This window comes from Nuphar pumila, chromosome 11, assembly GCF_984573655.1.
Source record: "Nuphar pumila chromosome 11, dmNupPumi1.hap1.1, whole genome shotgun sequence".
NCBI lineage: Eukaryota > Viridiplantae > Streptophyta > Magnoliopsida > Nymphaeales > Nymphaeaceae > Nuphar > Nuphar pumila.
This window is the reverse complement of record NC_143259.1, coordinates 486,896-589,700: the sequence shown is the minus strand read 5'-3', so window position 1 is coordinate 589,700 and position 102,805 is coordinate 486,896. Positions and strand designations below refer to the sequence as shown.

Below are 102,805 nucleotides of genomic sequence, written 5' to 3'. Positions count from 1 at the left end.
AGTGATATAATATAACTCACACTCAACCTGAGTTAACCAGATTGAGGTCCTCATTTTGACCTTTCACTGAAAAATGACTCCTGATATGTTGTTTTTAAGAAACTTGGGACTGGTTTTTGATGTCTCAAACAAAAGATGGGTGGCTAAATGAAATTTTCAACTAAAACTTGAACAGATGAACAAAGTGGGCCTAGTGTTTGGGTGTATTAGGCAACCAGTCTAGTTAAGATCACCAACGAGGAAGTAGATTGATAAATGATACCCTAGTAGGTCAACATGTTCCTTAACTATTTAAGGCTGACACTTGGAGGTCATGAGCTCAGTCCACCTTGACTTGAATTTTTTCTCTTCAAAATGAGGAAGGTTGTGGAGAAATGATATTGAACTGAGCTCATGACCTCCATGGTCTCTTTGCTAGTGGGTGTGCACGGGGTTGTCAAGGTACTGTCCATTTATTGTGATGGCACATTTCGCCGTACATTGATTTATCGGCTTCTCATGAGAGGGTGTTGTGTGTTCTCCCCCGAAGATGCACTGTTTGCTACAGTGCGTGCTCGGGGGTCCAAATGAGCGCCACATATATAAGCACGTAGGGCTCGTATTTCTGCGTGTGTCAGCATCACTTAGCATCAGAGTTCGATGCAGTTGCAAAGACTTAAGTACCCTTTCTTGCTATTATCGTCCTGAAACGATAGTTCAAGAAAATGACAAAAATATCTTCCATTCAAAAAAAGGGAAATGACGGTTCGAGAAAAGGACAAAAATATCCTCCATTCAGCGTCATCATCTTCTTCAAAGTCCAAACAACGAAACAAACCTAAAGTGCTCTCTCTTTATTTTGCGTTTGAACTTTCCGTCATCATCTTCTTCCTTCTCTGTGAAACACTCTACCCCCCCCCCCGCCTCTCTCTCTAGAGAAGAAATTAAGGGAGGCAAAGAGCTGGCAATCCAATGGCAATCATTGTCTTTTTCCTGTTAGCAGTGGCCAGAATGCTGTCCTTGTCTAGCGGGCAACTGACTGCGGTGGCCCCTCCGCCGCCTTCAAGGGACACCTACAACGAAGTCTTTCAAAGTACAATCCGTCTACCTCTACGTTGACAATACTTCCGATCAAAGCTATGCTTTTCAGGCCACCCTGACGCTACTTAACACGGGCCTTTGCACCCTCAAGTCCTGGCGGACATTCGTCGGGTTCTGGCACCATGAGGTCCTCATCTTGACCTCTGATGCCGTGCTCTCTGACAGGACCCACCTCCCCACTAATGTCGGGAATGGCACGTTTCTCTCCAGCTTTCCCGTCACGAACCTCAAGACTGCTATCGAGACGACTGACAACTACAACCAATCACGTTGAAGATAGTGTTCAAGGGAGCAGAGTTCGACATCACGATTTATGATTTACATGCAGTAGCGATTTATGAAAATTGCATAGAAAAAAAAATGGCAAATCGCTATCGAGTAGCGATTTACAAAAATTGTGAAGCGAAAAAAAATGGCAAATCGTTAAATCGAGTAGTGATTTATGTAAATTGTGTAGCGAAATAAATAAATAAATAAATGGCAAATCGCTACGCGATTTTCGTAAATCACCATATCGAGTAGCAATTTACGAAAACCGCATAGCAAAAAAAAAATGAAAAATCGCTAAATTAAGTAGCAAAAAAAAAACCCCACAAATCATTATGCGATGCTCGTAAATTGCTAAATCACATTGCAAAAAAAGGCAAATCGCAGTGTGATTTTCGTAAATCGCGTAGCAAAAAAGAAGAAGAAATTTTATCCTTTTCTAGAATCATCGTTTCATGACACCAATGACAGGAAAGGGTGTTACGAAAACCGCGAGCAAGAAACAATTGAAGGAAACAATAAACAAGCACGATCAAACAAAACATAATGACATACAGATTTACGTGGAAAAACCTTCCCTCAAATCCGAGAGGGAGTAAAAAACCATGGCCGCCTAGAGGAAAAATTTTATTGCTCTTTTTTGACAGTTATAAGAGGGAAAGAAAAGAAAAAATTTATACAAGGCCTAAAAAAATTTCTTTTGGGGGGGGGGCGGCCCCCCCTGGACCCCCGCCTGCTGAACACGCAGTGAGACCTACACCGGGGGAGGGGGGCGAACCCCTCCTTCTGTAAAGAAAAAAACTCTGAATTAAGCTCCACAACTCATCAAGTTAAACCATGCGACAGTCAGTGTACAGGTCAGTCAGTGCTTGATGGAGCAATGTATGATCGTCTGCTGAATGTGCATAGAGGCAAAAAGAGAAGGGAGAGAGAGAGGGTTGATGTTCATGTCCTTTTTTAAGGTTCAGGGTTTTCTTTCTCGGATAATCCTGCAGTACGGGGACTGAGTCTTAAATAACCATTTCTAGGGTACTTATGTCTTTGCAACTACTCTTTGTTTAGAATCATCGTTTTATGACACCAATGGCAAAAAAAGTACTTAAGTCTTTGCAATTGCACCGGACTCCAACACTAACTGATGTTGAGCTGCACGTACTTACGTAAGTGGCGCTCATTCAAACCCACCAACACGCACCTGCATGTTTGGGGGTGCACATATAACCTGTTCTCATCTATTTCGAACCTAAAGCCAACTTTCATAAAATTAATTGCTCATAAAAGAGTGATGGGATTTGGTTGGTACAGCCAAAACATAGCATTTACATGGTCACATCATTACAAGCCGTCTTATAAATATGCATTGAATTTTTTGAAGCTTTGAAAGCACAGCCACCCGGTAGTATATATAGTGGCTAGGGGTTAGTTGGCTCTTGATTACATACATACTGGAGAGACGGAATTATTTAGCTAACCGGAAACTGTTTAAATTGAATAGCCAAGAACAGTTTCAGACGGCTGATTGTCTTAGCAGTACTCACTTAGGAGGGTTTTGCTTTGTTTTTCTTCTTAGTTAAAAAAGCCGTACGTCAGATACTCGATCGATACATCAAGGTGCACCCAAACCAAACCTACTTAAATAACAAGCGTAAATAATTAAAAAATATTGCGTGTCACACGTGTTAAAGACATCAGAATAATATTAAAAATTAATTTTAAGCTGTTTCTAGATTTATTAAAAAATACCCTATTCAGGTCAGTATCGTATCGATTTGCTGGTGAGACGATCCAGGCCGATACACACCAATAATGACAACACTGCCTTACACTGATCCACACTATTTTTATGATATTAAAATATATTCTTTTACATAAAAATATACGAGAAAAGTGCTCGGGTCAGCTGCATCAGTTAGAATATCCGGTAAAAATCATAGCCCAAACCCGACTTGCGTGTTATGTGGGTTGACCAATATCCAGGTCAGCATTTGCATGAGCACACCCAAATATTTGGGTTCAGGTCGGGTAGAATGCCCTAATTTAGCACATGAATCAAAAGAAAACCACCTAGGGATGTCGACTGGTCAGTTTAGGGTTGGAGTCAGACAGAAACTGAATTCAACATAATCGGATTCTGAGTCAGATAAAATAAGATAAAACTGAACCTGAATCCGACTAGTCTAAAACCCAATATACACACTTGATCGGATTCTGATCTTAGTCGGTCGGGTTTTAATTAATGGATTCAATGCAAAACTAATACCAAATCTAAATCCCATTTTTACGAAGTCTCACTAGTTGGATTCAGATTCGGGTCAGATATCAGGTTACATCCGACCTGTTGACATCCCTAAAACCACCAATAACTTGGATGCACATAGGTTTTTTTTTCCAACCAGAGGCCTGCCAATGTGTGGACAGTGATAGAGGGGTTTTCTATTGGCCTAGAAAAATAAAAATAATAGCAATCTGGACCTCGATGGAGGTATCTTAAAAAAAATAGGGTGATTTTATAATTTCATTTTGATCCGGTCAAGTATTTAGTTGATCTGCTTGTTGATCCAGTCCTTTTCAGCCTTATCTGGTTCAGAGCATTTATGGCATAAATATCGCAATGAAATTTTGAAAATGCCATGATATTAATGTGATATAGGCCATTATTTTGCCACTAATAATGTGATATTAAAAAAAATACCCACTTTGGAAATATATATCTTGATTTTTTTTACGTGATTCTAATGTGTTAACAACATTCATTTTATATAATTTAGAATAGTTTTACATTGCTTATATATTTTCTACAAGTTTATATAGTTTTGTAAAGTGCTGATAGATTTTCTCGAGAAAAAGGAGAGCTTGGTTTATGGTAGTCAGATCAGGCCCCGTTAATTTAGTTTTGTTTGCATCGATACGGACTCTTAACGACTTGTCGACACCAATGCCATTATTTCAGCATATTGTACACGCTGACTGAAGCCCAACGTACAAGCGTAAAAGATTGACATATAATAAATGCTCATCTTTTGTAGCTCTATCCCGTTTGAATAAGCCCAACTTGATGGACATGGACTGTGGGTATCGAGAGAACGTCCGATGGTGCGCCCTGCCCTGCGAAAATCGCAAGAACTTCATTTTTAACAAGCCTTGGAAGCGAGAAACCGTCATTCGCCACATTCATAGAAGCCTGTTATTTTTGTTTCACACCTCATTACTAACAAGAGAACAGGGATGAAAAACAAATATATATATATATATATATATATATATATATATATATATATATATATATATATATATATATATATATATATATATATATATCGACGGGCATGCCCAACTCTTTCTTCTGAAGGGGCAGAGGTGAGGGCAGCTAGGCTGAGGGGCTTCTTATCTTCTTCTTAGGACTTTATTTTTATTTTCTTCTTTTTTTTTTCTTTATTAGGGCTTTTTTATTTTCTTTAGTTAAGATTTTTTATTTGATTTTCATTCATTAGGGTTTTTATTTTTATTTTTATTGATTAGGATTTTTTTTATTGATTAAGGTGTTGAATCAAATATATTTAAATAGGGCTTTTTGTTATTTAATTTAATTAGGGCTTTGAATCAAATATCTTCGATTAGGGTTTTAAATATTTAATTTATGGTTTATTTGTTTGTTTATTTATGATTTATTTTCTTGCATTTTAGGATTTTATGATTTATTTATGGTTTTTGATTTGTATATAAAAAAATCTAAATTTTTATTTTTTTCTCAAATTACCCAAAATTTAAACATTTTTTTAGTACTTGAATCTAATTTGAGATCTATATTTGGAGCTAAAATCCATAAATTTTTAATAAACTTTTATAATTAGATCTAATAAGACATTGATTAAAGCATTTATATATACAAAAATATAAATTCTTATATATTTTTTAAATTACCTAAAATTTAAAACATTTTTTTTAATTTTTAGATCCCATATGATATCTATATCTGAAAGTTAAAATCCATAATAAACATCTTTAAATACTCATATGGTTGGATGGATCGGGTCATACAATCTAAAACAAAGTAATCTGACCCATTATCCATGATTGTCCAAGTGACCCACGTTTTTAATAGACATTTAAAACACAACATTCGAGTACGATCCAAACAAATGTTGAACTTGGTAAAGTTGTTACGGAACAAAATAGAACCAATGTTCTATTTTTATCTTTTTTGTTCATTTTGTTCAATCTTGAACAAACCATCATGGCTTTAGGTAACACATTCACATAATATGAATCGCCACTGCATCATGCATCACCCACACAACTACCAAACTTGTCATTTATTGAGATGGGCGTGGTTTTCACCATGAGAAATTTTGAGATGGGTGGCTGTCAGTGGCATGAGCAGCGCTACATAAAAAATGCTCTTGTAGGCAGGGGTATCAATGGGTCCAGTTTGATTCAGACTCAGGTGGAACCAGACCTGGCCCCAATTTTTGGATATGGTATCAGGTTCAGACTAGGGTTTAATCGGACCTACTATAAGAGAAACTATACCTAAACCCGATAAGAATTACATGAACCAGACCGAAGCCATACCCGGTAAGATAATATTTTTTTATCATTTTTCCTTAAAAATTTATGGGTCTTAATCGGAACTCGGGTCGATCTGATATAAAATTTCATAAACTATACTTGGGTTCATGTATTAATCAGACCTTCGGGTCTGAACCCAAGTCTTAATAGAGTCTTCTTATTAATCACCATACCCGGACCCTATAGAGTTTGGTACGGATTGGGACCCCTAGTTGCAGGTAATAGAAGCGTATCACGTCAGAGGCAGCCAAATCCAACATCGACGAATACAAGCTTGAACACCCCCAGGGTCGGGCTTCGCTCTGCTCATCTGCACCCTCAACCCCACAACCACCACACACACAAGCACAGACGGGAAGATTATAGTGCATATAACAAAAAAAAAAGGGGAAGTGAGCATTAGCACCGTTGATGCAAATGCTTTGAGGTTGAACGTCCAAAGAGGGACTTGATGACAGGGTTCATACTTTAAATCAGTTTTGGGGCCCCTCGCCCTTTGATCATGGCCATTGAAATCTTTTCTTTTTTGTTGGGACGTCGTATGCAGACAAATCTCGAATTAATTAAGGAAGCCTGACCTGCCAAAATTGTGGAGACATATGGCCTTGCCAACACTTTTGAGAGCCCCAGGAGACGAGAGAGGGGTGATGGGAGTGGAGAAGAAAACGAGAGATGAGGTTGGAATTGTAAACTAACTAGGAAGATGTAGCTGAAATGGCTAATCTCCAACACCCCCACACTTCTCTACACTCAGCACCATTATTCTCATCTCCCAAACACCTTTAAGGGTAGGGTAGGATAGGTAGTACTGATTAAATACCACGCCTCCTCCCATCTCTCGCTCCTAAGCAAGAGTCAGACACCCATAACTACGTTCTCCACGACTCTAACCCATGCTACATTTCATCAGAAAAATGCCACCTCATGTGATTGATAATCCTCTGCTTTTAGTAGTGATACATCAGAATTATTAGTGGATCCTGCGTGTCAAAAAAGCGACGATTAATTATCATGAATTCGGGACACATCAAAAAGAATTTTGATGCATGCATTCATTTAAACGATATCAACTCCACATAATATGGGGAACGTGTGTAATTCATTTTATTTTGGAATAAGCCATGCGACTTCTCTTGCACCATCTTATCATATCATATCCTAAATCTTAAATATTATAAAAGCAAGAACAAGAGTATCAGGTGCAAAAAATTGGAATTTATAACTTTGTGTTAATTGACATTATTGTTGTGTGAATTGAGAATGTAATTAAAAATTTGTAGGGGCATTTGCAGAAAGTTTTCATAAAAAAAATAAAATATATTACTCACATGGCGTATTGTAATTTTTGAAATCTCTTTTTCTTTCTTTCTCTCCTTAAACATGAAGAAACTTTTCTTTCTTTGTGAGATAGATCATGTCATTTAACAAATGACAGCTTAATCGTTTGTACATCTTGTCGTTGGAAAATGATGTCAAGATGCCGACACATGACATCTCAAATGTCTCGTCCAAACCCTAATGACGTGAAGCTGAGAGAGAGAGAGAGAGAGAGAGAGAGAGAGAGAGAGAGAGAGAAACATTAGGGGAAAAGAAAAACCAGGATTTTTTTCTCAGTTTCTCCGTGTAAATAAAAAAAATTAAAAGGCATAACCAAGTTAAGCTTTTGGGGTAGAGTCGTTTCACAATTTGAGCGTGATATTTGAGATGCCACGTGACATCATTTTCCAACAGTTAGGATGCACAGATGACTAAAACTAGGGAAATTTTCAATACCCCCAAACGTTTGGGTTTAATTCATGCACACACCACACGTGTGAGAGTTTGCAAATGCCCACCAAAGTTTTTCCCAAGTTAATCAAATCACTAGAGGTTAATTACCTCTAATAAATTCTGTTTTAAATCTATTAAAATGACCATGCTACCCGCATGCCTTTTCCAAATGAAGAGGCTTACCTTTTATATGAAACTTTTTTTTTTAATCATGACTTCTCATCGTGGCTTCTCTTGTCCCGGTGGGCTGTTTGGATGACTTGCAATAATGTCATTTTTAGGCAAGTTTCAGCAGTTTTCAATAAATTAGTGAACTGTATTTTGATGAATGTGTATGCCATTTTGCGCATTATCATCCCCGATCTTCAACGCTTTTTGTCACCCTGAACCCCCCCTAAACCAGGCTGATCTCATCTGGTTTTTCTTTTTTTTTGTTCTTAGTTTTGTTTCTGTGCTCTCGGCCCATTGGGGCCTGTTTTGCGTTGTCACCGGGTTCAATGTTTGTTGATGTTTATAGTTTGGCTCTCTCTCATACTTCATACGAAGAGGAACCTAGTTTTTAAGTAACAAATTTCACGTAGTAAGACAGGTTGGGCCTTATATGCCTTGGCTAACAACCTGACCTGTTAAATATCGTAACAGTCTACCCAACTAATAGATGTTGTGTGACCCGTAGACTCATGAGCCCACTGTGAGACGTAGTTCCATAGTTTAACATATTATATAGTATGATAAGTTGCATTTTGGTATGAAAGTTGTCAAAATATTTGTTTTGGCTTATTGCAATTTAAACTTAATTATATAAAGATTTTTCTAACAATTGCCAACAATAAGATATGTGGTGTAGTGGTTAGTGTCATGTTTCTTGTTAGGAAGTTCAAGCATCGTTATAGTTAAATAAATAGAAAATAACTGTAATGTGTGACAAAAATGATACATTTTTTGAAATGGCTTATAATTTTCAAAATTTGCTTCATGTCCAAATTCACAAGTATCTGACTTTTTTAAGGCCATTTTATCCTTCACACATAGGGTTTGAGCTCGTCCATGAATATAAATGAGCCAACCTCGAACACAAGTTCATGCTTTGTGTGGCTAAAAATGGGCCAAGCTTGATCAAGCTCGTATAATGTGTATATATAGCATGTTTGCAAAATAAATCAATAACATCATTCCTTCCTTGCTGGGTAAGGTAGTATCTTTTGTGAAAGACGCTCAGTTTGTGTAATGCCCCAAAATCTTAACTCGAAAAAAGTATTTTTTTTAATACACAATAAAAACATAACTTTAAAATGATGTGGGTTGCAAACTTTAGGCCGGTTATAGGTGAGATAACAATTAAATGATGTGGGTTACAAACTTTGGGCAGGTTATAGGTGAGATAACAATTACGTAAGACTAGATCCAACTTTCTCTTAGAACTTGGATTTAGGTTCAACAACAAGGTTTCTATTTAAAAAAAAAGCATTGATCAAATTATTCACAAATTAGAGCATGTAAGCCAGGGCAAGTGTTATTCCATTAAAAAAGGTTTCAATATGTCAAAATAAACAATTGATTCCTTAAGAATAAAATAAGTACAAAAATATCTTAAGTATGACTTGAAGATACTAGAAGTTCTAGTTTGCAAATCCCTACTTTGCATCCGCCATCCGCAATTTAGTACTTCATTCTTCACTTGAAAGTATAATTGGTCAAACTACATCCAGCTTAGTAGGTATACACCAAAATACACATAATTATATAACATTAAAACATTCATTCGATTCATGATAAAACATTACATTAATTAAAAAATGTTCAGAATATTCGAAAGTAATGAATCATGCTATTATCAACCATTATCTCACACATAGCTTACATGGAACATATGGATGCCAAGGAGTAATATTCAAATCATGTAATGTAATGCAAATGCCTTACTCATGCAATACAATGCATATGTTCACTCTTATATGTAGTATAATTCAGATCATGCTCATAATCACACTTAATTGTTTGAATTAACATGGCATATTTTCAGTATAATTTGTGTGAATAAAAAAGTCTTTCTATCACTTGTTACCATCCACTCGGGCACAAGAAGGACGACTATCGTAGACAACCGCAACATCCTGGGGGTATATTATTCTCATGAGTTGCATTTTACCCGGGTGCCTAATTAAAATTAACACATAGAGGGCAGTTTGTGATCAGAAGGTAGACCTGGCTATGACATAATGTAAAATTTATGATGCATTCAGGACTAACTATAGTAGTTGAGGATCTATCACCTAGGACCATATTGATAGCCCCTGTCTTCTACTTTTCAAGGATTAAAGACCAAGTGAGTCACGATTCAACAATACTCTCATTTTATAGTTACAATAATGAGGTCACTCAAGACTGTAGCCCTTACCCTCTCCAAGGTAAGCATTTCACTGGATAAGTTATCGAGTTTATTAAATTAAGGGCTTGTTGATTACATCACTAATGCTTGTTATACCTAGGCATCACAAGGCTCAACACCTTAAGTACCTCTCCAAGGTGCTATTAATATAAGCATTTACCTCTCCAAGGTAGTCACATGTCTTTAATTTCTCAATTATTTATAATTCATTCATTATGCTTAGGTGTCTAAACTGAATAAGCATCTTTCCTTTGAAGGCAAAAAATATCATTAATTATATATGTATGTTTTGGTTCTTAAACATGTGTGACTCGTGCACCCAATTGGTCAATCCCTTGCTCTTAAAAAATGATCATACATACATGCATGCATCCATGAAATACACCATAATTATCAATTCATAATCTGATTCTTTGAACAAGTTTTACAAAAGTTTATGCAATCATATTTGAAATCCAACGGGGTATGACGAGGAATCAATATAGTAAAAAAAACTGATATTTTCTTAAATAATACCCGAACCTTTAGTCAGGATAATCTAAATTTCTTAGATGCATATAAAAAAGACTTGATCTACATGCGACCTTAGTCCACATAATCAAACTCCCACAATTCCATAGTTAAAACCATACAATTGCATATTTTATAAATGCTTATGCATTGAAGCTCAAAATTGAACAACTTGAAGTAACATGGAGCATGCATTCCTAATATTGATAGTTCATGTACACAATTATCAACTTTAAGTCATGCTTGTACGTTTCATATGCAAATGTAGTTCAAGGTATACATATACATTCCATAGGTAAACTTTCAATAAAATATCATGCATGCACATTTTGCATGTAATATTTCATTTAACTAATATTCATGTAAAGTTTGGTACGTAAAATGATACTTAATTATCTTGCATGCAAACTTGTATGTAAATTTTTTACTAAATTAACATACATGCGAACATTGCACATAAAATAATTATCATGCATGCAAATTTGCATATCAATTTTTTTACTAAATTAACATGCATGCGAGGATTATATGTAGAATAATATTTAATTATCATGCATGAGAAATTGTACTTAAATTTTTTATTAAATTAACATACACGCAAAGGTTGTATATACAATTTCATGCGTGCATAAAATATTAATATTTTAACGAGTTTACACATTTTATCTCATGCATACATACTTTCTATATGTATTTCAATGCATTCTCAACACTATATATATATAAAAATCTTAGATACATTTTTTTGTATAAATAAATATTTTAATATATATAAATTTTAAGTAAAATAACATAAAAATCCTTACCTCGTAAATCATGTAGAATAGTTTTTGAAATGTAAAATGTAGAATAGTTTTTGAAAAACCATATTTGGGGTAAAAAACCAAATTGATATCCATATTCGGGGCAAAATCCAATTAGAGATCTATATTCTGGGCAAATATCAAATTAGAGATCCATAATGTGCGACCAGAAAGGTCGCCTGTATCTGGATGTTCCCCACAGAAGGCCGAATACCCATCCTCCCTGCTTCACGTACGTATCCTCCGACACAGCCCAAGTTCATAACATTTAAAAAGATTGGCATACGTGTTTTTAGACGAGTAATAACGTCTTTTCAACAGTTAAAAGGTAAAATAGAAACTTTACAACTGTTTAAAGCGTTTTCCAACTTTGAGTGTCACTGAAGTTAACCCAAGGTTTTTTGTTCAATGTCAGAAATTACAGAAAAGGTGATACCTGGCATGGACTTTCAGGTAAAAAGTGGTATTGTATCAGCAAATTATCCTTAATTTTATATAATTGATGCCAACTTATTTACTGTAATTCATGGGCGAGATTGAGCTGACTACTAACCCACAATATAATTAATGAAGGTTAAACGATATTCACTTAAAATAGAGAATGGAGGCAGCTCGCACGTACCGTCAGAGCTGCCTTGAGTGCGGTTCATTCATTTGATGAGCAACACCATCTAAAACTTTTTTGTTTTAACCATTCATTTTTTTGCTTTGTAGATGCAGTTCATCTAAAATCTGAATGGCTTTCAAAAAATTTGTAGGAACCGCTCTAAGAAACAACCTATCCATCCATCCATGATGTTCTGGTTGCAGCAGGGATTGTATTATATCATCAATTGAGCTGCCTCTGACCTGATGTGCATTCCTTAAAATATGCATCAAAACAGAAAATTAAGTGTATTACTACTGGAGTTAGCAAAAACTTGGTTTTAAACATGTCTGGGTTTGGTGAAGTGGAAGGAGCCTTGGCCACTAGACGGGTGGCCAGGGTTCCATTCCAATAATTGTCAAACCCCTTGCATTATTGAGGGCAAGGGGGTGTGCCACTAGTTTATACCATCGGGAAAGCGATCGTAAGCACGACTAGGTCTCTGATCTCCAGGGTGGTTTTCCATGTCCTTCATTAAAAAAAAAATGTCTTCCTCTCGTAAATGAAAAACAAAAATTTTGAAAAATTCTTTTGAGAGAAGGTTCAGAATGTAAAAGTTATTTTTGACAAAAAATACTTAAGAAAGACTCAAATATGGATCTTATTTTTCAGGTCTTGAGCTTGAATAACATTGAGTCTTGAATTTGAGTCTAGTGGTTCTTATATTAAACTTGATTTTTATTGGAAAATCATGTGTGTGTAAACCCCATATAAACTACTTCATTTTTTTTATACCATTTTTTATCCGTTTCTTTTGAACACTTGAAATATATTTCTTTTGGTTGCGTTGTGGCTGTCATCGGGATGAATTCATTTGAAAATTACTGCTTCGTGAAAAAAAAAAAGAAGAAAAAGACAATTACTACTTGGTGTTGGTGGTTTTTTTTTTAATTTTAGGTAACCTACATTAGTTGTTTGCAACAAGTTAACTTCTGTAGCCGAAATTACTATGCTAACAACATTTTTCCCAGATGCCATTACTCAAATAAAAGTTCTTTTGCAACTCATTAGGTTGACCACAAATTATATATCCACGCTGTTCATGATCATTTTAGAGAGTAGTGAATGAACAAAGGAAGCTAAGGTCTCTCTCTCTCTGAGTCTGCACGTGCACTCATGTGCATCCACTAAGTCATACATCATGGATGCCTTGTACAAATTAAGAATACAAATGAAAACAGGTTATATGCGGGGATGTTTTGCTTGTCCACGATAATGCATGCAAGCAAGAGTATTCAAAGCAAATAAATACAAAGACGAATTGGGCATGCAGAACCAAATTTCCAGGTCATCTTAGATACCGGGTTCTCTAGTCTTGTACATTGATGGCCAGGCCAAGACAAGGTTTGCCTTTAATTAAGCAGTTGCTGCTGCAATAATAGCTTTTTGGAGGTTAGGGGCCGATTGCACATTCTTGCGGAAAACCAATATTACCCAACTGATAAGAAAAGTGATGGACACACCAAACCTGCGCGAGCTGGGATCGATTTTTCCCTCATTGCTCATTAGTTATAATCTTTACAATTTTGGCAACCAAACTATCGAAGTACTTTTGGTTTCACCCACTTTTGATCTTATCACATAATTCATGCCAAACTGATGTAATCTAACGTATGGGCTGCCAAAATCCTGTGGTTGTCACTTTTGGATGTAGCCTTTACCACTGACCCACGATATGATTAAAGGTTAATTTATTGAACCAACGGCTCAAAATCAACATAGAGCTAATTAAAACGATGCTCACTTAAAATATGCATCCTATCAGAGAAAGGTGCTTTCATGCTTCTTTCCACCTTGGGTATCCTAAATTGTAAGTGGGTTTTCCACTATGATAACAGGAGTTGCAAAAACACCTTATATTGGAAAAACTCAACTCGGTTGTGCACAAATTAAACAATGTTATTGACTCTGGAATCAGACTGGTATCATGTGACGATCTGGGTCCAGTCGAGTAAGTCGTGAACCTCTCTAGGTGGTGCAGTCAATGATGTCCAAACTAAGCCAGAGTAACATTCATTCATTAACTAACTATGGCTCGAGTCAAGTTGATCCGACAAGCCTTGGGAGTCCAACTCCGTGTTGCGATGCAACCCAAACCAAGTGACGGCCCAAGTCCACCGCAAGGAGGATCAGGAGACTGAGTCGGGACAGTAGGTTTTCAATATTATTTACCACGTCCCGACGAGATGCCACGTGGCACGAACACGTGACTGAGATTCAAAAGTGAGAAAAAAAGGCCAATCAATAGAAGCACTAGTTTGTAACGTGGGGGTTATCATGTCATGTAACCCCACGTTAGCCGTGTCCCCTTCCCAGCACGTGCCTTCTCACCCGTCGCTCCATCTACCTTTGTTTCTCACACCAGCGAGAAGATATCCTTTCCACTGGTAGACATTTTTTTTCGCGTGTTCCTGACTCGTGTGGAGGGGGAGATTGCCAGATTGTTTGGGCATAAGCAAGTTCGGAGCAGTGCATATCCTATGCAAGCTTAAAACAGTGGAATATCAAAAGCGATAAAGCGGGGCAATGCCAGTCTTTGGTACATGAGCATTCAAGCTTACAAAAAATGAGTGATGAGTGCACGATACACATCCGAATAAGCATCTCAGATATTAGAGTGAGCATCGAGTTTCACAGATGCACCAAATGAGGGGTATATTATATTTCGGCACCTGCGAGCCTCACGGTAGCCCTCGCTGCAATGGAGAAGACTTTTTGACCCTCAGCATAAGCCAGTTGCTAATTTGACATAGTGAAGCTCTTGAGTCAAGAAAAATCACCATCACTCGATATGCATTCGTTGAACCTCTAGAAAGGGTGTGAAGTTTGTTGGCAAGGCGAACGACAAGAGTAGGCCCCATGCATGCATGATGATGCCCATGGAAAATTTGTATACGACGCTGACCCCAACCCCCGCCAATAGAAGGAATCCTAATATCCTTTTAAAATGCACTACTTGTGTTTCCAATGTAGTTTCTGAATGTAGACTTCGTATTTTTCCAAAATGACCTCACTGTAGTCTTTGTCATATATGAATGTGTCAGCGATATTTCAATCTTGGCTTGGTACTTCTCAACTTGTAAGGAGATGCGTGGCCCTGAAGTTCAGGTAACCTGCGTACGCATTGGTGTGGCACCTTCGAATGAAGTTACTTCTTTTTGTGATCTAACTTCACGGGCGTGTTCCCTACATATGATTGTGCAGAAGAATATTCGACCATTGCACATGAATTCTGCATGAAATGCTTTCATTTATGAACTTCAAGTTGAGACAGGCCACGTGTGGCGCAACACCCTCGAAGCATGGCACATGCCCGTGGGTGGTCGGAGAGACCACTATGGCATGGAGCATAGAGCTAAGCAGATGCACTTGAGATGTAGCACACACACTTAGGCTTGTTTGCTGAGTTTGCTAAAAAGCTATATTGTGTTGCCTCGTGCCACTGTTGCATGCCAAAGGGAATGAACTTTTCACTTGGCAAGACGCGTCACCATAGGCCTCACCGCACCACTTTCGGATGGTGATGGATAAAGTCTGGCCCATTCTCCCTCAGTAGAACAAATCAACATCCTCGTCGATACTTCTTTAATTAAGAGGTGACTGAAGTCGAACCGCAAGAGCTGAAGTAGAGCAAACATCCTCCAGGAGTCCGTGTGCAAGGCAGTAGAGTAGAGTCGGGTTCTAAGATAGAGATCAACGTCAGCCCCTTGAAAGTGTGATGTTTGGAAGCCACCAATGAAGCACGATGTGGGAATCATCATCCACTAAGATACACAACATAGAGAAGCCTCTAGGGAGTTTCGATATGGCCAAGGCGAGGTCACTGAAGTTGGAAGTAGTCCAATCCTTCTGAGCAAAGCAGGTGTTTGGCACCTGAGGTGGTATGTTGAGCAGAGCAACGCGTCCACGAGCAGACGTGACTCAAGTGGCAAATAAAGCAAGGCTGCTATGAAATGTGGGAATCATCACCTATGAAGATATGCAGCGTGAACAAGCCGCCATGAAGTTTTGAAGTTGGAGGTGGTTCAGTTCTCTTGAGCAGAGCGGGTGTTTGGCACCCAAGGTAGTCCATTGAGCAAAATAACGTGACTACAAGCAGACGTGACCCAAGCAATACAGTGACATAACACATTTTCTTCTACTAGAACAAATTGATGTTCTCATCGATACTTCACAGATTGAGAGGAGACTGAAGCTGACATGAAATTCTTGATAAGAATCAAGGTAGGTCACTCTATAGTGTGAAAATCATCACCCACGAAGATATACATTATGGACAAGCCGCCATGAAGTTCTAAGATTGAAGGTGGTTCAATCCTCTTAGTAGAGTGAGTGTCTTTCAACCCACAGTGGCCCGTTGAGCAGAACAACGAGGCCATGAGCAATGCATGGCTCAAAAGATCATAGCAATGTGAGGCCAAGAAAGCAATGCAGTTTTTAGTAGATGAACTGGTCCTTCGGCTACTGATGGTCCTTTGAGGAGAGGTTGTAGAGTGTCGACTTCTATCAACGAAACACAACTAATAGGTTAGACATGGAATGCCTTCACAATTTTCTCACACGCATTAAAGAGCAGTGTCTTGGAGTATTTGCTCCATGAACATGAGATGAGTGATTGAGTGTAAGGGTCATCGCATCATCCTAGCAGTGAATATCCCTGATACAACTGTCGAGGTGTGACACCAAGTTCCACTGCAAGGACAAAGCGTCATGAGCTAGCAATCCTAACAATGCCATTTGTGACCCTACATAATATAGGGGAGAAGATCGATCGAGTAAAGATGAACCAAACAAGTGATATTGATGTTGGAAAGCCTATAGAACCCAACGGTCAACAAGCATGAGTGCCACCAAGGAAATATGCAAGTGAAATGGACCAAGTAGAGTGGGGATAAGAGAGGCATTCTGACGAGCCTCCTTTACTAAGAAGGTACATATAATCAGTTGATTGCGCTATATAGCTCCCTTATTGTATTGTCACGTAAGCATTGAAAGCGAGCAAGCTCCATCTATGAGACTTACTCTTCAGAGATTAGACTGAAGCAAAACACGTCTCTTTAATGCACTTGAAGAAGGAAGGGTCACCACAGTTGCAAAAGTGAGCAACTATAGAGACATATATTAACACAAAGCCTTACGAAGCATCCCATAACTGCCTTGCTAAACTGGGTAGCAACATCTGTCTGTAGAAGGGGCAAAGTAGTAGGCATGGGTCACTCCCTCACAACTCCAGGCAATAGGGAGTGGAGAAAGTGCATGAGTCACTTTTGTATTTGAGAACTCGATCATGCAGCGATCTGCCTCCAACAGTGTTGCAAGTGCCCTCGATGAAGATGATAGATATCCGAGTATAAACTTCACCACAACTCGTACTTATAGTGTGTTGTGTCTCAATTAGTCTGTCACAAACTAACTAGTAAGGGATGATGTATAAAAGTTGAAAAATCTGCACAAATAATAACAACAAAGGCCAAATATCCAACAAGAAGATGCAAACAAATGTAGTTTATGTTCCGATAGCAGTCTAAGCAAATATGATGATAACCAAAACTGACAAGAAAACATCGATAACAACTTCAGGCAACTCTGAAACTAATTTGATGAGCTCTTATACCAGTTTGGTATGCTTTCATAAGGCTCTGGTACCAGTTGTGGTATGCACTGATGCTAGTTGTCACAACTTTTTTTCTCTGTCTTCTTGACTTGTGCAATGAGGGAGATTGACGGGTTGTCTGCATTGTGCAACACACAACTTGCCTTAAGCGAAGAGCTACGAAAGCCTAGCAGAAGTGAGTTCGAATGAGTGCATATTTCATGCACATTTAACACAATAAAATATCATAAGCGACAGAGTCGAACTGATCGATAGAGCGAAAAAATGTCAATCTTTGGCGTACGAGCGTTCAAGCCTATGAGGAATGAGTGTGTCGCCTTTCTGTGATAAGTGCATGAGCAGTCAAGGGTCGATATAGACAGCTATGCATCCAAATAAGCATCATGGAGATTAGAGTGAGCACCAAGTTTCAAAGACGCATCGAACGAGGGATATATTTCATTTCGGCACTTGCGGACTGCATGGAGTGTAATGTGCACCCCACGAAAACCCCCTCCACTGCGATGGAGAAGACCTTTTGGCTCCTAGCCTAAGCTAGTTCCTAGTTTGATGTAGTGAAGCTCCCTAGCCAAGAGAAATCATTGTCACTCGACATGCACTCATCGAGCCCCTTGTAAGGGTGCGAGGTTTGGCGACAAGGCTGGCAACAAGAGCAGGCCCCGTGTATGCCTGCGGATGTCTATGGAGAATTTGCATACTCGTGCACTCTGGTGTGCTACTCACGAGATATAGAGGTTGCCCACTCTGAATCGTACGATGGTGCACCAATGCAATTCAAGAGGAAGGTCCCCCTATATAGGTGTTATAGGCGTTGACCCCCCACCAATAAGAAGAACCCTAATATCCCTTGGAAATGCATCACTTTTGTTTTCAATGGAGTTTCTAAATATAGACTTCATATTTTGCTGAAATGACTGCATTAATGTCTTTGTCTCATATGAATGTGTTAGCAAGGTTTTGATCTTGTCTCGGTAATTCTCAATGTGCAAGGAGATATGCGGCCTCGAAGTTTGGGCAGGCCTGCTTGGGCACTGGCGTGTCACCTCTGGATGAAGTTGCTTCTTTATGTGATTTGACTTTATGAATGCATTACCCATATATGATTATGTGGGAGAATACTTCCTCCTAACTAACTTCTTTAGCTTCCTCCTCCTCCTCCTCTTATTGTATCATTCGCGAACCGACAAGTTAACAAGGCACTGGAAATTTGAAGCGAACACGTTCCGTTTGTCGCCGGCCTCTCCTCGACCATTTTACATTTACCGGAGGCGCGACTCTTATCTCATGGAGGGTGGTTAAAAGTTAAAGTTAACCAGGAGCAGCTGATACTTACCCGCCGTGAAAGAGCGGGAGAATCCCTGGCCAACACGTAAGCAGAATCACCGTCATAGGTGTCGGTTGCCAGCTGTGACGCTTATACGAGAGAGACTGGGTCGAGGGGATGACGTGTCAATTCCTGCGATGCGACTGCAGGGTGGGACCCGCAGAATGTGAGGGTATACATCACACACACACGAAATCTGAACCAAAAGCCAGAGAAACAGAGAGAGAGTGAGTAATAAAAAGACGAGCGATTTTCTTAAAGCAGAGATGGCGGTGCGGAGCATGGATGAATCCAGTCCTTGACCACCAAGCACAGCCAGAAACGATTGTCACACCACGTGCCTCCTGTTACAGTCGTCCCTTTCATAGACAACTCCTCTCTCAGGCACATGGGCCCAAATGAAATGAAAGGTGACCATGTTAATAAAAAATTAATGCCGTTGATTCACTTGAAATACTTTCAAAGTTAATGAGAACCAGCTGCACTGGCTTCTCACTCACAAGTCTTCCACAAAAGCCACACTCCAGTCCGCTTACTCAAAGACTGACGTGGCTTCAGTCATTATCCGTCATGCCAAGCCTCCAGCACAATGTTTGTGGGTTTTGTCTGGGCCGGAACCAGAAAATGTACAGAAGGGTAGATATATTTCTCATTTATATATATATATATATATATATATATATATATATATATATATATATATATATATTACAGTCATTTGTACATGCAATTTACTAGAAAACACTATTTTTTCACATGCTTTTCACTCATTTTGTATATTTTACCTTATATATGTGGTTTATATAGTTTGTTTATTACAAAACTGGTTTTTAATCATGCTTTTGCAACATATAAGTTACTTTACTAAGTCTAAACATCGTAAGGGTTTGTTTATAAATTTTCTTTTCTACCTTTTATGAATCAATCATTTTGTAAATCACGATAGGACGTATCGTTCACATAGACAAAGCTCATATCGGTTTGCAACTGTTACTAAAATATTATAAACGAAATATTGAAATCGATTTGTAGTTGTTACTTAAATGTGTATCAAGTTGTAAATCCTATTGTGAACGAAACAGTGAAATCGATTTTTACTTTATTAAATCTAAACATTGTATCGATTTGTTTATTATTATTTTTCTGCCTTTTATGAATTAGTCATTGTGTAAATCACGATAGAACATATCATTTATGCTTTATGTCCGTGGCTATACAAATCATGGTAGAACACTTTTTCTATAAAAAAAGTCACAATCTCTTATAGACAGAACTATATAATTATTGAATGTTATGTTACAATAAAGAATTATAACTAGTTGCAAGTCAATCGGTATCAAGCAAATTGCGATAACACGTAGCCTTCATACATATAAATTGTTTCAGCCTTTTATCAATCATTGTGTAAATCGCGATAGGAAGACAACTCATAAAAGCAAATCATAATTTTTGCAGTAGACAACGCTTAACACTTCTTCACGTTTTTTTTATGAAGGCCGAACATTACAACGATTTGTTCAATGACAATTATGTTTTACACTTATTAAAAAAAGAATTATACAATTATAGAATATCACATTACAAAAAAGAATTATAGAATTATAATAAATAATTATCGGAATAAAAAATTTATATAATGTTTATTCAGTGGCACCTGACGACTCAGATAGACTATGACATACAAATTGTCTCTTTCTTTTTCTTGGTGGACTCTCTTTCCTCGGTGGACTCTTGGTTTCCTCGATCTTATTAAAATCATTGGTAATCATCTCTACCAGTGTACCATATTACGACCACATTTGTCTTCTCAAATTCATCACCTGCTTCCATAATTTCTTATTTTCCCTCTTCAATATCTTTAACCTTGTGGTAAAGACTACCTTCTTTTTTTGGAGTTGTGTTCGCTCTTCAACGTGTACGGTAACTGGGGGAATTATTGTTGTAGTCAGAGAAACACGATAGATATTTTTTTTATGCTGAGAGACGACATGATGAGGGATAGGGGGGACACATGGGTTTCCAATATTTCTATGTTGCTTCTTCTCAATCTCCAGATTTCGATGCATGGGTTCTCAATATTTTTTGAAATAGTTGGGGTCATATTATCATTCTTTATAATCATATGCTATGGCACGAACACCTTCTTTGTATCATCTATCCAATTATTTCTTGAAGCGTTCATGCCAATTCACATTTCTGGCACCACCACTATTCATCTTCTTTCTCATTTCTACAGACTGCTTTGGGGGTAGACTGTCCCAAATCAGCTTTTAGGAGAACTCGACTATCATGCTGCAACTCAGCTTCAGATTTGCTAAACAACTAAGTATCATAGTCAGACAGTCCCGTAGCCTCATCCACAACCTTTTGGTCACCGTCCTCCCCATATCCATACGGTCTCCACACAACCTATATAGTGAAAATTATGATTTAGGTATAGACATAATTATTCATGCTAATGAATGCTAAATATTAAAATGATTTATAATAACAAGTGCTAAATATATTACAATAATTGTTACTAATGAGTGCTTTGTATTAAAATGATTTACACTAATGAATGCTACATATTACAATGATTTACAATAACGAATGCTAAATGCTAAAACGATAACGCTTTGTACTAACAAAGAAAAAATCCTGCAATGATCATTACTTAAGAATGATAAAGATTACAACGATTTACACTAATGAAAGTTAAATGCTAAAGCAATAACAATTTGTACTAAGGAATACAAAATCCTGCAATGATCATTACTTAAGAATGATAAACATTAGAACAATTTATACTACTGAATGCTAATGTGATAACGATTTGTACTAACGAAGACAAAATCCTGCAACAATGATTACTTAAAAATGCTAAACATTTCAACGATTTATACTAATAAATGATAAATGTTGAATCAATTATAAACGATCTTAAACCATTTACCTCATTTAATTATAGACCATCTAAAATGAACTTAGCATTATCCTCCTTGACATTTATTGTAGCCCATCAGCCGATCTTAGAAAAACCATAAATCGCAGAGCCACACTGAGGATGCAAGGTGATAATATGCTCCCATGTCCAGGCCTACAAAATCAATATATTAGTAAGACTATAACCTTCAACAATCTTAGTCTACAACTACCAAATATGTAATAAACAATTACCTAGACAAATGGTCAAAACCCTTCTATGATTTTTGTACCCTTACTCGCACGGTAAAGTTGTTTGTACAAATGTGCGAGCATAGCAGCACCCCATGCATAGTTGTCGACTTTATCTAAGTCTTCCAAGAACTGCAACAACAGGTAACTTAACATCGAACCAGACAAATTCAAAAATAAAGTAAGTCTAAAAAAATAAAGAAGAAAGTCACACAACTCTTGGTCAGCTCTTTCAGATGCACATGTAGCGGACCAACCTTTCCATTTATTACGGAAAGAATAAACTTTCATCGATGTGAAATTTTTTTCACTAGAAATACATTGCCTCCAGTCCTCTATTGACATTCCTAGAAGAGTCGTGCACTTGTCCTTTGCATCATAGTTTGAATCCCGTGCTAGGATAACACTTTCATAGCACTTAAGACTCGTAATTCATGCCACATCTTCTAGGGTCATGGTGATCTCAAAAGAATCAAACTGAAATATGTTCGTCTTATGATTCCACTTATTTACCAGGTGGGTTATGGTGTTCAAGCATGTTTCAAAATAATGCTGGTCTAAAAGGCCGCTGAAGTGCATATATCATAATCGATCCTTCTGATATTCACTCAGTTGTCCATACCATGATAGAATTATAGGCCGCTGACACCGCTCTTTGAACTTTTCACCAGGTGCTCTACTTCTTTTTTGACATTTCTGTAACACAAAATAGCATACTATTCGTATCAAATCAAAATTGATCCTATTTATACTTCTACACATCGATGTACACAGTAATCACTATATATAATAATCATTGCATACTCGCTATCATAGTAATCTCTATACATAGTAATCGCTATACATAATAATACCTATCATAGTAAATCGTTTATAGTAATCGCTATACATAGTAATCATTGTCACATTAATCGCTATACATAGTAATCACTATCACAGTAATATCGCTATACATAATAATACCTATCACAGTAAATCATTCATAGTAATTACTATCACAATAATCGCTATCATAGTAATCGCTATCACATAGTAATCGCTATACATAATAATGCGTATCACAATAAATTGTAATAGACAGCTTGGTCACACTTTTCTCCTCTTCATCCCCTCCCTCCATCCTTTGTCTTTCTTATTGCTCCATCACTCGATCATTCTCCTCCTTCCTTTACTTTTCTTATTCTCCATTCATTCTCTCCTCCTCCTCTCCTCATCTGTCTTTCTTGTTGCTCTTTCGCTCTGCCGCCTCTCTCCTTTGCTTTTCTACTTCTTCTTTCCTTCGCTCCTTCGCCTCCCTCCTCTATTTTTTTACTTCTTCCTTCTTTTCTTTTTCTTTTTATTCCTCTTGCTTTTTTTTTTTCATTTCCTTCTCTTCCTCCTCCTGCTTCTTCCTTTCTCTTTCCTTATCTTCCTTTGCCTTTCATTCTCCTTCTCCTTTCTTTGCCTTTCCTTATCTTTCTCATCCCGATTCTTCTTCCTTTGCCTTTCTTCTTCCATCTTCATCATTTGCCTTTCCTTCTCTTCCTCCTCCTCCTTCTTCAATTGTCTTTCATTCTTTTTCTTCTCCTTATTCTTCTTTTATCTTTCCCTCTCCTCCTCCTTCTTCTGCATTTGCCTTTTCTTCCTTTGCTTTTCATTCTCCTCATCCTTCTTCCTTTGCCTTTCTCTCCTCCTCCTTCTTCATTTGCCTTTTCTTGCTTTTCATTCTCCTCCTTCTTCCTTTGCTTTTTCTTCTCTTCGTCATCCTTTTTCTTCTTCTTCATCTTTAGTTCTTTCTCATCCTTCTTCTTTTGCTCTTCAACCTCAATATCTGATGGATAATGCTCTGCATTATACAATTCCAACGCTTTGTCCCTGTCTTTATCATTCTCAGTCTTCATTATATTTTGGTACCTTTCATAATGCTCATATATATGGGATTAACGAATAATTTTTTCAACAGACATCCCATCAAACAACAAAGGCTTTCTTGTCTTACGAATTTTAGTGCACAAATAAGATCGATGTAGATGCAGAGTAAACAAGATGCAAATGTGTATGCAATGGAGATTGATGCGGTGTTGAATCGAATAAGAGATGCAAAAAAATAGATGCAAGAATGTTAAAACAAGCTGCAGATGGACACACTGATGCAATGAGATGAACAAAAGAGACGCTGAAACAGAGTGAATTAAAAAAATCACAGAAACACATGATTGAATCAATATGAAAAATGAAGTGTAGCAGAATTAAAACACACACAAATCAATTGATGACCGATTTTTCTTTAGTTTTCTTTAATCGATCACACAGAAAGCAAACAGATTAACCTACACTATGTGAATAAGAGAGGGAGAAGAAGAAAAACAGAAGAGAGAAAGAGGAGAAGAAGAAGAGAAGAGGGAAAGAGGAAGCTACTTATGGATTTGGTTGGGGAAAGAAGGTGGCCTCTTCCTTGTATCAACGCTCTCCATTGTAGAAGACCTCCACCGGCTAAGGAAGGGTTGAGAGAAAGAGGAGGAAGGAAGAAGGGAGAAAAAAATCTGTAGGAGAAGAAGGGTTGAGAAGAGCGGGCTGCATGTGAGCAAAAAAGGACCCCTCACTTTTCCCTCTACGTGATATTTTAAAGAGGGGTTTTAGGGTAGTTTTACATTTTTTCACAAATCCTCTATTTATTTCAAGGAATTCCAAAAAAAGGCTTCTCAAGAGAAATATTTATGCTAATGTGCTAAATCCTAATCTAATTAACAAAAACTAAAGCTATACTCATTTCTAAATTTCCCTCTTTATTTTCCTACTAAAATAATTTTCAGTAACAAACTTCGAAATAAATTGCAAAATAAACCCGCATTTCATGCATTTTCTAAATTTAATTCTTTTCGCATGTTTTCTCGAAACTAACAATAAACTCAGGATTTTAATATAATTTTCTACTAAATCATGCATAGTTTAATATGAATTAAACACTAAAATGTATGCATGATCAGTAACCATATCATTATATGTTACAACCGCCTCCCCAAGTATATATTATTATAAATTATTACATTTGTTACACAATCACTAACATTACAAATCATCACAATATAAACATTATTGTAAGATTTAGAAACTTAAGTACAAATCGAGGTAAGTTCATAAATACACATCACTACTGCATCAAACGTATAAATCATTGTTGCTTCAAACGTACAGATCACTACTGATTTAAATGTATAAATCGATTTGTTTCAATATAAAAATAAGTGTTATTAAGATTTAACATTCAGATTTACAAATTGACTTGTTTAAATAATGAAACCTTAAACGAAACTCACTGAAATGTCATGATTTTTAGTAATCTGACAGTGGAGGAGAAACACCCAGAAGGTAGATGCAGCCGATGGTGGCAACGATGCTCTCACTGTGCAAACGATGACAAATGATGCTCCGACGACAGTAGATGATGGCAAAAAGTGCTCTAACGATAGCAGATGATGACAAAGGGTGTTTCGACGGTAACATACGATGACAAAAAGTGCTCTAGCGACAACAGACGAAGGCAAATAGTGCATCGTCAGAGGAAGCTTCAGTTATATCATATGGTGCAAACGTTTACTGTTTAAGACAAAAATGGATCGTTTAGACTTTGAAGAGTTAACTTTATCCTCTTTTTTTTTTGCATGGAGAATATTTTTTTCGTTTTTGAAACTCGCTTTTCACTTTTCTAGATGGAGGATCTCGAATTGTCGTTTCACTTTTATAGATGAATGATATTTTTGTTATTTTTTTAACCATCATTTCATGACGAGAATGGCAAGAAAGGGTTCTTAAGTCTTTGCCATCGCACTAGAATGTCGTGTTAAGTGATGCCAACACGGGGATATGAGCTCCACGGGCTTATATACGTGGCACTCTATAACCTGCTTCGATGAGGGTGTTTTTTTTTGTCAACCTTACAAACTCGGGTACAACCATGCCATAATTGCCTATGAAAATGAATTGGTGGCCAAGCTAAGCTGTTGCTTCCAATAATAAGCTAACACGACAGCTCCAGGACAGAGCACTCAATATAAGTGTTCTGCTCTCTCTTCTTCTCTTAAAAGGGGCAGAACCACCACTGCTCTTCAAAAGTAATGATAAGATTTCCTTATTAGCCTGCAGATTCCTTCCGTAATATTCTTTGTATAGTTGTTAGCCTTGAGAGAGGCTCTCCTTGTACAGGTGGCAGCTTATCAATGCATTCATGTTTTTCTAGGTTGTATCCTTTGTCAACCTATCGATGCTTACTGACTGATTAGCTAATCAGAAAAAAAAAAACCCGCTCAGCTGTGCCAGTTGAATCGCCTAGCATCCGAATCCCCACTTACTATTGGGTGGTACGAGTTGTGCTGGCGGGTCTTTGCTGAAAGTCCAATATCCAAAACTCACTCGGTCACTTTTCGCTAGAGAGAGGAAAACTAGCTTACTTGGAAAGAGAAGGAAAAAATGAGTGTCTTAGACGGGAGATGCAAAGGGTGCAACTCAAGGCAGTAAAGAGAGAGAGAGAGAGGACAATTTCTGGTTGTGCGGTCATTTTTTATTTACTTCTTTTGAGTTTCTACATGATTCATGATTTTCCAATGGTCGCCCTAAATTGTTACTTGCATGAGTTTACGTGAGAAAAACGTAGTAGATTTCCCGCTTACTGAACAGCCCTGCGACACCCTTTGGACTCATCTGTAAAGAGTTAGTCCGAGGTATTTCTTTATTTTTGCAGGATATTCAATGGGTCTGGTTTGACCCAGACCCGACCCGTACCAAACCTAAAGGGTCAAAGTTTGGTGATAAAGAAAAAGTCCGATTATAAATTTCATACCAGACTCACGTCTGACCCATGTTCTAATTAAGATCCCACAATTTTTTTCAATGTTAAAAAAATAAAAAATATTATTTTTTATCAGATTCGTGTAATCCTCATAGGACTAGGGTCTGTTTTTTCTTATGGTGGGTCCGGTTGGACCTGGGTACAAACCTGGTACCAGCACCTCAAAGTAACAACCAGGTTCCGACCCGTCCACACGCCTCTAAAGCTTAAGTTGTCAAGTTCGATAATGAGTGAGAAAATCACGATCCTATCCGCTGGGATCCAAAGATGACCACCAGTCACGGCAATAATTCAAGTGGAGCCTGGTAATGCTCCCATGTGATGTGATTGGTCGTCATGGTATTGCGTATGGGTTGTGACATTAATTGCTGATAACTGGATCTAGATGCATGAGAGAGGTCCGAATTAAATGGGGCGTTTCATTTAAGGAACGAAGTTGAACCGAAAGAGATTTGGAAAAAATTCACAGACTAGCCTGTCTTCAAAATTTCCCATTTGTGGATGTTCCTCCCACGAGCACGAAAGATTTTATCCGATCCAAAGCATGCAAACCTGTGAGCATTAGAAGGGGCGTTTTCGTCATTCCAATGAGCGTAATGGTTTCTGACCCAACTTAGGCCTTTTTCTGGTCCCATCCTTTCACGCGCTTTGCACCGCCAAAACCGGAGGTGGAAGCCACCTTCATTTCTCTTCTTCCTCCCTCTTTCCCTTTTTGTTTTTCTTAATAAATAACAGCGTTACTAATAACAATATATAATATAAGCGTTGCCTGAAGGAAGGTGTCTGGTAAAGAAAAAAGAAAAGTCTGTAAAAGGGCAAAGAGAGAGAGACGGTCGTCGTCGTAGTCGTAAGCCTTCAATGTCAAGACATATGGACAGCTAGCAGCAGCACAAAAGGGGAGATAGGGAGAGTGTAATTGGGTGTGTGTGTGGGCCTGTTGGGGGGTGTGGTGAGGATTCACCAAACCATCGACCAGCAGAGACAAATTGCCCTCCCCCACCTGTATGTATATGCGTGTATGTAGGTATAATCCGCTTACTCCCCTCTTCTTCCCTTTTTAGGTTTCATCAAATCTCTTTGTACTTCCGCAATCGTATCTCTCTCTCTCTCTCTCTCTCTCTGCGTGAGGTGAGGCCCCTTGGGAGAGGTATAAGAGTTAATAGCGTCAGCATCTTGCTCGCCTTTTCTCTCTTCGGGCTTCACCTCTGCTTATTATCGATCCCGAGGTCCGCTAGGCAATCCACATCCAACGGGTAAAGATTGCTTCATTCTCGGTTGCGTTTTTCATGTGCTTCGAACTCTTCTTATTCTTATTCTCTCTCTCTCTTTTTTTTTACTTCCCTCTCTTCTCCAAGTGTTTGGAAGATGTTAGAGGTTTTGGTTCAATTTTTTTTGTCATTCTCCACTTCGAATAGGCCGGTTGCTATGTCTACCGCTGTTTTCTTTTTTCTTTTTTCTTTTTTGACTTAGAAGAAATTTGGAATCTTTTTAAACGAAACGCCTGCTAATAAAGGATTGAGGTGTTTGTAAGGGAAGTGTAGGGCTTTCCCCGTTTATTTTTTCCTTCCCCGTCTTAGTGATTTCCTTGAAAAGGTTTGGAGGCCTAAAAAAGAAGGGGAGAAACACCAATTCAAGTCCTCTTTTCATTTTATTCGTTTTCTTCTCAATTAATTCCTTTGGCTTGCTTACAATTGCCGTGGGAGCATGAGCTGAATCGCTAGCCCGGCATAGCGAAGCCATAAGCTTCCGCATGAGTCCGAAGTTGCGCAAATTTCGGTCAACTATTCCGAAACTTGCCACTTTTGCTCGGGGGCTAAGGAAGGAAATCGGGTGCATGCGTGTGCGAGCGGAAGAAGACGCGTTATTACACACTCATTCAAAGGAGTATGAATGCAAAAGGCTGCCATTTGCTCGTAAATTCTCTGTTTCCATTTGCGGCCTTCGATGATGAAAGAACACGGCCCTGTCTCTTTCTTCTTCTTTTTTCTTTTGATTACTTCCCCATTTCTTAATTTAGAGTTTCTAAATCTCTCTCTCTCTCTATATATATATATATATATTTATTTATTTATTTATTTATTGTTAACGATAAACATTTGGTTTTGTACCCGCAGAATTGATGCAATTTTGGTGAAACGATTTCAACGGATCCAAAGTCGGACTGAGGTAGTGCTCTCTCTCTCTCTCTCTTTGCATGACATTTTATGTCCAATTAATTTGTTCCTGATCACTGAGCATATAGCTACCGAGAGTCAATGCCATTAACCTCCGTCGGTAGTAATTTCGAATGAGCATAATTGTACCGTACTGGTCATTTTGAAATAGCTAGGGACATTGGGGAGTAGTTGGAATTTTGATGGAAGTGGATTCCAATTCCACCCAAATTGTCTCAAAGGCAAACACGAGCTTTCCCTCTCAGGTGAAGTAGGAAGTGGTCAATTCCAGGTCCCCATTGTTTTGTTGGTACTTGTGCTCCCTCTCAGACGCAACCGGTGAATAAAACCGCCTTTCACGGGAATGACGTGGGTGCCTCTTTGACTCTTGAGGACTACAAGTGTTTGTCATCTTTGGCGCAATTACGGAACTTCACCTTTTGTTCCTTTCTTTTGTTTCTCGCAGAAGACAATGCCAATTGCCAAACACAGGAACTTCATGATTTTGAAGCATAAATTGCATGCCCCCCGTTGCACTGCACGACTTTCTGCTCTTTGGTGTCACACTACTTATTCAAAAATGTAGGGCTGAAAGAAATGGTCACCAACAATGTCCGAATTTGCTCACCATGTTGGACCGTTCAAGGTTAAGTGTAGGCCGGTTATGTATGTCCTTCGTCGGGATTAGGGTTTTGTGGTTCATCTGGCCGTCTTGTTATGCGTGCTGTTTGATCCCATTTGTTGCCACCCTATTATGCTTGCCAAAGGTTATTGTAAGCTTCCTATTTCCTAGTGCATGAGACGCTAGCATTAGTCTGAAACTAAGAGCGTGCATACGCCCAACATCTGTCGCCATCCCAAGTTTAGGATTTCCCCGACTTTAATTTCTTATGGATTGCAAACCAAGCAAAGAGGTTAACTGCCCCGTCTGAATTCAAAATAAAGCGAGCATTACGTGCGGTGATGTCTATTTTTATTTGGGATTCGATGTTAGCAGGGGGGTGGGAGACTGCCAGCTTGCTCTACAAGGAAACTCTGATTTGCCTTTGAAGGCAAGATTTAGCTCCATCTCAAAATATCGATTGGCTGATGAGGTCAATTTCGTCACTTGATAATGTCTTATATAGCACATTGTCTTAAACGGACAGGAAATTTTTTATAGTTAAATAGGAAGAGTTAACTAATCAGTTGTGGGCTCAGCGTGGTTGGTAGGAGCTGTTAGTGTACGTCTCCCTGTGGTCAGACGTTGCAGGTTCAAAACCCCAGTGGTACTAACTGGTGGGGGTGGGCCAAATGAATGCGTTCACGTTTGCCTTTTTATCTTTCCCCAATCCCCCATCAATGAGTGTGGACTGTTGAGGGTTTCTCCTGTCCTCACCATATTATTACATCCGCATGCACAGGCACAGGCACAGCACTGCCGTTCATCCAATTCCAAGCCACGAGCACGGTAGAATGCTTTGCTCTCACCAGTCTATTTTTTAATGCTCCAGCTGCGTCAATCTAAAACTTGTGGTTCGTTCAGCGGGTACCCCCAACTCATCAAATGAGGGGTTGGCCGTGTCCCTGAAACTGAACAATATAATGAATGAATGAATGTGGGTGACCTACTGACTGACATTGACTACAGCCTCTTTCTGAATTTTCCAATCCAGTTGCCAACCATCCTTTACAATGGCAATGCTTCTCTCCTTTCTGCTTCGTCTCTTGCCTTTCAAAGCAGCTATTGTAATTGAACGCCTTACCGCTCTTTAATATCCGTCTGAACTTAATTTCCTTGCCAAATGGATGAAGATAAAATATCAATCTCTTCTTCTTCTTCTTTTTTACACACGAACATCTTATGACCTTAATTACCATCTGGTACTCTGTTTTCGAGCTCAGATGGAAGAGATCGAAACCGAGTTGAGCGCGGATTTGTTCGATCACATCGACGATCTGCTCGACTTCCCCAACGAGGATATTGATTGCAAGATTGGTGATGGCATAGAGAGTTGGCCGAGCAACGACATGTTCGGCGGCGTTACTGACTGCACCTTCTCTGGGCACACCGGCGATTTCGGCCATCCTGGGGAGTTCTCTGTTCCTGTGAGTCTCCACCTGAATCCCCAGTTTTTTTTTTTTTTTTTCGATTCGTACGCAATCAGGAAAGCCAATTGAAATATTTATTGGCGTAATTTTGTTGTCTGTCCTATTTCAACTCTTTGTTTCTGTTATGTGTGAAAATGCAGTGCGAAGACATGGCGGAGCTGGAGTGGCTGTCCAACTTTGTGGAAGACTCGTTCTCAGCGGGGAGCGCTGCTGCTGCTGCCGCCGACGCTTACAATAGCAACAACAACAGCGACGACATCAGCAACCCCTTCAAGGACTCCCAGTTCCGCACCTCCAGCCCCGTCTCCGTCCTGGAAAGCAGCTCCTGTTCCAGCAAGACACTCAGCTTCAGCAGCAACGACGCCCTCCTCCTCTCCGTCCCTGCCCGGGCCAGGAGCAAACGCTCCCGCCCCTCTGCCTTCTCTCCTCGCATTACCACCACCAACAATATTCTGATCTCCCCGTCATCATCTGCGACCAATCCTTCCAGCGAGCTCTCCCAATTCCAGGTCGAGTTCGACTCCTTCGCCGAGTCGAAGCCGCCAAAGAGCAGGAAGACGGTGGAGCAGTTGGGCGTCACGGTAAGGAAGTGTCTGCACTGCGGGATACAGAAGACACCGCAGTGGAGGATGGGACCGTTGGGTCCGAAGACGCTCTGCAATGCATGCGGCGTCCGCTATAAGTCCGGCAGACTCTTCCCGGAGTACCGGCCGGCGGCGAGCCCGACGTTCGTGGCATCGAAGCACTCGAATTCACACAAGAAGGTGATGGAGATGAGGATAAAGATGAGCTCGTCTGAGGGGTTGGGGGTTGGAGAAGCAGCAGCAGGAGCAGCTCGTGTTTCAGAGGAATGCGATGGTGGGTTACATGTGATGTGAATGAAGTGGAGTGGCGGTGTTAGAGGCGCTGCTTAATTAGGGAGAGTTTAGTTGAAAGCAGAGAATTTATTTGTTTTTTCCCCTCTCTTTCCTTCTGGGGCCTGGCTGGCTGTGCATCTTTCTTTTTTGGTTTCTTATTTGTATAGTGGGGAAGGGCGGAACAAGGGAATTGTTAAAAACAACTGTAGTTCGTAGGCAGGAAGAAGACCTGAATGGAATGGGACAAGAGGAGCAAAATAACTGATAGGGCGGAGAATTAGGACTCTTAAGGGAGAACATGAAGAGAAAGTAGGAAAAAGAAATGTTTAGGATGGTAGGAATTTGTCATATTGTATTCTTTCTGCATTTCATTTGATAATATCCATTGTGGCTTTAGCCTAGTGTTAGTTGTCCAGCTCTTTATGCTGTGTTCTGTTTTTTTTTTTTTCCTTATGATATATATCTTCGTTTGCAGCATTTTCTGTGTGCTTTAGAACAGTTCCATCTGATCATTTGGATGATAAATTGTTGTGGTTGTATTGTATCCTCGTTTCATCATTTTGGTTTACTCTTTATAACTTCGTGTATCTGATCAATTGGCTGATCGATGAGACGAGTGTCTTCGAACTAATATAGTAGTGGAAATGAACCAAACTTTGCCACGCAGCGCAAGGAAATTGAGGTTAATTGACATCATCAGGGAACTGTTAAAGATCCAGATCCAGATCCAAGCAAAGAGGCCCAAGGCGGTGAAGAGTCTACACGTTTGGAGAGACCCCCAGCTGGTCAGGACTCTACAGATATGATACGGGACCCATAACAGAGGACGGGCAGAACCGAGTAGGAGCGGTTAGAGAAGAAATATACCAGTTTGAATAATAAAAAAACAGAATTGATGTATTTGGTTGTAGCCATGGTTGACAGGTCAGCGGATTATCCGGGTTAGTCCACGATCAGCAGGATCAGCTAAACACCGCAGCTGGTATTCATTGTATCCAAGTAGCATCAGCAGTTATGTGGATGGGTCAGTAGTGAGCAACAGCTGGACAGCATCAGCCATGGAAATTTTGGTGGTTTGCACAATTAGAATAGGGTTGACCGCAATTCAGTTTGATCCATGTGTTGGATCATTTTTTGGATCACACAGTTTCACAATCATAATCATGATATAAAACATGATATAAATCATAATATGCAGCAGAATACAAATCATGATTTTCAACAAATCGAAACATAAACAGGGAGCAGGCATGCCGGGTTCCACCATATACAAAAATCCAGAAAGCAGCATATGAACGAGCAGATGCACAAAACACAATAAACACAAGATAAGCATGTTAATACAGTATAAAATGCTAAGACGTACGAAAGTACTTCCCTTAGAGAAGATTCAGCCCCACATATAGTGCAAACAGGGTCTGGCGTCCTTCCCCAAGGATACAATAGCCTCGACGATCAGACCGGTGCACTCCGACGGATCGTCCTTTGAAAACAACCTCTACGAACCGAAGTTGCAGAATAACCCCTTTCAGGATAACTCAGGAGAGAGAGAGAGAGCAACATGAAAATGAAAAATCGCAGACTCTTCTTCAGAAATTAGTCCGTCTCAGATCTGTCGTAACCCCAGCCCTAACCACGCTTTTATAACCCACGAACGGTTACAAAGCGTGGAAGGAACCCGTTACGGAATCCGAGGAGATGTGACCCATTAACGAAAATCGAAGAGTTGAGATCTGTTAAAGGAATCTGAAGAGTCATAACGGGCACAGACTACGAGGAGTCGTGACCCGTTATCATTTTCTCATAACCCGTTGAAGAATCCAAATATTCATAGAAACTTTGGGCAAAATCTTGATTGGATATGGCCTTAAAGGGCCAATTACCCGAACCCGAACCTGAACCGGCCCGGCCCGGCACGACACAACGTGCAAGTGCGCGCACGCGCGCGTGTGTGTGATAGTCATCCCACCCTCTTGTTCTCAGGAACAAGTGTAAGAGTTTACATGTGGCTTATAAAGCCCACAACAAACTCAAACACAATCAATATAGGACTATTCCACGTCATCAAAACCACTTTTTCCAAACAACCCACATTTCATATTTGAATTCTCTCTTCCCTTCCTTCTTACACCTAACACCATGAGCCGCCCAACCAGCTGGACGTCACTGAAAGTCAATACTATAAATATAGGTTGTCTTTTGTGTTTGGATTTTACTATACATTTTGAAAATTGGAGAAATAAAGTTCAGTCTTCTTTTGGCTTCATTATGAAGATTCTGCCTCTTCTTGAGGATTAGGCTTCTTGAGTTCATTCATGAACGAATGTAGAGATCATCGTCATCGTCTTTCACTTCCTTTCTTCTATTCGGATTAACATCTCAATTCAGATTCCTCTAACAGAGATCGAGTTGAGAAGGCGCGAATGCTTGCGGATTCTACTCAACTATGAACAAGAGCTTCAGACAAACCTAGGAGCTTGAATCGAGCTCTAGATTGTCGAAAATATAAATCTAGCTAAGTGCATTCACTCAATTCTGTTAGATTCTGTACAAGTGCATTTGTATATCATCCTTTCAATGGTGCAGTGTTGTAGTGCTTTAGAACCACTACCGAATCTGCATCGGTTCGAGATCGATCCAGAAAGAGAATTTTGTACATTATGTTGAACTGATCAAACTTCCAGTGAATCCGAGCTCACGCTCTCTTCACTGTCACATTATCTTAGCTAAGCTAAGTGCATATACAAAAGTCTTTCGCATTATCTTCTAATTTCGCAACTGTAATTACTTTAATTTATATTTTGCACAGAAATGACCGATCCTAATACGATTTGGCAGGAATCAAGAGGAAAATTAAACTTCAAAACTTGAAAGCACATTAAGTTTGCTACGTGCCTGCGAGCGTTGTGTAGCGCCTGCGTGCGCTGAAGGTCAATCGCCTGTGAGCACAGAGGAAATTTTAAGCACTGTAATCACTAGAAGCTTTGTGTGCCTACGCGCACGATTCTAAAGATCAAGGCGGTAGCGATCCCTAGTGAGGGCCCTATCAGATATGAGTTCTTCTCTCATAAGTCTGTTCAAAAAAGAAAAGTGTCCGGATGCTAAGTTGAACAAGGTCTCTAAGAGTCTCGAGCAAGATCCACATTAGAACAACCTACCCACCAATATCCTATTTGTAACAAATCTCTTAAGCATTGTAACCATTATAAATAAAATGGAACCTCACGTTGAGATTGGGAGAGAGATCTCTTGGGTCATGGGTGTAGGCACTTTAATATTATCTGCGTTTATTTCTTTTTGCTTGCTCGTTTTAATTTTATTATGGTATCAGAGGTCAGGCCTTGAGTCGTTCGTTGTTGCTCTTGCTCCTTGGGTAGTCCCTGCACGTTGCCTGCCCTACTCGTCGTCTGTGTATTGCGTTGAGTGCCTCTCCATTAATTTTTCATGGCATCTTCCCAGATGAAATGTTTTTTTGCTTCCCACGTTACTTGCACCAACAAACCCCCAGTATTTTTATTACAAAACTCACATCTGACAATTATTTATTATGGGAGTCGCAATTCACTTTTTTTGTTATATGATTTGTATGGGTTTATTGATGGGACCATGCCAAGTCTGTCGAGGACCAGGGCTACTACTGATAAAAAGTGTAATATTAGATAATATTTCTATTGTGAATGAATCAAATGCGTTTAACTTTCTTTTGTTCACCCTCGTTGTGATTGCTTCTTGTGATTGCAATTCTTTTTCTTCTATTCTCTCTTGCTCTCTTGCACTCTGATTACAAGCTTCCACAACTGGCAAGCGAGCGATAAGTAGGCTTGCGACAGTGAGGAAGGACTGTTGTGCTGCACTGGCCTATTGAAGGAAATAGGCCCGTAACAACAACAACCGTCAGTTTAATAAAAATAGATTTCATGCTATAGAACGAGGACATCAACAGTTCAACCGGTCTTATCAGAACACAAATCATGTTGTGTGTCAGCTTTGTGAGAAACGAGACTGTTATTAACCTAGTCTCACAACAGTAGTTGATTGTCCCAATCATCCAAAGCCCAGTTTCTATCCAACCTTGTCTCATACCTGTCATCAAAGTCACCAGTTCACCTGACGAACCTGCATATGAACCAATTGTTGTTTTTGAGTCACCCCAGTCTATCAAAGAATCAAGGTCTTCAGCCTCACTTGATCTAGTCGTCTAACCTATTCGTACTCAATCTATGGTCACTAGGTCCCAAGATGGCATCTGTGTCCCTAAGGTCTATCTTAACACATCGTAATCTCTCTCTTACTCTCATTGCCCACTATATTAAAGACCATGAACCTTACAGTTTTGCCCAAGCCAGTCATCATGCCTATTGGAGAGAGGCTATGGAAAAAGAGAAGATTGTTCTAAATCTCAATAAAACATAGTCCCTTGAACCACCTTTAGTAGATCAACATGTTATTAGATGTAAGTGGTTCTTTAAAGTCAGAAGAAAGGCTTATGGTATCTTAGAAAGGTACAAAGTTTGTTTTGTTGCCAAAGACTATGCTCAAGAAGAAGGGATTGATTATTTCGAGACATTCAGTCTTGTAGTCAAACCAACGACCATTCATGTAATTTTTTCTATTGTTGTTAGCTTCAATTGGGTGATAAGACAACTTGATATGAATAATACCTTTTTAAATGGTGATTTAGATGAAGTTTATTTGTCTCAACCACCTAGATTTCTAAATCCAAATCACCCTAATCATGTTTGCAAACTTCCTAAAGCCTTGTATGGCCTCAAATAAGCTTGGTGTACTTGATACCATTGTTTGAGTCAAGCTTTAACTGCTATGGGGTTCATGCTCTCAAGTACAAATACATCATTATTCGTTCTTCGTAGGAAGGAACAATGTTGTATGTGCTTGTATATGTTGACGATATTCTTGTTACTGAAAACTCTCCTACTTCTATCAAAAGACTTATTATGTGCCTATGTAAATAATTCACTCTGAAGGATTTGGTTGAACTATATTATTTTTTGGGGTTGAAGTCGTTCATGTCAAATAGGGGTTACTGTTATCTTATAAGAAATATGCCATTAGCCTTGTGGTATCTCACGTTGACGAAACCATATCTATTGTTTGCAGTGAATAAAAAGTATGTCAGTTTGTACAATCTGTCATGATCAATCATTGGGCAATAATAAGATGCATCTGGCAATATGTGAAACATACTATTCACTTTGAGCTCCTAATGCATCCCATCTCACAGTTTCAATTGGAAGCCTTCTCTGATGCAGATTGGGCTGGTTGTCTTGATGACCGCAAATCTATCAGTATACCTGGGTCCTAATATTTTGTCCTAAAACTTAAAAAAACTGAACATAGTAGCTTGTTCTAGTACAGAAGCTAAGTACAGAGCAATAGCTAATGCTATCGTAGAACTCCTTTAGATCCAATGTCTCTTGAAGAAACTTGGGGTTCAACATAATGTTCCCCCAATGTTGTGGTGTGATAATATCAATACGACCTATATGGCAGCTCATCTGGATCTTCATCAGCTCAGTAAGAACATTGAAATCGATGTGCACTTTGTCCGGACAACTAAAAATCAACTTGCAGTTAAGCATGTAGTCTTCGGATCAATGTGTTGGCATCTTCACAAAAGCTTTGCCTGCTCAGCGGTTTGCTGAATTAAGATCCAATTGAGGGGGGATGTTAAAGATCTAGATCCAGATCCAAGCAAAGAGGCCCCGTGAAGAGTCCACACGTCTGGAGAGACCCCCAACTGGTCAGGTCTTTACAGATATGAGTTGTTCTCTCACAAGTCTATTGAGAAAAGGAAAGTGTCGAGATGTTGAGTTGAACAGGGTCTCTAACAGTCTCAAGCATCCACATTACAACAACCTACCCACCAAGGATCCTATTTGTAACAAATCTCTTGAGCATTGTAACCATTATAAAATCAATGGAACCTCTCCCTCAATAGCATCATGTTGAGAGAGGGAGAGAGAGCTTTTGGATTGTGCCCGACCACGTTAAATCTGTTCTGTGTTTTTTGCTTGCTCGTTTTAATTTTATCAGGAACATCTCTAATTCCTATACAGGTTGTGCGACTAAAATGAGTCAGACAGTGCTGCCTGAGTTTGTGAAAATCCAGTCAATTGGATCGTTTTTTTTTTTTAATAGCCCAAGATATAATACTCCATCACCGATGCACATTGGCTTGCCTCCGGTTGGTATACGTGATCGAAAAAAACAAATGAGGTGTTTCCCTTTACCCAGGAATGATTCACAACGAGTTCTTAAACCCCAGGCACATGCAAACTTGGGTATATTTTTTGGCAAATGAAAGGAGAAGAGGTTTACCCACGCAGTATTGGACCTCCTACCAATTAAAAGTACATCTCAAACATACCCTTTTTTTTAAAACTTCACTAATTTTACGTAGGGATGGCAGTGGACAGGGGGAAAGCGGGCCCCGCCCCGCCTCACCCCGTTTGGACCAGGGATGAAGGGTATGAAACGGAGATGGACGTACCCTTTTCCCCGCCCTGCCCCATCCCCACCATGATCCCCTCCTCATCCCTGCCACTTTTCCCAGCCTCATCCCCGCCCCGCCCCGCCCTGCCTCATCCCCATTTGAACCAGGGATGGAGGACATGAAACGGGGGTGGCCATCCCCGCCGGGGATGGAGGTTCTAATCTTGAGGCGCTTGTCCCTCCGCCCCGCCCCACTGCCATCCCTAATTTTATGAGGATAAAAAATAAAGCTTATTCCAGGTCAAGGCAATAAAAACAAAACTTTGCACAAAATCGCTACTTCCAAAATCCAAATAAGCATCAAATATTTCTTACTTTCACTTAATAATAGGAAAGATTCGGTGTGCATAGTGCTAGTTCATGTTGGGCTTGCAAAGCGCTCCTTCAAACTTGTAAAATAAGCTCGGCAAACTAAATATGAACAATAGGTACTCGGAGGAAGCAGATCAGGTCATGCTGAACATGAGAGTTTTTGCTTTGGCCATCCGATTTGCAATTTAAAAAGCTCAAAAGTCAACAAAACCACGTGGCATTCATCCAAAATGCAAACAGACGGCCATGATGTCGGCATGAAAAAAAAACGCTTATGTTCAGCATGACCTGATCTGCTTTCGTACTCGGATGGCTCAACTCATATAACCTCGTTAAGTGTTAATATATATATATATAATCAAGTTTCTTCCATCTCTAGACCAATGTATTTTTTTTCTATAAACAAGCCAGCTAGAACTCGGCTCCTTTAGCTTGGGCTCATTATGAGCTTGAAATCAGCTCGGGTGGCTACAAGAATGAGCCAAGCTTGAAGACTCATTCAACTCGTTTATCGGCCCTACGTGTGCAGATACACCTTTAACCTTCCAAGTTAAAGACCAACTTTTCTTGATTCAGACTCATTTCTTGAAACAAATTGTCAAATACAGACCCGTATATAACTTCTGTTGAACAGAGGTAAGAATCATTAACATTTTACGTAAATTTCCCTTTTTAGCTTCAATGAATAAACTAATGACATTACCTTTCTTTTGCAGATCCCTTTCTATCTTATTGATCAAACCGTTTTTATAAGAATGCTGTTTGCTCCCGTTTCAGACTGTATCTAGTTTAGTTTTACTATCTTGAAATATTAGCACGAGTATTTCACGTTCATGTTAATAGTTAAACAACTAAAACATAAAGAATACAAACATTATCTTGATTGCCTCCCTTATCTTCTTGAAAAAGGAGAGAAGCTTTTAATGCTCATCATTTTATCTCTCTTAAGAGAGTTTTTAATGCCCACCATTTTAAAAAATAAGAGAGACCCAAAGAGCAAGTTTTTTTTTTTTTTTTTGAAATATAATGAAAGAGAGCCTCGGAGGGTTCCCTCACCCATTCTCTTCCAGATGGGCCCATACACGAAGGGGCAATAATAGCATAGTACTCACCCCAAAACTACAAGTTCTTTATTTTTTTTTCCATCATCTTTTTCTGTATCTTCAATCCAAACTAATATTGTTTTCTCTCTTTCAAAAAATATATTTTTTCATTTTATTTTTAATTTATCAAGACTTTTTCGAATGTTTTTCAAAAAAACATATTTTTTGAAAATATCCTGAAATATTTTCTCGCCGAGAATATCCCGAGATTTGTGACTATGGTTAGAACTAGGAAGGGGAAAGGTACATGATTAATTGGATCGGGCTCTGGTGAATATTTCACATCTGAATCGAATCCCCAACCATTTACGCTTTCCAATTTATCTGCACTCTGGACCGGATCGGGTCTGCAAAGACAGTAACAGTTAAAGGAAAAGAATAAAAAAATCAAGGGACAGGGAGGGGCATTTCGGTAATTGGTGAAACGGCCAGATGCCGCAACCACAAGAACGAGAAGAATGAGAAGGAGCGAGCGAGAAGGGGTAGGGGTGGGACTGCGAGGTGCCCTCGTCGTTGTTAGCTTCTACGCCGTCTTGCTTCCCTCGACGCAGAGAGATTTGCTTCTCACCAACTCCTTGCTGATTTCCCACAATGGCAGGTCTGCATCTCTCTCTCTCTCTGAGCAATTTCGTCATCCTAAATGGTCTTCGTTTGAATGATGGTATTGTGGCCATTGAAACCTTACAGTTTCTATCAATTACTTAATTATACTTCAATCGATGGTATCGCGCTTTCTGTTTTAGTGCTCTCTCCCAAAAGATTCCTTCACTGCTCTGCTTTCCCTCTTGTCGTATTGTTTTTTGTTTTGATTGGTGTAAATTTAGAGTTGTTCTCGCCGTTACTTAATTTGGACGCGTTTGGAGGTTCGGCGTAATGGTCTGATGCAAGGTTATTTCGTTGGCATTTTTTTAGTTTTTCTTTATGAGGTGGAATTTCTCATCTGAATTGGGAGACGAAGCTGTGATGTCAGCACCCTGCTAATTTCTTCTTTTCTTTTCTTTGATGGTTCTGAATTTTGAGGGGTTGATAAAGATTGGTGTATAAACGAAAACGTTCTGAAGTATTGCTCCTCTTTCGAGAATTTTGATACTCCTTTCCGCCGATAATATGTTAGTGGCTTCGGGGGACTTGGTTATATCAACTGCAACTCTTTTATTTGCCTTTTCTCTAAAAAAACCTGCATTTCTTTTTCCTGTTCTTAATGGAATTGGAAATATTGGTCGAGATGAATGTGGCATATAGCGTCTATAGCTCCTTCACATGATGGTAATCTTTTGCTGCATTATGGATTAACATTCTAAGTAGGCAATAAGTGCTGGGAGACAGGGACGGAGCCAGGAATTTAAGCCAGGGTGGGCACAAATGCATGGTAACTCGGGAATCGGCTTGTCCACTAGTGACTTGTGACTCGGGCGGGTCAACTCGGTGACTTGTCCGGCTGTATCTATTCATTTATTAACAAAATATAGAAGTACCATATAGCTAAACTAGTGAGTTCAAATATAGATTAGATAACATAGTTTAGGTAAGTCGTCTAACAACATCCATTGAACCCATTCTAACTTGGGTTTTGCTTCCAACATTCATAAATTCATTCAAACCCCATCAAAACATACATGTTCATAACCTGCAATTCATTCAAAATTATAAATTTATTCTTTGCTTATAAATTCCTTCAAACATTCAAAGTTCAAAGACAAACTTATATTATTTAAACACAAACATAAATTCCTTCTACTAACATTTAAACACAAACATAAATTTATTCAAACACATTCTAACCTACCTATCAAACATTCAAACATGTAACTTCATAACTTTCCCATCAATTCATTCAAAAATATAAATTTATTCACTGCTCATGAATTCCTTCAAACATTTAAAATTCAATCACAAATATAAAATTCCTTCTAATATTTAAACATGAACGCAAATTCATTCAAACACATTTTAACCTGCCCATCAAACATTTAAACATGTAACTTCATAACTTGCCCATCAATTCATTCAAAATTATAAATTTATTCTCTGCTCATAAATATTTTCCTTCAAACATTCAAAGTTCACACAAACATAAATTGCTTCTAATAATTAAACACAAACATAAATTCATTCAAACACATTTTAACCTACCCATCAAACATTTAAACATGTAACTTTATAACTTGCCCATTATTTCATTCAAAATTATAAATTTATTCTTTGCTCATAAATTCCTTCAAACATTCAAAGTTCAAACACAAACTTATATCATTAAAAAACAAGCTCATTCATTCAAATAAAGTATTTTCCATGAATAATGCAGTGTGACTAAGCTCAAGCTTCGATATTGAAATGCATTAAGCAAGATGCGACAAAGAAACATAAACATCCTGCAAATAAATAGCAATTTAATTAGTTAATCTTCTAAAAAACCTACAAAGGACATCATAAATGTTTTATAAATAATTTGAAAAAGTACAAGCCATTAAAAACAAAGCAGAACATAAAACATATTCAATAAATTTTGTCTTTCACCAATTTATTTTTATGATAAGGCCAATAAATGAAAGCACCAACCTAATGAACAGAAGATAATAAAACTAATAGGAAAATACATGACACCCTAAAAGCATAATCCAAATTCATGTCATTTAAACAAATAAAAAATTAAAACCCTAATTAATAAGTGAATAGAACTGAATTAATTGAAACAAAAACATGCTAATGGAAACAAAAAAACAAATACATGTTAATTGAAAAATAAAACCTAAATTAAATATTCATCTTATTTAAAAACAAAATAAAACTCTAAATGTTATTTGAAAAAAAACACAAAAAACACAAAAAACTCTAAAACCTAATTAAATATTCATGCTATTAAAAAAAAAACTAAATGAAAACTTCAGTCTTAGAAGACATCATTCATAGTTTCCATACATAAACTAATTGAAACAAAAAATAACAAAACCCTCACATTTTTAACTAAAATCAAGCATGTGGATCATGTATAATGTTGATTAAAAAAATAATTAATATCCATCCCATTGAAAACCTAAATGCTAATTGGGAGAAAAAAAATACAAAAAACCATAAACATAATGTTAATCGAAAGCCTAGTTCTTACATCATCAATTATACCCTTATGTTATTCAAGCATGTAGAATCATGTTTAATGTTAATTAAAAAACACAAAAATACCTAAATTAAATATTTATCTTATTTAAAAACAAAATAAAACTCTAAATGCTATTAAAAAACACACACAAAAACTCTAAAACCTAATTAAATATTCATGCTATTTAAAAAAAACTAAATAAAAACCTCAATCCTAGCAAACATCACTCATAGTTTTCATACATAAACTAATTGAAACAAAAAATAACAAAACCCCCAAATTGCTAACTAAAATCAAACATGTGGATCATGTATAATGTTGATTTAAAAAATACAAAAATAAATAATTAATATTCATCTCATAAAAAACCTAAATACTAATTGAAAAAGCACAAAAAGCCCTAAACCTAAATGCTAATTGAAAAAAGCACAAAAAGCCCTAAACCTAAATGCTAATTGAAACGTTAATTCTTACATAATCAATTACGCATGTATGCCCTAAACACAAGAGAGAGAGAGAGAGAGTAGACTTCGTGCGCACTACAACAATGACAACTTGACATTGTGGGCTTGTGGCCTGTGGGGACGCGAGCAAGGGTAGAGCCGCAGAGGGCGAGAGAGTGGGGCCCACTGCCCACAGGTGGGGTTGCAAGGAGGGCGGAGCCATAGATGGAGCGAGAGAGAAAGAGAGGGAGAGTGGGGGCCTGATTGTGGGGTAGCAGGTAGGGCAAAAACCGGGAAAAGGGGGCCATCACCACAGCCTATAGGTGGGGGTCGTGGGGAGGGCAACGGCCAGGAGCTAATCAAGAGAGAAAGAGAGGTAGAGTGGCTGAGTGGGGGCCCGAGCCAGCTGTTATGGGGTCGTGCCCTCACCGGAATTGGCAAAGCCGCATAGGGGGGGCCGTAGGCCCACAACTCAGGTCGAGAGGAGGGAAGAGTCTTATAATCGAGAGAGAGAGAGTGGGGGATTCTGCCTAAGCTGCCTAGATGTGGGGTCACGGTGGGAAAGGGACCACAGGGAGGGCGGAGCCGTGGAGGGCCATAGAGGGAGGGCAGAGCCACGAAGGACTGGAGAGAGAGAGAGAGAGAGAGAGAGAGAGAGAGAGAGAGAGAGAGAGAGAGAGAGAGAGAGAGAGAGAGAGAGACCTTATGGGTTGTTGTCGGCAGAGGCAGAGAACCAATGCCCATCCTGACCCGGTCAGGGTGGGCAGTACCATTACACATATTCTGTAATTCTTACATTCTAGCATAAATTTTTTTAGCATGTGTTATTTTGTATTACCATTTTCTTTGGTGCATGGTTATATATGTTTTTTGTGCCATTATGCATAGGTGAGGGTACTGATTCTGAGAGGATTCATTGCTATATCAATGGAACTCATTTCACCCTTTTCATTAAGTTCACGTAATATAACAACCTGATAAATTTTCAAATTTGGATGCAGCATGTTGGATGGCTGTTCAAAATCTATTTATACCACAATATTGCCAGTGGAATAGGAAAACGTACATACAATATTACTGGGATTGCCCTGCCCCTAATATGTGCAAATGGCTTCCTTTGCAAGAGAGGAAGTTGGCACGAGCTGTTGGGTCAGCCATGGAATTGGCCACCTTACCGAAGTACCAATGTGGTCCCGGTCACCACGAAAGTGTCCTTTGCAATGGTCTGTTCTGTACTCCACATGTAGATTGATCCCTAATCATGCTAACTTTTCTGCACTAACTTGAAAGTGTCATCTGTATATCATATGTTTCAGTCCATATTTTTTTACCATGTTCATTTATGGTTCAAACTTGTACACTTTTTATGATTTTTAATTTAGTTGGGATTATTTACAATTTTAATTAGTTCTGTTTTTAATCTTGTGCAATGTGATAACTGATCTATCTCTTTACTTGCTCTTTTTACCTCTACCAGCTTCTGCCTCCATGGGTTCTGTTTCTTCTGTAGAAAAGATTGATTTTCGTAAGCTTCAAAATGGGAGGTAAGCAGATACATGTGCATATTTGTTTGTATTCTGTGACCGGTGTAATGATTGCTCCATTAGAACTTACAATCACACTGAAATTTCTCCTGAAGCAAACTGACTTGTGATAGAAACAATTGGTGTTACTAATTTCTTAAAATGTTGATCTACCTGGATGTGCATGTAATTTTTGTGAGGCGGCATTCTGGTCTGTGGTTAAGTACAGAAAACAAATTCATATGTTGCATTCTTCAGTGTTCAAGTCGGTTTTAGTAATGCTGGTTTCAAAATCATTTATGCAGTGATATCAGAGGAGTTGCCATTGCTGGAGTTGAAGGGGAGCCTGTCACACTTACAGAATCAGTAACTGAAGCAATAGGTGCTGCTTTTGCTGCATGGTTGCTAGACAAAAACAATGTAGATTCGTCAAAGCGTTTGAGAATTTCCGTGGGGCATGACTCAAGGATATCAGCACAAGCGCTGCAAGTATTTATATTTTCATGCTTCTCAGACATAAATAATGTTTTTTTGGTTGAAGTATTGATAAAATTTCACTTAATTTATTACTGTTACTAATTGATTGATATCAGTACTAGAAGACTGTTTCCTTCCTGTTTTTGGCCTCTTGTTGGTTGTTGTTAAAATAGTAAACGCCTACTTTAAAAAAAATGTTGATCAAATTTTCATCAATACCTTTGCATGTGCTACTGCTGCATGGTTAGTTGATTTAATCTGTTTACTTATCAACGTTTATGTCTCCCTTCAATATATGTTTGACCATAGTTCTTAGATCCTGTAACTTACATAATTGTCATGGTGCACAACTTGATTGCTGAACCATGGGACTCCAATTCAACCAACATGAACCTCTCTCTCACAGACACAAGAAATTTTCACCCTATAACCTTAAAACTCTCAGGTTTAAGGTCATCTCTTAGTTCACTTCAAAATGCCCTTGCTTCACCTTCCATAAAGTAGGCTGAATGGAGAAGCTAACTTGTTTTTTTTTTATATTCAAGCTAACTAAGACTTGAGTCACTTATTTTCCTGATCAGAACCTTTTCACAGGTGTTATACTAATTTATTCTATTAGAAAGGTGCATTAATGTTGTAAAATGTTGATGCAGTGGGGAATGTCGGCTTGCTCGTTCTTGACGTCGGCTGGAGAAAAGGGCACGACCCTCACAGTCGTGCGTTGTGCAGAAATGAAAAAAAGAATGCCCACCGTAAATGATGGGGCTTAAACTTTATTCAATGGAAATTTTAAACAAACATTAAAGACTGTAACTAAAGGATCAACAATAGACTGGAATAAAGAAAGCAAAGGAAAGGACGGCTGGAAGAAAACAAAACAGGAAAAAATAAAAGACTGCTGCTCCTCAAAATTTCTATGTCCCCGCACGCAACCCTAAGGGGCTTTTAAAAGCCTCATCTAGATCCAAGTCTCTGGTCATGCTGTATGGGTCTGGGTCCATCCTACCCTGCATCATTCTCCCTGATGGGAAAAAAGTTGGCTCTGATGACTTGTTGTCTCCACAGTAAGCATATAGATCAAACACATTAAATGTAGGAGAAAGGTGTCAATTTTCGGGCAGCCCAAGGAGGTAAGATCGGTCAGATAGGCCCGCTAGTCGGGGAAACCCGGTCTCCTTGGTGGGAAGGAGAACTATCTCATGACCCTTAAAGACAAATGTGTACGTGTTCCTACGGCCATCATGGATGGTTTGACAGTCAAACTGCCAGAGACGTCCCAATAGGATGTGACACACACTCATAAGGGCCACATCACACCACACTCCATCGTGGTAATGCTCCCCCATGGAGAACCGAACTAGACAATGCAGGGTGATGGGTACCTCGTTCCCTTTCTTGAACCATGCCATTTTATAAGGTTGGGACAAATTTTCCGTTTTTAGGTTCAAGGTGGACACGACACTCTCGGACACCATATTCTCTCACGCCCCAGTATCAATGATAACATCACACGCACACCCCTCACAGTTGCACCGGGTTCTAAAAATATTATTTCGCAACCATTTTGTCGGTGCCGACTCTCGAGATGTGGTCAAAACATGACGGATGGTTAACAAATTTTTTATGCTGCCATCGAACTCTACAACTTTCATCTCGTCATCTCCCTCAACAGGCGATTCACCCTCACTCTCACTATCAGATGCAGACTCAACAATGCCCTCTGCTAGATGGGTGTTCTTACTCATGGTGGGATACTTGGACGCAATATGACCTAACTCTTGACACCTAAAACAACGAACGTTGAACTCACCGGGCTTACCTTTGGATCTGGTGTGGTACGCGGGTCCAGACTGATCGGGTTTGCTAGGGTCGACTCCAGGGGTGGACTTTGAGTCTTCTTTCTTAGGGGAGCTCACTCCTCTGGCTGTGAAACTCGACTTAGGTTGACTGGACTGATCACTACGGGATGTCCTATGTTTCTGCCTCCTTTTCAGTTTCTCCTCCACATTCATGACATAACTACTTGCCTGATCTAATGACTCGACTGTGATACAACTGAAGTCGTCAGAAATAGCAGGAACCAGAAATATACCTCGTGACCTGCTGACGGGCGGTCTCCTCGATCTGCACTCGTAGGGAAAGACGATGAAACTCAGCAATGTAATCTGCCACAGTATTGGTGCCTTGACGCAGAGTCAGGTACTCCTTGTAAGCTCTCTCGGCGTGATCTGACGACACGAACTTAGACTGCATCTCCTCCCAAGTCTGTATGTGCTCCAATCCCTGCCGCTCCCTCGACCTCTGCAGCTCAACCCACCATGTCTGTGCTAGGCCTCTCAACCAAGTAGAGGCTAGGGAGACACGACGGTGCTCAGCGACATCGTGGTAGTTGAAAAAGAATTGAACGACATATGACCAATCGAAGAACTGCTCTGCATCGAACCGACCTGCGAACTCCGGAAGCTCCAGCTTCACCCCGTACGTGGAGGGACGCTCTGGTGCTCTCTGCTGACGGGCCTCCACATGCCTGCGGGGTACTCGTTCTAGAAAGTATCATCGTTCCACACTGCTTCATCGTTGCGGTCCTGCTCTCCTGGCGGCTGGTGCTGATGTACTCCGACGGGGGGTCGGCGCTCAGGTCACGCCGGTCCCTGCTGAACTTGCGTCGGTCTAGCTTGCCCGTGGGCGGGAGCCATCTGTGGGCGGCGTTGTGGCACCGGTATGACAGGAGGTCCTACTACAGGTCGAAAGACTGGTCGGGTCTCGAGCTCTAGGTGGGTAGGAATGGGATAATATGGGTTTGGGTTATGGGTCGGGCCAGGATAGTGGTGTTGGGTCGGATACGGTATTAGGTTCTGGATCGGGGTTGGGTTAATGGGTTGGTTCGGGTAAAGGGTAAAGGGTCCGGTTGGTATAATATTGGGTTGATTCGCCCGATTGGATATGGATCGGGTCTAATCCTAAGCTACTCGTCGGACCCAGATTTGGATAGGTTGGATCGGGGATCGAGTTGTGGGGTTAAAAGGCTTGGTTTGAACTCGATCCACGATCCATATGATTATGGGTCTGGTTTTGACTCGGCTTAAAATCGAACTGGAGATCCGTCCGAGTCCGATACAAGTTTGGGTCGACATTGGATCCATTTTGGGGGTTAAACATAATGGGTTGGATTTGATTCAGGATGACCCGTGAACCAAACTCAACGGGATAGGTCGGGTAAGGGGGTTTGGAACTCGGGCCCGCTTCCGGGGACCCAAGGGTGGCCCCCGAGACCCGGGCCTGGGTCCCGTGAAAAAAAATTCTGGTTCGAACCCCCTCGGGTTCGGACCCACCCACACGGGTCCCCCTGCTCCCGCCCGCTAGTTTGTTGCCATAGGGCCTCCACGCGCGGGATCAGGGAGAAGGGCGAGCTCCTTCCCAGGTCGGGTTGCTGCACCCGGGACTGCAGCAGGGCCCTGCGTGTTGCTAGGGTCCTGCAGACCAGACCCGGCCTGCGGCAGACCCACAGGAAATCGAAGCCTGCCAGGAGTGTCGAGTTCGCCTGGGTGCCACCAGCTACTGGATCGGGATGACAAGAAGGCCCCACGCTCGGGGCAGGGTGCGATCAACAGAAACCAACCGACCGGCGTCGGCTGCGACAATAGATGTTTTACGATCGACGCCGTCACCCGATCCCGCCCCCGTACTCAGCACAGCCACCGCACGCGCCTCCCCGGTCGACTCGATGGCCGCAAGCCGATTCTCGACCCCATCTAGGCGTCTTGACATGTTGGCCACGTCCCGGCTGACGCGCAACATGTTCTCTTGCAGTTTGGTCATCATCTCCATCATCCGCAACATGGGGTCTGCGTTGCCGGCATCCTGCTGCTCATTTTCCGTCACCGGATCGCCCCTCACCTCTGGAACCATATCGCTGACGAAGGAGGAGGCGCTGACTCTGATACCAAATTGATGCAGTGGGGAATGTCGGCTTGCTCGTTCTTGACGTCGGCTGGAGAAAAGGGCACGACCCCCACGGTCGTGCGTTGTGCAGAAATGAAAAAAAGAATGCCCACCGTAAATGATGGGGCTTAAACTTTATTCAATGAAAATTTCAAACAAACATTAAAGACTGTAACTAAAGGATCAACAATAGACTGGAATAAAGAAAGCAAAGGAAAGGACGGCTGGAAGAAAACAAAACAGGAAAAAATAAAAGACTGCTGCTCCTCTCAAAATTTCTCTGTCCCCGCACGCAACCCTAGGGGGGCTTTTCAAAGCCTCATCTGGATCCGGGTCTCGGGTCATGCTGTATGGGTCGGGGTCCATCCTGCCCTGCATCAAATGTGTATCATGGCTCGCATACTAAATGCCAAATTCAACACTATATAATAAACCATTATGAAAAATCTAGACATTGTAACATATACAATTTAAGTTTAGTAAAAAATTAAAGTGACATGAATGAAGCTGAATAAATGTCTTAAGAAACTGCATGCCACGATAAGCAGGCTACATAGTAGAATCAGTAAACAAACATACAACTATTGAATTGGATACAAGTAAGCAAATATATACAATTGTAAGAAACTAAAGCACACTCTTAGTGTTCATAACTTATAAGTTCAGAGTCTTGATAACATAAAGCACAATGCGTGGTTGACAAAAAAGACTATTATCTAAATTGAAAAATGTAACTCCAAGCATTTCAAGACAAGTTTACATCTTCCAATGTTTTCCTAAGTAAATCTTTTACATCTCATTACTGGTTTTATCCACTGCTTTTTCATATGTTCGAGAAGTTCTTCCAAAGTTTGAAGCTAGCAATAAATGTGTATTTTTTTTATGATAATAGCTGATCTTTCTCTAACAGTTCCTCTTCAGGGTCTTCCATTATTTATGCGATGAGCACATATTCTTTCTCTTTGTTTTCAGTAAATGGCTATTATTTCTGCTTGAGTTTTATCTACGAATTAGCAGACATGGGCCTTATAGATTTGCTTTACCATACAAAATGACATTTTTAACTTATATATTTCATCATGAATTAAAATGTTGTAGAAAATGCACCTTATTTCATCATGCCCAACTTATTTGCAAAATCACCCCCACTGAGTCTTTTTGGTATTTGTCTCTTCTTCCAATATCCATCAGTAAATCTAACTCAAAAACTCAATAAAAGCTTATGTTTTGTACGATCATATTAGTAAACCACTCTTCCATCACTAAAATGTACTGCATAGTACTCCGCTTCATTGTTAAAGTTATTGGAGAGAAATGAGAGGTATCCTTAAAAGTCTAAAAGCCCTAGAAAACCCTTATTGACACTTGCAAATGAGGGTTTGGGTGGTCTAAGGGTTTAAAAAACAACCCTATCAGGCACAAAAACTTTGTAGTTTAACTCAAAAACAATAGCACTTAACTTGTACTGGAGGAAACTAAAAAATAAGAAGGGAAACTGCATTCCTTCACCATGATGATGTGCATGACACATCAAATCCATTCTTAGAGTGAATGGAGAGAAATATGTTGAAAACTCCCACAAGGAAGTGAGAAATAATGGTTTGGGTAGTCTAAACTCTAAAGGGAAAATAATGACCCTTTTAGATCTAAAAAACCTGTCCAATAACAGTCAAGATCTTAAAGAAACAAAAAAGAAGTACCAGAAAAATAAGTTCTGACATGTCACACATTGCATTTCTAACCACTAGGTTAACTAGGTCATTTAAAGAGTGTATTGTGAAGGGTATTTGTTATTGATGGAATATGACTTCTGAGCAATATCAATCCTTGGCAGGAAATGGTTCAGAGTATCGAGTTAGATCATGTAGCATTTATTTTGAAAGGAGATGATTTATACCGTAAAATATTTATTACATAGGTGTCTATCTATATTAGTATCTTTCTTGGCAAGAAACAAGTTGAGTATTGTACAGCACTGGGGATCATAGCAATTTTAAAGAAGCAAGCCATGATATATCCAATCCAAAAGGCTGTAGCAAATAGTTGAAAACCATAAATGGAGATTTAACTTTTCTCATAATTGTGGTTCTCTCTTTTTTTTTGTGGGGGAATTAGCCCAAAAGGTGGGGAGAATCTCTCTCTCTTTCTCTCTCTCTATAGATATATATTATTTGCATTTATGCTGGTTTGTTCGATCAGAATTTCCTTGTATTGCTGATTGCTGGAACTTAGCATTCATTAAGCAAATAAAAATCCTTGCCAAAAAAATATCTCTTAAATTAAGTTCCTTTGAAGAAGATGTTATGTGTGGATAACCAATAAAAAATAACATGTTGCAATCTGCAGGATGCCGTCTCTCGTGGAATTATTGGTGCTGGACTTGATGTTATTCAATATGGGTAAAGTTGGTTATTGATACAGTATCCATGTTCACCAAATGCTGCTTAAGGAACATGCTCACAAAAGTGTTGACATCTACAAATGCAAACACGTGGCTTTTTGCATGTTTTTATATATATGTGGCATTTGTCAGTCTACAAGTGACTTTGCAAATGTATGCAGTATGAAATGTTTACTTCATCAGATGTCCACTTTCATCTTTCTACAATATGGAATTTTATGGTTTTGAAAACTTGAAAAGCAATTATTTTCATTCTATGCTTCAGATATGTTGTACCAATGTTGTCAAAATCGTATCGGCTATCGAATCGTTTGGCCAATGGTTCAGGTGAATTGGCCAATACCAATTCTCAAGTGAATCGTTCTGAATTTCGATATGCTGCAGGGTTGATATGGTTAGTTTTTAATAAATGTAAAAAATTACCAAAAACTATTTTTTAATATTTTTGTAAAATTATTTTAATGGTTTTAACACGTGTCACGTAGTGATTGACGCATAATATTTTATTATTATTTTTTAGCCGATACAGAATGATTCAGCTGAATCGGCAGCCCAACGATTCAGGGCTGATACTGACAACATTTGGTTAAAATCATTAAAATAATATTAAAAATATTTTTTCTACATTTATTAAAAAATAACCGATTCAGGCCGATTCACACCGATACTGACAACATTGTGTTGTACCTGAAGGATGAAAAGTCATATTACAATGACTGAAATGCATCTTTTAGGAGATATTCCTTACGTGAGTTCTAATGATTAGACTTACTATATTGACACCTATGTAACATAGATACTTCTAAAAGAGCAAACACCCTTGTTGCTCCTGCATCAGTGCAGATGCGACATTTGGACACAGCTTCCATAGTGTCAGGTGTGGTCAACCACATGGGGGTCCATTTCTGTACGAGACTGAAGTCAGTGAACCCTAGCCAAGTACAGTTGTATCTATATTATATACATAATTACGTACACACATATATATACATACACACATCTCTCTCTCTCTCTCTCTCTATATATATATATATATATATATATATCCGCAACCACAACCAAGTTTTTGAAATTGCCGTGTCGCACCTGCACCTATGGGCATAGAGTGCCACACATAGTATAGGTATCAAGCAGGTTGGATCACTTTCTTTGTTGTCAGAATTGTGGAGAACCATGCCTGGCAAACAGGACTGTGATACATGGATGTAATTATTGTTACTGTATATACTGCTTCTTTTGCCTTTTTATTTTCCAAATTTCTTTTTCCTATGTTCGTCTACATGCAATGATGACTTTATTCAGGTTGATGCTAGGCCATTTGTAATGGGTTTTGCGTTGTAGGTTGGCATCTACACCGGCAATGTTTAACAGCATACTTACAGAAAATGAAGAGTTCCTCTGTCCTGTTGATGGTTCCATAATGGTGACAGGTTTTCCTCATGTCTGATGCACTGCTGGTTATTAAGATGGATAGACAGTAGAAAAGAAAAAGAAAAAGAAAAAAATTGGAGTTGTGTATGGAATTGTGAAGACCTGAATCTTGGAAATGGAAAATCTCTTGGATGCTGCAGGCTGCAAAACTGGAATTTGCTTTTTAAATTTTTTTTCAAGGGTCCATTGGAAATTTTAAATAACATTTTTGTTATATATATATTATTATGTTTGAATTTTTAGGTTCTTCCTCGGAACGTCAAGTTGTATTTTCCTGTGTATTTTCCCTTATATGCTGTTTTAAATATAGGCCCTGGTCGTCATTTTTCTCTAACTGCTTTGGAATTTCTAAAACAAACCATTGCTCACATTGATAGAACATGCTAGCAGGGGCACAAATGGGTATTGATTTGGCTGATTGTCTGTTGCAGCCAGTCATCTCCCTTACAACCGCAATGGATTTAAATTTTTTACAAATGAAGGAGGACTAGGGAAAGCTGACATAAAAGAAATTTTAGAGCTTGCTGCAAATATATACGGCAAAATGAATGAGCAAGTAGTTGAGGAACCAAGAAATGTATCATCCTCTATTAAAAGAGTGGATTACATGACAGTTTATACATCAGATCTTGTAAAAGCAGTTCGTAAAGCCGCCAACAATGTTGGTATGTTCATAGCTTTTAAATTTCCATAGTCAAATTTTATAGATAAATGTAGTATTAAGTTGCACGAATCTCTCTCTCTCTCTCTCTATATATATATATATTATATGTATAGAGTAATGCTCCAGTGTTTCGGGAGTACCTACTCCCACGTACTAGAAATCATGGGTGTAGGTTGTATTTTTTTAATTTTATCCTTATGGATGTACTCAACATAGTTTTTTTATAGGAATCATTCTTTGAATCATGTTTTTTGGACATAAAAATAAGATTTTTTAAGTCATGAAATTTTGATGCATTGTGAGCCGCTGATTTTTAAAGGTCTTAAAAAACATACATGTATGCTATAATCATATGATCCAAAACTTGTTTTCTACTAAATAATGCTTATAGATCATATCTTTAGAGTCTGATCAACAAAAAAAGTTTAAGAAATTTGAAAATCTAAAGCTTCTATTAGGTGGGAGTAGGTACTCCCGGAGCACCTTATCATTACCACATATATATAAGCTCTTCTGATCATAAACCCTTGTGATCCTCAAGTTAGAGCGTGGACATCATATTTGAAAGTGGCATATTACCTGTTCTCTTTCTGATTAAACCTTTTCTACACTGTCAGAGAAGCCATTGGTGGGATTTCATATAATTGTAGATGCAGGAAATGGTGCAGGTGGTTTTTTTGCTGTGAGTATTCTGCCTTGTATAATTTAGAATTTTTATATAACTTCATCATTGTGTGTTGGTATTTTAAGATTGTGGACACATATTGCTCTTTATAAATAGAAGCTGCTTCCCATTTCAAAGTGTGGGGCAATCTCTGCAGTTATTTCAAGACAGATCTCTTACAGCTTCAGTAATCCTAGGATCTGTATTATTTTTGCACTTTGTGAACTTTTGTTCTCTTATTGATCAAGTATGATTCTTGCCGAAACACATGTTTGGATTTGTATAAAAGGAAATAGAAAGCAATTAGGAAGATTATCCTAGAAATTTCCTGGGACAAATTTTTAGCAAATCAGCATCCATGTTTTATAATGTATTTTAGGTCTACTAAGTTGGTGATAGTCTGGCATGAAGAGTTAACCATGCATCCCATATTTAGATTTTTTTTTCTGCCTGTTATTTGTCCAGCAGTTACTTATTGCTCAAATCCTTGATTCTACTTGTTCATGACACCTCAGGAAAGAGTGCTGGAGCCTTTAGGTGCAGTTACTTCTGGAAGTCAGTTTTTGGAACCAGATGGTAATTTCTGAACTGTTCTAGATTTGCTTGAACATGCCTATTTTTCGTGCTTCATGTTTTGCTTTGCATTTCATTATACAAAAGCTTAAATGTACAGCAAGCAACAAGTTTTGTATGGCAAAACTTTGCAAAATGTGTCTTCCTGTTATGTTTTCCTGCATTTGTTTTTGTCATATCCTTTTTCTATTTGACTTGGATGAGTTCTGAATCCCACTCTTAACATGTACATTTTTAGATTAGACAATCCGTCTATGTCGCATAGATCCGGATACAACTCAAATATGACACAGATTTGTGCATTTGAAAAAAACAATTAGGATCTGACGACACCAATGTTGTGAAAAGCATTGATGCGTAGCGAAGTGCTCCACCAAAAACTGAAGTGAGGCGTACGCCTCGAGGTGTAATAAGCCTCGATTTTTTTTTAAAACATAAAAATAACTTTAAAAAATATCCAAAAATACAAATCCTACATCTCTTCCCATTGTTCAACTGAAAAAATGCTTATAAGAAAAGACTATAAAAACTCAAAGAGTTCTAGAAACAAAGAATCAATTACAACTTATATATAAAGAATAAACAAAGAGTTATGAAAACAAACAATCAATTACAATTACATATAAAAACACAAATAAGTAGGTAGATAAAAAATGACTTGAGTCAATGCTTTATATAATCCAATAAATGCAGATTCATACTCAATAAGAATCAATATATATTACACAGCAGATCACATCTTTATAACACTTTGAACTTGAAAAGACCATAAGCACGTAGCATGGCATTGCAATTAAAACTCTAGCTGATACAAAAGAAACAGGATACCTGGTCTCAATACTAAACAGAACCCACAACCTAAACCATGCCAAAGAAAGCTTGAAGAGAATATAAACATCTTTTTTGTATATTTTAAGTATTTGTTTTCTATTTTTGTTTCTTTTATATTGTAAAAACTTTTTTAATTGTTACTTTATATTTTTGCAAGAAAAAAAATATAAAATCTATTATTTCTTATCTTTATTATTATTTGTATTCGTTTTCAAATTTTTAAACTTTTATCATTTTCTCGAGACCTTTACAAGAAACAATTTTTCAAAAAAAGAAAATGAGAAAAACCTTGTTGACTAGGGTATAAATATAAAAATCACTTTAACATGAGATACATATTGTTACTAAGATGCTGCTCATAACCAGGGAACTCCTCTTCATGAATTACTGCCTTCATATAAATGTGCATGTAGGGACAAAAAAAATGCAATCTTATCCAAACAGAAGAGAGTACAGAGACTAAGAACAACACTCCTTGTGTTGGCAGAAACCAAAAAAAAAGAATGGCTAACAAAAAAGTACCTGTCGGCAGAGAGTCTTCTTCTTCCTTTCGGCAAAGATAGAGACCAAGAGAGAGAGGGAGAGCGACAAACGAGAGACAAGAGACAACGAGAGGGAGAGACTGAGAGAGGGAGATGCAGAGAGAGAGAGAGAGAGGCAAGAGATGAGCGGAAGAGTGAGAGGAGAGAGAGGGAGAGCGAGAGGCGCGAGACGAGAGGGAGACTGAGGCAAGAGAGAGAGGGAGAGCAAGAGGCGAGATGCAAAGAGAGAGGGAGAGTGAGAGGCGAGAAACCCTAATTAGGGTCGGGGCCTCTCACTCCCCTAATTTGGGTCAAATGGGAGCTTTGACCCCCATTTGACTTGATATTTCTAAAGTGTATGCCTCGCCCTGAGGCATATGCCTCATAGCCCATGAGGCGTGCACCTCAGGAGATTTGCGTTATTTGAATGCGCCTGAAGGCAAAAAGGGCCTCGCCTTGGGGTGAGTCGTGCTTTTTGCACCTTGAAGCGCATTTTTAACATTGGATGACACACACCTACAAGTTCACACACATTTATATTTATTCATGTGTTATTAAGAAATTGATATTTTAAAATAAAATAATTCAAAATCATAGTGTTTTAATTTGTATTGTTTTATTATATAATAATAGTTTAGTTTATTTAATGATAGTAAATATTAGTTTAAAAATAAAAGAGAGGTATCCATTTGTAATTAAATGCAAGAGTGTGCACAATATAAAGACCACTAAGGGTTACACACAAACACAAAGCCACTTAAGGCAATACACAATAGATAGCACAATCACAACCCACTAAAGGGCCAAGCAAACACAAGTAAAAATAAATATTTTATTGATTTGAATGCTTAAGAGAATTATATCCAAAAGATAGGCCAAAGGCTCATGTGTGTGTTTATATATATACATTCAAATGGGGAAGAAAAAGAGAGAGAGAGAGAGAGAGAGAGAGAGAGCTGTTAGGCATTCCTATTGGCTAGTCTAACCATATTTTTTCAAACCTGACGATCCGACTCGGGAATTGCTCGAGTCGGATCAGATCGGTAGGTTACTAGACCACTGAGTCACCCCAATCTTGGTTTACCCAGGATCGGGTGTGAATCAGTCTGGAATCGCAACTCGGCGACCCAACGAGTCAGTTCTGAATCGTCCGATTGAGGACTGAGACAGTATGTACTGGTTTTGTACAAAATTATCGATTTGTATCGGGTTACGAACTGGTTCTCTCGATATAAATCAGTTTTAAACATTATAAAAGTTTGTTTTTTTACCGAGAAATCTCTCTGCCTTCCTCTCAAACCCTAGCACCAGGTGACCTGACTCTCTCAGCCTCTCTCTCTACAAGGTGATCTCAACCTCTCTCTCTCTCTCTCTCTCTCTCTCTCTCTCTCTCTCTCTGCAAGGCGAGCTCAATTGCTTAACGCCTCAACCCTCTCTCTCTCTTCCTCACTCGCTGAAGCGAGGCCCTTCTTTATTGTGTTTGTGTGTGTGTGTGTGTGTGTGTGTGCGCGTGTGTGTGCATTGTGGGATTGAGTGTGGACAACAACAAAAAAACCCACATTTAGGGTTTTTTATCTTTTTGTTTTATTAAGCATGCAATGTGCACCTACACTACACTGCTGCACCACAACATAGTTTGTAGCTTCAAAATATGTAGTCTTGCACAATCAGGGATGTTTGCATAATTTTTTTTTGTTTTTTGTCAGTATTGTTAGAAAATCACCCAACATCAAGAAGAAGGAGATAGAGAGAGAGGGAGGAGCCACGACAGATGGAGAAACATGATGCCCAAAATTGGGTTGTGTGAGACTTCTATTCATAATATATACTTTACAATTAAGGTACAAAAATGCCCTTTAAATTACAATTTAATACAATAGTGCCATTAATAAGTGACACAACATATAAAATGGATGGATCGGATCCGATCCATTGGATCTGATCTAATCTACATAAATACGTCTTTTCACCCTCCCTCAAGTTGTTCATGGTCTTGAATCATGAACAACTTGCCTTTTAACTTCCAAAATCGATCTCGGGTCAAGCCTTTTGTAAAAACATCTGTAAGTTGTTCTTCAATCGGCACAAATAGTGGCTCGATTTCCTTTTCTTCAACCTTTTGCCTGACGAAATGTTGATCTATTTCAATATGCTTTGCTCGACTGTGATATATGGGATTAAAAGACATACTGTTAGCACTTTGGTTATCACACAATAGAAGTGATTGGACAATCGATTCTCCCACCTCTGTCAATAAGTGTCTGATCCATGTTACCTCAGCAGTGGTTGCAGTCATAGATCTATATTCAACTTCCGTACTCAACCTAGCAACAACCTTTTGTTTTTTGCTGCTACAGGCAACCAAATTGTTTCCAATGAGCACGCAGTACCCAGTTATTGATCTTCTTTCATCAGGATCTCCCGCCCAATCAACATTAGTATAGGTGAGAATTTTATGCCATTTCTTAACTGAATTTGTTCTTCTATAAACAAGGCCATCCCCAACTGTTCCCTTCAAATATCTTAGGATCCTCTTAACAACCTCCATATGCCCAGTGTGTGGTTCATGCATGAATTGGGATACCTGGTTGACAGAATACACTATATCAGGTCAAGTAAAAGTAAGGTAATGCAACATCCCAACTATACTGTGATACTTAGTTGAGTCCTGATATACATCTCTGTCTTGAGTGCTCAACTTCTGATGGAGTATACTTGGAGTGGCTAGGGGACGACAATCCTGCATTCCCGCTTTAGCAAGAACATCCAATGTGTACTTATGTTGAGTAAGAGTCAATGTATCTTCTTTACTGTCAACTTCCACTCCAAGAAAATATCGTAGTTCTCCAAGATCCTTTATTTTAAACTTTAGATGCAGAAATTTCTTGGTGACATTTATGTGTAACTTGGAATTCTCTATGACAATGATATCATCCACATATATCAAATAAATTGATTTGTAATTCAGAGTTTGCAACATGGAGAAGAAAAGATCGGCGCGGTTATGGCTTACATTTCCTCTACGCTTTCCCAAGAGGTATTAGTGGCCATCTCAGATGAGTGTTCAACCAGAGAGTTGTGGCAAATATTGGCTCACACTTATTCACAAATTTCAGAAGTCAGGATTTTGCATTTAAAGAGAGAATTTCAGCTCGTGAAGAAAGAGAGTTTATCAGTTACAGAGTACATGAACAAAATCAAGAGTATCACAGATCAACTAGCCATGGTGGGTTGCATAATTTGTAACAAAGAAAATGTTCAACAGGTACTGAATGGTCTGGGATCTGACTACCACATGTTAGTCACCTATCTTCTATGCCTTCCTTCATTACCTAGTTTTGAAGACCTACGGGCTAAGCTACTGCAATATGAAGTTACCATTAGAGGTGAGGAGATGGCCCTAAATTCCAACAATCATGAGATACTTGTCACAGGAATAGCGTCAGAGAGAGGATGTGTGAGTTTTTGAGGCGGACGTGGACACAAAAGAGGTAACCAAGGAGGTTGTGGGTTACTTCCCACACCCAACATGTCACCTAACTCATATCCAGGGAACCAATATTCTAGAAATATACCGACATGTTTTCAGTGTAATAAAAAGGGGCACATTAAAGAAAATTGCTGGCATAATCCGCAAAACAAAGGCAAATTTAGTGGTGATGGGCCTTCTACTAGAGGACAAGCAGGGGACGACCTTAAAGGTGATGAAAAAGAAAATGTGAAGAATCTCGTGATTTCTGCTCTTTCAGAGTTGAACTTCAAACAAATTGAGCAGGGGACTTGGTATATTGACTCCGGGGCTGCTGCACATGTGATAGGTGATGTTGATAAGATTTCGAAACCCATACCTTATCCTGGTAAATTTAGTATTAAAACTGGAGATGGTGCTCTTCATCCTATTTCTTATGTTGGAAATATTTCCCTTCCACTCCTCGACTCCTCATTACCTTTTTCTGATGTTTATCATTCTCCTAGCATTGTTAAAAACATTGTTTCTGTTTCTAAACTTATTGATGATACTAATTCTTCTGTCGAATTTACTCATTCTGTATGTGTCAAGGTTCTTCTCACGAAAAAGACGCTCGTTGAAGAAGAACGACAGGGAAACATGTATGTCCTCAAGGAGTCTCTTACAGTTCGTGATACATCACTCATTTCACATCCAGTGTCATTCAAAAATTGTTTTAGTCTAGCTCAATGTAATAAGTTAGAGATTTGGCATCGTCGTCTTGGTCATTGCAATCATTCATTTATTAAGAAGCTTGTGTCCAGAGGTCTTGTTCCGAAGTCTAGTTTGAATGTTGAGGCTGATTTTCATCTTTGTCCCAGTCGTCAATTATGTAAAAGTCATGTTCTTCCATTTCATTTAATAAATCAAAGAGCTTGTGTGCCTTTTAAAGGGACCTGCCCCGCAACCTTCTTTATCAGGCAGTCGTTATTATGTTACCTTCATTGACAGTTACTCCAGGTACACCTGGATTTATTTTATGAAACATAAATCTGAAGTTTTCAAACTTTTTTGCTCGTTTTGTGCTTTAGTTGGTAATCAATTTTCAACTAAAATTCAATATTTTCATTGTGACGGTGGAGGAGAGTATTTATCGAAGGAATTTACTGAATTTCTCCAAGATAATGGAATAGGTCGTCGAATATCTTGTCCACACACACCACAACAAAATGGTGCGGCAGGAAGAAAACACTGGCACATTGTAGAAAGTGCACTGAGTATGTTACATGACACTCATATTCCTTTAAATTTGTGAACGGAAGCTTTTCATTTAGCTGTTTATGTCATAAATCGACTGCCAATGAAATTGCTAGCAGACCAATCCCCTTATTTTACACCCTTTGGGATTCATCCTGGCTATAATGAGTTGCGTGTGTTTGGCTGTATATGCTATGTTCACATTGACATTTCTCAACGTCATAAGTTTGAGAACAAGCCATACAGGTGCAAGTTTGTTGGATATGCTGATCAATATAGAGGATATCAGTGCTATGACCCAACTACCAGCGGCATTAGAGTTTCACGGAATGTCGTGTTTGACGAGACTCATAATGCTGTTTCAAGAAGTACAGAGGGGCACAGTAAGGATGCTGAAAGTTAACAAATGAAAAAGAAAGAGAAAAAGAAAAAAGAAAAGAAGAAAAGAAGAAAAGAAGAAAAGAAGAAAAGAAAAAGAAATAAATTATAAACATATTTACAAATGTAAATATGCGTAAAATAGAACAAAAGACAAAAATACCCCTGGGGGTTACATGAAGGGAAAAAATATATTTATATATATATATATATATAACAATAGATATATATATGTATATGTATCTCTCGTTATATACATATAAAAATATATGTACATAGGAGATACAATTTAACACCCTCCCTCAAACTTAGGGCGAAATGACTAAGAGTTTGCCAAGAAGAAAATTGAATCTGTGAGAGCATAGAGCCTTGATGAAGAAATCTGCCAACTGATATTCTGAAGTCACGTATGAAAGATCTATAATTCTTTGCAAGTATGCTTCTCTAACGTAGTGGCAGTCCATCTCAATATGCTTTGTGCGTTCATGAAATGTGTGATTTTTGGCAATGTAGATTGCACTCTTATTATCACAACATAACTTAGTGGGTCCTTGAACCTGAATCCTCATATCCTGTAACAGTTGATGAATCCACACAATTTTCATAGTTGTAGAAGCCATGGCTCGATATTCTGCTTCTGTGGATGACAGAGACACCTTTTATTGTTTCTTGCATCTCCATGAGATTAGGGATTCACCTAAAAAATACAAAAGCCTCTAGTGGAGTGACGGTTATTTGGGTCACCTCCCCAATCAAAGTTAGTATATGCAATCAAATTTAATTCAGAGGACGAGGAAAGAAAAACTCCCTTATTGATAGTTCCCCTTATGTATCTGACAACTCGGAGAACAACGCCCATATGAACGGATGTAGGAGCATGCTAGAACTGGCTTGCAGTGTGCACGACATGTGAGATGTCTGGCCTTGTGATGCTAAGATACATTAGAGACCCCACAAGTTGTCGGTAGGGGGTAGGATCCTTCAACGGAATCCCATCATCGATTTTCATCTTTGATCCCACAATTTCAGGAGTTTCACAAATTTTATCATCAGTAATACCAGATCTGTCAAGAATCTCACGTGCAAGTTTAGTTTGAGACAAAAAATAGCCTCTATGAGAATAGGCTACCTCAATACCAAGAAAATAAGTTAGATACCCCAAATCTGACATTTCAAATCTTTCTTTCAAAGTGTTTTTAATACCTTTGATGCCCTTTATGTCACTACCTGTTATCAACATAGAGTAGTAAAATCACAATACCTGCATCAAACCTTTTAACAAACAGAGCAATGTCAGTGTAGCATGAAACAAACCCATTTTGAACCATTACTTCATTAAATCGATCATACCAAGCCTTAGGAGCTTGTTTTAAACCATAAAGAGCTTTTTGCAAACGAAGGACTTTTCCCTTTGGAACATCCAAGCCGAGAGGAGCATCCATATATACTTCTTCATTAAGGTCCTCGTTTAAAAAAACATTTTTGACATCCATTTGATAAATGTTCCAGTTTTTAATAGAGGCACTGGTGATCAAACACCTAACAGTGACCGTTCGTGCAACAGGGGCAAAGGTTTCTTCGTAATCAATGCCATATTTTTTAGTATATCCTTTAGCGACAAAGCGAGTTTTATATCTCTCAAGAGTGCCATCACTCTTGGTTTTGACTTTATAAACCCATCTACATCCTATTGATTTCTTTCCTTTTGGGAGATCTTGAAAAACCCAAGTTTTAACTTTGTTGAGGGCCCTAAGCTCGTTATCCATGGCGTCCCTCCACTCTATTCTTTCCTTAGCTTCTCCAAAATTTTTAGCTTCTTGGTATGAGTGAATGGCACTAAGACATGCCCTATGCTTTGGAGAAAATGACTCATAGGACATAAATCTAGAAGGATTTTTCCTAGCTCTTTCGGTTCTTCGAGATTGGTTAGAAGATTCACTAGGGTCACTATATTTTTTTATTGCACTTCTAACTGTACTTTTATCTCTATGTGTATAGGTGATTGGTTCAACTATTATTTCTTCTTCATGTTGGATGAGTTTGTAAAAGTATCTCCAAACAAGATACTAAGATCAAGACCTTAATATTCTTGATAATAAACCTGGCTCACATGCACAATAAGAACACTTTAGAACACTTGTGCACAAAAGCACAACTCACAAGAACTCACAAATGCACAAAGACATAAAAAATATTGGAATCACTTTATTGAGCACTTGGGCTTTGACTCAAAGCCATAAGAAATACAAGAGGGGAAGCCCTTATTTATAAGAAAAGGAGCAACATAGGGGGCTCCCAAGAGAGTCGTTGGGAGCCCCCAACGACTTTTTGGGGAGCCTCCCTATGTGGCACAAAAAGACAAAAAACAAAAAAGAAAAAGAAAAAAAGAAAAAGCAAAAAGATAAAAGGAAAAAGCAAAGTTACAAGCATATTCCAAAATGGAATATGCGTAAAACATGAATTTACAAAAATGCCCTTTTGGGTGAATAAGAAAATATATATATATATATATATATATTTATATTTATATATATAGATATATATACATATATACATAGTATATATGTATATATATCTATATATATATGAATATAAATATATTTAAGATTACAAATATCGATACATAATTTAACACCCCCCCTCAAACTTAGGGCAAGATGACCGAGAGTTTGCCAAGGAAAAAGTTGAATCTTGGGGCACATAAGGCTTTGGTGAAAAAAATCTGCCAACTGATATTTTGAAGTAGTATAAGGTAGATCAATGACTCTTTTTAAGTAGGATTTACGAACATAGTGACAATCCATTTCAATGTGCTTAGTCTGCTCATGGAAAGTATGATTTTTGGCAATGTATATTGCACTCTTGTTATCACAACATAGCTTAGTGGACCCTTCAATAGTGATCCCCATGTCTTCAAGCAGCTGATGAATCCATACAATTTTCATGATAGTAGTTGTCATGACACGATATTCAGCTTCAGTCGAAGATAGAAAAACTTTTTGTTGCTTCTTACATCTCCATGAAATCAAAGAATCACCTAAAAATACACAAAAACCAGTGGTGGAGTGACGGTTATTTGGGTCACCTCCCCAATCAGAGTCAGTGTAAGCAATTAATTTTAACTCAGAAGAGGCAGACAAAAAAACTCCCTTATTAAGAGTACGCTTTAGGTATCTTACGACACGTAAGACGACACTCATATGAATAGAAGTTGGTGCATGCTGAAACTGACTTGTCGTATGCACTGCATGTGAGATATCTGGTCTGGTAATACTCAGGTACATCAACGATCCTACAAGTTGTCTGTAGGGAGTAGGATCGGAGAGAAGAACATCATCATCAATCTTCATTTTAGCTCCTACTATAGCAGGAGTTTCACAAACTTTATCATCTGTAATACCTGACCTGTAATAATCACAAATTTTATACAATTACCTAGAAAATTTGTGTATATACATATTTTTTTTTAGCATGATTTGGGCGTAGGATCCGCTACCCGAATCCAAAAAGAAAAAAAAAATATGGGTATAATAGCAAATAAACTGGTCGAATCCAACGTTGGACCCAAGTGGATCCAACCCATGGATCCACTATTGTTCACACGACACAGATCCACATTTTTTTTTTCTTCCCGGATCCAAATCGCTACCGGGTCCAGCGTCGCGGGTCGCGGTTCGGACCCGGACCCGGCCTACACCCTGTAAAAAGGATACAGGGGCTGCCCGATAAAAATAAAGGGGGGGAAACCCCCCCCCCCCCCCGATAAGTCGCTGGTTAGGGTTCTTTTGAACCCTAACATTTTGGAAATGGGAAGGGGGGGGGGGAGGAAGCCGAAGCCGCCGGGCTTCCTTCCTTTTTGGAAGGTCACCCATCTACAAAGGGGGACCCGAACCCTTTCTTCTCCCTCTCTCGCGGTCTCATTCTCTCTCTCTTCTCTCTCTAACCCTCGGATTCCCCTCCCCCGAGCTCGGCCTGCTGTTGAAGCCGTGTTAGGAGACGCAACCGACCTCCTCTCTCGTAGCTGCCGCAACAACTTCGCCGGAAAATGGTAGGGTCTCTCTAATTTTTTTCTTCAGGTCGATCATGGATTGGGTGGGGTGTGGGTTGTCCAAAACCCAAATGGGTCGACTTGCAAGGGGGGGGGAAATTCTCCAATGTTGGGGTTGTCTGTCACCCCAAACCGAAAACCCCAAATTTTTAATTTGGGGGTTTCGGATTTCTGTTTTTAGGGATCGAGCATGTGTGTGTGGGAGGGGGGTTCGGGAAATAAAATGAGGGGACTTCGAATGGGATTTTTGCTGAGTCATGTTAAGGGATTCACGAACCTCTAAATAGCTGTACCTGTTCTTTATTTTTTGGAGTATCTTGCGATTTTCTGCAGTATGGGTCATGGTTGGGTGCACTGCTGGGACCCAAACCAATATGACGATTATGTAGTTGTCGAGTATATGAATTCCTGTTAATTTTTTTTTAGTTTGATTTCATGTTAAATTGAACGTGTTGAAATCTTTTGTTTTGTTTAGTTAGCTGTTAATCTATCCAGATATTGATGAGTGGTATGCCTGCTAACATTTAGGACTTGGTAAGTTGATACTGTAAGCTGACGTGACAAAAAGTGTTATAGGTAGTCTGTCCTCAAATCGGTTTTATACCATTTGACAGGGAAGTGACTTCGCTTACTGTTACCAAGTCTGGTTAGCTGTTGATGGCTATTTCACATTCACTCCATATATCAGACTCTGCTTGTTTTTTTTTTTTTATTCTGGTTCTTAATATCCCTTATACTAACATGTTATGTTTCCAAACCCATAAAGTTTAAGGTACGGTTTCACAGGTTACTATTAAGTATATTGTTGTACCACTATTAAGGGTTCTATCTTGCAAATAACCTGTGGAATAAATATATAGAATAGTATGCTGATTCTTAAACACGTAGATTAGTATGTAACCAGGTCACATATCACTCACACACTTAAATACAGGGCTGTTTCGAGTAATTGAATTAAGTGTGGTTTGGTTTTTCGTACACTCGGTTATCAACTAAAGGATTGTATTTTTTTCATCAAGATCTGATATTTGAAGGCAAAATGCTTGGAAACTCATGAATTAGTTCTGTACATATTTTTAAAGATTTCATGAATTGTTTTGGTGCAACTTTATTTAAGCATTATATGAAAGGTTGATGTGTGGCATGCCTAGGACCTGTATGCATAACTTTGGTTAACTTATATTAGGTTGCAATATGTTGATCAATAGGTTGTAACATATGAAAAGTAGCCTTAACTGAGCAGCTTATCATTTTGAAGAAAACTACTTGTAATGGATACATATACATTGTTTGTTTTACCCCAATTTTATGCTCATGGCAAAAATTTGCATGCTGAATGGTGATAACCAACAGGCCCAATTACTATAGTTGGACTGTGACCTAATCAATCCAAAACCCCTTGTACCTGTTGGAGGAAAATGTTAAAACTGAATTCTTGCACATGTTGGATTCAAAAGTTATAGGCCTAGATAGGCTAGGTGAGTTGTTTCAGCAGTACTCCATTAGCTAGTACTCCATTAGCTGTTGTGTATATGCACCATGCTCAATCGTCTAAAAGGGACTATACCCATTATATTGGAACATCACACAAAATGGTTTGGATGAACTACAACTAGTGTCATATGGGAAACCCAGCCTAATGGGCAATACGGGTTGAATACCCGGTACGGTTACTAGACTATTAGCTTGTATGCTATGGCAATAAAACTGATGAAAAACTTAATATTAAAGGTTGTGCGCCCGACTGGTTTAAAGGCACCGAGGGCCTTAGTGCTTGATGGTTTAAAGACACCGAAACATTATGAATAATAATCAAAACACTAGTAAGGAACTTAAATTTAATTTATGTGCTTGACTGGTTTAAAGGCACCGGAGCACTTTGAGTGGGTTTAAGCAATCAATATGGAAAAGGGAATTGGATGGTTTATTCACCTTGGTAACTAAACTAAGGATGAGTATTCTACTGCCGTGGTAGTAGAAGGAAGTCGGGGAAAAGCCCTGTACTTCGGGAAATAAATTTAAATAAAAAGAGTAACCCACTCAGTTTCAGGCTTACCTTGGAGAGGGTAGATGGTACAAAACTCTGGGAACATGTGTTTTGTTTCGAGCGTAAAGCGACTCGTTGGTCCCAGTCCTCAGAGTCGGGGGACCCGGACTACCAATTGTGTCCTAGGTGGTAGTTCCATGTTCTTCTGCAGAAGTTAGGGATGCATCCTGTTTTGGTTTTGGCCTTTGGGAGTTTCTCTCGGTCACTGGCCGCTCCCTTGGGATTTCAGTCACAGTTAGAATGTTCGGGTTAATAAAACAACCCTGAATAATATACCCCCGGACATTCTCTTCTGTGATGGTTGCCTTGGCCCGTGTGTACCCGCGGGATAAGAAAAGATAAACACTAACTAGAACAGTTAGGTATCACTGTATGGGAGTCATTAAAGAGACAATTGCTTACCCTTCCATCATGTTTTATATTCGGTGCTTATGATGAAACGACATCCTAAATTGTGTATTTATTAGTTAATTGAATTCATATTATGGATATTGTTCATGTTAGTGTAAGTTTTGCTTTAATTGCTTAATACCTTACTTAATTGTTGTAGTTGCATAAAATGCTTCTTGTGCTTAAGTATAATTGTTACATAATCTACCTTTCTATTCAGATATATGTCTATGATTGCTATTGCATCGAAATCCTTATGTGGTTATGTTTAGACTGTAATTCAAACACGACACCCACATCACACTTGACACATGATCTACTTGCAAGAATAATTACAGTTTTCCTACTTAGACGTGGTAGTCTAATTCCTATAATTTCTATTATTTTCAGGAGAAGAGTAGTTCTATGAGCGATGCGGGATGAGGCGCTGACCGAGACTTGATCTATTTGTTCCCTGGCGGTTCTGCTTACTTTCAGATTGAGATTTTTGTTTTGAGACTCAATGTGAAAACTCTGATGTTGGATTTTATTATTATTGAAGTGGAAATAAATGGTGTGGTTTGCTTTTACCTTCCTGTATCGTTCTGAAATGCTTAACCCGAGAATTATTAGTTGTTTCCGCTTAAAAAAAAAAATCCCTAAAAATTTGGGTTAAATTTCGGGGCGTTACAGTTATGGTATCAGAGCCTGGGAACAATAAATCAAGGATCACGGTCATGCCACATCTTGAGATCGCTCTGTGAGTATATTTTTATCATTCTTACTTTATTAGTCATGATAATTGCATTGTTTTCTATATAAGTATAGATATATACATGTGATGATTTTAGGGACACTACAATTCAAAGATAGTAAAACTGTGTGTATTGAAATGATTATTAGATGTATCGTCGATCCCAAGCTAGTTCGAGCACGGCGAACGAATGGCAGGACCAAAGGGGTTTCGTGATGGAAACTCTCGGTAATCTGGCTCAAACAATGGACACCCAAATGCGCCATCAGGCGGAGTTAGCCGCAGCCATAAGTGAAAGGCATAATACGAACACAATCACCTATGAGAAGTTCTTGAAGTTGAACCCGCCTACCTTCTCAGGCAAGGCTGATCCTGAATTAGCTGAGAATTGGATTGCAGAGACAGAACGAGCTTTTCGGGTTCTGTCTGTTCCCGAGGATAAGCAAACGGACTTCGGCACTTACCGCTTGACGGAAGATGCACAGAAATGGTGGGACACAACCCGAACCATCCACTTTGCCGGAGAGGATACTATTCCATGGGAAGAATTCAAGCGGACATTTCTAGAGACATATTTCCCCCAGTACGCTCGTGATCAGAAGCATCAGGAGTTCTTGGAGCTTACACAAGGAAATATGAATTTGGTGGAATACACTACCAAATTTCGGACCTTGGAGCGTTATTGCCCAAATTTGTTCGCGAATGATAAAGCCAGAGCAACTAGGTATGTCCGCGGACTCAAGGACGGATTGCGACCACGAGTGATGATAAATCTGCCATTCACCCTCGCACAAGCCATTGAAGTGGCTACTATGCTGAATGAAGAATGGGAGAGATCAAGGTAGAGTCAAAAAGACACACCGGGGAAACGGGGAGCCGGTCCGCCGCAGCATCACAGTGGCAAGAAGTACCAGCCACCTTACAAGAAGCAAAAGTACAATGGTGGAAATCTTCCTCCGCAGCAACAAGGACAAAATCGGGTGTGCCAGAAGTGCAACCGGTCCCACTACGGACAACCTTGCCCTAGAGACACAGGAGCATGTCTTTACTGTGGAAAGATGGGTCACTATGCCCGTCAGTGCCACAAGAAGATGGCGGATATGCAGAAACGTAATGCCGAGGGAGGACAGCAACACCAACCATCTCAGCCGCAGCAAACACCGCAGCAAAATGCACAGAAGAGGGTGCCGGGACGAGTATATGCCACCACTGCGGAAGAATTGGAGAAAGGAAATCTGGTACAAGGTACTGTATTTGTCAATGGTTATGCTGCACTTGTTCTATTTGACTGTGGTGCTACACATTCGTTCATATCCGTAGAATTTGCAAAGTTACTTGGTGCACATACTGAATCTCTGAAACATGAATTATATGTGTACAATCCGATAGGATATAATTCGATATGTGTAAACTACATCCCTGATGTCATAATTGTACTGGAAGGGCAGAACTTACCTGCTGACCTAATCTTGCTCGATATGACTGAATATGATGTCATTTTGGGGATGGATTGGTTATATGAACATTATGCCAACGTTCTCTGTCGACAAGGGAAAGTGGTTTCGTCCCGACCAGGATTGCCAAAGGTTGAGTTTCGACTCTCTAGACCTACAGTGAAGGGCCGAATTGTATCGATATTAAAGGTTCAGAAGTATATGCGACAGGGGTGCCGAGCATTCCTAGTAAATGTATTCTCCTGCGAGTCGAAAGTCACACCATTAGAAGAACTTGAAGTGGTTCGTGAATTCCCGGAAGTATTTCCGGATGAGTTGCCTGGACTACCTCCACCGCGTGAGGTGGATTTTCATATCGAGTTGGTGCCTGGGACGGCACCGATCTCGAAAGCGCCTTATCGTATGGCCCCAGTAGAGTTGGAGGAGCTGAAGAAACAACTCCAGGAGTTGATGGAGCAAGGTTTCATTAGACCGAGCGTATCACCATGGGGAGCACCAGTTCTTTTTGTGAAAAAGAAAGATGGTTCTATGAGGTTGTGTATAGACTATCGGATGTTGAATCAAGCAACAGTCAAAAATAAGTATCCCCTACATCGTATTGAAGACTTGTTCGACCAATTGCAAAAGGCTAAAGTGTTTTCAAAAATCGATCTTAGATCTGGTTATCACCAACTTCGGATCAAGGACGATGATATTCCTAAGACAGCCTTTAGAACAAGGTACGGTCACTACGAGTTCGTAGTTATGCCATTCGGACTGACAAATGCTCCCGCAGCATTCATGGACTTGATGAATCGAGTATTCAGAGCATACTTGGATACATTTGTAATTGTCTTTATTGATGATATACTCATATACTCAGAAAGCATAGAGCAACATCGTGAACATTTGAGGATCGTATTGGGGACTCTCAAGGAACACCAGTTGTTCGCCAAATTCTCCAAGTGCGAATTCTGGCTCGAGAAGGTCATGTTCTTGGGTCATGTCATATCGCGAGACGGAGTCGCTGTAGACCCGGCTAAGGTTGAAGCTGTATTAAATTGGGGTCAACCGAAGAATATCAGTGATATCAGGAGTTTTCTGGGATTAGCAGGCTATTATAGAAGATTCATTCAGGACTTTTCACGGATTGCTATGCCCATGACCAAGCTCCTGAGGAAAGGAATCAAGTTCGAATGGACGGATAAGTTTGAGGAGAGTTTCCAAATCTTAAAGAAGAAGCTTACCACCGCACCAGTGTTGGCTTTACCTTCAGGTCATGGTGGTTTTGTGGTCTACTCCGACGCATCAGGTACTGGGTTGGGATGTGTTTTAATGCAAAATGGTAAGGTGATAGCTTATGCCTCTCGCCAATTAAAGACTCATGAACGAAACTACCCAACTCATGATCTCGAATTGGCAGCCGTGGTGTTCGCGTTGAAAATATGGCGACATTACCTGTATGGGGAACAATTCGAGGTATTTACTGATCACAAAAGTCTCAAGTACCTGTTTTCCCAGAAAGAGTTGAACATGCGACAACGACGATGGTTGGAGTTTATAAAGGATTACGATTTTACCATTTCCTATCACCCAGGAAAGGCAAATGTGGTAGCTGACTCTCTCAGTCGCAAAGCTGGTTGCAGTTTGTCCAGTCTATTGACAAAAGGGTGAAATTTGGTGGAGGAATTCATGGATTGGAAACCGTTTTCAGATGTCGTGGGGAGTATCAAGTTATCTAATTTATCTGCTCATCCGGAGATCCTTACAAAGATTATTGAAGGTCAGAAAGAGGATCCCCAATATGAGAAATTGAAGTCACTAGCCCAACAAGAGAAGTCACATTTCTCACTCAAGGAAGATGGCAGTATTTGGATGAAAAAGCGACTTTGGGTCCCTAACGATCCCAAGTTGAAGGAAGAACTATTGGGGGAAGCACATAGGTCCAAATACACCATACACCCAGGAGGCACGAAAATGTTTAAAGATTTACAACGTGGGTATTGGTGGAATGGAATGAAGCGTGAGGTCGCAAGTTATGTCTCGAAGTGTTTGACTTGTCAGCAAGTCAAGGTAGAACATCAGAAACCTGGTGGAATGATGCAGCAAATGGAGATTCCACAGTGGAAATGGGAAGAAATCACCATGGACTTCGTGGTGGGCTTGCCCAAAACACGGAAACAACATGACGCTATATGGGTAATAGTGGATCGACTAACCAAATCGGCTCACTTTCTACCCATACGAATAAATCAATCCCTCGAGAGCTTAGCAGACTTATACATCAGAGAGGTTGTTCGACTGCATGGAGTACCAGTTTCTATTATCTCAGATCGAGATCCTCGATTTACTTCGCGATTTTGGGGTCAGTTGCAACAGGCCTTAGGTACAAAACTGAAGCTGAGTACTGCTTTTCATCCCCAGACTGACGGACAATCAGAGAGGACTATCCAGACACTAGAAGATATGCTGCGAGCATGTATGCTGGATTGGAAGGGGGAGTGGGACAAGCATGTTATTTTAGCCGAATATGCTTACAATAACAGTTACCATGCGAGTATCGGCATGGCTCCTTTCGAAGCTCTGTATGGAAGACCATGTAGATCACCTGTGTATTGGGATGAAATTGGTGAACGGTCGGTAGAATCACCAATCGTGTTACAACATTATACCCAACAGATCAAAATGATAAGAGATAGACTGCTCACAGCCCAGAGTCGACAAAAGAGTTATGCAGATCAAAGGCGCAGGGAGCTCACTTTTGATGTGGGGGATCGAGTCTTTGTAAAGGTATCACCCACCAAAAGTGTGTTTCGTTTTGGTAAGAAAGGAAAATTGAGTCCCAGATATGTCGGACCTTTTGAGATTTTGGAACGGATTGGAGAAACGGCCTATCGTATAGCCCTACCTCCTCGGTATGCTCAGATACATAACGTATTCCATGTATCTATGTTAAGAAAATATCTTCAAGATCCGTCACATGTCATCCAGTATGAGGACGTAGATATAAGGGAAGACCTAACAATAGAAGAAAAACCAGTGGAAATATTAGAACGAAGCGAGCGAGTCTTGAGATCAAAGACCATTCCTCTCGTCAAGGTGATATGGCAACACCATGGCATCCATGAAAGCACGTGGGAACCAGAGGCTAATATGCGAGAAAAATACCCCAAGTTGTTCGAGTAAGCACCTACAGGTAACTTTCGAGGACGAAATTCTTTTTAGGAGGAAAGGATGTAATAATCGCAAATTTTATACAATTACCTAGAAAATTTGTGTATATACATATTTTTTTTAGCATGATTTGGGCGTAGGATCCGCTACCCGAATCCAAAAAGAAAAAAAAATATGGGTATAATAGCAAATAAACTGGTCGAATCCAACGTTGGACCCAAGTGGATCCAACCCATGGATCCACTATTGTTCACACGACACAAATCCACATTTTTTTTTTCTTCCCGGATCCAAATCGCTACCGGGTCCAGCGTCGCGGGTCGCGGTTCGGACCCGGACCCGGCCCACACCCTGTAAAAAGGATACAGGGGCTGCCCGATAAAAATAAAGGGGGGGAACCCCCCCCCCCCCCCCCGATAAGTCGCTGGTTAGGGTTCTTTTGAACCCTAACATTTTGGAAATGGGAAGGGGGGGGGGGAGGAAGCCGAAGCCGCCGGGCTTCCTTCCTTTTTGGAAGGTCACCCATCTACAAAGGGGGACCCGAACCCTTTCTTCTCCCTCTCTCGCGGTCTCATTCTCTCTCTAACCCTCGGATTCCCCTCCCCCGAGCTCGGCCTGCTGTTGAAGCCGTGTTAGGAGACGCAACCGACCTCCTCTCTCGTAGCTGCCGCAACAACTTCGTCGGAAAATGGTAGGGTCTCTCTAATTTTTTTCTTCAGGTCGATCATGGATTGGGTGGGGTGTGGGTTGTCCAAAACCCAAATGGGTCGACTTGCAAGGGGGGGGAAATTCTCCAATGTTGGGGTTGTCTGTCACCCCAAACCGAAAACCCCAAATTTTTAATTTGGGGGTTTCGGATTTCTGTTTTTAGGGATCGAGCATGTGTGTGTGGGGGGGGGGGGTTCGGGAAATAAAATGAGGGGACTTCGAATGGGATTTTTGCTGAGTCATGTTAAGGGATTCACGAACCTCTAAATAGCTGTACCTGTTCTTTATTTTTTGGAGTATCTTGCGATTTTCTGCAGTATGGGTCATGGTTGGGTGCACTGCTGGGACCCAAACCAATATGACGATTATGTAGTTGTCGAGTATATGAATTCCTGTTAATTTTTTTTTAGTTTGATTTCATGTTAAATTGAACGTGTTGAAATCTTTTGTTTTGTTTAGTTAGCTGTTAATCTATCCAGATATTGATGAGTGGTATGCCTGCTAACATTTAGGACTTGGTAAGTTGATACTGTAAGCTGACGTGACAAAAAGTGTTATAGGTAGTCTGTCCTCAAATCGGTTTTATACCATTTGACAGGGAAGTGACTTCGCTTACTGTTAGCAAGTCTGGTTAGCTGTTGATGGCTATTTCACATTCACTCCATATATCAGACTCTGCTTGTTTTTTTTTTTTTATTCTGGTTCTTAATATCCCTTATACTAACATGTTATGTTTCCAAACCCATAAAGTTTAAGGTACGGTTTCACAGGTTACTATTAAGTATATTGTTGTACCACTATTAAGGGTTCTATCTTGCAAATAACCTGTGGAATAAATATATAGAATAGTATGCTGATTCTTAAACACGTAGATTAGTATGTAACCAGGTCACATATCACTCACACACTTAAATACAGGGCTGTTTCGAGTAATTGAATTAAGTGTGGTTTGGTTTTTCGTACACTCGGTTATCAACTAAAGGATTGTATTTTTTTCATCAAGATCTGATATTTGAAGGCAAAATGCTTGGAAACTCATGAATTAGTTCTGTACATATTTTTAAAGATTTCATGAATTGTTTTGGTGCAACTTTATTTAAGCATTATATGAAAGGTTGATGTGTGGCATGCCTAGGACCTGTATGCATAACTTTGGTTAACTTATATTAGGTTGCAATATGTTGATCAATAGGTTGTAACATATGAAAAGTAGCCTTAACTGAGCAGCTTATCATTTTGAAGAAAACTACTTGTAATGGATACATATACATTGTTTGTTTTACCCCAATTTTATGCTCATGGCAAAAATTTGCATGCTGAATGGTGATAACCAACAGGCCCAATTACTATAGTTGGACTGTGACCTAATCAATCCAAAACCCCTTGTACCTGTTGGAGGAAAATGTTAAAACTGAATTCTTGCACATGTTGGATTCAAAAGTTATAGGCCTAGATAGGCTAGGTGAGTTGTTTCAGCAGTACTCCATTAGCTAGTACTCCATTAGCTGTTGTGTATATGCACCATGCTCAATCGTCTAAAAGGGACTATACCCATTATATTGGAACATCACACAAAATGGTTTGGATGAACTACAACTAGTGTCATATGGGAAACCCAGCCTAATGGGCAATACGGGTTGAATACCCGGTACGGTTACTAGACTATTAGCTTGTATGCTATGGCAATAAAACTGATGAAAAACTTAATATTAAAGGTTGTGCGCTCGACTGGTTTAAAGGCACCGAGGGCCTTAGTGCTTGATGGTTTAAAGACACCGAAACATTATGAATAATAATCAAAACACTAGTAAGGAACTTAAATTTAATTTCTGTGCTTGACTGGTTTAAAGGCACCGGAGCACTTTGAGTGGGTTTAAGCAATCAATATGGAAAAGGGAATTGGATGGTTTATTCACCTTGGTAACTAAACTAAGGATGAGTATTCTACTGCCGTGGTAGTAGAAGGAAGTCGGGGAAAAGCCCTGTACTTCGGGAAATAAATTTAAATAAAAAGAGTAACCCACTCAGTTTCAGGCTTACCTTGGAGAGGGTAGATGGTACAAAACTCTGGGAACATGTGTTTTGTTTCGAGCGTAAAGCGACTCGTTGGTCCCAGTCCTCAGAGTCGGGGGACCCGGACTACCAATTGTGTCCTAGGTGGTAGTTCCATGTTCTTCTGCAGAAGTTAGGGATGCATCCTGTTTTGGTTTTGGCCTTTGGGAGTTTCTCTCGGTCACTGGCCGCTCCCTTGGGATTTCAGTCACAGTTAGAATGTTCGGGTTAATAAAACAACCCTGAATAATATACCCCCGGACATTCTCTTCTGTGATGGTTGCCTTGGCCCGTGTGTACCCGCGGGATAAGAAAAGATAAACACTAACTAGAACAGTTAGGTATCACTGTATGGGAGTCATTAAAGAGACAATTGCTTACCCTTCCATCATGTTTTATATTCGGTGCTTATGATGAAACGACATCCTAAATTGTGTATTTATTAGTTAATTGAATTCATATTATGGATATTGTTCATGTTAGTGTAAGTTTTGCTTTAATTGCTTAATACCTTACTTAATTGTTGTAGTTGCATAAAATGCTTCTTGTGCTTAAGTATAATTGTTACATAATCTACCTTTCTATTCAGATATATGTCTATGATTGCTATTGCATCGAAATCCTTATGTGGTTATGTTTAGACTGTAATTCAAACACGACACCCACATCACACTTGACACATGATCTACTTGCAAGAATAATTACAGTTTTCCTACTTAGACGTGGTAGTCTAATTCCTATAATTTCTATTATTTTCAGGAGAAGAGTAGTTCTATGAGCGATGCGGGATGAGGCGCTGACCGAGACTTGATCTATTTGTTCCCTGGCGGTTCTGCTTACTTTCAGATTGAGATTTTTGTTTTGAGACTCAATGTGAAAACTCTGATGTTGGATTTTATTATTATTGAAGTGGAAATAAATGGTGTGGTTTGCTTTTACCTTCCTGTATCGTTCTGAAATGCTTAACCCGAGAATTATTAGTTGTTTCCGCTTAAAAAAAAAAAATCCCTAAAAATTTGGGTTAAATTTCGGGGCGTTACATGACCTGTCAATAATCTCAGATGCAAGCTTAGTTTGAGACAAAAAATACCCTCTATGAGAATATGCTACCTAAATACCCAAAAAATAAGTTAAGAAACTCAAGTCAGACATTTCAAACTTATCCTTTAAGATCGATTTTATGCTTTTAATCCCTTTAGAATCGCTTCCGGTTATAAGCATGTCATCCACATATAGAAGTAAAATAACAATCCCTGCATTAGATTTTCTAACAAACAAAGCAGTATCAGTAAAACAGGATGAAAAACCATTTTCTAACATTACAGAGTTAAACTTATCATACCAAGCCTTGGGGGCTTGTTTCAAACCATAAAGTGATTTTCGAAGGCGAAACACTTTTCCTTTAGGAGACTCCATTCTCGGAGGAGCATCCATATACACTTCTTCGTTTAGATCTCCGTTTAAAAAAGCATTCTTAACATCCATTTGATAGATGTTCCACTTGTTGATTGAGGCAACGGTTATAAGACATCGGACGGTGACCATTCGAGCTACCGGGGCAAAGGTCTCTTCATAATCAATCCCATATTCTTGACTATATCCTTTTGTAACTAAACGGGCTTTGTATCTCTCGAGGGACCCATCACTCTTAGCCTTAACCTTAAACACCCATCTACACCCTATTGCTTTCTTATCTTTAGGAAGGACTTGAAATTCCCATGTTTTTGCTCTCCTTAGAGCTTCAAGTTCATTATCCATAGCGACTATCCATTCCGGACATTTTCGTGCTTCCTCGAAGTTTCTAGGTTCTATGTAAGAGTGAATGGCGCTTAGACAGACTCTATATTTAGGTGAAAAAGACTCATATGAGATGAACCTAGAAGGGGGTTTTCTCTGTCTTTCGGTCCTACGAAGGTTTTCCTCACTTTGAGGAGTAGTCCCACTATTATCATATCTTTCGAGGGCACTTCTGAAAGTATTCCTATCTCTATGAGTGTAGGTTATGTGATCTCTATGTGGTTCCTCATTGACATGTTGATGAAACGTTGGGGGAACAAAATTGGTTTCATTATTACTTGAGTCATTTTGATTCGACTCATCATCACTAGTATCATCATCTTCAGTCAACAGATCAAACAAAAAAGAATAGTCTATATTCTCATCATTAGATTCAAATTTTTCGAAACCACTGATATTTTCCAAAAAGTTTACATTTCTGGAAACATATAGTTTATCATTTTTAATATCATAACAACGAAAACCTTTTTGAGTTTCAGAATAACCAAGAAAGGCACAAGGAATGGCCTTGGGGGAGAGTTTGTCATTTTTATCAGTAAGGACAAAACATTTACATCAAAAAACCCTTAATCTGCTATAATCAGGTTCTTTTTTGTATAGTTTTTCAAATGGGGAAACCTTGTTCAAGTTTTTTGATGGGAGTCTATTTATGAGATAGACTGATGTAAGGGTTGCCTCAACTCAGAGTCTTTTCAGAATATTTTGTGAAATGAGCAAAGTTCGTGTTGTTTCAATAATATGCCTATGTTTTCATTCAGCCAACCCATTTTGTTGTGGAGTTTTAGGACAAGATTTTTTATGGAGAATACCATGATTTTCAAGATAACTTTTGAATTCATTGGAAAGATATTCACCACCCGAATCAGTTCTAAGAATTTTTAAACTTCCATTGAATTGATTTAAAATCATCATATGAAATGTTTTAAAAATCGAGAAAACTTCATGTTTATGTTTAAGAAAATATATCCAACTAAATCTAGTGTAATCGTCCAGAAAGATAACATAGTATGAGAAACCTCCTTTAGATATCATCGGAGCCGAACCCCATACATCAGAGTGAATAATTTCAAAAGATTTTGTTGTAAACATGGATATTTGAGAAAAATGAAGACTTTTCATTTTCCCAAGAATATATTCATTACATACAAAATTTTTATTACAAAGATGCTTAATAAAAGGCAAATAAGAGAATTTAACAATGTTGGGATGACCCAATCTCTTATGCCATACATGAATATCTTTGTTTTGAGCAACATTACAAAATTGGTTCTTGGGAATTTTGAGAAAATCAACATAGTAGAGGTCTCCTCTCCTAGAGTCTTCCCCAATTAACTTCCCGGACTGGCGATCTTGTATCCAACATTTATCAGAAGAGAATTTTATATCGCAACCATAGTTCGAGAGTTGAGAAACCGAGAGTAAATTTAAGTTTAGTTTTGGTATAAGACGATTTTTTTGAATAAAGAAGTCTTGCTTTTCAAAACTGTCAATTCCTTTAATTTCAAGAGGTGTTCCATCCGCCGTTGAGACAAATGATGGAAGAGAATTTTTAGAAAAATCAGAAAGAAAACAAGAACTTGGAGTCATGTGAAATGATGCACCGGAATCTAGGAGCCAAGATGTCTTACCGAGAGAAGAGGAAGATGACATAGCGGCTCCGGAAATGCCTCATTTGAGAAGAGGTTGAAGAGCATCCACAATTTGTTGAAGGGAAAGAGGCTCATTTGATGAAGAAGGTCGTTCCTCTGGTTGGGATGCCATAGCCGCGGCAAGAATTTTCTTCCATTTGGGGCAAATGGGTTTGATATGCCCGGGTTCTTTACAAAAATGGCAAGTTAATTTGCTATAGTCTCTTTTGCCATATCGATCATTTCTTCCTTGTCCTTGATTTTTGAAATGAGGAGGTTTGTCGGCCTTCATATTATTCTCGGGTCTTGACACATCATTAACAACTTCATAATCATTTTGAGAAGGTGCAGCAAGGATACTAGGATTATTTTTACTAATCCCCATACGGGTTTCCTCACCACTTAGATTAGTGATAACATCTTCAATAGAGGGAGATGTGAAGGCAGATAGAAGAGAGGACCGAATTTGCTCAAATTCGGGTCTAAGACCATTTAGAAAATTAAAGAATCGATCTTCCTCTAGTTGTTTGTGTCTTAACTCGATTGCTTCTTCGCTCCATTTTGGTTCGAGCATAGCAAGCTCGTCTCAAATAGATGATAGTTCGGCAAAATATTCCCGAATAGACAAATCATTTTGTTGAAGGGTCAAGGCCTTCTTTTGAAGGTAATATTTGTGAGATAAGTCCCTTGAAGTATACATTTTTTCAAGGTATAACCACGCTTCAGAGGCCTTTTTAAACTTAATGATGTTGGCGTTGATCTTGGTTTCTACGGATGAAAAAATCCAAGACAAGATTTTGTAGTTCTTCATCTCTCACTCATCATACCTTTTGGAATAATCTTCTAGGGCTTTTTGTCTATCTTCACTTTCAAGAATCTTAATATCCCCTTTTTCTATAATTGTAAGTTTGGGTTCGGGTTCCGATATTGAACCTTGAACGTAACCCCAAAGACCTTTCCCTTTGATATGAGCTTCCATATTGCCGGCCCAAACATGATAGTTCGAACCACTAAGTTTAAAACCAAGGGAGAAGTGGGAGTCTTTTTCACCCATTAGAGAGAGAAGAAGATAGAAAATAACGCGTAGCTTAAATGATTTTCAAATCTTTCTTGACAAAAGATGCTTCCAAAATATTGCCCGAAGGAGATGATCCACTTCAAAACTTCAATAACTTGAAGGCACGTTTTTCAAGGCACTTCAAAGATGAAGAAATGCACGATCCTCCTTCAACGAGGCTCTGATACCATGTAAAAGTATCTCCAAACAAGATACTAAGATCAAGACCTTAATATTCTTGATAATAAACCCGGCTCACGTGCACAATAAGAACACTTTAGAACACTTGTGCACAAAAGCACAACTCACAAGAACTCACAAATGCATAAAAAATATTGGAATCACTTTATTGAGCACTTGGGCTTTGACTTAAAGCCATAAGAAATACAAGAGGGGAAGCCCCTATTTATAAGGAAGAAAAGGAGCAACATAGGGGGCTCCCAAGAGAGTCGTTGGGAGCCCCCAACGGTCACATATGTGACCGTTGGAGGCTCCCCAACGACTCTTTGGGGAGCCTCCCTATGTGGCACAAAAAGACAAAAAACAAAAAAGAAAAAGTAAAAAAGAAAAAGCAAAAAGAGAAAAGGAAAAAGCAAAGTTACAAGCATATTCCAAAATGGAATATGCGTAAAACAGGAATTTACAGAAATGCCCTTTTGGGTGAATAAGAATATATATATATATATATATATATATATATATATATATATATATATATATACATATCTATATATATATGAATATAAATATATATAAGATTACAAATATCGATACATAATTTAACAGGGTTGTGGAGTACTTTCACTTCTACCCTCATCCTCATTTACTTCATCATCACTAAAAAAATCTTCATTTCTAGATAATAGTTCAAACAAGAAAGAGTAATCGGCATTATCTTTATAAGCTTTGTGTTCTTCAAAACCACTTATGTTCTCTAAAAAGGTCACGTTTTTTGAAACATATAGTTTGTCATTTTTAATATCATAACATCTAAAACCTTTTTGTGTTTCCGAATATCCTAAAAATTCACAAGGAATAGCTTTAGTAGATAATTTATCATTTTTGTCGGTGAGGACAAAACATTTACTACAAAAAATTCTTAGTCTATTGTAGTCGGGTTCCTTTTTATATAAGATTTCAAAAGGTGTTATTTGGTTCAAATTTTTGAATGGAAATCAATTTATGAGGTAAACCGATGCAAGAGCCGCTTCGGCCCAAAATCTTTTTGGAATTTTTTGAGAAATGAGTAAGGTTCTTGTAGTTTCTATTATATGTCTGTTTTCGTTCGGATAATCCATTTTGTTGAGGAGTTTTGGGACAAGACCTTTGATGAATAATTCTATTATTTCCAATATAACTTTTGAAATCATTTGAAAGATATTCTCCCCCGGAATCGGTTTTAAAAATTTGTAATTTACTATTAAATTGGTTTTGTATCATCATATGGAATACCTTAAAGGTAGAGAACACCTCATGTTTATGCTTGAGGAAGTAGATCCGAATGCACAATTTCAAAAGGCTTAGATGAAAACATAGTTCTTTGTCCAAAAGGTAAGCTTCTCATTTTACCAAGAATACAATCATTATAATTGAAGTTGTCTTTACATAAAGTTTTGGTAAAATGTAAATAAGAAAGCTTGACAATATTTGGATGCCCAAGGCGTTTATGCCAAACATTTATATCCTTATGTTGGGCAACATTACAAAAAGAGTGTTTTGGAATTTGAAGAAAATTCATAAAGTATAGATCTCCCTTCCTAGAGCCTTCCTCAATCAACTTCCCGGACCAACGATCCTGTATCAAACATTTATTTGATGAGAATTTGATATCACACCCATGATCCGATAGTTGAGAGACAGAAAACAAATTTAAATTTAATTTTAGGATAAATCAAACTTTAGGAACAAAAAAGCCTTGACTTTCAAAATCTCCAATTATCTTTATTTCAAGAGAATCCCCATCCGCGTAGAAACAAAAGAGTGACAAATTTTTTGAGTATTTAGAAAGTGCAAAAACATTTGGAGTCATATGAAAGGATGTACCCGAGTCTAAGAGCCAAAGAATCTTATCGAGAGGAGAGAAGGTGGACATGACGGCTCCAGAAACTGATCTCTTAGGAGAGGTTGAAGAGCTTCCATTATTTGATTTAGAGATAACGTAACATTGTTGGAAGTTGACGGTCCTTCCTCCTTGTATTGTTGGAAAGTTGTAGACATAGCCACCATCTTTTTCCATTTAGGACATACCGGTTTAATATGACCTGGTTCTTTGCAAAAGTAACATGATTTTGCAATAATCTCTTCTTCCATATTGTCTACCATTTTCTCTTCCTCCTTGATTTTTGTTGAAGTGAGGGGGTTTATATGTTTTGACATTATTCCTCAGTCTAGAGACGGCATAAGCACCCTCATCTTCATCTTTAGAGGGAACAACCAACACACTTTGATTTGTTTTATTCATCCCCAATCGAGTTTCTTCTCCACTTAGCTTGGTAAGTACATCTTCCAACGAAGGAGAAGAGAAAGAAGACAAGAGAGAGGACCTAGTTTGCTCGAATTCGGGTCTAAGCCCGTTTAAAAAGTTGAAGAAGTGTTCATCTTCAAGTTGTTTGGCCCTTAATTCAATAGCCTCTCCACTCCATTTAGGTTCTTGAAGGGCAAGTTCATCCCAAATGGTGGATAGCTCGGCAAAATATTCTCTAACGGACATTTCTCCTTGTTGAAGGGTTAATGCTTTCTTTTGGAGGTAATATTTATGGGACAAATCTCTTGAAGTATACATTCTTTTGAGATATTTCCATACTTGAAAGGATTTCTTGAACTTCAAAATATTGGCATTTATTTTCGTTTCAACGGAAGAAAAGAACCATGAGAGAATTTTGTAGTTTTTCATCTCTCATTCTTCATGTCTTTTGTTATATTCTTCAAAAGCTTTTTCTCTCTTCGCCACCAAGAACCTTTATTTCACCCTTATCAATAATGGTGATCTTAGGTTCGGGAATGGTTCCTTTAACATATCCTCAAAGACCTTTCCCCTTAATGTGAGCCTCCATATTACCGGCCCAAACATGGTAGTTGGAGCCATTTAATTTGAAACCAAGTGAAAAGTGGGACTTTTTCTCACCCATTAGAGATAGAAGAATGGAGAATATATACGTACCACAAAGGATTCTTAAGTCTTTTTTGTCGTAAGAATCTTCCAAAATATTGATGGAAGAGAAGTCCCTACTTCAATCACCAAGAAGCCAAAGGCACGCTTTACAAGTCACTTTGAAAAGATGAAGAATCACACAATCTTCAATCTCCAACCTTGCTTTGATACCGTGTGAAAATATCTCAAAAGAGATATAGTGCTAAATACGCACAACCACCACAAAGGGAGAGGTGCACAAAGGCACAAGAACACTTAGAACAATGTACGCAAAGGTACAAAAAGAGAACCCAAATGCAAAAATATAAATAATTTTATTGAACAAGTTGGAGAACAATGCTCCAAGCATTGGATGATTTTACAATAGGGGTTCAACCCCTTTTATAGAGGAGAGGAAGCCTTGGAGGGTCTCCCACTAGTCGTTGGAGCCCCACCAACGGTTAGAAATCTAACCGTTGGAGGGGTCCAACGACTAGTGTTGAACCCCCCTCCAAGGTTGACTAAGTCAACAAATGAAAAAGAAAGAGAAAAAGAAAAGAAGAAAAGAAAAAGAAATAAATTACAAACATATTTACAAATGTAAATATGCGTAAAATAGAACAAAAGGCAAAAATACCCTTGGAGGTTACATGAAGGGAAAATATATTTATACATATAACAATAGATACATATACATATATGTATGATACATATATGTATATGTATCTCTCGTTATATACATATAAAAATATATGTACATAGGAGATACAATTTAACAGGCTTGTTGCTGAGGTGTTTAATCAAATGGCGAAGCATGACGTACCCTCATGTCACACTCTATCTGCAGAACGTCATAGTACAAATGTATACCCAGAAAAGGAAAGGACGACAAACACACAAGATATTACTATGCCTGTCGTTTCAGATGTTACAAAGTTTCAAGGGATTACTTATGTACGGCGCAACAAAGACAATGTTCAGCGACCGATTGTGCAACCCAGGAAGCCAGAGAGGATTCACCATCCTATTGAAAGATGGGTAAGTTATAACAACTTCTCTACAGACTTACAATTGTTCATTTTCCAGATTGAAAAGCATGATGAACCTACCAATTTCTCACAAGCATCCATGTCAATCAAATGGCTTGAGGCCATGAATGAGGAAATGAAAGCTTTACATGAGTGTGGAACTTGGAAGATTGTTCCTAGACCATCAAACAAAAATGTTGTAGGATCTAAATGGGTCTATAAAATCAAGTATAAACCCGATGGATCCATTGAACGCTATAAGGTGAGGCTAATAGCGAAAGGAAGGGTTCACTCAAGAATACAGGCAAGATTATGATGAAACTTTCAGTCATGTGATTAAGATGGGAACCATTCTATTAGTCTTGTTCTTATCAGTTCGGTATGGATGGACTTTAAGCCAACTTGATGTCAAAAATGCTTTTTTGCATGGCAGTCTCAAAGAAGAGGTATATATGGAGCAACCCTCTGGTTATACAGAACATAGCCCCAACACACATGTTTGCAAGCTACGAAGAGCCATTTATGGGCTAAAACAGGCCTCCCGCTCATGGTTTGATAGTTTCTCTATTGAAGTTTAGAGACATGGGTTTGTTCGATCTCATCTTGATCATTCGCTATTTATTTTTCGAGATCGTCAGGTACGCACCTTGATTCTTATATATGTGGACGATATTATTCTTACTGGGAACTCTGATGAACACATCGAAGCTACCAAGATTTTGCTAAGTTGCCAGTTTAAAATGAAAGATTTGGGAGGTTTGCGTTATTTCTTGGGGGTTGAGGTGGATAGACAGGATGAAGCCATGTCACTAACCCAACACAAATATACTTTAGACCTATTGGACAAGGCAGGCATGAAAGATTGTAAACCACTATCCACTCCTAGTGTCCTCAATCATAAACTCGGTTCCCAGGATGGGGAAGTATATGAAGATTTCAAGCAATATCAGAGTCTTGTAAGTATGCTTCAATATCTCACCTTTACTAGACCCAACATTGTATATGCAGTGAATCAAGTCTCTCAATTCATGCATGACTCACGAACAGAGCATATGAATGCTGTCAAGAGAATCCTTCGATATTTAAAAGGAACTCTTGGAGATGGTCTAGTTTATCATCAGTCAAAGTCCAAAGGTGAACAACATCGACTGGATGTATACACAGATGCAGATTGGGCTGGAGATCCTGATGACAGGCGATCAGTTTCTGGATATTGTGCCTTTTTTTATGGGAACTTGATAGCGTGGAGTAGCAAGAAACAACGTGCAATTGCACGATCTAGTACTGAAGCTGAGTATCGATCTATGGCAGCTGTTACAGCAGAAGCCACATGGCTGAGACATCTTTTGACTGAAGTTGGAGAATCTATTCTACCCACCACTCTCTTGTGTGATAATCAGAGTGCCATACAGATTGCCTTTAATCCTATTCACCATACTCGCACACAGCATATAAAGATTGATCAACACTTCATTCGACAAAAGATAGAAGATAGAGAAGTTGATCCTGCTTATGTTCCTACGGCTGATCAAGTGGCAGATTTGTTCACTAAGGGTCTTACCAGTATGTGTTTTCGGTTCTTGAAGAACAAGTTGTCCATGGTACAAAACCATGCACAACTTGAGGGAGAGTATTGAGAATGAAGTCTAACGGGTTGATGTTATCGGATCTGGGTCGAGAGACCTGATCCAGTTTGTATTGAGAATGAAGTCTAACGGGTTTCGATCCAGTTTGTACCTTATATAACTCTAAATATAGGGCACGATATCTCATAAGAGAATCGTGCCAGCCATTGAGGTCTCTTCTTCCCCTCTGCAGCTTATGAAAGTCTCGTGGGAGATACGTGATGAACTAAATGTGTGTGACTTCTTATACAATCACCCTCAATGTATTTGATGAGGCCTTTGGACATGATATGGTTCTCCATCGTAGAAGCTCAAGTGCGGTAGTTGAAACCATTAAACTTAATGGACATGATGAACGTGGATTCCTTCTCCATAACAAGCAAGAGAGAGTTGATAAAGAAGGATGATCACTTGAAGCTATAGCACATTCTCCAAGAAGAGGCATGAGCACCACGATGGTCTACCAATAGGATCAAGAGCCTATTGGCTTTGATACCATGCAATTAAATATAAGAGTGTGCACAATATAAAGACCACTAAGGCTTACACACTTACAAGAGAGCACACAAACACAAAGCCACTTAAGGCAATACAAAAGAGCCACTAAGGGCTGATACAAGATCACAATGGATAACACAGTCAGAGCCCAATAAGGGGCAAGAAAACACAAGTAAAAATAAATATTTTATTGATTTGATTGCTCAAGAGAAGCATATCCAAAAGATAGGCCAAAGGCCCATACATATATACATTCAAATGGGGAAGAGAGAGAGAGAGAGAGCTGTTAGGCATTCCTAATCTATGGAGTCAAAGGTGCAGGTGGTGCCTAGTTGGTGGACTCCCTAAAAAGACTAGTCGGTACCTTAAAAATATAAAAAATATGCAAATGAACTGCTAAAATTAGTAACAAACATGTATGCAACATAAAATCAATCAACAATAAGCAAAAGATAAAAAAACAAAGCATGTCGAACATTACAAAACCTGCCCAAATATTTAAAACAATTGAATAAGCAAAGCAAACAACTATCAACAAATACCAAATAATTTTAAAAAAATTTAAATTCTTAAAATAAAGTACTAAAATTAACAACAAACATGTATTCAACATAAAATTAATCAACAACAAATTCACGAAGCATAAGATATTGCTATAATCAAGCGATCTTAACCAAGTATCTGATAAAATTGGACTTGTACTTGAGTTAAGCATGTTTTTAGTATGATATATTTTTTTCCTTTTCATGACGAGAAAACCCTCACCAAGGATCATATCGCTTAACGAGCCCACCCCTCTGTCCTAGATGATGACACGACAACTCTACTTTACGTGCCCCGCCCCCATCTGAGCATCTGAAAATGGCATTTTTCACAAGAAAAATGGTATTTTTTGGCCATGTAAAAATCTTAGTTTTTCACGAGAAAAAAATGTTATTTTCCTTATCTAAAAATAGGGAGAGAGAGAGAAGAAGAAGAAGAAGAAGAAGAGGAGGAGGAGAGAGAGAGAGAGAAGAAGAAGAAGAAAAGGCAGAGGAAGGGGGAGAGAAAAAGAGAGACTGAGAGAGAGGAGGAGAAGAAGAGGCAGAAAAAGAAGAGGAGGCGGCGGAGGAAGGGAGAGAGAAAAGAGGGGGAGAGAAGCGTACTTGGAGGCGGAGGGCGACTGCAGAGGGCGAGCAATCCTGTGAGAGAGAGAGAGAGAGGGTTTATAACCCTCCCCTCCCCCTCCCGTGTTTTCGTATAAAAAAAAGTTTCTTGCCCTCGTGCCTAGGCGAGGTCAAATTAGGCACTGACTAGGTGCCTAGTTGGGAATAAAATGACCTTTTTTTTAAACATAGGAATCTTGCCAATTCCTAGGTTTCTTGTCGCCTAGTCAATGCTTTTGAGTTGACTACATAGTAGTCTAACTAGCTATTAGACTAGCAGTTAACGGCTAGATCTTAACAGATATTTCAAAATAATATAATATATATTATATAATATACAATATATGTATATTACAGAATATACATATAAAATACAAAAAAAGAATAATAAAAAATACATATGTTTCCTAGAATACATTCTAAGGAATAAAAGAAATTAATATATATTATATATATTTACATATATATATATATCATAGTCACAAATATCGGTATTGGCTATATCTCGGTGTGGTATAATATTGGGATATTATCGATTTTCTAAAAAAATCTCGAAATTTAAAAAAGGAAAAAATAAATGTAACGCCCCCTTTCCCTCTTCCTTCCCCTCTTTGTTTTCTTCCTTCCTTTTCTTTCTTTATTTTTTTTCTTCCTTCTCTTCCTCTTTCTTTTCTTTCTTCCCTTCCTTTTTCTTCCTTCATTTCTTCTTTTCCTCTTTCTTTCCTTCTTTTCTTCCTTCCTTCCTTTCTTCCTTATCCCCTTTTTTTCGTTTTCTTCCTTCTTTTTCTCTTTCTTTCCTTTTTTTTTCTTTCCCTCCTCTTTCTTCTTTCCTTCTTTCCTTCCTTCCTCTTCTTTCTCTTCTTTCTTTCCCTGTTCACGGTGGAATGCTGTACTGCTGGAGAACTCCACTGGACTGCTGGAGAAGTGGAGGATATGGTGCAGCCCCCTGTTCACGTTTCTCTTCTTTCTTCTATCTGTTTCACTTTTACGTTGACTTCAGCCCCTTCCTTACGTTTCTTTTGTTTTGGGTCTCTTAAAAGTAACCCTAACCCTAACAAAAAAGGTATATTTTTATACCCAAACCCAAAGTAACCTAATAAAGAAAAACTAAAGATACATGTATCTCTTAAAAAAAAAACAAATATCCCTGCACCTACAGTTAAAAAAACTGCTGCCTGGGTTGCGACAGCGATATTATCACGATATATATAAGTTGCCGATATTTTGAAAATATCATGATATTTTGCCTTTAATATCGTTTGTTCATTTTACAGCTATAATATTACAATATTTTGAAAATATCGGCGATATCTGTGACTATGATATATATATAACAAGCATAATACACAGCATATATTTAACACCACTAACACAATGGAGAGAGAGAGAGAGATCAAATATTGTATACCTTATCAGGCACAGTTTTGTCTGTATCATCAACAAACCATTGCGCTTTTCGTGTCTCATGACGTATCGTATCGTATCGTGTCCTTAAAGTTTGCTGATGATTTTAACAAAACCCTGTGAAATATCAACCCATTGGTACATTTGGAAAGCTTCCATTTCTTTGATCTGCTTGTATTGTAGTGACCTACTTATCTTGGTTTCTTTCCGCATTTATTTCTTCAGGAATGTTTCCCAATCATATTCCCAATCCGGAGGATAAAGAAGCAATGAAGTTTATAACTCAAGCTGTACTTCAGAACAAGGCTGATCTCGGCATCATATTTGACACTGATGTTGACAGGTTGAACCATACTAATTTTGTTTTAGTTTTTCTATGTTTGGAGTCATTTTTTTGCCATTTGATGGATTCTTCTCGTTTTGTAGATCTGCTGCTGTTGATTCAACTGGGCGTGAATTTAACCGCAACCGGCTAATAGCATTGATATCTGCTATAGTTTTGGAGGAAGTGAGATTCCTGTGAACCATTTCATTGTTCTCATGTAGAGATTTGCAGAGCCTATTCCTAAATACAGAAATTCTTTTGACTGTTTTTTGACAAATAGCATCCAATGACAACAATTGTAACAGACAGTGTAACCTCAGATGGGTTGACTACATTTATTGAAAAAAAACTTGGTGAGCTAGCTATGTTAAAAAACAACTGTCCTGCCTACTGCTGATATTCCTGCTTCCCCCAAATTCTTGCTAACTGTTTGCTGTTTTTTCCATGGAGGAGGGAAGCATCATCGGTTCAAAAGAGGATATAAGAATGTCATTGACGAAGCTATCCGCTTGGTGAGTATAATCAATCCCTGTGACTATAATGTACACTGCAGTAAAATTTGCAACATCACATCAAGTGCCTTTATGTTTCCGAATATCTTGGATCTCCCATAGCATGCTAATCCTAACTCCAACGTATCATGGATATTCCTGCATACTCCCATTTTGTGCTTTTGGTCTGTCAACTTATATCATGGGGAAACTATCGTCTTAATGAGCTACTGATTTATTCCCTGTCTGCTTAAGTAGTTTGAAGTGTTCAACATTTTATCCTATCCTATCCTATCCTATCCTATCCTAAATCCTAAATATTATAAAAGCAGAAGCAAGGGTATCAAATGCAAAATTGGATGCTTTATAAATTTGTTTTAATTGGCATTCTTGTCATATGATTTGAGAATGTAATTAAAAATTTGTAGGGGTATTTGCATAAAGTTTTCATAAAAAATACATGGCACATTGTAATTTTTTTTTAAATTACCATTTATAACTGCTCTCTCTTTCTCCCCACATCTCTCTCTCCCTTTTTTTAATTACCATAGCATGAAAAAACTTCATTTCTTTCTCAGTCTCTCCAAAACATCTCTCCATCCTTCTTAATAGGCATAAAATGAGGACTCTCTCTCTAAGTTTTTATTCATTGCCAATTTTGCATAGCCACTTGCTGAAACGGTGGAAGCTAATATTCTTATTAGTTGCCAATTTTGCATGGCCACTATGCTGAAATGGTGGAAGCTTGTCTTTTTATTTTTCTGGCAATTAAACAATTTTATACATGACATGCACATTTTAATTGAAAGTTTTCATATATGACATGTAAAATCAATTAAGAAAGTGATTATTATAAAAGGCAGCTATTTGTTTCTACGTAGTCTATAAATAGAGAATCCGTCGAGATCCAACCCATCAAAAAGCAATAATATCCCCCTAACATGCCCTATCAATTTTCCATTTCAAGGACATCTCCAACACCTTCTATTGTGGATCATATACCTCTCAATTCATATATACAGTACCTTCAATGGTATGCATTTTCTTTGATACTTTTTTATCATGTAAATGTTTTAAATTATTTTTTTTTATTTCTTCATCCTAATTGACAATAAAATGCTTGGTTAATCTTTTTAGGGTTTTCTTATTCAATTATAAGTGGTAAAAATGGTTTGTTTGCTTTAATATTTTTTCATATACATGTTTTTAAGAAAAATAAATTTATTTTTATATGTAGACTTATTTTTATACATTTATTAATTTAATTTATTCTTATAATAAAATTCTGACATAAGCTTTACTTATAGAGCCTGGCCATATGGACGGGCTGCTGATCATTCTAGTAGAAAACTTCTTTCCCTTTTCTGTTTTGGGAGGAGCTTGAGTACACTGTCGGCAGCGAATGATCATATTGATATGACTTGTTCATACACAGAATCGATCCAGTTTATAATGTTTCATGCTTTCCTCCGCTCCTATATGTTCCCCTCCACCACCTATAATATGAAGCTGCAAGGAATCATTGTTTTACTGTCTTTTATCGTGCATATAACTAATAAAATGATGAAATACCCACTAGTAGAAATTGTCACCTCAGGCATCCTTTTTTTTCAGTAGATCGTATGCCTTGCTTTAAAAATCATATCTTATTTTGATAGGATAACTAACGCAAAAACTAAAATTGTGGCAGAATTCGGTTGGGGAAGAGTCACATCTTGCTATCGAGACCAGCGGCCATGGAGCTCTTAAAGAAAACCATTGGCTAGATGATGGAGCATACCTTATGGCAAGTGGCGTTACTTTGAGTTTCACTCAACGTTACAGTTGAAGGATTTCCTTTACATAACCTATTTATTATTATTTTTAAATCTATATTTGGTTTGTTCGGTTATCCATATGGTTTGTAATGTGAAATTGTTATATTTTCTCCAATCAGGTCAAGCTCTTAAACAAACTTGCTTCAGCCAGGGCTTCAGGGACAGGCGGTGGCAGTCAAGTTTTGACTGATCTGGTAGAGGGCTTGGAGGAGCCCGCAGTGGCAGTAGAACTGAGACTAAAGATTGATCAAAACCATCCTGATGTCATCAGAGGGTACGTATTCATCCATGTCCATCAGCATGTGAAGACAAAGAGATCTGATACTCTTAGGAAACCAACACAGCTTAGACCAAGTGATCAAGAACGTGCTGTTAGCATACGGACTGGTTGAGTGGGTCAATTCAGTTGAGTTTCCCCAGTTCTCTAGTTGACATATCTTAGACTATACCAAGTCATTTGGTTTAGAACCTCCCAACCACGAGTGCAACCCTTTCCCGCCCTCTGGTTGAGCTATCTGTGACTTATACCAATTCACTGCAGCTGGTTTGGGAAACCGGCTGCTGTTTGAAAGTGCAATGCCATATTAGCAGTTTTTATACTAATCATACAATTGGCTTTTCTAAACTTGTATGTAGATCATTCCTTGAGTATGGAGAGGCGGTTCTGAAACACCTGGAAAACAGAGTGGATTCTGACCCAAATTTAAAGAAAGCGCCACTAAACTATGAAGGAGTACGAGTTGCCATACATATCTAATCTATTCCTGGAACATTTCCTTATTAATTTGAGCCCTTGTTAAAGTCTTTTTTTTTTTTTGAAAGAGTTGATGCCATCCTTTTTTTTTTCCTTTTTTTTATGCCATGTTATTGGAGCAGGTTAGAGTTTCTGGATTTGGCGGCTGGTTCCTGTTGAGATTATCCCTTCACGACCCTGTTCTGCCCCTGAACATCGAGGTGATTATATATATATATATATATATATATATACACACACACACACACACACACACACTTGGTAATCTTAATACTATCTTTCACAAAAAATGACCTGCGGCATATATTATGCTGTGGCAGGCACCGAGTCAGGAGGACGCTGTGAAACTTGGGCTCGCTGTGTTGGCATCCACCAAGGAGTTCTTTGCTTTGGACACTTCCGCATTGGATAAGTTTCTTCAGCCGTTTTAGAATCCTCATGTTGGGTCGGATCAGATCTGTAGTCTCCAATCAGTGAAGCCAAGATAATTTTCGAAATTAGGGATGCTGCTGCATCTGTGATGTCTATGCTGGGAGGTGTATCTGTTCAATAATGTTGGCGGATCAACGCCAAATAAAGAGTTTTTGAATATTTATGTTGCGAATAGGTGTCTCTATAAAACTAAACTAATAAAAATAGTTTTTGTTGATTACTTGTAGTTGACTGAGACCAACCTAGCGCTAGTAAGCGACACTGCTCAGCCCACGGCCGTGCCATAAACCACTGCAGATAACAGCTGAATTCATCATGTGATTATACAGGATCTGCCGACCACCTTTTTTTCCTTCTTTTTCTTTTTTGGGTCAGCTGGCTCGTGGGATTCAATTACATTGATGATAATACGTTCGACCTGTTTTGTTTTGTTAAACTCTAGAATCTGGGGACATCATGTACGAGGAAGAAGTGGAATAATTACCACATGAACTTGATCCCGAAACTGGATATGGCACTCCGCATCCACAACTATTTGAAGATTCACAATGTCCTAGAAACTTTTATAACGAGGTAGAATAGTCATGGAAGCACATGTTTTTTATATGAGCTAAATTTATAAATCAACAGTAGTATCTTTGCGAGATCTATGTACATACACAGGCCATGGAGCTTGGCGCAGAGATATATACACGGTGATTCATTTTTTGCTATCATCTTGGCAGAGCAGATGTGTTGTGCGATTAGCAGAAGCATTATAAGTTGAGCTTTCTCCGAAGGCAAACTACTGTCAACTAGCAGCTGTCGTCACGAGCTTCATCATGAAGTGAAACTTGGAGCCTGGTGCAGCCCTGGGTTCGGGCCAATTGGCACCATCTGGGACCTTGATACATCTGAAACCCTGGCCCTTGTACAGTGCAACGGCCGCAGGGTTGTTCACGTCACAGTGCAATGCCATGGAACGGCAACCCCAACTCCTAGCTTGTTCCTCGGCCTTAGCGATCAACCTCTTTGCAATCCCTTTGCGTCTGTCCCTCTGCTTGACTGCAACATTTGATATGTAAGCAATACCAGTCCTGAAAATGATGAAACAATTGAGACGCAGAGAGAGAGAGAGAGAGCAATTTGAGTGGGTAGGAATGTCAACAGGTTGGATCTGATACTAGTTTCAACAAAAGGTTTTTCACTTTATTGAAAAAATGCAAATGGGTTGGGCGGAGAAAACTGAAAATTTTACAAAATAAAACAAACATGTCTGGATCCCTTGCACACAGCACAAATCGACCCAGTAAGCATATCGAGTCTCCTGTGGATCAGAGTGAACTTAAATCAGGTTGGTTCTAAGGAAACATGCTTTAAAGGATTTATCAAGTCCACCAATTTCTATTTTGCACCTCATAAATTTTGAAGATGGCTGGGTCCAAATGAGATAATGATACTTAAATGTGACCTATAACTTAAAAAGAAACATAACCCTGGGATCACGGGTCCAAATGAGGCGCCGGTGAAACCGGGCTCTCAAAGATGGCTGGGTCCATCCCGATCTCAACGAGATGACTGGGTTTGTCTCGATCTTATGTCTCCTATAAAGAGAGAAAGGCACTACAAACCTCATAAGGTATTTAAGATGTTGGAGGACTACATGTGCCTCGCCTCCGCCCTATGGAGGTTATGGGGACAAGCCTAATTGGGGATTCACAGGGTAGGGCCAGAAACTCTACAAAGTAAAAAAAGACGTTCAATTTGTTTTTAGCTTGAGCGGTGTACACGAGCATAAGCTGGTATAAGGACTCCGTATCAGGATTCACCGTCGGGGATAAACCCAATTAAGTCATAGGGGGAAAATGAAAATACATAACATAATAAATACCCTCATGGTTGTTTCTGGGCAGCTATACCTTCTATTGTACTAGATAGGTTTAAAATAATCAAGAGAAACAATACATTAAATTTATAGAACCACTTTTATCATGTGCATAAACATATAGATGTAGACATGAAATTCTAATGTTTACAAATGTCATTGCATATAAGTATACATGTGAATGAAAAAGACATGTATTGGGTTATGTGATTGACCGAATGATTTAAGTCACTGACTTGATTGAAATACCCGTTAGGTGCATCTGTGTATGAGACACACTGAAAAGGTTAAGAGAAAGGGTCTATTCATATTTGATAAAAATGCAAAAATACATAAGTGGTTATGAGAATTGACCTGTTACATACAAAAATGTAATAATGTATATCATATTCATGAGATGGACATGATTATGCTTTTTCTAAAGAAATGAATATGAATGCTTTAATTGTCATAGATTTGTATGTCTTATAAAGCATGTGCATATAAAATACGCTGGAATGGTCAAATGGGATTTTGACCTTCTTGTTATATGCAAATTTGTGAATGTATATATTATGATTGTGAGGGACACATATGTCCTTACTTGTTTTAAAAGCATGTGTGTATGTTTCATGCTGGATACGGTCAATGAGATTTTACATGTTTACTTTATGCAATTATATGAGGAATTGTTACAACAAAACAACAACAACTACGCCTTCATCCCAAAACAATTGGGGTCAGCGATATGAACCAAAAAAGAAATTCATTTTGGGTCTTCCACATGAATCCTTTTCCTCCAATCATTTCTATCCAATGCCATGTCCTCGGTGAGGTTCAAAGCATTCATATCCTTACCTATCATCTCAATATGAAGAATTGTTTGATTAATTATTTATTTATGCAAATGATTGCCATGGGAATGAATGAAAGACATGGTTATGAATGAATGAATGTCATGGGAATGAATGAATGCAATGTTATTGAATGTGGATTATCTTGAACCTCATTTTATAGATTATGGAAATCACACTATAATTATACCATTACAAACTTGATTTGTATTCTTCAAGTTTGGTTTTAAGTTCCTATAGACGTTGTTAATGCCCTACAAAATTTCAAATATCATCTTAGAGGATTAAAGCGAAGGAGGGGTTGTTGTACACTAGAAGGAACACTCTTACCTACTACGATACTTGGAGGACCCAGATTATTTTTCTTTTATGGACTTATAAACATTTAACTTTTTACTATTCTGGATCACAACTCTTTTAAAGACTTGTACATATTTTGGAATGAGATCTCAGGGTAGATATTGTTTCCTTTCTCGTATACAAATTAGAATTTTATTTCAAATCTCAAACTTATTACGTAACTCCTCAAATGTCTTAACCCTTGTATAAATTTCGTCTTCTACATTTAATATATGAATTCTTATAGAATAATAAACTCAATCGAGTTGTGTATACGGATGGTTTCGTATTTTATCTGATATTGAGAAGCTAATAGATGCTTGCTCTTGTGCTCAGGTAGGCCGTCAAGTGTTTGGAACATAGCCCTAAATAAACTCGTTGACGCATTACTTTTGAAAGTCATTTAAAAAAATTATAAGAATGAAAACAATTCAAATTTTCTAGAAATTTTGGGTTTTGGGAAAAGTTTTAAAAGATTGGATTTTTTAGGGATGTTAAACACAAGTTACACAACCCAAGAGTTCCAAAATTATGGATCCACCATCAGTTAAAAACAGCATGACATGTTTGTGCAGGTGCAACAAAATGAACAAAAATAATTCATTGTACCTATTGATGCATGTCATGAAACTTACTAGGTGCAGAGCGTGCAACTTATAGAATGAAAAGAGTGATGGACTTAGAACTCACCTCCTTTGTCCAAGAGTCCCTTTTCTTGGCAGAAAATCAGCCAATGTGTCTACCGTCAGTATCCCTCCAACATATCCCTTGTTAAAGCTGAATTTCCCTTCAAACCCAAAAACCTTGATATCCATGGTGCCAAACAAGTGGTTATCATCAACCGGACCACCAACAACTGCCACCAGGCATTTCCTCCGCCGCCCAATCGGAAGAGAGAAGCTCGACAACAATGCTACCAAGCGATCCATCCGCAACACCAAATCAAATGGAAATGAATAATTTGGGAAGAACGAACTACAGTGAGTATCAGCAACTTCCCAACAATCCTCTACACGTGCTTCTCGAACAACGATCTCAGGGCAAACAGCCGGAAACAATTCAACAGCTTGACTTGCACTGCACACCCCTGTTTGTGGCGAGATTTTCAGCAACAATGACAAAAAACGACATAATAAGAATCTATTTCATTCTCAAACCAATAAAATCGGATTGGAAAACAAAGCTATGTTATAGTTCTTATCTAATGACGAAATCAAACGGGGCGCGAGACCAAAAAGGCCCCTATTTCCGGTAAGCTGATGAACATCAACACGAATATAAATTCCTCCCAAACTTAAGCAGTGAATACCGTAAAAAGAAGGAAATAACGAAAGAAAGAAATCCCTCTCCATGAATCAAATCAAGCACGATCCACAGAAGGTTAGTGTATGGCCAGAACTAAGCTGAACAAGCCTACCAATGAATTCGAAAAATCAAGATGTATGGCTACACGAGGAACTATAAGTTCAATTTGGGTTCACGACAGGGATAAATCCAAAACAAGAAATATCAAAACGCGTTGCAGAAACAACCAACAAAAATAATTTACCACTCTTGGAGACATCTCAACATCTCAAATTTCTGAGGCTAATCATAAGAATTTGTCCACTTCTGAGAGACTTATGAAATAGGATTCTCATAGGAAGAAGAAAAGAAACCCGAGTCAAGGATTTTTCAAGGAAGAACATAAGAAAAAATGGGAGAAAAGAAGAAGTGCGCCTACCCAGTCTGGATGAGGGAGGGAGAAGGCGACGGCAATCCCTTCCACGGCGCACGATGAGATCGAGACTGTTGGGGACAGAGGAGGATCGCCTGGAGCAAGAAGGGGAAGGGGCGTGGAGATTGTGGGTATTGGTGCTATTGGTGTTGCTGTTGAGGGAGGAGAGTAAGAGTGGAGGAGATGGGGAATGAGGATGATAGGAGCATCCTAAGGGAGCGGTCTGCATTGCCGATACACACAGAGCACGCTCCCCCAAGTATGTCCTTCCCTCTTTCTCTTTGTGTGTATGTATGGAATTGGAAGGCCTTCGTCGAGGGGCTGCGCTTTCTATCATCCGCCCTTCTCTCACACGGCCCTCTTTTGGCAGCGACCTCACACTTTTCACTCTAATTCACAGCCGTCAAATCCAACTTACCCGTGCCCATGGCCCGTTTTGCCAAGTCCACTGACTCGTCTGCTGCTTAATAATAATAGGGCTCTCACTCCTGAGCTAATAGATATCCTTCTAAAATCCTAGAGGGACCACATTGTTTGCTCATCTGGCCTTCTCTGGTTTCCAGTTCATCCAGTCAACGTATCATTACCACAGAATACATGCACCTGCGCGCATCGTTACTAGGAGTCTAATACTTCCACTTCCATCAAGAATCAAGAAATCTATTTCCCTGGGATGGAGACGGGGGAGTCGTCTGAGGAGAGAGAGAGAGAGGAATTTTCGGATGGGCACCCAGATACAGGGGACCCAAGGAACAAGGAAGGCGAGAGGTCTGCATCTCTCTCTCTCTCTCTCTGGGGATTTTAAACGATTTTTGGTAAAATTTCTGCATCTCAGCTAAAGCTTCTCGCAGAGTATGATTTTATCATCCTAACGATGATTCAGAGAAGATAATGAGGATTTCTTTGTGTTGAAACTCTAATGTTTGGCTCTCCGATGAGATGCCTTTTGTATGTCTGACAAATGTGGCGTACAAGGAATAAATGGCAACTTTTTAACATAAAAAGCCAATTTCGGAGTTGATTAGATCGTTTTCTTGCATATGAGATTTTCGTGATTTTTTTTTTTACCATCGTCGTCATTAGTTGTGCAGCAATAGGTTTCTGAGGAAGAAAACCTTTTTCAAAGGGGGATATTAGCCTAGGATAGGGCTTCATATTCTCTTATTTTCCCTCTCCCTGTTGCTCGAACAATGAAAAGAAGAATTTTCCTTTGTGGGTTGTAGGTTTTTTAGACCTGAAATTTGATTTTTGGTTTCTTTAGGAAAAAAAAGAGAGCAGAAAGCATGTTTGCATATGCTTCTTCTAAGCAGCAACAATATGCGGCCGGTGTTGTGAATAGATGAACTTTTTGGGCTTTTGTGAGATTCTATTATTAACGAAAACCCCTTAGTTTTTGGCGTTCTAATGGCGTTTGCATCTATGGGACGTGTTCCTGTGTCACAAGTAATTCACTTTTTGAACCTTGTTTAATTGTTTATTTACGATTAAATTTCTGCTCTTCATAAAAGCAAATAGTTTACGAAGGACGCTCTTCTTTTTTTATTAGGTGTTGGTTCAATATGCTTTTTATCCTTTCGAACACAAAAATGGTATCGTAATATACAGAGCTTAGTGACTTTTCATCACCACGACCACCACCGTATGCTAATTTTTCTCGTATGAATCAATACCTGGGAAAATTATGCCTAGATTTCACTAAGAATTTATTAGAACAAAATGAAATTTTTCCTGGATATATTTTTACGCTGGATCCCCTGTCTTGGTGCTCTGTCAGTCTCAAGCGCCACCCCCATTGTCACATTATACATACCACACACCCAGCGTCAATTTGCTACACGTACCTTGTGGTACAAAAATAACTGTGGCTTAACTTCGTGAACCCAATCAGAAACTACTTGACGCAAAATAACCATGTGCATTAGCGGAACTTAAAAGTTTACACAAAAATCTTTTTCGCAGGTGATTTCTTTTTTTTTTTTTTGAGTAATTGCTGAACCAACCAGAGTGGAACGCTCTGCTAAGGTCGCTCGAGTGGCAGCTGCCCTGTTGAGAAGGCGTTGACGCCTTCATCCCGTTTTGATTCCCACAGGGTGTGCGGCTGCCTTTAACTGGTGGGCTTCATAACGACTTGGATGCTATGCTATGACCCCACTTGGGTTTACCTCAACACGAGCATAGACCAATTAATTTATCCAGTTCTGGACGAGGGTTCCTCGTCAGTTAACAAAGAAAAAACATAGTGAGCAATTAACACTAGACCTTTGATGGGCATTAACAAGTTCACCAGTCTTTTGCTTGTAACAAATTTTGTTGAAAAATCTTATGTTGGGCTTAGTGTTAATTGCTCAACAAAATTTGTTACAAGCAAAAGACTGGTGAACTTGTTAATGACCATCAAAGGCCAAGTATTTTAACGTCACCAATACATACGTGCACACATGACAACATATTTGTAGAAAAGATTGGAAGTTTCAATAGAATTCATAATGAAAGGTAATCTCTCTCTCCATACGTGCGCCAGGTAGTTACATATATACACAGCACAGCACAGCACACAGCACAGCACATGCTTGTTTTGTGCGTGCATATATGTGCGTATACCAGCCCTGTAGAGAAACCGTCCCTCACAGTGGAGTCGCCGTATAATAAATACATAAGCCTCACGCTCTTCTGATTAACCTGCAGATGCTATCCGTAGTCAGAGGGGAACAGAAGTAGAGAAATCTAAGATGTCCTAGCAATGAAGGGCATGGAGAGAGAGAGATTACCGCCGGGGAAGAGGAGACACGCCAGAAACGAGGAGGCGACCTCGTAACTGGGACTCAAGGGGGGCTTGATTATCCCTATAACGCGTAAATCCCGTGTTATGCCTTTTGGGACTTTTCCTATCGCTAAAACCTAAACCTCTTTTTTTTTAGCTTCCTTCTCATTTTTCCGTTTAAGCTCAGTTCTTTCCCCAGAGGGTGCTATGTACGGCAGACGGCTTGCTTGCTCTCCCCAATTATCATCAAGTAGTACTAGCAGGATCCTTTTATCTTCATGGTATTCTGTTTTCTTCATTCAGAGGTTGTTCAAATCATCAGGAAGACGACCCAAGAAGAAAATTTACCATAGGGAGAACGATCTGGACAGGGTCATGGAGCTCCGGAAGAAGCCGTCACTTATTATACATCTCAAGAACATCATCCTGAGCCAAAAAGAATCGATCCATCCTCCTCAGAGACCTGGAAAAGGAAGGAGTATTGTCGAGAAATGGAATCTGATGTCTGACATTGAGGGATATCCATCAATTCACGGATAAGGCGCTTTCAACCGCCGAACAGGAAGGAGATGTTATGGAAATGATGGAACCCATTGTTGTCACCAATCTCAGGAAGTTATTGATGATGTCCATGGATTGTAGAATTCCGTTGGCAAAGATTGTTTTGATCCAATCCAAGTTGGGTTTGCCCAAAAAACTTTATGAAGGATTTGATTCCAAAGTACCCAGACTTCCCCAGAGTACAGCAGTTCAAAGGACAGGATTACCTTCAACTGCAGAGTTGGGATTCTTCATTAGCAGTCACAGCCCGCGAATCGAATTTGGTTTTGGACTTAGTTGACGGCAAAAAAGCCCAATTCACGAAAGACGGCAACTTTTCTGGTCCTTTTGCTTTCCTAATCAAATTTCCTGCTGGCTTTAGGCTAATGTGAAATATCTTGAAGAGGGTCATAAATGGCAGAAATTGGCTTTATTTCTCCTTACTTGAACGCCAGGCAGATCGATCCGGCCAGTTCCTCAGCACATAAACAGGCCGTTGCCGTGCTTGACGACCTCCTAAGCTTGACCATGGAGAAGAGATTAACGTCCGCCCAACTGGGTGTGTTTCATGCTGAATATCAACTGCCTTGTAGGTTGCTGCTCTGCCTGGTGAGGAATCATGGGATCTTTTATCTCACAAATAAGGGGGTTAGAAGCACCGTCATTCTCAAAGAAGCCTATGGTTAGATTTAATGACAAATTCTTAGCTCTTGCCCGGAGGTGTGATCACTGTTTCAACAGCGGAATGCCTTCGACACAGACACTGCAAGTTGCATGACGTTATGTAAGCGCTATCTACTTTGAGGTGTGCATCCAACAGTTGGAGAGCAGATCCAATAGTTGGTCATAGGCAAAACACTTGAAAATACAAACGTGATCTCTTTGCAAAGCATATAAGGTTTTGGCAAAATATGATTTTGAAGGACCTCCATTATCCCTTTTTTTCGTATAAAAAAATGAGCTCTTAAAATGGTTGGTTGCACCACAAAAGAGGCACCGAATTCAACCTGTGTACAGCACCATTTTCATTAATGAGTTTGAGGTTTCAATATTTTGTTCATGTAGTTTTTATCCAGTGACCAGTAATAGGGCAATGGAAGTGATTCTGATTTGAATGGCCTTGAGACAGTTGGTTTCTCCTGCATTGGAGTTCCATGGACAGCTTCCTGCATGCGCGGTGCATCTTTCTTGTTCCTGGCATATTCTGTATTTTGACGAAGAAAATACAAAAGTAGGTTTGCGAAACAAAATCTAAGGTTCAGCATTTAAAAGGAAACGAGAAAAACAAGTGGACTCCTTCATGGGCGTGAGTCTCTTGAAGACATAAGTATGTCTCCTTTTTTTTAAATTCATTTTGACCCCAGGAAAACATATGACTAATGGTAGATTGCAATAAAATCATG

General features: G+C 38.9%; 3 protein-coding genes across 5 annotated transcripts; 2 read left to right on the top strand and 1 right to left on the bottom strand.

The window, feature by feature from the left end:
- The first annotated feature begins 27,822 nt into the window (after positions 1-27,822).
- Positions 27,823-32,466, top strand: LOC149821539 (GATA transcription factor 7-like). Of its 2 annotated transcripts, none has more exons than XM_089981588.1 (4): positions 27,823-27,977; positions 29,068-29,119; positions 30,991-31,194; positions 31,338-32,466. In XM_089981588.1, exons 1-4 carry the CDS (start codon positions 27,958-27,960, stop codon positions 32,073-32,075), a joined length of 1,014 nt encoding a protein of 337 aa, XP_089837714.1. In that variant the 5' UTR covers positions 27,823-27,957; the 3' UTR covers positions 32,076-32,466. The 2 variants fall into 2 exon arrangements, with proteins under 2 accessions (XP_089837714.1, XP_089837715.1); XM_089981589.1 differs by having other exon boundaries at positions 27,969-28,206.
- Positions 32,467-40,380: 7,914 nt separating this feature from the next.
- On the top strand, positions 40,381-93,568 carry LOC149821538 (phosphoglucosamine mutase family protein). 2 transcript variants are annotated; one of them, XM_089981585.1, is made up of 18 exons: positions 40,381-40,580; positions 44,524-44,745; positions 45,000-45,066; positions 45,351-45,534; positions 51,811-51,863; positions 53,207-53,295; positions 53,728-53,961; positions 54,578-54,642; positions 55,140-55,200; positions 89,755-89,872; positions 89,956-90,037; positions 90,135-90,207; positions 90,305-90,366; positions 92,036-92,131; positions 92,282-92,436; positions 92,799-92,895; positions 93,039-93,116; positions 93,237-93,568. In XM_089981585.1, exons 1-18 carry the CDS (start codon positions 40,574-40,576, stop codon positions 93,345-93,347), a joined length of 1,854 nt encoding a protein of 617 aa, XP_089837711.1. In that variant the 5' UTR covers positions 40,381-40,573; the 3' UTR covers positions 93,348-93,568. The 2 variants fall into 2 exon arrangements, with proteins under 2 accessions (XP_089837711.1, XP_089837712.1); XM_089981586.1 differs by lacking the exon at positions 44,524-44,745 and having other exon boundaries at positions 40,441-40,580.
- Positions 93,569-93,897: 329 nt separating this feature from the next.
- LOC149821537 (Acyl-CoA N-acyltransferases (NAT) superfamily protein) lies at positions 93,898-98,535 on the bottom strand. Its single transcript, XM_089981587.1, has 3 exons — positions 98,108-98,535; positions 97,075-97,471; positions 93,898-94,424 (listed from the first exon to the last, which is right to left on the bottom strand). Exons 1-3 carry the CDS (start codon positions 98,436-98,438, stop codon positions 94,139-94,141), a joined length of 1,014 nt encoding a protein of 337 aa, XP_089837713.1. The 5' UTR covers positions 98,439-98,535; the 3' UTR covers positions 93,898-94,138.
- Positions 98,536-102,805: the final 4,270 nt, after the last annotated feature.

What these genes read in the sequence shown, in the direction of transcription:
- LOC149821538 (XM_089981585.1), top strand. An exon ending in TAAAGCCGCCAACAATGTTG is followed by an intron (nt 53,962 to 54,577) that starts GTATGTTCATAG and finishes CTACACTGTCAG; the next exon opens with AGAAGCCATTGGTGGGATTT. An exon ending in CATCCTGATGTCATCAGAGG is followed by an intron (nt 92,437 to 92,798) that starts GTACGTATTCAT and finishes ACTTGTATGTAG; the next exon opens with ATCATTCCTTGAGTATGGAG.
- LOC149821537 (XM_089981587.1), bottom strand. Translation starts at nt 98,438, where the DNA reads ATGATAGAAAGCGCAGCCCCTCGACGAAGGCCTTCCAATTCCATACAT. An exon ending in CCCTCCCTCATCCAGACTGG is followed by an intron (nt 97,472 to 98,107) that starts GTAGGCGCACTT and finishes CGCCACAAACAG; the next exon opens with GGGTGTGCAGTGCAAGTCAA. An exon ending in GGGACTCTTGGACAAAGGAG is followed by an intron (nt 94,425 to 97,074) that starts GTGAGTTCTAAG and finishes CATCATTTTCAG; the next exon opens with GACTGGTATTGCTTACATAT.
- LOC149821539 (XM_089981588.1), top strand. Translation starts at nt 27,958, where the DNA reads ATGTATATGCGTGTATGTAG. An exon ending in GGATCCAAAGTCGGACTGAG is followed by an intron (nt 29,120 to 30,990) that starts GTAGTGCTCTCT and finishes TTTCGAGCTCAG; the next exon opens with ATGGAAGAGATCGAAACCGA. An exon ending in CTGGGGAGTTCTCTGTTCCT is followed by an intron (nt 31,195 to 31,337) that starts GTGAGTCTCCAC and finishes GTGAAAATGCAG; the next exon opens with TGCGAAGACATGGCGGAGCT.